Source organism: Xenopus laevis, chromosome 1L (genome assembly GCF_017654675.1).
Source record: "Xenopus laevis strain J_2021 chromosome 1L, Xenopus_laevis_v10.1, whole genome shotgun sequence".
Taxonomy (NCBI): domain Eukaryota; kingdom Metazoa; phylum Chordata; class Amphibia; order Anura; family Pipidae; genus Xenopus; species Xenopus laevis.
This window is the reverse complement of record NC_054371.1, coordinates 64762312-64906490: the sequence shown is the minus strand read 5'-3', so window position 1 is coordinate 64906490 and position 144179 is coordinate 64762312. Positions and strand designations below refer to the sequence as shown.

At 40.1% G+C, this 144179-nt stretch overlaps 5 protein-coding genes across 11 annotated transcripts; 2 read left to right on the top strand and 3 right to left on the bottom strand.

Moving 5' to 3' along the window:
• Positions 1–2610: 2610 nt before the first annotated feature.
• Positions 2611–28979, bottom strand: noct.L (nocturnin L homeolog). Of its 3 annotated transcripts, none has more exon segments than NM_001085812.1 (3): positions 2611–4250; positions 4931–5200; positions 9787–9882. In NM_001085812.1, coding segments are annotated over 3 exon segments (1167 nt in total). In that variant the 5' UTR covers positions 9848–9882; the 3' UTR covers positions 2611–3414.
• A 13211-nt stretch (positions 28980–42190) lies between these two features.
• naa16.L (N(alpha)-acetyltransferase 16, NatA auxiliary subunit L homeolog) lies at positions 42191–77314 on the top strand. 2 transcript variants are annotated; one of them, XM_018243119.2, is made up of 20 exons: positions 42191–42723; positions 48926–49010; positions 49693–49797; positions 51637–51794; positions 52181–52315; positions 57014–57167; positions 57859–57978; positions 58129–58224; positions 58309–58415; positions 59444–59516; positions 61174–61343; positions 61598–61750; positions 63977–64105; positions 64303–64516; positions 70175–70368; positions 70980–71088; positions 71716–71814; positions 72624–72767; positions 74156–74253; positions 75488–77314. In XM_018243119.2, exons 1-20 carry the CDS (start codon positions 42670–42672, stop codon positions 75683–75685), a joined length of 2595 nt encoding a protein of 864 aa, XP_018098608.1. In that variant the 5' UTR covers positions 42191–42669; the 3' UTR covers positions 75686–77314.
• Positions 77315–80689: 3375 nt separating this feature from the next.
• Positions 80690–96174, bottom strand: LOC108719615 (malate synthase, glyoxysomal). The gene is made up of 15 exons (XM_041589870.1): positions 96102–96174; positions 95642–95770; positions 93709–93927; positions 91760–91850; positions 90960–91036; positions 90344–90454; positions 89617–89676; positions 88545–88701; positions 87795–87993; positions 86747–86825; positions 86291–86380; positions 85834–85906; positions 85034–85101; positions 83121–83248; positions 80690–80813 (listed from the first exon to the last, which is right to left on the bottom strand). The coding sequence occupies exons 2-15, from the start codon at positions 95765–95767 to the stop codon at positions 80690–80692; spliced, it is 1602 nt and encodes a 533-aa protein (XP_041445804.1). The 5' UTR covers positions 95768–95770; positions 96102–96174.
• Positions 96175–111496: 15322 nt separating this feature from the next.
• rab33b.L (RAB33B, member RAS oncogene family L homeolog) lies at positions 111497–118318 on the top strand. 2 transcript variants are annotated; one of them, XM_041561249.1, is made up of 3 exons: positions 111497–111735; positions 115730–115993; positions 117552–118318. In XM_041561249.1, exons 2-3 carry the CDS (start codon positions 115748–115750, stop codon positions 117984–117986), a joined length of 681 nt encoding a protein of 226 aa, XP_041417183.1. In that variant the 5' UTR covers positions 111497–111735; positions 115730–115747; the 3' UTR covers positions 117987–118318.
• Positions 118319–126495: 8177 nt separating this feature from the next.
• Positions 126496–137209, bottom strand: XB5734924.L (uncharacterized XB5734924 L homeolog). 3 transcript variants are annotated; one of them, NM_001114792.1, is given in 7 exon segments: positions 126496–127237; positions 128167–128227; positions 129650–129796; positions 131958–132092; positions 134400–134459; positions 135413–135632; positions 136930–137089. In NM_001114792.1, coding segments are annotated over 6 exon segments (633 nt in total). In that variant the 5' UTR covers positions 135539–135632; positions 136930–137089; the 3' UTR covers positions 126496–127133.
• Positions 137210–144179: the final 6970 nt, after the last annotated feature.

Here is a 144179-nt window from a genome sequence, read left to right as displayed (position 1 = left end):
GCCCACTGGGGGCTGTACCTTTTTTTGCCACAAGGTACAGCTACTGCAATAGCACATTAACAGGTTTAAAATAAAAATCTCAATCTATTTGCCTTCTACAGCAAAAAATCTTCGGGCAGCGCACTCCCTGCTCGTGACCTCACACTGCCAGCTTCTATTCCCTGACTTCTAACTCGCCGGAGGCACCCTGGGTAAGCAAGATCTTTATAGGGGAGGGGAGGGCCTAGCATTTCTAATCACATCAATTCTTTTATTTTGCAATAACTACAAAGCATATAGTTTCCACATTTTTAAAGGCCCGGATTTGCGGTGGTGGTTTTTATTTCTAAATGACACTTTTTACACTGCAAATAATTCACTCTACCATATAAAATTTAATTCCTGAACCAGCAAGTGTATTTTTTTTGTTGTAATATTGGTGTGTAGGCAGCCATCTCAGGTCATTTTGCCTGGTCATGTGCTTTCAGAAAGAGCCAGCACTTTAGGATGGAACTGCTTTCTGACAGGCTTTTGTTTCTCCTACTCAATGTAACTGAATGTGTCACAGTGGGACCTGGATTTTACTATTGAGTGCTGTTCTTAGATCTACCAGACAGCTGTTATCTTGTGTTAGGGAGCTGCTATCTCGTTACCTTCCCATTGTTCTGTTGTTAGACTGCTGGGGGGAAAGGGAGGGGGGTGATATCACTCCAACTTGCAGTACAGCAGTAAAGAGGGACTGAAGTTTATCAGAGCACAAGTCACATGACTGGGGGCAGCTGGGAAACTGACAATCTGTCTAGCCCCATGTCAGATTTCAAAATTAAATATAAAACAAAATCGGTTTGCTCTTTTGAGAAATGGATTTCAGTGCAGAATTCTGCTGGTGCAGTACTATTAACTGATGTGTTTTGAAACAAACATTTTTTCCCATGACAGTAAATCATTAACCATAACAAGAAGCTCCATCTAGGGTTTTCATTTTATATCTCATTATAATTCTGAACCCCGTCTGGTTCTTCAGCACCATTTCAAAGGGAAAAAAAATTCAAAAGAAGCAGAAGACTTGGTTTGGATACTTTGTAAACTACTAATGTACAAAAAAGACACAGCAACTATGTTTTATAAATTTTATTTAAAATGGTCTGATGATATCGAATGCTTTTGAAATGTTTTCAGATCTTGTCCTAACTTAGAAATGGACTGTTTACAATGCAGACAAAATGTAACCAGTAGCCTTCTTGCTGTGCAAATGCAACTCCCATCATCTTTAGTCTGTTGTAGCAGAGACACAGTCAGGATACGGTTTGTAAGGTAAACCTGATCTGAAATATTTGGCTAAAGGCAACAATTGAACTGAATCAAGAACAAAAAGAACTGGAAAAATATCTAAGTTCAAACCATATTATGACTTGTTTCAGCAATAGTAAACTCTTGTTGTCCTAAAGAAAACCTATTTATCAATAGAGTCAGTTTGACTGTGAATAATTATTTAAGGAAAAGTTCCAAAATGATATGAAGTTGAGAGCTGGGTGTAACCTGCCTGACTTTCTCTAATGTCCAACATGAAAGTATGGCCTTATACTTAAAGGGACAGTAACACCAAAAAATTAAAGTCTCCTTAAGTAATGAAAATATAATGTACTGTTGTGCTGCACTGGTAAAACTGGTGTATTTGCTCCAGAAACTCCACTATAGTTTATATAAACAAGCTGCTTTGTAGCCATGGGGGCAGCCATTCAAAGCTGAAAAAGGAGAAAAGGCACAGGATACACAGCAGATAACATAAGCTCTGTAGTTTACAATGAGATTCTACAGAACTTATCTGTTATCTACAGTGTATCCTGTGCTTGAATGGCTGCCCCCATGGCTACACAGCAGCTTTTTTATATAAATGATAATTGTTTTACCAGTGGAGCACAAGAGTACATTATATTTCATTACTTTAGGACACTTTCAGTTTTGGTGTTACTGTTTCTTCAGTTCAATGCAGAGCTTAGTATGTGTGGCCATGACTTTGACAGTTTATTCTCATTGTAATCCAGAATAAATCTGATTTTTTTTTTATATTAACAAGTCCCATTCCACTACCAATTTTCGAGAATGCTCAGGACCTGTGGTTTTCTGGATAATGGATCTTTCCTTAATTTGGATCTTCCTACCTTAAGTCTACTAGAAAATCATATAAACATTAAATAAACCCAATAGGCTGGTTTTGCCTCCAATAAGGATTAATTATATCTTAAGTTTGGATCAAGTACAAGGTACTGTTTTATTATTACATGGAAAAAGGAAATAATTCTTAAAGATTTGGATTATTTGGATAAAATGGAGTAAATAATTCAGAGCTTTCTGGATAATGGATCCCATACCTGTACATCTTTTCCTCCTTCTCTCATGTTAAATAATATTAAGAGCTCTGTTATGGCTGATGCTCAAGGGTCCATGTAAGCCCCAGTAAGATTTTACTTTGGATAGTAATTCTCCATCCTCATCAGTGCTGCACCGAGAGATAAATATACATTGAGAAAAGCCCGTTGGACTCTTAGATGGATATTACTGACAGACTATGGACTCTGCAAGCAGAAGTGGCGCAATTTTTCTGCACAGGTTAAAAAAAAAAAAGGGTAATACCATGTCTGTGAGGTATTTATTAACCACAAACAAGTAAATAAACAGGACTCAAAATAATCTCTGCCCTTATTTTATAACAATCATTAAAAGAAAACATATTAGAACGGTTTGTCGAAGGACTAAAATATAAACTTTAGAAAAACATTTTCCCAACAAGAAAGGAATGCCTCAATAGCTTATAGTGCTGTCAGTTACACTATCCTAGCACTGCTGAATACTCAGGAGCAATCAAAGTGCAGATGGAAACGTTGCTGAAGTCCTGAAATTGCAAAATAAATCCATTAAAAAATATTGCACTTCAAACTCGCCAGCCTGTAAACGTAAAGCGCCCCTAGTATGGCTGTTTTGGCTTTACACAATATCACAAGACAGACTTGTACAGAATCATAGATAAAGATTATTAGTAAAGCAACTAATGTTCCATGTACAAAAAATAAAAACTACGAAATGTGCCGTTTCAGACAAACACCGCCCTACAAACAACACACGTGCATCATTCTGCAGATAAAGGCATTTGGTTTGAACATAAACAATCTCAAGGGAATAAAGGAAAACAAATGTTCGGCTGGAGAATTCGAGGTGATTTACCCTTTATAGCAAGATATTTGGCAAAAAAAATGCAAATGTCCTAGCAGCTTCGATAAATGAAGGGTGTTTCTATATAATTATTAAATAAATAGAAGAGGTTCACCAAGTCAATCTCAAGTATATAGCACAGGATAATTTACGTTACAGCTTTAGCAGTCCTTACGCTCACGCTTGCTAAACATCACAAATCACAGTAAGAACACAGGAAGGCCCTTATAATAATCTGGCTGGGTCTTCGTTAAAACTAAAGTCACACACTAACGACAGGTGATCGGAGGGATAATTGAAAGAAGGGAGTCTGTTGGGCCCAATCTGCTCTTCAGTTGGCAGACCTAAAGCAGCGTTTACCCTCAAGGCATGCTGGGAGTACCAGATGTAATCCAGAGTGTGGCATGACTCTCCTGTAGTGCGGATCTTCCACGTAGTGTAGGGTGGTTCGGATTCGCCATCTTCACTCAGTAACTTGTAGGCGCTGTTTAGGTTCAAGCTGGAGGAGGCAAATCTTTTGTACACTTCCTCTGTAGGGTCTGCATTGAAGTCTCCACAAATAATGAGTGGAACTGTGGCACCCTGGGTAATCGATTCTAGGTTGTCTAGTAGGTCAGAGCCTTGTGCCAGCCTAAACCTCTCCCATCCCGTCCGTGCCTTTAGATGGGTGACCGCAAAGCACAGTTGCCTTCCAGTTTCACAGCACTGCAGGGTCTCGGCAATGGCCACCTGGTTGGTCTTTAAGGTTCTGGCCGACAGCCTGATTTTGGCACTGTTAACCAGCTGGAATCTATCCTGCAGGAAGAACAAGGCACAGCCATCTGGCCCATTGTTGTGTTCCACATCAAGGCAGGGAGACCATGGTTTGGCCAAGAAAGTGCACTGGTAGCCCAATCTGCTCAGTATAGGCTGGAAGGTATCAAAGTAGTGATCTACTTCCTGCAGACACAATACATCAGGCTGGTACATCAGGATTTCCTCCAGGATCAAGTATTTCCTTTCCTCCCACTTCAAGGCCTCCATAGGGCACATTATAAAGTTGTCTTTGCCTTCACCAAGAGCTTAAAGAAAAAAAAAAGAAAATCCAAATTAATTTGAATAATAACATTTGTTTCAGCTGTATATTTAGTAATAACCCCAGTGGATTATAGCAGAGCTGTGACCTAGGGATGGCCGAGTCATTTTGTCCGACGCATTGTATTTTTGGAGCTAGTTAATCCCTATGAGATCATGCAGAAATATAACAAAGTGGGGTCTGTATTTTTGGATGCTGCAACTTCAGCGATATGGGTGCCGGCCAACTCGCCCAATCAGGATGCACATATCACGTATACAAGCACACACACATGATCACAGCTGCCAGTAGAGGCTGCACCCTGCAGGCAATAGCAAACTAATGTTGTTGTTCTACAAATGTGGATATAGAGTGTGTGTGTGTGACAGGACAGGAGCACCAGGTATACATTTTTTTAATTAACTCCCTGACAGGATAGAATTAAAGAGTAAATATACAGAAATAAAACAGGAATAATAGGAGAATTGACAGTCCATACAGCATATAAATATGCAACATGTTGTTGTGTTATTTGCCCAGATATGAATAAGCGCCTGACATCATTACTGGTCCTTTCTCACATCTTTTCAGTCACCTACAGCTCACGTATCTCTAGATTTATGTGCAGTGAAAATGAATTGTGCTCCCACCAAGACAAGCAAGGCTGCTAAGTATTCTGCTCATTACCTTGTGCCAGAATGTTCCACTGCATCACTCGAAATGTGCGTGGCTGCTGGCTGCTTGACTCGCTCCTCAGGCTGAAAAAGTCTCGGTGGAGCCGGGCCGGCCGGTCTTGCAGGGCCACTTGGCACTCATCCAGAAGCTCCTTGGGATCCAGAGGCTCAGACTGGTCATGCTGGGAGGCTTCCAGTAACTCCTGGGACACAGCGGCACTACTGCTAAGCGTCTTGGCAAGAGCGCTGTACAGTCTGCTGGTGCTGTTTCCCATGGAACAAACTGCAGAGGAGAGAGGTAGTGAAGAGTTAATTTGCTATTCAAAAGGATGTCATTACATGTCACATAATACATATGGGACCTATTGCACTGCTACCCCTAACAGTATCACTAAACCCTAACAATGAACACAGCTAATAGGGTTGTGGTTGCCTTGGACTGGTACAGAAGCACCAAACATAATGTATAACATTTCTAGCTACTTCTTTAGTTACGCTTTAGTTCTTCTTTAATGATTGGAGCAGGGAAAGAGAACCTACTAAGGGCAGAGACGCACGTGGAGATTCAGTCGCCCGGTGACAAATCACCTCTTCTTTGGGTGACTAATCTCCCCGAAATGCACTTGGATCGCTTTGTTTTCCGAAGTCACCCAAAGTTGCCTCACGAGGAAACTTCAGGCAACTTTGGAAAACGAAGCGCCACGGGTGCCATGCCTCAGGCGATTTTTCATTCTAGCAGGTCGGAAGACAGGGGGAAGCAGTTTGGGGAGATCAGTTGCACCAAAGAAGAGGTGATTAGTCGCCAGGCAACTAAATCTCCCTCGAATCTCCCAGTGTGACCTTACCCTAAAAGGTACTGGAGGCACTGGCCTAATTCACACATATTAGTAAAGTAATCGTCATCATCATCATCTTGTCAATATGTTACACAGCATTTTTTATTAATGTAGAACAAGCAGGGTCTTACAATATGGTTTGGACTGGGATTCACAATAGGCCCTGGCATTTCAAGTACACAGAGGCCAAAACAGCCCCCACCAACCCAATAAATAGTGACTGTCTATGGCATCTTACAGCATTTGCATTTTGGATAATAGGACAGGATCAGAAGGCCCTGCTCACAAGAGTTTACAATCTCTAAGGGGCTAATCTAATATGTAGCTAGAAATAGATTTGCTTCTGACTCATTATTCGACTATCTGCCCCACACAAACAGATCTACTTCTAGCCAGTTACACACAGTCGCTAATCTCCGTGGGAAGCACAAGGCAATAAACAGGAAGTTCACCTTTACATGAGTATGTAACATATTTGTCCATTCTTAGAAACGTTTCAATTATTATTTTTATTTTAATCGCATTGCTATTCTGTTTCTTTTCAGCGTGATATGGATCTGGTTTTTGGGGTCAATGACAATGAATTTAATTGTTTATCTTTAAACAGACCCCATTTCTTATTCATCTTCCATTAGAGACCGGGACCCTCTCTCGGCTTTCCAAGTCATTCCCTGCAGCCCTCCACAATCTCACACACAGTGTAGAACATCTCCACAGATTCCTCTACTGGCCCTGCACCCAGCTCTGATCACCAGCAAGGTCTGCAACTGTCATATATAAGATACATAAAGCTGTTGAAAGATAATACAAAAATATCAGAAAATACCATTGCACTGGAGGCTGATGCTAAGACATTTGAACTACGTTTGAGTAAATGCAGCACAAGACTATTTCCGGCACCTACACAATTCAAACGTTTTACCACAAACAATTTATACTGAAACCAATGCAATCATATTTTCTGACATTTTATGCTGATAGAATAGCTCATTCTAAGCAACTTTTCGATTGGTTCTGATTTTTTCTTTTTTATCGTTTTTTAAATTATTTGCCTTCTTCTTCTGACCCTTTCAGAAAAGTATAAAAGTACAGGTATGAGATCCGTTATCCAGAAAGCTTTGAATTACGGCAAGGCCATCTCCCATAGACTCAGTTTTATCCAAATTTGATAAAATTTTTTAAAAATGATTTCCTTTTTCTCTGTAGTAATAAAACAGTAGCTTGTACTTGATCCAAACTAAGATATAATTAATCCTTATTGGAAGTAAAACCAGCCTATTGGGTTTATTGAATGTCAGCATGTTTTTAGTAGACAAGCTATGAAGATCCAAATTACAAAAAGATCAAACTATCTGGAAAGCCCTAGGTGCTGAGCATTCTGGATAACAGGTCCCATACCTGTATATTGAGATAATAATCTAGAGACATGGCCTGGTTGCTGTTTTTGTAAGTAAGGAAAAGCCTTCCCCATATTTTAGTTTGGGAGCACAAGCAGGCTGACCTACAGACCTACTAATCTCTAGAGTGTAGATGAAGCACATAATTGTAAATGAGTATGTGACCCACTTGTGATTAAGCAGTAGGTGAGACACGTCTTTAGCAGATTACACCTTGTCTTTATAAGAGGAAGGTCAGTCTCCCTGAAGCTACAAGAGAAAGTGAGGTCACAAATTGATGTTTAGGGTCAGGGCACACACTCAGATTCGGGAGATTAGTCGCCTGCCGACAAATTTCCTCTTCTTCAGGGCGACTAATATCCCTGAAGGCAACTACGGGCGACTTCAGAAGAGGAAGTGCTCCGAGTGCCATCCTGCCAGCGATTTAGATTCTAGCCAATGGGAGGCAGTTCGGGGAGATTAGTCACCCAGAAGAAGAGGCAATTTATCACCAGGCCCCTAAATCTCCCCGAATCTAAGCGTGTGTCTCTGCCCTAAGGGCCAATATTGATCACAAAAGGGAAAATCTACCATCTATTTGCTTTTTATCCTTTTATCTTTATAGTAAAGCTCTGCACGACAACACAAGTAGGAACTGCCATATTATTCCATGCTGTTTTAATAAGTGTCTGTTACTCTCTTGACGCACATTACTACAAATTATTTTTCCGTGAGACTGTAGGATAGAACAAAGTGAATATGTGGATGTATTTAGTGACAAGCAACTGGCTGCCCAAAATATTGCTGAACTACAACTCCCAGAAGCATCTTGCCAGCAGCTTTGGTTTCGCAACCTCTCGTGTGGTTGCTAATGGCGGTTACACCTGTATTTTCACATGTCGCTGGGGTGGTGTAGAGTAGATGGCAGAAAGTGAATGAGCTGGAAAGGGAAGATTTGCCTTAAAGGGGTTGGTCACCTCTGAGTAAACTTTTATTATGATGTAGAGTGATATTCTGAGATAATTTGTAATTGCTTTTCATTTTTAATTTTTTTGTGGTTTTTGAGTTATTTAGCTTTTTATCCAGCAGCTCTCCAGTTTGCAATGTTTAGCAATCTGGTTGCTAGGATTCAAATGACCATGATGTATTGACTTGAATAAGAGACTGGAATATGAATAGAAAGACGAGTAATAAAAAGTAGCAATAACAATAAATGTGTAGCCTTACAGAGCATTTGTTTTTTTTATGGGGTCGGTGACCCTCATTTGAAAGCTGGAAAGAGTCAGAAGAAGAAGGCAAAAAATTCAAAACCTATAAAAAATAAATAATGAAGACCAAAAAAAGATGCTTAGAATTGGCCATTCTAGAACACATTACGGGGCACATTTACTTAGGGTCGAATCTCGAGGGTTAATATTACACCTTGTCTTTATAAGAGGAAGGTCAGTCTCCCTGAAGCTACAAGAGAAAGTGAGGTCACAAATTGATGTTTAGGGTCAGGGCACACACTCAGATTCGGGAGATTAGTCGCCTGCCGACAAATTTCCTCTTCTTCAGGGCGACTAATATCCCTGAAGGCAACTACGGGCGACTTCAGAAGAGGAAGTGCTCCGAGTGCCATCCTGCCAGCGATTTAGATTCTAGCTAATGGGAGGCAGTTCGGGGAGATTAGTCACCCAGAACAAGAGGCAATTTATCACCAGGCCCCTAAATCTCCCCGAATCTAAGCGTGTGTCTCTGCCCTAAGGGCCAATATTGATCACAAAAGGGAAAATCTACCATCTATTTGCTTTTTATCCTTTTATCTTTATAGTAAAGCTCTGCACGGCAACACAAGTAGGAGCTGCCATATTATTCCATGCTGTTTTAATAAGTGTCTGTTACTCTCTTGATGCACATTACTACAAATTAGCTGGAAAGAGTCAGAAGAAGAAGGCAAAGAATTCAAAACCTATAAAAAATAAATAATGAAGACCAAAAAAAGATGCTTAGAATTGGCCATTCTAGAACACATTACGGGGCACATTTACTTAGGGTCAAATATCGAGGGTTAATTAACAAATATCGAAGTCGAAGGATTTAGCGCTATTCGTTCGATCGAACGATTCAAAGGATTTTAATCCATCGATCGAACGATTTTCCTTCGATCACAAATTGGCTAGAAAGCCTATGGGGACCTTCCCCATAGGCTAACATTGAGGTTCGGTAGGTTTTAGGTGGCGAAGTAGGGGGTCAAAGTTTTTTTTAAAGAGACAGTACTTCGACTAAAAGATTTTTAGTTCGAAACGTGGTCGAAGGTCGAAGTAGCCAATGCGATGGTCGAAGTAGCCAAAAAAATACTTCTAAATTCAAAGTATTTTTTATTCTATTCCTTCACTCGAGCTAAGTAAATGTGCCCCTACGAGTTAACTCAAAGGTGAATCGACCCATTAAGTGCATTGAGCAGAAGACACGGGTGCCTGTGTAGTACATTGATTATTAATAGAGCTGCTAACAGAAGAGATGACTCAGAGTTAAGTCAGCCAGTGTGCATGCCATTCAGAACAAGGTAACAGGCAGTCAGTACTACAGCCCCCACATTACAATGGATTTACAGTTTTAGTCGAGCTAAAGACACAGTCAGTCATTGAGAACAAACAGGATGATCAGACTCCTACCTCTCGCTGACAGGTATCCCTGCTCCAACAAGCCCATGGTGTACGTGAGCTGTGCATCCATTCTACCTGCGTCTCACCTGTGCTTCCCTCTCAGCACTTCTGCTCAGGCACATGGCAGTATATAAGCCTGTCTGCCAGTATATAAGCCTGTCTGCCTATAAGCCTGTCTGACCCCACATACAGACAGAAGAAGCCACGTCACAGTCAAGGGCATTGGGACATCTCTGAATGTAAATGCCGCACATAGTTACAACTTTCCTCATACAATTTGAATGTGAAACTACAGCAACTTACATTCACACACATTTAATTAAGTCTTTTAGCTAAAATCCATTTCCCCAGCAGCAGCATTCGAACATTAAAGGAATAAGAAAAAGCAAAGACTTTGGAGATGCGAGACATATAAATATACGCAAAGTAAATATTTATTAGTGGCAACATGACTATTGCTTCCCCTCCCTCCCAGGAGACATTACACAGTGACATTTCACTAGTTCCCCCTCCCCTGCTGTATATTTCATCATCAATTCCTGTATATGCTCCTTTCACAGGACACACTGTACAGACCTGAAAGGGCAGAAATAAAACCACTTCCTGTCCCCAGCAGCTGCTCACACACTAAGGTGATGGCTCTGCTATTATGTGTCGGGACTAAGGTTGCCACCTGGCCGGTGTTTTACTGGCCTGGCAGGTAAAAATTATGGTTGATCCCAATGTTATTAATAGAGGAAAAGGTATTTTTTTTTCCAGAAAAGGTGGCAACCCTACTCGGGACTTAAAGGCGTGGTTCACCTTTAAAGGAATTGTTCAGTATAAAAATAAAAACAGGGTAAATAGGCTGTGCAAAATAGAAAATGTTTCTAAAATAGTTAGTTAGCCAAAAATGTTATTTATAAAGACTGAAGTGACTGGATGTCTAACAGAACACTACTTCCTGCTTTGCAGCTCTCTTGGTTTCCAAGGATTGGTTTTCCAGGCAGTAACCAATCAGAGACTTGAAGGGGGGCCACATGGTTCATATCTGTTGCTTTTGAATCTGAGCTGAATGATGAGGATCAATTACAAACTCACTGAACAGAAATGTACCATGTGGCCCGCCTTCAAGTCGCTGACTAACTCAGAGCTAGAGAGCTGAAAAGCAGGAAGTTGTGTTCTGGCTATTATGTTACACATCCAGTCACTCCAGCCTTTATACATTACAATTTTGGCTAACTAACTATATTAGAAACATTTTCTATTTTGCACAGCCTATTTACACAGTTTTTATTTTTATACTGAACAATTCCTTTAAAGGTGAACCAAGCCTTTAAGTCCCGACTAGGGTTGCCACCTTTTCTGGAAAAAAATACCAGGCTTCCTATATATTTATCTTTTTTCCTCTATATTAGAGGAACTATATTAGAAACATTTTTTATTTTGCACAGCCTATCTTTTTACACTGAACTGTTCCTTTAAGTTAACTTTTATTATGTTATAGAATGACCAATTCTAAGTGTACAAGCCGGACGGGATTTATAGTGGATGGCAGATATGTATCCCCGGTTTTTAGGTTCTGAGCCATCCATTTAAGAATGTTCCCTTTAAGAAACACCAGAGAGTTAAGCAGCCAGAAGGTGGGCTGGACAGCCAAGGGGTGTTTAAGGGAATCAGCAGCAGGTGTGCAGTGTGTGAGAGAAGGAGCTGCACAGGAGGGCTGGGCTGTTGGGTTGGAATGGCTGTATTTTCAGAGACCTGTGGGGCCTGATAGCCAGGTGGATATTTTCCTGGTGTTTTCCTCACAGACCAAGCCTGGATAGTACCTTGGGGTTACTGGAAACTTAAAAACGCTGAAGTAAGCTATTTTGTTTATTGCTGGACTTTATGCTGCTGGAAGCTCTTTGTTTTCAAAATAAACGGACTGTTTTTCTTTTCACTTTGGAGTGGCCTGCATTTATGCTAACAATCCCGCTGTGATCCCCCCAAACTTCACAACTGGTGCTCGGATGCGGGCAGGCACTACCAAAGAAAAAAAAAAGAAAAAGTTTTTTTTCCTGAAAACTGACATTTAAAGAGACAGTAACCTATTTTTGCTAAAAATGGAGGAACTGTTGCAGCAAATGTCTCGCGCTACAGTGCAGCTTCAGCAGAGCATGGTCGTGCAGCAACAGGCTACAGAGGTGCAGCAGCAGGCTATAGAGGCCCAGCAAAAGAGCCTGGAGGCTCAAGTATTGGCTTTGCGAGAGTCTGTAAATTTACAAGTAACTGCCTTACACGAAGCTACCATTAACCACCAGCACTCCACAGATGCTCAATTATTGGCGTTGCGAGAGTCTGCAACTTCACAGGCAACTGCCTTACAAGAGGCTACAATTAATCAAGCCAAGGTGTTGGCTGAGGCTGTCCAGCAGTTTGCTACTGGACGTGAGTCCATTGTCATGGCCCAGGGGAACCCGGTAACCACCCGGGCAAGTTATTTTCTCCAAAAGCTGAGTCCCACGGATGATGTGGAGGCTTTTCTTACCACCTTTGAGAGGACTGCAGAGCGAGAAGGGTGGCCCCGAGATAAATGGGCCGGCCTAATAGCTCCATTTCTGTCTGGCGATCCACAAAAGGCGTATTACGATCTTAACCCAGATGACGCCATGAATTATGATCGGCTAAAAGCAGAGATCCTGGCCCGCCTAGGGGTAACCACTGCAGTAAGAGCTCAGAGGGTACACAAGTGGAAGTATCAAACTAAACTACCGCCTAGATCACAGATGCATGACCTTATCCATTTGGTTACCAAGTGGTTGCAACCCGAGGATCTGAATGGACCCCAAATTGTGGAGCGGGTTGTGACAGATCGTTATCTTCGGTCCCTCCCTGTTGACCTGCAGCGTTGGGTGAATCATGGGGACCCCAAAACTGCGGATCAGCTGGTCGAAATGGTTGAGAGGTACACGGCTACCGAGGAACTACTTGCTCCCACCGGTCATCGACCGTTCACCAGCTCACGTCCAGAGAAATCTACGCCAGCCCGGAAAAGTTCCCCGCAGAGTCCTAGGCTCAGTGTGAAAGAAAGTGGAGACGTGTCACCCCCTGCCCGACAAGGGGTACCCACAGATACCTCTTCACCCTGGAAGGGGGGGAATGTGCAATGTTGGAGGTGTCAAACCTGGGGCCACACTAGAGCACAATGCCCATTGAAGGACGAGCCCATGGAGTGTGGGGCTCTCCAGCAACTGTCCTGTTATGCCCACAAAGTTTGCACTGCATGCCCTGACTCAGTTGAGAGGCAGTTTGAGTGCACTGTCTACATTAATCAGGTTCCAGTCAAGGCTCTCTTGGATTCGGGGAGCATGGTGACCCTGGTATTGGACAGTGTTATTGGCAAATTTGAACCAGTGTCCAAGTCACTCCGGGTAATTTGCATTCACGGAGATACCCGGTCTTACCCGCTAGTCCCAGTGACCATCACTGTTGATGGGGAATCCGTGGTGCATGAGGTGGCAGTGGTGAGTAAACTGCTACACCCCGTTATTGTGGGGCGTGACTTTCCAAAGTTCTGGGAATTATGGGACAGTATGGAGAAGAAAACCACTGACTTGAGGGTGGGGGTGGGTTCCCAAAACCCAAGGGGTTCTGAAAATGATATAATGCATGAATGTAAAAATGATATTGTGTCACAGCCCCAAACTCTGGAAAAGGGTAATAAGGTAATTGAGGATCCTGGTCAGAGGCCCGAGCCATCCTCTGAGGGGGGGGATTTCTTCCCATTACAGGTAATGCTTGGGGAGGATGATGAGGATGATTCATTAAGTCCCGTATCTCCTGATATAGATGTGTCAAGGGGAGCCTTTAGCACTGCCCAGATGCAGGATCCTACCTTGGTTAATGCCCGAGAACAAGTGGTTGTGATAAATGGGGTCGCCCAAGAACCAGGTGCAGAGAAGCGTTGGCCGCACTTCGCTGTAAATGGCGATCTACTCTATAGAGTCACCAAGGTCCGTGAGGAGGTGGTGGAACAACTGTTAGTTCCAAAGCCATACAGACGAATGGTACTTGACCTGGCGCATGATGATGCACTGGGTGGACACTTGGGGGCAGAGAAGACCGAAGCAAGAATCACAGATCGTTTTTTCTGGCCAGGTTTAAAATCCGAGGTAAAAACTTACTGTGCATCCTGTCCCACCTGCCAGTTAACGGCTCCGGCTTCTCATTTTCGCAGCCCCTTGGTGCCTTTACCCATTATTGAAGTACCATTCGAACGTATAGCAATGGACTTGGTAGGCCCCCTGGTAAAATCTTCCCGAGGGCATCAGTATATCTTGGTAATCCTTGATTATGCCACCCGATACCCGGAAGCTATTCCCTTAAGGAATGCCACATCTAAAGCCATTGCCCATGAGCTGTTTCTGATGTTTTCAAGGACAGGGTTTCCCAAGGAGATACTCACTGACCAGGGTACCCCATTTATGTCAAAGGTGATGTCAGGTGTGTGCAAATTGTTCCAGATAAAGCAGTTACGTACGTCTGTCTACCATCCTCAGACAGATGGCTTAGTGGAACGGTTTAATAAGACCTTAAAAACCATGCTTAAGCGAGTGGTACAAAAAGATGGTAAGGATTGGGATTGTCTGTTACCTGCTCTTTTATTCGCAATTCGGGAGGTGCCTCAGGCATCCACAGGGTTCTCTCCCTTTGAGTTAGTGAACGGGCGCAGGCCAAGGGGACTGCTTGATATTGTAAAGGAGGCTTGGGAGAGTGAAGCTACACCCCACAAAAGTGTTTTGGAGTATATCTCTAAAATGAGGGAAAGGATCGCTGGAGTGATGCCACTGGTTAAGGAACACTTGCAAAGTGCCCAAGAAGCTCAGCGCCGGTATACAACCGGTCCACTAAGGTGAGGCAATTTCAGGTGGGAGATAGAGTAGCAGTGTTGATCCCCACTGTAGAGAGCAAATTCTTGGCCAGATGGCAGGGCCCATTTGAAATTGTAGAAAAAGTGAGTGAGGTAAACTATAAGGTTCACCAACCTGGTAAGAGAAAGCCCTACCAAATCTATCACATCAATTTGTTAAAGCATTGGAAGGATAGAGAACCAGTTTCAGCACTGGCTAGTGGGAAACTTGAGTCTCAGGTTGGTGCTGACAATGTCCTGGTAGCTACAGCATTGTCAAAAGCCCAGACCCAGCAAGTTAGGGAGTTTCTGCAGAGAAACAAAGATATTTTCTCTGATTTGCCTGGGATCGCTAATGTCATAGAGCATGACGTAATTACAGAGCCGGGAGTAAAGGTGTGTCTCAAACCTTACCGCATTCCAGAAGCTCGCCGGAAGGCTGTCTCAGAGGAGGTAAAAAAAAATGCTGGAGTTAGGGGTTATTGAAGAATCACAGAGTGAATGGTCAAGCCCCATTGTGTTGGTACCCAAGCCCAACGGTACTCTGCGATTCTGCAATGATTTCAGAAAACTCAATGAAATTTCCAAATTTGATGCCTATCCTATGCCCCGGGTAGATGAACTTATAGAGAGGTTAGGTCCTGCCCGTTATATTACCACTTTAGACCTCACCAAGGGGTACTGGCAAATACCCCTAACCCAGACGGCAAAAGAGAAAACAGCATTCTCCACTCCAGATGGCCATTTTCAATATAAAAGAATGCCCTTTGGTTTACAAACTGCCCCAGCTACGTTTCAAAGGGCAATGGACAAGCTTTTGAGGTCCCATCAGAGGTACACATCCGTTTACCTGGATGACATTGTCATCTTTAGTAGGGACTGGGAGTCCCATTTGCCTAAAGTCCAGGCAGTTCTTGACTCCCTGAGAAATGGTGGGTTCACAGTGAATCCTGAAAAGTGTGCCATAGGGATGGAAGAGGCAAGATACCTTGGGTACATTGTAGGTAGAGGGCTAGTAAAACCCCAGCTAAATAAGGTAGATGCTGTCCAGAACTGGCCCCGCCCTAAAACAAAGAAACAGGTACGAGCATTCCTGGGAATGATTGGGTACTACCGTAGGTTTGTCCCCAACTTTGCCACAGTAGCAACCCCATTGACTGACCTGACCAAAGGTCGAAAGTCAGTCATAGTTGAGTGGAACATGGATGCTGAAAAGGCATTCCTCGAACTCAAGTCCGCTCTTTGTCAGCACCCCATTTTGGTGGCACCAGATTTCTCAAAGGAATTTATTGTTCAGACGGATGCTTCAGACGTAGGTCTGGGAGCTGTCCTATCACAGGTCATTAATGGGGAAGAGCATCCCGTAGTGTTTCTCAGTAGAAAGCTGACTGCAGTGGAGAAAAACTATGCAATAGTTGAGCGAGAATGCCTAGCCATTAAATGGGCCTTGGACTCCCTCCGTTATTACCTTTTAGGTAGGAGATTCCGTCTGATCTCTGATCATGCCCCACTCACCTGGATGAAACAGAAAAAAGGGGCAAACGCCAGGGTAACCCGATGGTTCCTGGCACTCCAGGAGTTCAAATATACTGTAGAGCACAGACCCGGGAAACAGCATATGAATGCGGATGCTCTGTCCCGAGTCCATTGTCTAGGCTCTACTAGTGCCTCCACCTCCCCTGGGTTGAGGCAGAGGGGGGGGGATATGTACAAGCCGGACGGGATTTATAGTGGATGGCAGATATGTATCCCCGGTTTTTAGGTTCTGAGCCATCCATTTAAGAATGTTCCCTTTAAGAAACACCAGAGAGTTAAGCAGCCAGAAGGTGGGCTGGACAGCCAAGGGGTGTTTAAGGGAATCAGCAGCAGGTGTGCAGTGTGTGAGAGAAGGAGCTGCACAGGAGGGCTGGGCTGTTGGGTTGGAATGGCTGTATTTTCAGAGACCTGTGGGGCCTGATAGCCAGGTGGATATTTTCCTGGTGTTTTCCTCACAGACCAAGCCTGGATAGTACCTTGGGGGTACTGGAAACTTAAAAACGCTGAAGTAAGCTATTTTGTTTATTGCTGGACTTTATGCTGCTGGAAGCTCTTTGTTTTCAAAATAAACGGACTGTTTTTCTTTTCACTTTGGAGTGGCCTGCATTTATGCTAACAATCCCGCTGTGATCCCCCCAAACTTCACATAAGCAACTGTTCAACTGGTTTTCATAATTAATTTTTTTATAGTTTTATAATTATTTTGCCTTTTTCTTCGGACTCTTTCCAGCTTTCAAATGAGGGTCGCTGACCCCATCTAAAATGCTCTGTAAGACTACAAATATATTGTTATTGCTGCTTTTTATTACTCAATGTTCTGTTCAATCCCTCTCCTATTCATATTCAAATGGTCGCTAGGGTAGTTTGGACCCTAGTTACCAGATTGCTTAGAATGCAAATGAAACAGCAGCTGAATAAAAAGCTAAATAACTCAAATACCTTAAAAAATAAAAATGACAACCAATTGCAAATTGTCTCAGAATATCACTCTCTGCATCATACTAAAAGTTAACCCAAAGGTTAAAGGAAAACTATACCCCCAAAATGAATACTTAAGCAACAGATAGTTTATATCAAATTGAATGACATATTAAAGAATCTTACCAAACTGGAATATATATTTACATAAATATTGCCCTTTTACATCTCTTGCCTTGAACCACCATTTCGTGACTCTATCTGTGCTGCCTCAGAGATCACCTGACCAGAAATACTACAACACTAACTGTAACAGGAAGAAGTGAGGAAGCAAAAGGCAGATCTCTGTCTGTTAATTGGCTCATGTGACCTTACATGTGGTTTGTATGTGTACAAAGTGAATCTTACGATCTCAGGGGGCGGCCCTTATTTTTTAAAATGGCAATTTTCTATTTATGATTACCCAATGGCACATACTACTAAAATAGTATAGTATTATGATAATGGTTCATTTACATGAAGCAGGGTTTTACACATGAGCTGTTTTACTCAGTATCTTTTAATAGAGACCTACATTGTTTGGGGGGTATAGTTTTCCTTTAATAAACCCTTTAAAGGAACAGTAACACCAAAAAATTAAAGCGTTTTAAAGTAGTGAAAATATATGTACCGTTGTTCTAAACTGGTACATCTGATGTGTTTGCTTTAGAAACACTACTATATAGCTGCTGTGTAGCCATGGGGCAGCCATTCAAACACAGGATTCACAGTAGATAACAGATAAGCTCTGTTGAATTTCATTGCATATTACAGAGCTTATCTTTTGTGCTATGTAAACCTGAGCCTTTTCTAGCTTTGAATGGCTGCCCCCATGGCTACACAGCTGCTTATTTATATAAACTATTGTAGCGTTTATGAAGCAAACCCATGCAGGGCTAAACTATTGTAGCGTTTATGAAGCACACCCATGCAGGGCTACATTTTCATTATTTTAAAACACTAATTTTTTTGGTGTTACTGTGCCTGTAAGAGTTCAAGCTGCTTTTGTGCTACACAGGAGTGGTATATTTTGACTATGATTCACTACATTCTGAGTAATAAGACACTTTTGTAAATAGACAAGTAGATGCCATATTGTTCATTAGTTGCTCAGTTGAGTATAGAGTAGTAGATCTGTCTCTGGTTGTGTAAAGCATTGGATGGTATTTGTAAGTGATCTGTATCTGATGTGTATACCCTTCCCCTGTTATATTAATTAAAGAAGATGTGTTAGCTTAGTCTTAAATACAGGTATGAGACCTGATATCCAGAATGCTCGGGCCTAGGGTTTTCTGGATAACAGATCTTTTCATACCGTAAGTCTACTAGAAAATCATTTAAACATTAAATAAACCCAATAGGCTGGTTTTGCTTCCAATAAAGATTAATTATATCTTTGGATCAAGTACAAGCTACTGTTTTATTATTACAGAGAAAAGGGAAATCATTTTTAAGCATTTGGATAAAATGGAATTTATGAGAGACAGCCTTTCTGTAATTCGGAGCTTTCTGGATAATTGGTTTCTGGATAACGCACCCCATACCCGTATTGTGATATGTGTTTGCGGGCGTTCATTGGACAGGTAGGCACTGGCTTTATGTCTAAGTGACAATTATAAGGATATATATTCCAGCTTATTCACAAAATAATTTAAACATATATAAAACATATCAGACAAAGAAAACAGTAATAAAAATGGCACATTATGACGTAATTTGTTATAATCAGTACCTCTATGACCCTGTTATAAATTATGAGGATATTCTAAGTTATATTGGAGTTATATGAACTCAGCCTGTGGCCTCTTGTTTGTATATGGCCATGAAACTCTTCAATTACTTCTAATATCCTTATATTTTATGGCAGGGGACGTTCCCAATTTATAGATAATGTAGCAACTAAAGGGTTATTTGCAGTTGATAAGGAACTCTGTGATGATATAAAAGGAACAAAGCTAAATATCACTCATTTGCAATGACAGCATTTTAAATTTGCTGTTGGGTACCTGGCCATTGGCTTGCCCCCATACAGGGCTGATAAGCTGTTGAATCACTCAGGAGGGGCAGAGTCAGCAGTTATTATCAGTCCGTGGCAGTTTGAAGCTAAATAACCTGCTGACTAGCAGCGACAGGCTTAATTATAGATCACTGCATGACTTACGAAGGTGACTTTGTACATAACAAGCAGAGCCCTAGAGTTTAGCAAATGCTGTACATTATCCTGGCTGCATTCTTGGTCCCTGAAATGAGCCTGAATAATGTGTCTGGCACCAGAGAATGCCAATGAAGGGCAATGGAAGTGATGAGTACAGCATGCAGATTAGTCAGCAATGCAGTTTTGCTACCACAATCAGGGAGAGGAATGTGTGTCCCACAGATATTGCCTTCTAATACAGGAGACATCTCCTAATATGGAGAGTATACAAGTCCATGTACATAGGGAAATAAGTGGATTGTGTAGATTGCTACAAATAGGCTTTGTTGTTCTATATCAGACAAGTAGTTTATTAGCTGCTCATAGGAAAGAGCTTGCCTATGTTTATCTACCAGCACTCACGTCTTCACTTATCAGTATGTAACATCTGTTCTATTAGTGCCTATTCTTCCTAACAATGTCCCGTATTTACAATTTAACAAGGCTATAGCTGTTGCACATAAAAAGAGTTAAAGCCAAAGAATATGTTCCACGATCTCCCCCAGTTCCCCAAGAAAACCTGAGCTAACAAACAGAGAATGTGCCTAGGAGAGTGAAGCAGACATAACATTAGGAGGGCAAGCTGGGCTGAACGAACAACTGGTTACTGCAAATTGTACATATAATTATATAAGCCTGAGACAAGATCCATTTGTTTAACTGTAACACTCTGCACCACTGCTGCAATAGTGAACGAGAGACACATGCCTGCCCTAAGCACAGCTAAAGGACTCTCAGTCTGTGGATTATTTTGGGTTTATAGAAGCACACACCTCCTCTTGCCCTTGGATGTGGAGTTAAGGACAGGGCATGGTTGTTATTAAATATGTCTGCAGCCATTAGAAGAAGCAGTACGCAGATCTCTGTGCTGAATATATACACCAGCCTCACCCACCAGCACTGCCCTCACAGGTTCCCTATGCAGGTTGCCAACATCTTTTGCCCCCTTGGGCACAGCTGTGCTGGGATACGCACCTGTGAAAAGCAATTTATTCTGCCAGCCTACTGAACGCTGCTGTCTGGTAATGGGCACATCCATGAAATAGAAACTTCACGTCACGTGAGGAGGACGGGCATGGAAATGCAGACAGCGGCACCTACTGGAATGACTGCACATTCTGTATAGTATATGCCAAGCAGTATTTATTCAATTATACAGAACAGTCCCATATATACAACTACGTGTTGCCTCTATAGCAAATAAACAAATGCAACTTTAAGGGGGTTATTTATTAAAGGTTAAGTTGTATTCAAGTTTGAGGGTATTTTTCAGTTAAAACTTGAATTTTTGGGTTAAAGAGATTTATTATACACAGAAGATAGCTTGAATCCGAAAATACTCCAGCTAAAACCAGTCGAGGTCATGTAGAAGTCAACAGCAGAGGTCCCTTGAACCATTTGGAGAGGTTTGTAGCCTTCATGATGTTTGAGTTTTTTTTCAGTGGGTTTTGCTCAAGAACTCGATTAATTCAGTGATTTCACCGAAAACATGATCAATTCAAGTATTCAAGTTTTTCACCCCGAATCCATGATTCGAGTTTTTTCCATTTGAGTTTTTTTTTATAAATCAGAAAACATTCAAGTTGTGAGTTTATTCCAGTTATAAACAAAAAAAACCTCACAAACCTCTAAAACTCTACTTTTGATAAATAACCCCCTAAATTGAATCCGTCACTGGGGTTTACGGTCATGATTGACAGAGACCATATTGTTATCAATATGAAAAGAAAGGAAGTTTATGTTGGCTGCACAGCCCATAATTCTGGATATGTGATTGTTGGCATGTAGTCAGTAATCACATGGCCAGTCCCATTCATGTGATAGATGAGCCTTGGGTGACTGGTCAGTTAAGACAGGGGACTGTGTGCCACTGCTATTCTGACAAGCCAATGGTCATAACTGGTAAGTTGGGTCATCAGCTGATCAAGACTGGTCAAGAAATAGTGCAATGTGGCCACATGGGGTCTCTCCAGCCCTAGATTCCTGAAATGTTGGTTAGAATATATATATATATATATATATATATATATATATATATATATATATATATATATATATATATAATGTATAGCAAAAGGCTGGCACACTCAGGGTTTGTATATTATGCAAAAAAGAAGAGTTTATTTGATGTTTCGGTGCCCTTTATCAAGCCAAAAATACTATATATGGCTTAATATACGCCTCATTGCTTGCCCGAAACAAAGCCTGTAACTTTATTTTTTCACTCAATACACTTTTCCAATTTGTTAGTGCTGCCTCGGTGTGTTTTTTGCATGCAGGAGGAGAGTATTGGCAGTATCACCTTAAAGGAGTTGTTCAGTGTAAAAATAAAAACTGGGTAAATAGATAGGCTGTGCAAAATAAAAAATGTGTCTAATATAGTTAGTTAGCCAAAAATGTAATATATAAAGGCTGGAGTGACTGGATGTCCAATATAATAGCCAGAACACTACTTCCTGCTTTTCAGCTCTCTTGGTTTACACTGACTGGGTACCCTGGCTACCAGACAGTAACCAATCAGAGACTTGAGGGGGGGGGGGCACATGGATCATATCTGTTGCTTTTGAATCTGAGCTGAATGCTGAGGATCAATTGCAAACTCACTGAACAGAAATGTCCCATGTGGCCCCCCTTCAAGTCACTGACTAACTCAGAGTTATAGAGCTGAAAAGCAGGAAGTTGGATTCTGGCTGTTTTATTAGACATCTGTTCACTCCAGCCTTTATATATTACATTTTTGGCTAACTAACTATATTAGAAACATTTTTTATTTTGCACAGCCTATCTATTAACACAGTTTTTATTTTCACACTGAACTGTTCCTTTAAGGGCGTGCAACACTACGCTCTAACTTTATTATTGAGCGTGCTGCTACAGGTTGTGTTTATTTATATATATATATATATATATATATATATATATATATATGTATATAAAAAACAAGGGAAAGTTGTGCTAACCACTATTTTTTACAAAATACATATAGACAAATACAAGAGTCCTCTGCACTCAACCCATTGATGAGTTGAGTGCAGAGGACTCTTGTATTTGTCTATATATTTATATATATTTATATATATATATATATATATATATATATATATATATATATATATATATATATATATATATATATATATATATATTAATCAGAGTGTGATAAAGTGGTGTGCTGGCAGATATTCACAAATCTCTGGGTACAGTCTATAACAACTCTCTAAATGTCAAGAGAGAATATTCCTATGGTCAAGGGCACATGGAGCATTGGCTCCGCCTCTCTCGTTCTGTGTATTTTTTCCAGGCTGAGAAAAGCAGATCCGCTCCTTGCCCCGTCTCCATAGATGCAAACAAATTCCAGTTGCATGCAGTCACATGCTGTGGAGCAGAGGTCACCCCGAAAAAGCCTGTTTTTGTGTATTTCAGCTGACCTCTGCCCTGCTGCGTCTCGTCTATCACACGGAGAGGTTCTGCTTCTCTCAGCCTGAAAAAATATGCAGGCTGAAAGCTTAAGCTGGCCATAGACGCAAAGATCAGATCGTACAAATCATTTCCCATCTCCAGACCTGCCACTAACCATTCTGATCAAATAAAGTACAGAACAGATCAGCCGATGTTCTGCCCCTGACAGCAATCGTATGAAAGTTATGTCCGACCAAACCCAGTGACAGTCTCCCACTGAAAATCGTATGATCGGCAATACACGCAGAGATATTACCCGCAGCCGACAGAAATCTTTTAGCCTGTCTGATCGACCAAACGACCGGTCTCCGCCGGACAAAAATGTCGGGACTCTCCACACACGGTCCAAAAATCATACGAATTCTCGATTCATACGATCAAATCTTTGCGTCTATGGCCAGCTTTATACTCCTTGTGCCCCAGCCTAATAAAGTGATTGTAAAGGATATATTAGGTAGATAATAATAACTTTGCACTCAATTATGGCCGTTTATTTGTGACTCATAGAAAACAAACCCTTAGATTGGAACGGAATACATTAGCGTTTACCAATAAATTGACTCACACACATATCTCTGTTTCCTTCCGATCTGCTCCAAGCTGATATAAATAGTGCTATAAATGGCCAACAACACCCTAATTAAAGCATTTGCATGTATTGTTCACAGACAACAGCTTGGCACCAGCAAGGTGAAGCTATATATAATTACAGGGGATGATTATAATAGTCAGAGTTCAAAGAAACCACATGACAAACAACAAGCAAACTGCCTACCTGTCACATTCCTCATACTCACCAGTAAGTTATGACCCATATAATCTGCACATTCTGCCTTACAAAGGTTACACGTTAACTCCAGTGCTGGCAGTTTCACACACACACCGCCAGTTAGAAAAAATAAAATATAGCTACATCTTTAGGTGTCAGCAGTTTTAGTTGTGAGCGCCCAGTTTTCATGGTGTGTTTGTTATTCTTTATAGAACATAATCATTTGGGATATAGCAGTATCCAATATCACTAATGCACATGCAGCACATTTGTTTTCCCATAAAATGAACAAAATAACAGATGCCATGCAATAAGATCTTTAGATCAAAGTCTAACCTATCAAGCCCACTCTTAGGCCTTAAAGATGTTGTTCACCTTTAGGGTAAAATCGTTAGCGGGATAGCACTCGTGGCTCTATGTTTTCTGAAGTCGCCCAAAGTTGCCTCACGAGGAAACTTCGGAAAACGAAGTGCCGCTAGTGCTACCTGCTAGCGATTTTTCATTCTAGCCCACGGGAAGGCAGTTTGGGGAGATTGTCGCCCTGAAAAAGAGATTAGTTGTCGAGGCGACTGTAAGGATACAAATGTATTGTTACTGCTGTTTTTTTTTTTTTCTTAATACTTATCATTCTTTTTAGGCCCTCTCCTATTCATATTCCAGTCTCATATGCAAATCAATGCATGGTTGCTAGGGTAGATTGGACCTGAAATTGCAAACTGGAGAGCTACTGAATAAAAAGTTAAATAACTCAAAAGCCACAAATGATTAAAAATGAAACGGAATTGCAAATTGTCATAGACATCATACTAAAAGTTAATTTAAAGGTGATCAACCTCTTTAATGCAGTACAAGTATAGGATGCACGTCAGGCAGTCAATACTGTTATGATCATCGTTATGATATCTGCACAATGGTTACATTGGGAAAATCTGTGAACAAGCATAGGAAGATGGCAGTTCAATCTCTCATGCTTGTATGGCCTTGTGGTGGATTTAAGCCCGAAATGCGAGGTTTTGCATTGCTCAACGAAATCAGCCATTTTCCTAGCCTTATGTTCAGCTCTGAGGCAAGTGCCAATTAATAGCTGTGTTTGGAGGCCATGCCCGCCCAACATAAGATATAAACACCTAAACATTAACTATCTGTGTATCTGTATAGTTAATCATGTCTGCATTTCAGTCCCTAGCTGGTTGCTGGGATCAGCCGTAACAATACTAACATATCTGCTAAGTTCAAAAGGTCACCAAAATATAAAAGCTTATAAATGAACCTCCGATTTAAAGAACGGTAAAACCAAAAAATTTCAATGTTTTAAGTGTACTGTTGCCCTTCACTAGTAAAACCGATATGTTTGCTTCAGAAACACAACTATAGTTTATATAAACAAGCTGCTGTGCAGCCATGGGGGCAGCCGTTCAAACACAGGTACAATAACAGATAAGTTCTGAGGAATTCCATTGTTTACTACAATTCTACAATTATTGGTTATCTGCTGTGTATCTCTATTCCTTTTTCAGCTTGAATATCTGGCCCATGGCTACACAGCAGCTTGTTGATATAAACTATAGTCGAGTTTCTGAAGCAAACATAACAGCTTTACCTGTGCAGCATGACAGTCCATTTTATTTTCATTATTTTAAAAGACTTTAATTTTTAGGTGATACTGTTCCTTTAAGGCACCTGGGGTTTAGTCAGTCCAGTGCCAGCGAGTAAGTACCACTCAACACAGACATCAGCAAGGCTAGGGTGCTCTTTTGGCTTATGCAAGCATTAACACTGCGGCCAAATTCTTAGAAATGAGACAACATAAAGAGAATAGCTGTAGGTGACTTTCTATTAGGGGATTCATCAGTGCTGTGTTGAATGGGTTGTAGCGAGTAAGTAGTTGGATTGGATGCAGCGTAAACAAAGAGGAAAAAACTCTACTTGGGGACGATGTAAATGGATTCAACACCAAGGGGCAGATTCACTAAGGGTCGAATTTCGAAGTTAAAAATACTTCGAAATTCGACCCTCGAATTGAAATCCTTCGACTTCGAATATCGAAGTCGAAGGATTTAGCGCTAATCCTTCGATCGATCGATCGATCGAAGGATTTTTCGTTCGATCGAACGATTAAATCCTTCGAATCGAACGATTCGAACGATTTTAATCCAACGATCGAAGGAAAATCCTTCGATCAAAAAAAGGTTAGCAAGCCTATGGGGACCTTCCCCATAGGCTAACATTGACTTCGGTAGCTTTTATCTGCCGAAGTAGGGGGTCGAAGTTTTTTTTAAAGGGAAAGTACTTCGACTATCGAATGGTCGAATGATTTTTCGTTCGAATCGTTCGATTTCGTTCGAATTCGAACGAATTTAACCAATTCGATGGTCGAAGTACCCAAAAAATACTTCGAAATTCAAATTTTTTTCATTCGAATCCTTCACTCGAAGTTAGTGAATCGGCCCCCAAGTAATTTAAGCATAGTAAACAGTGTCCTTCATTTCAATTATATATTTATAAATAACAGCTTGTAGTGCAGCCTGAGCAGGAAGATTTACTAAACTGGTTGAGCAAAGTGAATCCAGACTGAACCATCTCAAGGACCCATTTATTGCAGAGATTGCAGTCCTTACACCTGTTCAGGTTGGCTTAAAGGGGTAGTAAACTGAAACAATGTGGGGCTCATTTACCCAAACTTTCCAGATCACTGCAGTGGAAGCGCAATTGCATGTTTTGACAGCCGCATCACCTCCTTGCAACCACAGTTACACTGGAATTCTGGTTAAAAGCATGCCGACTTGTACACATAAATGAGCCCTTTTAGAAGAAGTCAGATCTGCTCCAGCCAAGACTTTGATTCACAGTGCTGTTAATAATATACATGTAAAAAAAAAAAACAGAAATCTGCAAGGTATTGTGGGAGATGGAGTTTGGACAGAGAAGAGCTAAATACTGTAATAGTGCTCAATGGTACAAGTATTCCGAACTAGCAGTGCATAAAAAAAAAAAAATTAAATGCCAATTAAACCCAACAGGCTTGTTCTGCCATCACTATAAGAATTAATTGGATCTTAGCTGGGATCAGGTACAAAATACTGTTTTATTATTGCAAAGAAAAAGGAAATTTTTTTTTTACTTTTTAATTATTTTGATAAAATACAGTTTATGGGAAACAGCCGTTCCGTAGTTTGGAGCTTTGTGGATATCGGGTTTGCGGATAACAGATCCCATACCTGTACTAACTTTTATATTTTAGCTTACCTCTACCTTACCTAAACACAAAATCTTTTTTAAATAGCCAAAAAGAGAAAAAAAAAAGTACCAGTTGTTTTACATTTAATTATACCAGAAGCTGTATATCATGACCTGGATGAATGAAAATGTTCATAGACATTTAACTTTAAATAGCAGACTGTTTCTTTTAAAAACTGTAGTGGAATATCACTGCTCAGAGCTGCTCCTCCAACTGCCCCAGTAGGGAACATAAGCAGTCACCTAGAGACCTGACAAACAGACACAAGCAGTTATATTGATCCCAACTAAAATATAATTAATCCTTATTAAGGTATTAAGGACTTAAGGTATGAAGATCCAAATTACGAAAAGATCCATTATCTGGAAAAAAAACCCATTTACCGAGCATTCTGTATGACAGGTCCCATACCTGTATAACTATATGTCTCAAGGTGGGCATGTCAGTGAAAGTTCCGATTGTTTTGTGACCTAGCACGGACATCACTGATTGATATCTGGCAGAAAATCGGGCAGAGATTTATTGGACAGGCTTAAAAATCCAGTGGGAGTGAGAACTGATGATGCGCTCTCAATCTGAAAGTCTGGCCCTAGGTAAACAATCTGTTTGTTCAGCGTTCTTGCCAAATGAGCAGATCTTTTAAAGTATATCCAGAACTGTTGGATAGAGGACTGTATCTGCTAGTCGATGAGGTCCTCGCTCCAATGGCTCCTATCCCCACCACTATAATCTGATTGTTTGGCCCTAGGGCCAACAATATTGTCCAATTCAGCTGGACATATCAGGGAAAAGATCTGAACCTTTGCTGAGCTCCACCACACAAGCGGATCTTATAGTGTATGGCCAGCTTTAGTGGTCTCTGGGGATCTTAAGGTGGCCATATAATATTGTACTAAACAAATTGTACGATTTTCGGTGCATGTATGGTGGGAGACAAGCCGGCCGATATCGGCATAACACTTGGATATTGGTCGGCTCGTCGATAGTGCGGGTCGGTTGGGCGCCTTTGAAGGAACCCAAACATCAGCCACTGTTGATCAGATACAGGTAGAATTGTATTGTTTCTACCTGTATATATATCTATTCAGCTGTACACGTGTGTGTTGAAACAAATGATCTTTCCAGGAAAGATCGTAACTGTAATGTCTATGGCCACCTATAAGGACCAAGTCGGCATCTTATCGGGCCGTGTGCAGAGCCCTCTGACAGGCTTTCCCGATTGATTTTTGGCTAGGGTAAAAAATCCCGTTGCATCTGTCATTTTTCGACTGCCCTTTTGGCCTCCGTTCTGATCCGATCATTGGCCGATATCACCCACTTCGATGTGAGCATACCGGGGAGAGTTTGGCAACATGGCAGAACGAGCGGATCTCCCTGTGTATGGCCACCATTAGCCAAGAGAGAGACAGACAGACAAACTGAGTGCATCACATGGCATCACTGGAACCACATCATCAGTGGCTGGAATATTCATTTCAGTCTCCTCTCCTTTTAAAGGCGTTGAAGGAAATAAGCCAACTAGCAGGTGTGTGATTGTGTTTATGAAGCAGCAATTCAATGTCCAACATGACTCTTCTACTCACCAGTTCTAGAGGCCGATCTAGCCGCTGTCCCTGTAGTCGCACTTGCTGCTGTGGCTGCCGCTGCGGAACTATTATGTCCTGCTCCCGGGGCTTCCCCGATCCAGCCAGCAAGACTGTGGCAGCAGCTGAGCCCAAACAGGGGCCCCTGTCCTGGAGTCGGGATGGCTCTCCTCCTGACTGGCGACTGCTGGCGCAAAGAAGATGCGCACGGGACTAACGCGTCTCTTAGCGCCGAAGACAGTCTGCTCGCCGGGCTTTGATACATCACGCGGTGCGTTGGTTTGAGGAAGGATAAATGAAGGGTCACTATTCTAAGGGGAGATCTAAGAATACCATAAGCACAGCAAACTGTCCGGGATGGCAACACTGAGAACTACAGATGTGGGACTTCTCCTCTCTTACCGGCTCTTACATCAGCGCACCGGTGACGTCAGCAACTCCAACCCTTGGGAAGGGCGAACAGCGACGCGGGGGTGTTTCTCAGTTGGCAGCTTATGAATGCGACAACGAGTTACATAATTCACAGCGTGACATACACCCCTTCCCCGCTTTTCCAAGTGATGGTAGCGGCCAGTATTGGGTTTCCCTGTGCAGTAAGCACAATGGGATCACTGAAAGCGACGAGAAGCGGGGGGGGGGGGGGGGAGGTTAGAGCTATTTTAATGTGCAGGGAGTGGCTTCTATAACTAGACTCACAAGCGGGAGGGTTCGCTTCATTGTTGCTAAGCCCCCACATATGACATCACGTTTATGACTGCGTGTTTCTGTGAGGGCAGGAAGGTTCAGTCTACACAACTTGTCTTGTGCCCTGTCTCCACAAATTCTCTCTTCTTTACTCAGGCTGCCTGTCTGTTCTGTCACTACCTTTCTCTCTGCTCCACTTCTGTTGCTTTTCTTAACCAGGTTGTCACGGAAAAAAATAGCTGCCCACCCCTATATTTTAATCTTCCCTACCATCGTTTTCCCTGTAGAATCAGGAGACCTTATCTTCTCACTTGGTCTTAAATATCACTTATATCACTTATATCCATGACATCCATATATATAGTGAATAAAGTACCCCCTCTTGTAAAATATAAGGATATTATAAGTTACCGTGGAGTTTCACGACTGTATGGCCGAGTGTTTTTATACAGGTCATGGAACTCCGAGGTAACTTCTAATATCCTCATATTTTGCAACTGGGGGTACTTTATTTATTATAATACACAAGTTTCAGTGAGTCGTGTGACAGAAATTACATCAGAACTCACCGTTTATAACTGATGACATCAGAACTCGTTTATAAGGATATCATTTACAAGATATGGCTTTTGTGTATTATATATATATATTTAGACACCTCTTGGTTTAACACTGACATTCAGACTTGCCAGGTTTATTTTGGTACTTAGTGTATCCCTGAGGGCCTAGCTGATTCTGCCCTTCCATTACTTGTTAACAGTTGGTGCAGATCAAGGTGTGTGGGGAGCTGGATCTTTTTGTGCACTAGCAATGTGCCCACTTTGGCTTTAAGAATTTCAGCATTTCAGCAAGTAAAGGTGGCCATACACTGGCAGATTTAAGCTGCCACTGTTGGTCCTTTAAACAGATTCGGCAGCTTATCTGCCCATGTGTGGGGGCTCCCAAGGGTCCTCCCGATCTAGCAGGCCAAGTTTGATTTTTTACTGTGATCCAGGACCACATTGGCTAGTTGATGCAGTCCTGCGACCCGTCGGAGCCCATTTGCAGTATTGTAATCCGATCGTTCTGCCCCAAGGCTGAACGTTCAGATTCACCCAATATCGCCCAGCTGTTAGTGGGCATATCGGGTTAAGAGTGCCAAACAAGCAGATCTAATAGTGTATGGCCACCTTTACCTGGAATGGCTTTTTGCTGCCCCTTGTAACTTATTGGATGATGCAGCCTGAGGTGAGTTTTTTAGCTCCATCATGGCAACAGCACCCCTGCTATCTAACTGACCCTTATCTCTCTCTCTTGCTGAGTTTAGCTAAACAGAGCCATCCTATTCCCACCCAAACCTTCACTTCTCTATTTGAAATTACTACTCATGGCTTGACTATTTACCCTGTTGATTGGGCTTGGTTCCTAGGGGGTTGTCTTTGGCCACTTTTTCCTTCACAATATTACCCGTGATACACTTCTGTCACAGCTACTTATTAAAGGTGTTGTTCACCTTTAAATTAACTTAAATATGACAGAGAGTGATATTCAGAGATCAGCTTCTATCTCGCTCACCAAGGATGGCAGTTGGCTCAGGTGCTGTGCCCTGAACCCGTAGCTTGAGGTGAGGATACAACTAAACAAAACAAGCACGCACTCCTAGAGCGAGCCGATAAAGTAAAAAACAAAGTTTATTCCATATTGATAAAAGTTACACATCCTAACGCGGTTCGTATCCGCTGATGCTTAATCATAGGCACCATTGCGTGCTTGTTTTGTTTGGTTAAATAATTTAAAAACTATAGAAGATAAACAATGAAGGCTAATTGAAAAGTTGACTAGAATTAACCATTGTATAACATACTAAACTTTAACTTTAAAGGACAAGTAACATCAAAAAAATTTTGTTTAAAAATTCATTAGGTTACAATGAAAAAAAAACACCAAGACATATTATACGTTAAAATCACAAAGTCTTTATTAAGAAATAACTTACCAAAACTTCGCTTCCCCTCCTCTTCAGAAAAGGCGACAGGGCAACCATCCATCCTGTGGTGCTCGATTTCTCCTCCCTGGTTATTCTACTGACAGCATGTGGCTGGGAAACCCCCGGGATACCGCTCCCACAGGCCAAGGCATGAGATTCTTCCCTGGGAGAGATGGCTAGTGGCGGCTCCAGCTCAGCCTGGTCCTCTCAACCTTCAGGAGCAGCATCCCAGCCACACTGGGACAGGTTCTGTGAGAGTCTGTGCGTCCCCTTGTCAAGCAGCGGGCTTCTTGGGGCTCTGCAGGATGGACATGGTGATCAGCGCGATGTATAAGTAGGCTCTCAGTTCCCATTCATGTGAAATGCAATGCTGCCTTTGGCAGACACTACTGTTGGTAGGCAGGAACTTCTGTAGTCTTGGTAGGTTTTTCCTCTAGAGATCCCAGCTAGACCTATATTATAGCTTTAAACTGAATGTCAGCCTGAACAGTGGGGAAAGTTTTTTTATTCTACATTTTGAGATGTCTTTTTTTTTTTTATCAATTTACTTACTATGCTGCACTCTTCATGAAAGGGTCGTTCTTTAATTCATGTTGTGGTTTGCTGAAAGAGAGAGAATGCATGGGCACGCATGGACAGTACATTCAAGTAGAAAAAAAAAGTGTGCATACAGAGACATTTGTTCCATGAGGAAAGCTGAAAACTTAAGAGGACTATTTAGCTAGACTTTTACTGTACAAAAATCTCATCCTACCTATGAATCACAACCACATACTGCAAAGATAGTCTGCCCTGAGCACATCCATGCTCCTCAACAGCTCAAACACTCACGCAAGGTTATAAAAGCCAATGCCATGCCAAGTAAACGGAGTAATCGTCATGAGTGTTTATTCAACTGTTTCCATTTCAATGCTTATCTCTAAATGCAAGATTACTATTGCTGCCAAATATTGTAAAAATGCATCATACAAGAGCAAATGGCTGCATTTGCAATTTCACTCACTCTTTGCAGGTACTTTGAGTAAATGTTAGATACAAGTTTGCATCCAGACTCTCTGATCCCAATTAATACATATGCTGGTATTCCTAGTTATAAAAACTATAAAGGCGTAGGTAGTGTCCGGGGGAACCTGTTTTATATCAAATGCACCATGTACAATTAAAAATGCTGTTTATATATAAACCCCCATATGTAATAAATGGCTCAAAGTTTGCCAAGAAGCAGCAACAGGTCTGGACTGGGAATGAAATTGGGCCCTGGCATTTTTAGGTACACAGAGGCCCACCAGCCCAATAAATAGTGACTGTCTATGACCATTTACAGCAGCCCCTCTGGCATTTGCCAGAACCCACAGATTGCCAGTCCGGGCCTGAGCAGTAACCTATAGTAACCAATAAAACGTTTGCTTTTGAACAGGTAACCAGTAAATTCTACCTGCTGTTTGGTTTCTATGGGTTACTGCTCTTGGGTAAACTTGCGTTTAATTACATAACCCCCAAAGAATACTCTGAAGGCCCTACACTGCATGTCTTTGTTGCCTTTTTCAGTTTTAGATTGCAGTCTCATGTAACATGTTTTCCCCTGGTCCTGCCAGTTTTGCTCGATCCTGACATTGTCACCCAGAAACCTGAACAAGAAGAAAAAGTGCCATTGGTTTGTTATAACATGGATACACAACTATGTTCAAAACCATAGGTGCACCTTCCATTCTAGTCCTGAACAGTGCTGTAGCTGTAAGGTGGCTCTTTAGTTTTTAAAGCGATAGCGACACCTGAAATAAAACCCTTTTTTTTACATCTATTATAACATTGTCTTTGCATGCTATTTATAATTTTGCCATAAAAGTATTTACTGATGATTTTAGGTTACCTATTGGATCCCCCATGTTTCTCTATGAGTGGGCTGCCATATATGTGCAAAAGTAGGCTGGAAGTATTAGAAACTCTAATTGAGAAGGAAGTCAGGTTGGCAAAACAGTCAGGTTTAGGAACTTCAAGTAACAAATACTTACAAAAGCAGCCCTATTAGTGAAAACAGTCAACATGACCCATAGGTAATCTTTGTCTACATTAATATTTTGAAAAGTTGCTTTTTAGTGTCAGTATCACTTTAACGGGTGGTTCGCCTTTAAGGTAAATTTTAGTATGTTATAGAAAGGCCAATTCTAAGCAACTTTTCAATTGGTTTTCATTATTTTTATAGTTTTATAGGTATTTGCCCTTTTCTTCTGACTCTTTGCAAATTTCAATAGGTGTCGCTGACTCCCTTCTAAAAAAACAAATGCTCTGTAAGGCTACAAATGTATTGTTATTGTTACTTTTTATTACTGATCCTTTTATTCAGGCCCTCTCCTATTTATATACCAGTCTCTTCTTCAAATCAATGCATGGTCGCTAGGGTAATTTGGATCCTAGTTACCAGATTGCTTAATATGCAAGTTGAAGAGCTGCTAAATAACTCAAAAACCTTCAATAATAAAAAATGAAAACCAATTGCAAATTGTCTCAGAATTCACTCTCTACATCATATTAAAATGTATCTCAAAGGTGAACAACCACTTTAATGCCATAAATAGCAAGTGGTGCATTCAATCCTTCCAAAATGTCATGGCTTGCATAGTCCAAAGCAAGTTTAGACAAACACAGCCAGAACATTTACATTATAGTTACGCAATGGGTGTTTCCAATCAAAAATAATAAGACAACTGCTTTGTATGGTAGCTAGCTTGCAACCTCCTTATAATCAGATTTTAAATAGAGTTCATAAAAATGCAAGGAAAATGTATTATTAATTATGTTTTATCAATATTTATTGAATAGAAAGAAACATTCTTTATCATCACACAGGAAAATACTTGTGAGCAACAAACAATTTTCATCTTCAAATCTTGTTCGCGTATACCTAGAAATAAAAAGTACACATATTATAAGCATTACCAAAGCAAATAATTCATTATTAATAATAAGCAAAACTATTTTAATCATTTTATTTTATGAATTGTAGAACCAAGAAATAAAGACTTTTCCCAATTACTTTCTATTTTCTATGTTTGACCGTTTTTCTAAAATTGAAGTGTTAAGTGTTATTTTTCACCTTCTAAAGCAGCTCTGGTAGGGGGGGGCCGACCCTGTAAACCAGGTTTGTCCAACCTTTTGGCTTCCCTGGGCCACATTGGAAAAATAAAAATTGTCTGGGGCCACACATGAAATACACAAACACTTTTGATTTGTAAAAGTAAAGAAAATACACAGAAAAGAACTACAATACCAGTTGGATAACCAGATGAAGCTCTACTTGGAATATGGGACACCTGGATATTAAATAGGCTTATTATGATGTTTCCTCAGGAACTGTTTCAAACTGGGCCGCATTCAAATCCATCCTGGGACGCATGTGGCCCACGGGCCGCAGGTTGGACGCCCCTGCTGTAGACTATTATAAAGTGTTACATTTAGTTGATACATTTCTTATCTTTGTCCCTGCTGAGAAGACTATCTGGTTTCATTAAAGGCAGCTGTTAGAATTAATACAATAGTTGCTAATACTCCAGAGATGCTGCTGAGCAATGTATCAACTAAATGTTGCGAAATTGTAACAGCTCAGAATCTGCACAAGAATTACTGAGCTATCAGACTCAGACATCAGAGACACGAACATTCAACTTTAGACTTTGGAAAAACAGAAATACTCACTCACTTTCTTTGCATTCCTATGGAATTTTTAGAAGTATATTTATCAAATGGTGAACTCCAACTTTCACTCTGATAAATACGCTTCTAAAAATCCCATAGGAATGAAAATAAAGGGAGTATTTCTGTGGTAAACTCCAATCTCGAATTTTTATAAATTTGCCCCTAAATCTCTGGTTCTAAAGGTGTTAAATGTTTTGTGTTGTTGTAGCTAGATGTTCTTTGTATGTTAGAGTTTTTTTTTCAGAAATGTGTCAGTACAGTTACTTGACACTAATTTCACATGCTACAACTAACCCTCTTGCCTGTGTAAGTCAGCAATGCAGATATAAGCAAATATAAGCAGTGCCCCAATTATCAGATCTCACCTCCCAAGGCTGATGTTACTCCCGACACAGCACTGGCAGAAGCAATGACTGACACTTTCCTTTCAAAAAGAAATTCTGTAATACGGTAATTTGATGTTCTCTAATAGAAGGATCTATAGAATTAAGTTTATGAAAATACATTTAGTCCAGGACACCAGTGCATGTGGTTTATAACATAGCAACATGTTGCTCACCAACCCTTGGATGTTGCTCCCAGTGGCCTCAAAGCAGGTGCTTATTTTTGAATTCCAGGCTTAGAGGCAAGTTTTGGTTGTATAAAAAACAGGTGCATTGCCAAACGGAGCCTCAATGGGCTACTAAATGGCCAATCACAGCCCTTATTTGGCACCAAGAAACATTTTTCATGCTAGTGTTGCTCCCCAACTCTTTTTACTTCTGAATGTTGCTCACGGGTTCTAAAGGTTGGGGATCTCTGGCATCAAGTATCCAGTGAAATCACATATGAAGGAAAAAGTAATGACAGTATCTAGTACTTCACGTACTCTGTGCTCACTGTAATCCGTTTCTCTTGTTATACTCTGCAATATCATCATTACGCTGTTTGAAAAGCTGAAAAAAATAATAAGAACATGGCTCAGGAAAAGTGGATTCTGATTAGTCTTTACCACTGTCATTAAAACACAATAACACCAATATTAATGTTTTCATATATAACTTTGGCTTATCTTTACCATACAAATAGTCACAATAGTCAAATATTCTATGAAATTCCCCACACTGGTAAAACAAACTGACCACCTATTTCAGTCACAACACTTAGGGGCATATTTATCAAGGGGCAAATTTCGAATTTGAAAAACGTCGAAATTTTAAAAAAAAACAACCAAAATTAAGACAAAGGGTTTTTTTGCCTGAATAGGTCCCCATTTGGCCAAATTTGAATCATACGAATCGAAGTAATAGTGCATTCGATCGAATTCTAATTTAAGTTTTCCCAAAAAAAAACTTCAGAACCAAATAGATTCTAGGTTCTGCTTTTTATAAAAGCAAAATATATAAAAAAATATCAAATATAAAAAAATATTGAACACAAAAAAATATTGAACACAAAAACTAACGAGAAAAACTAAGGAAATGGAGAAAAACACATAATCACAATATGAGCAAGATTTTATTTATGGGTACATCACAAGAAAAGTACTGCAAGCCTTTTTCTACAGGATAAGAAAGAGATAAAGGAAATAGAGAATAGAAGAGTAAAGAAATAACATAAGGTGAATACACATATGTGACACTAGAGAGGAATGTGTGAAATAAAAGTTTTTTGAAATTAGAAGAAATAGGAGAAACTACATTTCCCATGATCCCCTCTGAACGATGATTGTATCTGTTGTTAAAAAGTATGCATTCTATATATACACAAAACTGGTCCATTGGACTGTAAATTAACAACTAAATAAGGTGTTAAACCAACCAAGTGACAGTATAAAGGAGAAAGATATTGCTTCTATCGTAATATGTGGAAAGAAAGAAAACCCAGGATCATGTGCGCCAAAGAGGAAATGAGTGCGCTGGAACGCATCAGTTGGAACGCATAAACCGGAAATGAAGGCGGAAGTCAAACGGACGCATCGAAAAGAGCTTTAAAAAGAAAGACAGAAGCCAGCATGGAAACTACGCCTCTGAGGAAGCTGACAACACACAGCGAAACGCGTTAGGCACAGTTTGGGGGACACAACAGCCCAGGAGCAAGGCACCACGAGGGAGTCTGGAGTGAGCTGACAGGATTACCCCTGGGAACCCCACACAAACTTTTTATTGGACTCAATGCGCAAAACCCGTCAGGGTAAATGTGAGTGTAAATTTTTTAATTGATTTTAATTAGTTTTTAATAAAAAACGGTATTACACTATCACTGGTTTTATTCCTGGCTTGGGACCTGGAAGGAGCGGCGAACCTTGAAGGAGGGACCAGAAAGGGCGCCTCGTTATATGCATAACACCACAGTAGTGGTCTGTAAGTAGGCATTTTACATAGAAGGTATTCCGTTTCATAGGAAAGGCACCATTCTTTCTCCACCTCTATCGCTAATCTATACCCCTATTAATAGTCACTTGAAGGAAAAGGAGAATACACCTATTCAACATCTAGTGTATACACGGGGTGATATCTTATATTATGAACGTATTACGCTATGCTTGTTTTTAATTTCTGTTGCCACAGGCGCTGATCTCTTCCTATACATATCCCTTTGGGAGTATATATACGCTTGATTTTGGACTTATATACAGTTGAGAGACTGCGAAGGGGTCGGCAAGAAATAATCTAAGAGACTGACATTTTTTAACTGGCTGCATCTGTAAGATATATATTGTTTTTATTAGGTTCTAGGAGGTCCCCCATAGGCCATAACTGCCAATATAAAATAAAAAATCAAGTAACCAAAAGGTTGTTAAAGGGAATCTATACACAAAGAATTATGGGACTTAACCTCCGACTGCTGGACTGTCAGTAAATCAATATATCAGTAAACCAGGTTCCAGATAGCCATACAAAAATGCAATTAGAATTAAAAGCACCAAAACGAAAACACCATGCCAATATATAGTTAAAATCATTTAAAACAAGAAGCGCTGCATTGGAGATAGCCTATGACTACGTGTATTAACACACAAAACGCGTTAGGAGGAGAAATGTTGGGGAAATAAAGCTACTTTTTAATCCACCGCTGACCTCTGGTTTGTGAAAGTGCACGCAGCAGTTTTGAAGTTTTTCTTAGCACTTTTATTATTGTTAATACATACAGTATTTATAAAATGCTAACATAAATGCTGTTGAATACATTAATTTATATTTGACACTGACCCAATGCTCTGACTGTAGGAAAGAAAGACAAATGCATTGGGATAATGGCAGATTTCTTACAGGACCCGATATTTCACTATTGGGGACACAGAAAGCAGTGCTTAGATGGAGAGAACATTCTCATTCCCTCTTGCTGTCAGCACAGCTTTAAAAAGGAGACATGGAGAAATCTCTGCAGAGTAGCATATATTGAAGAATACACTATAGTAGCTGACTAACTGTAAAATCTCAAAAATGGCAAACAATATATAAACACAAATTGCAACAGCAATCAAAAAGGTGTTTAGCAATTTCATATTCATTTTCTTTATGGATTTTGATCTTTAATTGGCATTAATAACAACCCAACAGAGGTGACAGATTTCCTCTGGCTACAAGGAAGCGCATATAAAACTGATGGTGCAGCAAACTAAATGCATTTCGCATGGTTGGCAGGCATTCTTCCTCAGGAACTAAGGTTATTGGTTCCTGAGGAAGCATGGCGACCAACCACACGAAACGCATTGAACTTGCAAGCCCTACAAGCTTGCATGGATGGACATCTGAACAATCTTCCAAGTTCGAGAGAAGGCAGTGAAGCAGACTTTCCGATCTACACTCAATCCAATATCATCGCTTTGCATTTTGTTGAAATCTGGTGTGTAGGCTGGCTCACCGAATCAGTTGGTGGAGGAAAGTCACCATCAACCTATTGCATCTGTGTTTCCCACAAAAACACACATCTTTTATGTTGTTTTATCACATTGCTTCTTTATTACCTTCTATTTGTCACTTTCGGTTATATACTGCACACTTACTTAAGCACTTGTTGCTAATCTTTCTTTCGGTTTACATCATGATTTTTATATGTGCTTCCTTGTAGTGTTACTACACCTGTTTTGAACTAAATAATGAAAAAGTATACACCCCTTTTCAACATGAGCTCAATAAATAGGGCATATGATGAACATGTTTTTTGATTTTTATTTTCATTATTTTTGCTTTTACCAAGAAATAACTGTTGTTGCAGTTATCTCTGCCACTAAGCCAGTTTCACTTTAGCACTTCCTGTCCCAAAGAACTTCCAAAGAGCTGAAAACATGGATTACCAGTCCACTGAGAAGCCCCTGATAATGAGCTGCCCAAAGTCTGCATCTTAGAGAAGGGAGGGTCTTGTTTACTCTAAGGTAGAAAGGGAGCTCTGAACAAATTGGCCAATTTATAAACAAAGGGGGAAGGGTAAAGTCAGTGAAAATAGCCAAACTTTCAAATAAGTGCTTTATAATAGCAAACAATAGGAAAATATGCATTTTTTTTTTTTAAAGCAATAGGCAGAATGTAATTTCAGCACAAGTCCTATTTATTGTGTTCGTTTTTAGGTATATACTGTCCCTTGAAAGTGACATTTATGAAACACACATTTTAGGTAGTGCAATCTATATAACAAGGTAACCATCCCCAATGGCAGCTTTACAATAGGTGTGCTATAATAAAAGTGAGGCATGGCTACCTTATCTGGCATGCCTCGTCAAAGGACAATGAAGGTACGGTACTTATGCTAGTATTTGTGGACCTTCGCTTAAATCCAGACACGTGTTTCTAGTTTTATAGAGATTATATGATAAGACTAGTTGTAAAGAAATTGATTTTAGCTTTTGCCTACTTGTTGCTATTCAGTAATATATTAGTGCAAGTGCACATTATCACTGGTAAGCTCTTATGGTCAGAGAAATCTCTACCTCTTGCATTGGTTACTAGTTGTTTTTTTTGTATGGGATCTGTACGGCCAATGTACACACCCATTTATTGTACAGCAGTGCAAAATATGTTGGTGCTTTATAAATATTAATAACACCTGCTAAACATGGGTAGCCATATCTAACCAACATAGTATGTAAGGTTAAAAAAAAAAAAAAAAAAAAAAAAGACACGCCCATCAAGTTCAACCTTTCTGATTAAAGGAGACCTGTCCTACCACTAGCTGATCAACAGGAAGGTGAATTTAGTCTGTGGCTATTTTACAGTTTATGATGAACTTACAAGAGCCCATATAGTCGCAGTGCTTCCTAGTGCCAAGCCAACACGTAGCCAGTTTGGTCTGGATGTGTCTGGTTTCGTTGCAGTGTACATTGAGCGAATACATACTGAAATATAAAATAAATATACATGAATATGAGAAATCTCTACGAGAAACATATTTCACCAAGTTTAGTAAAGAACTACTCAGAAAATGTGTTTAAAGAAAAACAAAGAGTAGAAATACCACCCCCTGCAGGAGCATTACTGTAACACTTATAAGTGCAGTTATTTAGATGTTTCATGGCTTTGGACAAATTTAAATCACTTTTTTTAAAGGACAACTAAGCATCAGCACAAAAATATGAAGCATTTTGTTTGTCATAGGGCTCTACAAGAGTAACTTATCTTTTTTTTTTTTTTTAAACTTACCCCCTCTCAACCATAAACATCTGCACATGTAGTGCACAAAGTCTCCAAAGTTACCTTGCTAGGCAGCTTTGGAAAAACGAAGAGACGGATAGGTTTTACCATCGATGATTTAAATTATTGCGGGTTGAGAATCATGTCCCCCACAGTAGTGCCAGTTTATGGCAGGTGACAAAACTCCCCGTCGGACATTGCCCTAAAACTCAAGCTCCAAGGAAAGATAGCAAAAGTCCCACAAGAGCTACGGCACACACACGTGGGAAGGTCTAGTGTTTTGTGTTCAGGACTAGCAGCCCCAGAGACAGCACAAAATGTGTCAGACAACTTTCAAAGCAATATTAACCTGACAAGCAACTGCACCTCAGTTTACATGCCACAGCAGTAAACCCTGAAACCACCATGTGTGCCATTGCTCTATACGTTCCATATTTTTAAGATGTTGTACCATGTTAGCCATTGAAAAAATGCAGAAAATGTAATGTTTGGTGATACCTTTTATTGGCTAACTGAATAAGTAAAAATTGTAAGCTTTCGGAGCACCCAGGCCCCTTTGTCACGAAAAATATAAATGAAAGCTGGAAAGGTGCATCAAGCTTGCAATTTTTGCCCTAAAATGTCATGTAACCTCTACAGATCCACTATGTGAATCACAAGTAGTTCTGGTCTGTATAGGCTGTACAATGGGACCAAGAGATACATTTAATTTCAGCTATTCAGAATTGTTATGACAAATTAATTTGTCCCATTTACGCTGAACAAATGAGCACTGGTGGGGCTGTTTTTGTTGCTTTTGTAATGGAAGTCCCAGTCGGACTACATGAACTAAGGAGATATTTTGTGTAAAAAATAAGAACGTACCAGTGCGTTTTACTCATTTAGATATAGAAGAATTGTGCTTCAGACTGATTAATTGAATATTTCTGCAAAAACCCTAGTAATCCCTCCCTTCTCTTCCACTTTCTACTCCCTGAATTTCCAGCCTGTGCAGAGGAGCCAGGGGGCACTCAGCTCACTGCACTGTAGGACAGGAACCAGTCAGCAGCTAGCAGGACCTGATAGGGAACTGAAGAATGTATTTGCTTCTGTGACTGCAGTGCTGTGATTGGCTGTGCTCTCCTACTGTGCTTCTGGCAGGGACAGTCAGGAAACGCCCACTAGTGATGTGCGAGTCGGGTTTTACCTGAACCCGTGTCTGACTTCCAGGTTTCCTTTATAGACACACACCGCCCCGCCAATGATGTCACAAAAGGGGTGGGGCACATAGGCCCGCGGGCATCGGGGCCGGCCCACACATCACTAATGCCCATCCCTCATTAGAAACAGGGACCAGTGAACATTTATAGGGAGCTCTAATAAAGGGGCTGTTTTTAAAGATATACATTTTTAGCACCATGTAAAAGCAACACCATATTTTACCTATAATTGCCTACAAAATTAGGGCTTTTTTCATTTATCCAATATGTCTCCTTTAAAAAAAAGGCTGGTAACTGGGATATCTGCCATAATATGTCCCCCTGTCTTCTCTGTATTGTCACTGCATGAGATTTATATCACCAGATCATGACAGGGGAACAAGCAATGTCAATGGGTGACTGGGGCTGAGCTAAATATAGGCGCTCTCAGCATCTTCATTCAGTGAATGGCAGCAATGTACAGCACTGCACGTTTGCATCCCATAGAGCAAAAGAAATAAAACAGATTTACTAGCAGTGCGTTAATAGTAGCAAAAATGCCGTGGATGTTAGTGACACACTTATACAAGGTAAAAGCTTTTTCGTGGAGGTGGGTTGATACATTTGAACCGTAACTCACGTGTTAAGGGCAGTCTCAAGGTCCCGGTTGCCCGTGACACCAACATGGTGGATTAAACTAGGACTAACCCGATCGATTTCTCTTCTCTCGCTTCACCAATCTGGCTTCAGGGAAGACAATCGAGTGCCGAACGGCAAAGGCTTCCTGCCTCCGGTAAGGTTGGCGGAAGAGGCGTGGTACCGGGTCAAGACGCAGGCGCTACTCTACCCCTGACCCGGGAAGCTGTCCCTCCTCCTTCCGCCATTTTGGCCTCTGATTCTTGTCGGGTCTGTTCAGCTACCACGTGAACTGACCGGCCGGCGGTATTTTGACAGGCCTGGGCATAGGAAAGTCCGGAAGTAGATTGGTTCGCCTGTTCCATTCAGCTGCGCACACAGCAGCCGGATACTAGCGTGTGTTATAGGGTAGTCACTGTTCATCCTAATCGCTCCCAGCCGAAACACGGCACGCGGCCAGTGCCCATAAGAAGGGAGCGGGTGGTGCCAGGGAAGAGCAGCTCGTGCAGTGGGTGCGAGGATGCCGAGCGTCAGTCTTCCGCCTAAAGAGAACGCACTCTTCAAGCGCATACTGGTAAGAATGGGCTAAACCACTGAACGGGGGGAGGTGGTTGTTCTACTGGTGAATTGGGTAGGGGAGGTTCTAGCTGCTTAGTAGGTCACAGTGTCAAATATGTACGTCCTGCAGGTGTCTGTGTTGGCTCTCTAATTTATTGCATTATCAGTGGCTGGGAAACCATCAGGGATGGGCACTCTGTGCTCCTGTATCACCTGTTGCTTGCTATTTCCATCCTCCTCCTCTGTGGTGATGTTGGTGTGAGTAGCAGGACCAGTGAGGCCTCTGATTGGACACCATAGTGAGCCTTGTAAACAGGAGACACCCTGCTGCTTAGATTGTGTGTCAGAGAGACAAGTGGGGTTCTGTGTGGAATGTAAAGTATTGGCACAGTGCTCAGTACATCTCACAGGATTGTTGTATTTGGAACTGCACTGGCTCCCAAATATGGTTATTCTGCACCAACGTGTATCATTCCTAGTTATCCCTGTAGTAGTACATTGCTCCATCTGTCAGCAAATCCTGAACTTATTCACATATCATCTGTTTGCTACCACTTGCTCTGTGTGCCATTAGATTGTGTGCCTAATGTAGCACAGAGTCAGTCCATGAACTAAGGGGAACACAAGTACAGACGTTTATCCAGGTAATTTTGGTAGGTTATAGCTATACTGCAGATAAGGCAGGGATAGTATCATTTAGGGATGAAAGCTATGCAGGGTGATGTAATGAAGAAGTTTGATTAGACATTTGTGGCAGCGGCAGATTATTGCTTAAAATCATGTATGGAAAGATGCTGAGAAAGTTATTTGTTGAAACAAGGCATTAGCAATTCCACACACACGAACAGAAAAAATACTGCCACAGTTCAGATAGCTACACTGATGATTTCTGGGACAAGTTCAGTGTGATAGGCAGCATGTCAGCATACTTGCATATGGTGTTTCACTCATCTGGCTAATCTGCAGTCCTGGCCCATGGCCAGTAACACAGGGCTAGAGCAGTTCCCTAATGAACTTCTGTTGCTGCTAGTTATGCTTGCAGACTCAGTTTTGAGTAAGATATCCCTTTTATTCACAATTAATCATAATAACTTTCCCCATAGTCACATTCCTACAGGGACATTGTGGACTATCTTTTCCTCAGCTTCTTAATAAAAAAAAAATGTTTAGTTTTTGGCTTATACAAAGTTTTATACAAAGTCTTTCTGGCTATCTCTAAAACCAAATACAGTGCTTGGTGTTTTGACCCCCCCCCATTCATTTGTCATCTCCTTTTGTGTGGTTATGGTCCATCCTGTCAAATACATTCAGAGTTTTAAGCCGTGATTATGCTTTATATTAGACTGAACAATGTATTTTTACTATTTATATATTCTTTGAATTTTACACATTTTTTTTTGTATAGGCATAGTATTTTTATTTTTTGTATTTGTACTACTGATAGATGCACAACATTTACCTTGATTGTACCCCATAGGTAGTCTTGCCTTTTCCATTAATGTCAGGGACATACACACTATTGTGTGCTTTATCTCAGTTTCCCATATGTGCACTGAATGAAGAGAATTAGGTATGCGGCTGGATTGTAAGTATGTTATATAACGGCCACATTTATCTGTATCAGACACAGTTGCAATTTTTTTGCTGTAACTAGCTGCAACATGTTGCTAATGCCTTAGTGTGCACCCTGTGTTAAACATCTGGTTATATAGTTTTAGGCATATCCCCATCTGTTTTTACTTATAGGGGTTGTTTGCCATATTTTGGAGAGGGTACTGTATTTAATTAATTACTAACATTAAGGTATCTATGATTTCATTTAATTCATTTTCCCCTTGTACTTGGTCCTAATTAATGGTATGGTATTCTTTAGTGTGTGTTGTATCTAATCGCTTCCAGTGTTGGCAAGAGTGGAACTAGTCCTTTCGCTTGTAATCTGGTGAGAAATCGAAGTATCTTGGCAACAGCAACTATTGCTGTCATCTAAGCTTGTTAAGCACTGCTGTGTATAGTTTGTGTTATTCTTTTAGCAGTGAGCCTGTTCTGGGTGCTTGTCTAGCAGCTTTTTCCTGCTCCCATCCTGTTGGCATATACAGAATAGCACATTTATTGGTTCCATTATCTGAGGAGGAACAGAGGTGATCATGTTGCGATATAGCTTGGATGCAAGTTTATTGGGTAGTTCCAATGACAGAGTTTCTTCCACTGCCACAGTGGTTCGAGTGGGGGAAAGGCTGCGAACTCGGAAAAACCTAAATAGTGGTACATTTGGTGTAGAGCATTTACCTGTATTCCCTTTTACTAAGCCTTATGAATGCTAAAATGTTACATCAGCAACATGCCAAATAGCTACGCATAAGCAAAGAACTGTTTTTATTGTTAGTACATTTGTAGCCTTATTTGCTGTTAAGTTTTTCTTTTTTGTGTGTGTATGGATCATCCTGGATAAGATCTGAAATCCCATGGAATGGCCAATATTCACTTGATGGACTGAAAGCTTGATGTTCTTAAGAGAATCAGGTTAACATTGTGCTTTTTGTAAGAAGATTATGACTGGTTGCCTAGCAAGTTAGACTTCTTTTTCACTAGTGAAGCTGCTCCTCTGGCCTGGTATAGCTACTTTGATTATTCTCATGCTGTGACTTGCATTAAGGCCAAGGAATGCCGCCTTTTCTCAACCTGTCAAAGATCTGCTCCACCCATGGGAAGCATCACGTACATGAGGCTGCTGTAGCTTTTGCAGTGTCAGCACACTCTCTTCCGCTACACTTCATAGATTGGATACTGACATTTCTCATTTTGCCTGGCAAAACAGACTTCTATTTTGATTTGTTTGATTAAATATTCTTTCCTTTTAAAAATATAGGCCTAGTAGGTAGGTCCATTTGTTACATTACTACATCCAGAGCTTCTTGTGCTTCATAATGAAGAAGAAACCCTTGTGGTTAATGAATGTGCTACCAGCAGTCTTTTCTACGAATACAGCGTAGAGCAATCCTCTCCACTTACAGGTCCAGCTCTCCTCAGCATTGTGAAAAGAATGTTTTTCAAATAATTATTATATTGTTCAATAATTTTTAATGCGGTGTGTCAGATCCACATAAATATCCTTCAAAGGTTTTTTTTTAATAACTTCACAATTTAGATAAGCCATTTGTCCTGTATTAGTACTTGTAGACATGTGTAACTTGATTACTGAGGCTATAAGACATGCAGGGAATGCACATATTCTAAATTTAAACTGTAATGGTAAGCTGTATTTAGTAGGCCAGTTTAATTCAACAATGCATGAGCATAACTGCAAGTATACATGACTGCTCTGTAGAATATTTTTTGCTGTTTTGTAATGTTTACATTTGTATATTTCCTTAGCTTGATAGAAGTTTTTCGAAATGTGTAGTTTATTTAAATTTAACAATGAACAGGTGTCTAGAAAAAAACTTAACGGAAGTGTGCGCTAATGCTGAAAATGATCTTCTAAAATTTGTCTTTCAGTCCTTTATATTTCAGCCAATTGTATTCACCCCTTATTCTTTTAGAACAGTGTTTCTAAACCTAATATTTTTTATAGGAAACCCACATTAAGAATCAACTTTGGGACCTAATCACTTGTTTATGTGCCTCATTTTAATGACTGTTATCTATTACTGTGTTCAGGGGGGTTTGGTGACCCAACTAAACAGCATTGAGACAAATTTTTGTGTCCCAACCCATAGGTTAAACATTCCTGTGTTAGAGGGAACTACTCCTAAAAACTATAGAGTTGCCTTGCTGCAGGATTTAATGTATGATATTTTCTGCGTTTAGGTTGGTTGTCTTAAATAGTAACACCAAAAAATGGAAGTGTACTAAAGTAATAAAAATACAGTGTTCTGTTGCACTCTACTGTTACAAATGATGTGTTTGTGCAGAAACTCTACTGTAGTTGATATAAACAAGCTGCTGTGTAGCCATAGGGGCGGCCATTGAAAGCTGAAAAAGGGGAAAAGGCACAGGCATACACAGCAGATAACAGATAAGATCTGTAGTATACAATGGGATTCTTCAGAACATCTGTTATCTACTGTGTATCCTGTGCTACTTAGCAGCTAGTTCATATAAAACTGTAGTTGTGTTTCTGAATCAAGCACCAGCTTTACGAGTGCAGCGTTACATCTAATTATAGTGTCATTCTTTTAAAATACTTTTATAAACCCTCTAAATACATTAACCCTCTCTAAACCAGTAGTCTCCAACCTTTTTTTTACCTGTGAGCCACATTCAAATGTAAAAAGTTGGGGGAATAAAACCAGCTTTAACAAAGTCCCTGTGATTGGCCATTTGGTAGCCTCTATGTGGACTGACAGCATACAGGAGGCTCTGAGTGGCAGTACATCTGGTTTTTATACAATTAAAACTTGCCTCCACAGCAGGAATGAAAAAATAAGCAATTGCTTTCAGGCCACTGGGAGCAACATCTGAGGGGTTGGTGAGCAACATTTTGCTTGTGAGTCACTTGTTGGGGATCACTGCTCTAAGCTGAGATTGCAAGCCCCCTGCACTGCATGAGTGTGTGTTTATAGAATGTAGGATTCCCACTTTAAATAATTTAGAAACATTTAGTGTACCAGTGTCGTCACATTTCTTTAGTAGTAGCTGCTACCGATGGAAATAAATGTTATCGGCATTGAAAGAATCACCAGCACTGAAGTACATAAGCACATATGATTCTATAAACTCCAGTAGGCTGCCATTTGAAACCTGTATTTCCGTATTCTGTTATTATGTTTTCTTAAGACTGATGCAACATAAGGCTGAATCTCTTTGAGTGTCAGACAGCCCTGTGAGGCATTATCTTTAAGGGCATGGGCACACATAGGGCCTGACTTATGATTGTTCGAGCAATCCTAAAGGAAAGTCCGTGCCAGTTTGGCATTTGGGCTGAAAAATCTTGACAATTTCTGTAATTTTTCCCGAACAGGCTTTTGTAACAATGAAAAACTACTAGAAACAATTTAAACATTAAATAAACCCTAAGATTGCTTATTAATTATATCTCTGTTAGGTTGAATTACAAGGTACTGTTTTATTACTACAGAGAGAAAATAATGTTCTTAAAGTTTGAAATATTTTATAATAATGTGTGTGTGTGTCATTATCATGCAAATTCATGGGTAACTCTCCTAAATTTTTTTTCAAGAATAATAAAGAAACCATGTATCCAACACATACGGTACATTTGTTTCAGGTACAATGATTGCTTGTCCATATTCAGCAGTTTTACTTATGTTCAAGAACAGTAAAAATTTCAGCATATATAAAAATAACAAAGAAAAAAGAAACTTAACTAAAATGTGAACAAAATCTAATTTCAGTTAATCAATATTATATACTATAATAGCATATAATATATATTAAAGGCACAGTGGGGGGATGTCATCATCAAATCTCATAATTGTTAACCATCACTTTATGGCAGGCCCCTGTAATGGATCCAGGGATCCCATATTTTCTAAAAATATCATATTGGCCCACAGTAATGCTAGTAAGCTGATCCATTACTAGATAGTTGTCTAACCTAATTTTAACTTGTTGGCTATCTAATGAAGGCACTGATAAGGGATCATAAATATTCTTACCTCTTATGTAATAACGCCTCAGTTGGAGACTTCTGGAATATCAACCCATGACACTTGTAATCCCAATGTTGATCCTTGACAAAAAAAATATAGTCACTCTTGGGCACTGCCACCAAATATATAAAATGAACATGTTTGATGGCAGTCCGTATTAAACAATATCAGTAGAACGGTTTTATGAGCAGATATCAATGAGAATCTCTTCACACCCCAACTTTGCACTTGAATGTACTACATAACATATATTATTATTAATCCACAATAAATGAACTAATTTAGTGGCCTCATATTAGCTCTGGACCACCTATATCTGCTGCTATCGGTAGATTTTGCATTTAATCTAGGGCGTTTATTATGCCAGACCAGCTCTGAACACTGAGTTATTATAGAATTTGATATAGAGTTGTTATAGAAGTAGTTGACTCACTAGGCTAGTGGCTCGCTGATTATCGGCTTTTATATGCAGGTCGAAAACCTTATGGTTCAGGTGGAGGAATAGGTGTACAGTGTTTTTAACCCGTGAATACTGACACTGAATGAAGAAATCTTATTGAATGCTACCTGTAAATAAGTGGCTTTGTTTTTGTTCTTTTTTTGCAGAGATGTTATGAACACAAGCAATATCGAAATGGGTTAAAGTTCTGCAAACAGATACTCTCCAATCCCAAGTTTGCTGAACATGGAGGTGAGATTCGGAAAATAATTTTTGTTTTATTGTAAGTCTCTCATTCAATTTAACCAATTGAATATTGTTTCAGAACAGCACTCTCTGCATCAAAAGTTAGTTTAAAGGTTAACAACCCCTGCAACAATGCTGGAATTTATACCAGTTAAATATTTATTGATATTGTTAATTATGTGCATTAGCTCTTGTTCTCTGCACACCCGTGTCTCTTTGCTCAAGTCCCCTCCCCGGCATTTGCTGACATGACTTAATCTATGTTAAGAGAATGCAGTTAATAGACTCAGCTGTTGTATTTTTAGACCGCTTGGCCACTGCCAAAGAGAGACCATGATATGCATGTTCTATGGATATTGGTCTTTTCTGGAATCACGTAGGTAAGAAAATTTCAGATGCCGGTCATGTGGGCCAGTTGAGGATACACTGGCAGATGGAACAAAGTGGAGCCAATGCTCCTCTTCACTTTTTTCTTTTCTGATTGTTAATGTCCATTTTCATGTGTGTAAAAGAGAAGAGAAAATAAAAGAGAGTATTGCATATGTCTCTTCAGCTTCCATTTAGGCGTCCCTCCTCTAAAAAACCATATTCAGTATGCGATTGGTTCTAATCTTTGATAACTGAATTTTTATTCTGACATATTTAGATGTTTCTACTTTTGTAACACTTTTGTATTTATCTGCTTTAGAAACCCTGGCTATGAAAGGATTGACATTAAACTGCCTTGGGAAGAAAGAGGATGCCTATGACCTTGTTCGCAGGGGCCTGAGGAATGATCTTAAGAGCCATGTCTGTATCCTTTCACAGTGAAAACCAAGGCTCTGATTAATTTACATTAAAGGGTAACACAGAGCATTTTAACAAGTAGGCAATTAATCACAGGTAACTGGTATCAGTCCAGACTAAAAAAAACGACACCTTTATTTTTATTAAAACTCTACCAAAAGCAAAATGGGGTAATGCCACACTCTTGCTATAACTGACTTAGAATTCAGTGATGAGAGCTTTCTAGTTTGGAGTTTGTCTTCTTTAAATCTAAAATGAAATTACCCCTCCCTTCATTTTTTACTTTTCTATTTGTTCAGTACTAGTTAATTTTAACTCTGCAAATAACTGGCTGTGCTTTTGTGCTTCCAGGCTGTGTATGTACACAGTCCATATTGCCTGGCACCGATTAGCGCTGCATTCCTCACTTTGAAGGTGACTTTTTTTTCTTTGGTTAGATGAAATCCATAATCATTTTAACTGTAAAATGTTTTTCTCTATTACAGAGACAAGGATTTGTACATCACGGCTTTAGTTTAAAATGTATTGGCAGCAGATTCATTTTGTTCTCTTTGAATATTAGGACGATGATCAGGAGCACAGCTCTGGTGATGCATTAATCATTTTGTCTTGGTGATGTTTACCTTTGAAAAGTTTCTGAGCCAAAGCAACATTCTGGTGGGGTGGGGGCCTGATAATTATTTTCAGTGCGGTGAGGCGCACATATTCCTGTATTTGACATATTCCTTCAAGGATTTCAAATGATGCAGAAAGAAAATAACTGGTAACAGTTGGATTTCAGCATAGAAAATGGCATTTATTCATACTTTTTTGAAGAAACCGATAACGGTGATGGTTACATTAGGGGTTTCAGGGGTTCATTTTGGTTTGGAAGCAGGAGTTCACATTGAAATAATAAAACTTTCTAAATATAGTCCATTAAAATGTCTGCATTGTTTCTGAAATTATCAAGTTAATGAATTCGAGCTCACTCAAATAACTGATTCCAGTACAAACAAAATCTAACAAAATAACTGCCTTTTGCACAAATCCTGCATGTAGAGAGACAGGATGTCTAGGTATTTTAATAGAGTGAGCTCTAATACATCTTCTAGGCAAAATGAGCCCCCCTATAAGATATATTGAATCTAACTGTCAATGAATATCTGACACCCAACTCCTGCATGAAGACAGAATGAAGAGAAACAGATGCTGGGGTTAAAAATAATAATGAAAACAGTTGTTTTTTCTTTATGGAAACTGGCAATAAGTGTCATTGATCAGGTTTTTTGAACTTTTTCCTTCACCACCTTTTAATGTATAGTCTCTTTGATAGCAATCAATAAGTGACTGGCACTTTTCCGGCAATTGCAGGTTGAACAGTGAAAGTAAAGATTTTGTCTGCCCCCACATTTGCAAATTTGCCCAGTGTTTATAGATGAGCCCCACTGTGATTCCTTAGGATCTGAGCAAACTTACATTTTGATATGTCAGTAACTCTTCTAGAGGAATTATTCATTAGTAGACACTAGTAGTCGTCTGTTTGACTTTCTATGTACATGGCCATTGAGAAGATTTTCAAATGTTGTCCCTGCAGAACAGTCAGCTGGACATCAAATATGGGCTATAAATTACTTTTATCTTAGGGCTTCTGGCCTACCTCTGGCAGGCTTTTGAGATATGAAAGACTGCTCAGATTCAAAGTTTTAATTTTGTTAAATTAAATTTATGATACCTCAATCACCCATATCACAATGCACGTTGTGTTCATTTGGACAATTACAGTAAAAGATCCGATGGAAATATTACAGAGGCCTTCTTCTTTTCACAGTTTGAATCGTAATTACCTTGACATCAGTTTTCTTAGGCTGGCATGTGTACGGTCTCTTGCAAAGATCAGACAAAAAGTATGATGAAGCCATTAAGTGTTACAGGAATGCACTGAAATGGGACAAGGACAATCTCCAGATCTTGAGAGACCTCTCCTTGCTGCAGATTCAGATGAGGGACCTGGAAGGTTACAGGGTATGTTTTGTTTGCTAGTACGGTAAATGTAGTTTAGTTCATCAGGAAAGACACCCACCTGGTGAGCCTTTGTCAGCGTTATGAACTAGTGGAGCTGAAAGCTTGTTGTCTTTCATGATGCACTAAGCATTTAATACATTTTTAATATTGAATACCAAGTCATGTGTTCTGCCATTATTATTTTTGAGAATCCAGGCATAACTTTTTACTGTCTCCTTTGTAATTCTCACAAAATAATTTGATGATCTTCAGGACCTTGTCTTTCTTAAACATGCAGTCCTATACCTTTGTTCAAAAATTGATGTGGGAAGTGGAATTGTGATTGGTAGCATATCTTGTTTGTAAAGATTTCATGTTTTTTTTTTTTTGTTTTTTTTTGCCAATAGGAAACCAGGTACCAGTTACTGCAGCTGAGGCCTGCACAGAGAGCATCTTGGATTGGATATGCAATTGCTTACCATTTGCTTGAAGACTATGAAATGGCTGCAAAAATACTTGAGGAGTTTCGTAAAACCCAGCAGGTAAGTTTACTTGTTTTGTGGAACTGTTAAAAAAAAACATGAATGGCAGCATAGCAGTGGTAATTTACCCAACATCTCTATATTTTTTTCAGCGTACGAGAACATTTAATTGTTGTGGATGCATCAATTAGCATCTGGGAGAGAGTGCTTAATTCTCCCGGAATGGGCAGTCTCTTTGAATAGTCCTCTTTTAGGTAGTCTAATTCAATTGGCAGGGAAGAAATGCTACCTATTGTTGTGAATAATTTGAGGTTAACATTATCTGATGATTATCCAGGATTCGGTTCGGGATTCGGCCTTTTTCAGCAGGATTCGGCCGAATCCTTCTACCCAGCCAAACCAAATCCTAATTTGCATATGCAAATTAGGGGTGGGGAGGGCATTTGCGTGGCTTTTTGTCAGAAAACAAGGAAGTAAAAAATGTTTTCCCCTTCCCACCCCTAATTTGCATATGCAAATTAGGGTTCGGTTTGGTATTCGTCCGAATCTTTTGCTAAGGATTAGGGGGTTCTTTCGAATCCAAAAAAGTGGATTCGGTGCATCCCTAATTATCTGTGTTGCTAAATTAATACAAAATCCAGTCCAATTTCTTAAATGTGCACACTGCTCTGTCTGGATCACAAGGAAACTCACTTTGGCATTCCAGAGCCATTTTCATCTGCCAGTGTCATACAGCCATATTTTTTACCCATTGGTTTTAATGGGAAGCAGCTGCAGATGGGGATGAGAGTTTTGACTGTACCTTTCCATGTTAGAAATCCCTGTACACAAGAAACGTGTACGTGTATATTTCTCTTGCCTAGATTGGGGACACAGGCACCATGGGGATAAAGTTCCTGCAGCTGGAGAGCGGACACTAAACAGTTAATTGACTCCTCCTCCTGCTTCCGGCTTTATCCCCTGCCTACTTCCTGTTCTCCTCAGTTTTATTATAGTGTCCTCAGAAGGAGTTTCCCTTCTCAGTCTCCTCGTGGCTTCTTTTGGGGGAGAACTGATCTCGGCGGCCATCTTGGATCACGCGAGGTTTCGCAGCCGCCATCTTGGATGACATGAGATTGGTAGCTGACCATTTTTTACCAGCAGCTTCTCTATCCAGTGCCATCTGCCTCCCCAGTCTCTTTCTTCACAGAAAAAATGTCTCCTCTGACCTTGTCAAGGCATATTAGGTCGGTACTTAATTTCTTCCCTCTCACAGCAAACCATACCTGCCTAACACAGTCAGTATTCCCTCCCTTCAGGAGAGGGGATTGCCAAGATTAGGGCATAAGTACTGTGGGAACTTACTCTGTTAGGATGACTGACTCATCTTTTATAAATAAATAAATAAATAAAATAATGCATATCAGTATGATCCGCACATTGTCCCATTTTGCCTGTATAATCGCAAATCAGGCTCCCAATACTTCCACGCCCACTTCCCCTGCTAACGGCCCATCGGCTATGGCTCTACCGTCCAGCTCAGCGTCCGCTACGACAAGTCTATTGAGCTTGGACTCTGAATGGTACACGCCTCACCTCTCCTACAACAGAGTTTGGCTTGGTTACCGGAGATTATGGATAGATTTGTGGTACATCTAGCCACTTCCCAAGGTGATCTTCAACCCCCCCTACCTATGGTAAAATGCCATTCCCCCTCCTCTCCAAGTTCCCTGGACAGTTTGGAGGAATCTTCAGGGGAGAAGGGCAACTTATGGGGAGGACTCTGATCCAGACACTCCCTTATCCCTATTGGGAGGTAGACTGACTCATACAGGCAGTCTTGGCATTAGTCCTAGCATGAGGACATCCAGGTAATCGACAGCTTCACATTGGCTGACATATTCAATTGTCAAGGGAAATTCACTTGTGTTTTTTCCAACCTATGACCAGTTGGCAAAGAATGACAAATCGCAATGGAAGACCCCAGACATAGGTTACAGCTCTCTAGACACTTTCAGAAGAGTGGCCACAGGGGGACCCCCCTGGAATTGAGTTTTTTTCCAGACCACCACCATACGGTGGTTAATGCGGCTGCATTCTGAAATTCCCTTGATATGACACTAGAGGGTTTCTGCAAGGCTATATTCACTGACCCAGATACAGCCTTGCGTCTCTTTTTGCTTCCCACGGAAACGGTAAACTGCCCTACTCCAGTCTACTTATTGCCAGTAGGGACGGTTCCTATTGCCCAGTGCTGAACCTGAGGAGACCCAATAGTTCCCCATAAGTGCCATTAAAAGGGGTATCCAATCAGTCCCTAGAGGTTGGGGTTTTCTTGGAGGTAGTTGACATCAGAGGTGTCCTTTAGACCACTGCTTAAAGCACTTTGGAAGGAGTTGAAACATCAGATTCAGAACCCCTGGGTCATTCAACTCACATCTCAGGGACATCTAATATAAATCTTCCGCCTGAGAGTTTCTTTATAGCCCATCAGAGGGAACCCAAGAGATTGGCTTTCACTAGAGTAATCTTTGACCTCTCCACCTCAGGAGGTGTTTCAATGCTTCCCCCTTCTGAAACGGTAAACTGCCCTACTCCAGTCTACTTATTGCCACCAGGAGGGACAGTTCCTATTGCCCAGTGCTGGACCTGAGGAGACCCAATAGTTCCCCAAAAGTGCCATTAAAAAGGGTATCCACTCAGTCCCTAGAGGTTGGGGTTTTCTTGGAGGTAGTTGACATCAGAGGTGTCTACCCCCCATATTCCAATCCACAACCACCAGCGTTTCCTACGCTTCTGCATCCCAGTGAAACATTGACAATTCATGGCACTCCCCTTCAGACTGTCCTCCGCTCTCCGAATATTCACCAAGTCATGGTCGCGGTGTTGTCAGGTCTAAGTAACACAGCATACTGATCAGCTGTTCTGGGAAGACCTACCAGTCATGGCCACGGCTTTGTCAGGCCGAAGGCTACACATCATACAGACTATGTCTTCTGGAAGACCGACCGGTCAAGGTCCTTCTTGGACAGTGGAGTTCCTCAGCAATGAAACATGGATCCCCACGAGTGGAGCCTTCATACAGAGGTCTTACACATGATTGTTAAACAACGGGTAATACCCAAGGTGGATCCAATGGCGACTTATTGCACAAGTCAGATATCCTCTAGCGGTAGTGGTGGACGTTCTCGTAGCTCCCTGGCCACACAACCTTACCCATGTTTTCCGCTCACCCAGTTTTCGAGAGTCATCAAATGGATGAAGAAGGAACGAGGTAGCACCGTCTTGGTTGCACAATTTTGGCCACAAAGGGCATGGTTCACAGAGCTCAGCCTAGTGGCTGACACATCTTTCCATTCCAGTTCGTGTTAATCAGCTTTTTCAAGGTCCAAGCATCCACCCAAATTCACTTCAGTTGTATTAACAACGTGGCCCTTGAAACCTTTGTCCTGACTTACACAGGTGTTCACCACTCCATCGTACCAGCTACTTCAAGAGCACAAAAGTGGATATTGGCAAGGATTTGCCACCGGATACAAGAAGTCTTTATCTCTTAACGTGTACACATCGAAAATGATCCACAGACATTTGAGGAAGGCAGTCTGCTCTGCTTCTTGCAGGAAGGACATCATAAGGAGCTAAACCGTGGCTCCCTGAAGATGCAGATATCCGCACTCTCTACAAATTTGTATCAGACAGCAGAGGACCCCTTGAGCCCCTAAATTCCACTCCATGACGATCCTCCTGGCGATTCCTCCTCAAGTGTTTCGGAACTGGTGGCTCGTCTTCTAGTGCCAAGGCCATTCAGGAAATTCTTCCAAGCCGGCTTCCAATTCCATTGAATCAGTATCTGGTGGTTCCCTCCGTCTCTCCAGAACCCAAGAGTGCTTAGAAGAAAGGACTGCACAATCTGGATGTAGTCTGCACACTGGATTACTTCAGTGAGAAGTGCAACATTGTATGGGTTCATGCTCTCTTCTTCTTTCAGATGGCCCCAGGAGGGGCCTGAGGGCCTCCAAGGGGGTAATTGCCAAATGGATTAGATTCACTATCGCATTTGCGAATACAGGTAAGATAGCACTGGTTCGAGTACCGGCTCATGCCACACTGGACGTCAGTACTTCATGAACAGTCTACCATCAAGCGTCCGCTGAGCAGACTGAAAGGAATATACCTTTTCAAAAGTTACAGAATTCTCACACAGTCCTCAGCCGAAGCTAGCTTCGGGAGAAAAGTAGATGTGGTTTTCTGAACACAGGGTAGATGTCCCACCCTCATGGGTAGCTTTGGGATGTCCCCATGGTGCCTGTGTCCCCCAATCTAGGCAAGAGAAAGAGGGATTTTTGTACTAACTGTTAAATCCTTTTCTCTTCGCCTACATTGGGGGACACAGGCCTTCCCTCCCTGGTTATATGTTATCTGATTCTATTTTATTCTGTGTTAGCGGTACCTGTTTGATACCGTTGTTCAACTATGCTCTCTAGGGTGAGACTCCTCCTCTCATTAGGGTTTCTTATAAATACTTGTCCTTCCTTTTTCGGTACAAAAACTGAGGAGAACAGGAAGTAGGCAGGGGATAAAGCCCAGAGCAGGAGGCAGAGTCAATTAACTGTTTAGTGTCCACTTCAGCTGCAGAAACTTTATCCCCACGGTGCCTGTGTCCCCCAATGTAGGCAAAGAGAAAAGGATGTAACGGTAAGTACAAAAATCCCTCTATCTATCTATGAGAGCGTAAATCTCTTGTTTCTAATGTTATGTTTTGTTTTACCCACTCTTTAGACTTCTCCAGACAAAGTGGACTATGAATACAGTGAGCTGCTGCTTTATCAAAATCAAGTTCTCAGAGAGGCAGAGCTCTATAAAGAGGCTCTGGATCATCTTTGCACCTATGAAAAGCAAATCTGTGATAAGCTAGCCGTTGAAGAAACAAAAGGTTGGCAGTCTTTTTGAGTTCATAATGTAAACTAGCAACTTCTTCTGAGCACATAACGTAAGCTAGGAACTGATCATTTATTCCTCTAAACGGGATCCCCTCTTTAACATTAAATACCTTATATGCTGAGACTCATCTGCTGCGTTTTAAAGCAGAGCTAGGGTAGGTGCTGATCCCCAGTTAAAGAATTGTTTTCACCCTTGTTGATCACAGGGGTAAATGTGCAGTCAGGGAAATACTTTTACAAGAGCAACCATTTTAAACACGTCATTACTCTACTTCCTGGGCTTGTCATAGCATAACATTTACTTAAGGGTCTGACATCACTGGGGATGGGCAAGTAAGGGAAGTAATCTCAAAATACTTCTACTCCTTCACAGCCACGACTTAAGAAAGGAATGTGGCTGATCACTGCAGCCTAAAATGGTTGTGTCAAAGCATCATATCTCACTTTCATGTCTAAGTGAGACTGCAGAAACTATTTTAACAAAATTACAGGATTGCTGTGTGCTGTGCTGAGTCAAGCCTTTGATGAGCTGTTATTTACTGAGCCAAAAATACTTTCATAATTCAACCTGGGTGACTTGGTGATGGAGTTAAAAGTAGATGAACACATAAGACTAGTATCCCCTTTAGTATTTAATTTGTTTGCTTTGATTTAACTGAATTTATTTATTTTTTTACATTGTAGGAGATTTGCTGAATCGTTTAGGCCGACTTGATGAGGCAGCGGATGTCTACAGGGCGTTGCAGGACAGATGCCCTGAAAACTGGGCATATTACAAGGGTTTAGAAAAGGCACTTAAACCAGGTGTGTATGTATTACAGGGCTCAAAACATGACTAGCATTAACAGCTAATTGGGCATGTTAATATGTTGTAAAATTGAATATGTCAGAATCCTTAGCTTCTAATGACTAGATTTTTATTAGCTTGCATTTCCTTTCTTTGGTCTTATACAGAAAGTATGGAAGAAAGACTTAAAATTTATGAAGACAGCTGGACAAAGTATCCCAGGGGATTAGTTTCAAGAAGACTGCCTTTAAACTTCTTATCAGGTGTGTCAAATGACACCATTTTACCATACATCTTTCTAGTTGTCCTTTCGGTTTAATCGTGACATTTGATTCCGTTTCTTTCAGGTCTAAAATTTAGAGAATGTCTGGATAAATATTTGAGGATGAATTTTAGCAAAGGATGCCCTCCAGTATTTAATACATTGAGATCACTCTACAGCGATAAAGAGAAGGTATATGAAAGACTTCATGTGAATAGTTTTTCATTTGTACTGAATGGATAATTAAAATTAATTATACTTAAAGGGGTTGTTCACCATCCAAACACTTCTTTCAGTTCAGTTGTTTTCAGATTGTTCCCCAGAAATAAAGACTTTTTTCAATTACTTACCGTTATTTATTTTTTTAATTTTTTTTCAAAATCTAAGTTTAAAGTTGAATGTTCCTGTGTCTGGTGTTTGGGTCTGGGAGCTCAGTAATTCAGGTGCAGATTCTGAGCTATTACAATTTTGCAACATTTAGTTGATGCATTTCTGAGCAGCATCTCTGGAGTATTAGCAACTATTGTATCGATTCTAACAGCTGCCTTTAATGAAACCCAGAGATTCTGCTCAGCAAGGACAAACATAAGAAATGTATCAACTAAATGTATCAATTTAGAGCAGTTTACAGGGTCGGCGACCCCCCTCCCAGAGCTGCCTTAGAAGGGGAAAAACGACACTTTACACTTCAATATTAGAGAAACAACGACACATATAAAATAGAAAGTAATTGTAAAAAGTCGTTATTTCTGGTGATCTATCTGAAAACAACTAGTTGTTTGAAGGCGAACAACCCCTTTAATGCAGGAATGAAAACAAATCTTTTGTATAATGATATAGGGGTATTTTTATTTCTTTTTAATGGTTTGTATTTAGCTTTAGCATTTCTTCAGATAAGGTTTGAAAGTTTCTCAAGTCACAAACTCAACCTGGGAAGAAAAGAAAGAAAAAGAAAAGAAAGAAAAAGAAAAAAAAGAGCAAACACATAAGGATACTTATACAATATCTTTTTTCTGGGGGCAAAGTAGACATTTGCTTGGATATTTATTTGGTTAAAGTTATTTTGTGGAAAATATGTGATACAACTTGAATTCTTTCTGTTATAATTCAAATTTATGAGAACTATTATGTCATAATGATGTAGTTGCAATTCTCTAAAAGAGCTATGTACAGCAGCTTTGTTGGTGATTGCTAAAATGTTTTTCATAATGCTTTCCTAGGTAGAGATTATTGAAGATTTAGTTGTTGGTTATGAAACATCCTTGAAAAGCTGCCGTTTATTTAACATGAATGGTGAGTATTCGATTTACAGTTTTCCTTTATAGAATGCCTGCATCAACAATGTAGGAGTGCTGCCATAGTAATAAGTAATCTTACCAGATTGTGTGTGTCTGTCTGTATGTCTTTTGGTGACAGCACTCGAAGTAAAGTAAATAAAACAAAACAGTTAAACTAAAGCAGGTTTATTGTATCCAACGTTTCGGTTCTATCTCAGAACCTTCATCAGGGAAAGATTCCTTGGAGTGCTGTCACCAGAAGACTTTTACATTGTGAACAAAAACGGACTGGCACCCAGGCTTTGTTTGAACTTTTGGTGTGCGTTCCATTGGGGACTGTCCAAAGGTGCACTCCGTAAACATAAGCAATACCTGGGTGCTAGACAATGAAGGTAAGTATAGCTGTGCAGAATAGCGGCACTCACAGGGTCATTTTTCGATGCAAATAAAAGTTTTTTATTGAACTCAACGTTTCGAACCCACACAGGGCAAAAAACAGATGAAAAAAAAAAATCTGTTCTTCTGTTTTCTCCTGACGAAGAGCCCTGTGTGGGTTCAAAACATTGAGTTCAATAAAAAAAAACTTTTGTTTGCATCGAAAAATGACCCTATGAGTGCCGCTATTCTGCACAGCGCTATATATATATTCAACTATAATTGAAAAATGACACGTGACTTGACCCTTTAGATAGTGGCACACAGTGTTTCTTTTTAAACTATTTAGTAGGTCATCCTTATAGATGAAGAGCAAATTTCTTTGAATCTGTAGTAGTAGTAGTAGCAGCAGTAGTAGATTTAACCACTACTTGATTATACAGTGTAATTTAGGCCAAGAATGAGCGGCAGATGCCAAATGAATGTAACTAACCTGAAGTAAAGTCAGATGGTCCAGCTCAGAGCTGGAGGGATAGCTTGCAGCATTACATCTTTGCCTGCAAGTAGCATATACACTAAATTGTTATACTTCTGATCTGCCCATTTAAAATGTACACACATAAGCGTGATAAAAATGTTCACTCAATCACAGAAGCATATTTAAAGAATGGATATGAGTTAAAATTGTTGCTACCCCTTTATTGCTTGATAGAGAGAGCACAGGTTAGCAACAGGAGAACATTTAGGGCATTATTTATTAAGGTTCGCATTGTGTTTTCCATGAAAATTTAATTTTTTACAGGTTTTTTTTTTTGTCAAAAATCACATTTTCGAGAAGAAAAAAAAAGTCTAATTTTTCAAGGTTTTTTTTTCTCCGAGATTTATTATACCCTGACCCTGGAAATAGCTTGAATCTGAAAATATCTAAAACCTGTCGAGGTCATGTAGAATTCAATGGCAGAGGTCCCTTGAACCACCTGAAGATGTTTGTAGCCTTCATGATCAAGTTTTTTTTCCAAAGGGTTTTGCCTGAATACTCTATCGGTTTGAGCAACTAGAGTTTTTTTGGGCGAAAGATCAATTAATTAGAGTTTTTGGGTTTCTCGTCTTGAACTTGCTGAATCGAGTTGTTTCCATTCGAGTTATTTCTTAAATAAGAACCCATTCGAGTTGTGAGTTCATTCGAGGTATAAAAGCGTGTAATATTCAACCTTTGATAAATTAACCCCCTTAGTGAGGTTTCCTCCACTGTTTAGCGTTCGACATTTTAAACTTATCTTTGCACTCTTCTTTCGCAGATGATGGGAAAGAAGAACCACCAACAACTTTACTGTGGGTGCAGTACTACTTGGCACAACACTATGACAAAATTGGCCAGCAATCAATTGCTCTGGAATATATTAATGCTGCGATTGACAGCACACCAACTCTTATTGAACTTTTCCTTGTCAAAGCTAAAATTTACAAGGTATGTAAATCATTGTATGTATTTGTGGTACCTAATAACTTTATGATTTAAAAAAAAAATGTAGGTGAGTGTCTGCAAGAAATTATGTGCACAGCCAGTAACATTGCTCTTTATGCCTGCTTATGTAAATTACTGTCATTTAACGTTGTGCTGTTTATTCCTTTTCATTTTTGTTTTTAATTCTTCTGCAACACTATAACCTTTTCCATTTCTCTGTGATTTTGTATGATTACTTTGTGATTTGTGCCTTGCAGCATTCTGGGAATATAAAAGAAGCTGTCCGATGGATGGATGAAGCGCAGGCACTGGATACAGCTGACCGATTTATCAATTCTAAATGTGCAAAATATATGTTAAAAGCAAACCTGATTAAAGAAGCTGAAGAAATGTGCTCGAAATTTACAAGGGTATGTTATGTTTTAATTGATAAAACTGCATAATTTAACTTAAGCCATTACCTTGTTCGAATTAAAAGGGTCTTAACACATAATTTGGTTATTTCGTCAAAATGCCTTTAGAATGTGTGCAGATTTTGGCGGTCTTAAATGTTGTGCATGTTAATTAGGACTAATATCTAATCCCTGTGAGTAGCACTGACATTATTATAAATTTGGTGGCATATCTATAAAAGTATCTTTGATCATTAAATCCGGGATCTGGTACATCCTCAACCTGAATAAAGCCAGGAGGTAAAGGGTTTCTGTAGTTGAAGGTTAAAACAAAGACCCTACTTTATAAAAGTCACAAAAACACGTGCAATTTTGAAAGAGCTACATGATGGTGGTAGTTCATGGGTATCGGGGTCACTTTAGAAAGAAATAGAAACATGAGGGTGTAGTTACAGCTACACAGAAAATGATTTGTTTGAAGTTTCAACTGCCATTAATCCTGACTCTGTACATATTAGGTTGGTTTTGGATTTATTTTCTGTAACTGCTCTTTTATTTCAGTTTTACTTCAGTTTAAATCACTCCAGGATGATGTGTTTCGAACCTAAATAGCCTTTCAGCTCAACAATCTATCTTTGTGTCTTCTCAAAGTCAAAGTAAACTTTATTGTCATCTCAGCAGTATGCGAATACACAGTGAGACGAGACGACGTGGCTCCAGCTAGTACATATTACAAAAAGGCACTTAAAAATACAAAATAAATATGTAAACATGAAATGTGCAATATATTGGCTGAAATTGGATATATACATGTGTAAACCTTTAGAATTGTGCAAATAAATTAACAGTTCACAAAGTTAAGTTCACAGTTCAGGTGCGTCTGGAATGTAGTGGGAAGGCAGGCAGTGAGTTGAGTAGTGGAAAAAAGCTTTCGTGCAGCCTGGTTGTTCGGGCTTTAATGCTGCGAAAGCGTCTGCCGGATGGGAGCAGCGTTAACAGTCCGTGTGAGGGGTGTGTGGAGTCCAGTGCAATGCAGGAGGCCTTCCTTGCACAGCGCTTGTGGAAGATGTCCTGCAGTGATGGAAGAGCTGCTCCAATGATGTTGCCAGCTGCTCTGACACTACTGTACCAGATGGAGATGCAGCTCGTCAGGACGCGCTCTATAGTGATCCTGTAGAACACTGAGTATTGCTCAGTCTAGGATTCCATCCATAAAAGATGACAGAACTACTGTTCCTTTAGAAGAATTTGAGATATTCACAGAATTAACAAGAAATACAAACCTGTATCCAGATATCAATACGCCCCTTTATCCTTTAAAGTGTATTCATATTGATGCCATTATACAGTTATATACATTTTGGCATAAGTGAGCCCTGCTATACCTGTTGAATTGTATATAACAGTATGAACAATACATAGACTTATTGAATTTAATAGTTCCATGGACCTAGGATGATATTGCTTTTAAGCGATAAAGTGGTGTATGCTAAAATTTGGATCTGTTCACTTAATATTTAAAGAGTGAACGCTGCTACTTGAGACACTAAAATTACATATGCAAAAATACTAAGTTTAGTAGTGCCTTTTATGAATTAGCGGGCGGCCCATACATTTATATGACATTAAGTCCTAGCTCACCCGAAAGTGAAGGTGACCCGGGTGTGAATAAACCCTGGGTCTTTCGCTTGGGTTCACCAATATTTGTTGAACAATGTCGGGGTAAAGACAGCAGAAGGAACTCACCAGATCCAGTGGGTGGCCCGGGTGCATCGCCCCAAGCCCGTAGCTGTAGGTGAGTCACGTAATCAAAATATATTAGACGAGCACACCGAATCCATCCATGAGGTTAAAAGCAGTCTTTATTTTAAACTTGTTAAAATCATCAGATCCCTGACGCGTTTCGTATTTGCCGATACGTAGTCATAGGTATACCTATGACTACGTATCGGCAGATGTTAAAATCATCAGATCCCTGACGTGGTTCGTACCTATGACTACGTATGGGTAGATACGAAACGCGTCAGGGATCTGATGATTTTAACAAGTTTAAAATAAAGTCTGCTTTTAACCTCATGGATGGATTCGGTGTGCTCGTCTAAAATATTTTGATATTGCTTTTACTTGCGGATAATGTTAGTAAATATTGCCTAAATGTTCCATACTCATTGCACAATTTATTTTGCCATAGAAAAGCTATATTTTGATGTTTAAGTATTTGTTTCACGTGGTTACTCTTTACAGGAAGGAACATCAGCAGTGGAAAATCTGAATGAGATGCAGTGCATGTGGTTCCAGACAGAATGTGCACAAGCTTACAAGTCCATGAATAAATATGGTGAAGCACTTAAAAAATGCCATGAAATTGAAAGAGTAGGTGTATAAATGTTTTTATTTTGTTATCCTGTTGAGGTTAATTAAGGAAGGGTCACCTGGTCTGAAACTTTTTCTTTTTCAAATGGTAAAAAATGGTGGGAATGATAAAGACAATATAAGGAATCTCAATATTGGGAATCTAAAAAAGCACAAGGATTGTACTGTTTAATAATCCTTTTCTTGTTCTTTTTCAGCATTTTGTAGAAATTACAGATGACCAGTTTGATTTCCACACTTACTGTATGAGAAAAATTACACTCAGGTCATATGTGGACTTATTAAAATTGGAGGATGTACTAAGGCAGCATCCATTTTACTTCAAGGCTGCACGGATTGCAATAGAAATTTATCTGAAGCTTCATGATAATCCTCTAACAGATGAAAATAAAGAGCATGAGGCAGACACAGGTATGGAGACAAATATTTCACACACCAGTATACTGGCACTAAAAAAATGAGCAACCCAATAAAGTAAAGAATATATAAAATATACTTTGAGAAAGGCTGTTGTTACAGCCGAAATGTCAGTTCCGTTTTTTTTTTTTTAAAAAAAATAAACTATAATTAAGTCCTGTGAGTGCGGTAGTTTTGACAAATCGAATGTTCAAATATGTTACAGTACTTGCACCCAGACAATTAATCACTTTTTCTCTAGTATTCGTTTGTGGGACACAGGGACAATGGGGGATATAGCATCTATCAGCAGGAGGCAGGACACTAGAAGAATAAAGTGACAGGAGGCCCCTCCCCCTCCTGCTATACTCCCCACTAGTTGTAGGAGTGAGTCCGTTTTTCTAGTGTCTTTCAAGGAGACGGGTGCTGCTCCACGCAGGCTGTGTTATTCTACGGCCTTCTTTGGCACCAGGGGTCTTTGTGGACTCCGGTTAGGAGTACCTCTGTAAGGCTCCCCACCCCCCGAGGTGGGACTGCTATGCTGGGGCTAGTAAGTCTCCCTGGGAGCAAGCCGAAACAGTTGCCAGAGGTACCGATTGAATACCCTCAGCTATTGCAGCATTAGCAAGTAGCTAACACGAAGCTGCACAGGACAAGCAACACATGCTAGCTTCTCCCTATCTGTGAGTATTACCAGCAATGACATTATCTGTTTTTACTTTATTCGGAATATACTGTTAGTGTTTTTTTATACTGCCTCCCCATCTGCCTCAGGGTTGTTACTGCGCCCTTAAATTTTTCACGCCATTGTATTAGTCTCGCGTGACTTAGTCTGTGTGTGGCGCATTAGTTAATTAGACGGCTGCATAGTACCCTCCGGCTCAACAGCTCCGTGTATTGGACGGCTCAGGTGTTAGAATCGGCTTTCAGAGATACTCCTTCCGGACAGCGTTAACAACCCGGTGGTACATACTTCTGTTTGTGCAGTCGGTTTTGGTGGCCTCAGGACGCAGGTCAGACAAGGCGCAAGGGTTACGGCTGTAACAGGGGAGGCAGGTACTTGAGGCACTATCGGACATTGAGTTTGCAGCTAAATAAATAAAATTTAAAACACACACACACACACACACCCCCCCGGCCCGGAAGGTCCCTTCTCAGTCAACAGTAAGATATCTAGATATCTAGCGTGCGCCAAATGTCGCAAGCGCTTGCCTGCAGGTCAGAAAGAACCTCTATGCACAGCTTTCTCGCCTAAATTAACTGAGGTACTTTCCAAGGCTCAGGACAGTCCTGTTGCTCCTATATTAGAATCTCCCAGGGAGAATGTGGTTCCTCAAGAAACAACCATCCACTTCCACAATTCAAGACCCTCCACCATGGGCAATGCAGTTGTCATCAGGTATTCCTAAACGGGCAGCCTGTTTAGACAAGCTTTTGGATAAATTATATCAGGAAAATCTGGATCAGAAACAAAGATCACACAAGCGTACTGCTCCTGTTTCCTAAGAGGAGCTAAGTGAAGGCGAATCGCTTTCAGCTATTCCCCTTGGGCAAGAATGCTCACTCAGTGAAGGGGAACTTCTGATCACCCAGATGAACTAGAGGATATGCCTAAGCAGTCCTCAGAAAATATTGACAATCTCATTGCAGCAGCACTCCAATGCCTAGACCCCAAGAGCTCAGAGGCACCACAGGTTTCTTCACATTCACTTTTCAAACGACATAAGAAGTCTTCAAGCTTATTCTCGTCTCATTCTCAGATAGATGGTATCATTATGTCCGAATGGGAACATCCGGAAAGAAAATTTCAGGCTACCCGCAGATTTCAGAAATGTAATCCTTTTGATCAAGGTTTTCTTGACAAGTGGGCATTTCCTTCGGTGGATGCTCCTGTGTCTCGCTTATCCCAAAATACAGCCATTCCTGTACTGGATGCGTCATCACTTACGGTTCCTATGGACAAGAAAATGGAAGGGTTTCTTCGTGCAGTTTTCTCAGCCATAGGAGAAGCAGCAAAACCTGTGTTGGCTTCTGCTTGGGTCAGCAGGGCAACTCAAACTTGGATCAATACTCTAGTAGAGGGTCTCAGCTCAGTAGTGTCTCGACAGGAGCTTTTAAATACAGCACTCCAGGTTAAAGATGATAATGATTACCTGTGTGAAGCTGCACTGGATGCCACACAAGTGATTAGCAGAGCTTCTGCACTTGCTGTAGCCGCCCGTAGGTCACTTTGGCTAAAGCTTTGGTCTGCAGACCTTTCTTTTAAAAAATCTCTCACCACAATTCCATTCAAGGGAAAACTTCTATTTGGCCCAGATCTTGACAAAATAATTAGCCAAGCAACAGGAGATAAAAGTAAACTACTTCCACAGACCAAGTCACAGAATACCGTTTGCAGAGGACGTTATTTTCGCACGTCCAGAACTTCCAGAAACTCCAATCAAAGGGATCCTCATCCCAAGCTTCAGGTTCAGGAGAGGCCTGGCTTCAGTTGACCGAGGATACTTGGGTCCACAAAATCGTGTCCACGGGGTATCGGCTAGAGTTTCAAAGCCTCCCTTCACCAAGGTTCTCAATGTCAAGTATACCAAAACAACCACACAAGCAAGGCAGTCTTTCATCGGGTCATAAAATCCATGATTCGCAAAAGTTATTTCTCCAGTGGCACAGGGAGAACGCTTCTGCGGATTCTATTCCAACCTTTTCATTGTCCCCAAAAAGGATGGGTCTTACCGACCTATGTTGGATCTGAAATAACTCAACACATTCCTCCATCCAAGTTCAAGATGGAATCACTATGTTCATTGATCGCGGCCATGTCCCCAAATGAATTTATTGGGCCTCTAGATATAAAAGATGCATACCTGCATATTCCTATTTTCCCTCCCCATCAGAAATACTTGAGCTTTGCATTCCGCAATCAACATTATTAGTTCCGGGCACTTCCATTTGGCCTGACGTCGGCACCAAGGGTGATCACCAAGGTGATGGCATCTGCGGCAGCCCTACTCAGAATACAGGGGGTGTCCATAATATCTGCTCATAAAAACTCAGTCTATGCAGAAGCCCTCAAAAGTCTCTCTCAGGAGACAGACACCTTATCCAAACTAGGATGGACTATCAATATAGCCAAGTCCAATCTTATACCCAGGCAGAACATAACCTTCCTGGGCATGGCATTCAACACCAGACAATAGAAAGTATTCCTACCCCCAAGCAAGGTGTCCTCAATTCAGTATCTAGTACATCTTCTCATGGAAAATTTCAACCCACAAGCAAGATTTGCGATGAGAGTTTTTGGATCCATGGTAGCTGCAATAGAAGCAGTTCCCTTGGCACGTTTTCATCTAAGAGAATTACAGTGGAACATTCTGTCCCAGTGGAACCGACACGATCTTTCCCAACAAATTCACATTCAGGCAACCACCAGAATGTTGCTTATGTGGTGGCTTCAGACTCCTCACCTAACCAAGGGCAGATCATTTGTGGAACCACAATGGAAGATCCTGACCACAGATGCCAGCCTAACAGGATGGGGGAGCAGTATTACAAGCTCAGACAGCTCAGGGAACCTGGTCAGAGGTAGAATCTCAATTTCCCATAAACATTCTAGAAACTGGGAAGCAGATTTCCTAAGTCGTCAGAAGCTGGACACAGGCGAATGGACTCTTCATCAGGATGTTTTCCAAGACATCACAGACAGATGGGGAATACCGGTAATAGAGCTAATGGCATCAAGGTCAAACCACAAGGTCACAAAGTTTTGCGCCCGCTATCGAGATCCTCTAGCACTGGCGGCAGATGCAGTGACGATTTATTGGCAGTTCAGCCTAGCTTACGTTTTTCCTCTCTTACCACTTCTTCCCAGGGTAATGAGAAAAATCAAGAGAGAGCAATGCAAGATAATACTCATAGCACCATGGTGGCCACGTCGAACTTGGTTCTCCGATCTTATTCTCATGGGCAGGATCGAGCCATGGACGCTCCCACTACGTCCAGATCTATTGTCACAAGGTCCGGTGTATCATCCCAACATCAGGATGCTCCGTTTGACGGCTTGGCTGTTGAATGCCTAATACTCAGTCGTAAGGGACTTTCATCTAAAGTAATACGTACCATGATTGCAGCCAAAAAGACAGTATCTTCTAAAGCTTATTACAGGGTTTGGAAATGCTTCAAGGACTGGTGTCAAGTTAATAAGCAGCCATTTGAGAAGTATTCCATTGCAAATATTTTGGAATTTTTACAAGCAGGTTTTCAAAAGGGCCCTCACTAGGGTCACTAAAGTCACAAGTCTCTGCTTTGTCCATACTTTACCAAAAGAAGATAGCATTTAATTCGGATATTCACACTTTTCTACAGGGAGTTAAACGTATAAATCCATATCCTTAGTCACTTTATTCTTCTAGTGTCCTGCCTCCTACTGATAGATGCTATAGCCCCCCATTGTCCCTGTGTCCCACAGACTACTAAAGAGAAAAGGATTTAACGGTGAGTAACAAAATCACTTTTTGTGAGTTCCAATACGACTCCTTGGATAGAGAGAGCAATTTTATTGTAAATGTTTTTTTAATTCTTTCTATATCTATTCAGCCCCCCTACTATTCATATTCCATTCACAAATTCAAGCTGCTGCCTGGTCTGCTGAACAAAAAGCTAAATAATTAAAAGAAAAGAAATTGCACGTTGTCTTAGAATACAACTGTCTACATTATAGTAAAAGTTAAGCTATAGGTAAACTACCCCTTTAATAAAATACATTATAATATGCAGTATACTTTTCGAGTGACTTTCCTTTATAACAGTGCTTTGTACTTAGTTGTTTTATAGCATAGAAATGGTGGTCCAAGGCATGAGATACAGAGGGGCAATTTTTACTTAAATATATATTCCATTTTGGTAAGATTCTTCAATATGCCACTTAATTTGTAAGCTGTTGCTTAAGTATTCAGTTTGGGGTATAGTTTTCCTTTAATAGGACTCAGTTTGGAGCACGGACTATGTCAGCACTAGCAAAAACAAGGGCTTGACAAATACCACTGTACCAGTAGCTTCTCAGTGACATTCTGCTTTGTAATAAAAGGAAGCAGACATTTAAGATACCTGTCTACATCCAATAATGTATTTAATTCAATTGTATTGAGCTAATTGATTTCTCGGTATTGTGCATTTAAAATTATTTAGACCCTTAAGTAAATTGAAATGGTGATTAGTATCATGCTGAAGGACTCCTTTCATCAGCAGAACCTGGGGAGTTCTCCTTGTTCATTATAAGATTCCATTCATCTTCTGAATGTTGGCAGAATTGAAGAATCCCCCCCCCCGCCCCCAAACTACTATTCCTATTAATGCAGATGTATATGAGAAACTATGTACATGAAAAGGACGCTGGCAGAAATAGACTTAATCAGTGGGGTTGCTGTATGCTTATATAGGGGATTGCAGGCAGCAACAAATCTTTAAAAGCAAGTTGGGGCTGAAAGTCCAAGCAGCTGAAGCAGCAAAACGCAGCGATGTTAAGCATGTACAAAGAAATCTAAAAATTGGATTCTGTGGGTGACTTGTGCTTTTTTGTATTCTCATCTTCCAAATACAACAAATATTTTCTAGCTTGTGAAACCGATTATAGAAATTATTGGTATATTTTCAGTATGTAATCATTTGTCTTTGCAGCCAATATGTCTGACAAAGAGCTGAAGAAACTACGTAACAAACAACGGAGGGCGCAGAAGAAAGCACAGCTGGAAGAGGAGAAAAAGAACGCGGAAAAAGAAAAGCAACAGAGAAACCAAAAGAAGAAAAAAGAAGATGATGATGAAGAGATTGGAGGACCGAAGGAAGAGCTTATACCAGAAAAGTTAGCAAAGGTAGAGGCCCTCTGCTAAATAAATTATTCTGAGGAACCACAAACAGGGCTGTGCCAGGTCTTTATGATTAGGAGCTACTCCCTTTACATAGTAGATGAAGTAAAAAAGTGTGCCCATCAAGCTCAGGCCCTTACCAAATACTCCTAACTTGAATTTGATCCAGAGGAAAGCAATGTCATCTAAAGTCATGTTAAATCTACCTCACGAGGAAGAAATCTTCTTGACTTGGAAATCAAATCTGTCCCTGGATCAACTTTTGTAATACAACTTGCGATAATCTGCCACTGTTTTTATGTTTGCACAAACAGCATTTCTTTTGGCACTAGTGCTACTGGAGTATGCACTTATATTTATATAGAGAATGCACTTTATTCATTGAAATGGTGCATGATCTTTGAATTGGAAGGCAACACTGGTTTCAGTAAGGAAAGAAAAAGTGTTACAGTAAGAAAAATAGGAATACGTCACTACTTCTGGTGTAAATACTCTAAAAGTATTTGTGTATTTATAATCTTCTGCCTTGGTTCCTGAACTAGGTGGAGTATTCTTGTGCTGTGCTTACCCACTTCTCACTTGTGTCCTTTTACAAAGGTGTGTTTTTTTTTTTATAGGTTGAAAATCCTTTGGAAGAAGCTATTAAATTTTTAACACCTCTAAAGAACTTGGTGAAGAACAAAATAGAGACACATCTTTATGCCTTTGAAATTTACTTCAGGAAAGGTGAGCAAAGACCCTTTGTTTTTATTTAGCTCACTTTTTCATGAAAGAGCAACAGAGGTGGCAAACATGGGCAGGTGTGTGTGTGTTTGGGTCCATCATTTTTAAAGGAGAAGGAAACCCTTTCGGCACAAAACCCCTCCCCCCCCCCAGGCAAATGCCCCTAACTTGTTAGTCACCTCTGCATGCAGGTCCTCTCTTGCTGAGTTCAAGGGCGCCATCTTTGTCCGAGCGCTCTTCTTCCTGTACTGATTGGCGTTTGCCGGCGCATTCACAGTAGGAGGCATTTGTCGGTTGGAACTACTGTGCATGCGCCCGAATTTCACGAAGTTTCCAATTTCTCTTTTCGGAAACTTTGTGACTTTCGGTGCATGCGTAGTAGATCCAACCGGCAAATGCCTCCTACTGCACGTGCGCCGCCAAATACAAACCTGTTTTTAAACAAATCTTCTCTAAGGTATTATAGTGCCTTTGGTTAACTCACAGGAGCCATGCTTAACAATATTTTCTAAATTTACAACTTCTCAGTGTGTTGTCCATGGCAGCATTTACTTTTATAAATGTAGCTCAAAGCTTAGGCCAAAATTTTTTTAATGATTAGTTGTATCTGTTTCTTTTTTTCTTTTTTAGATAAGTTTCTTCTGATGTTGCAGTCTGTGAAACGAGCATACGCAATAGATCCTAACCACCCGTGGCTTCATCAGTGTCTTATCCGATTCTTTTGTGCAGGTGAGTGCAGAACCCTCTTGAAGGGGTGGTTCACCTTTAAGTAAACGTTTAGTATGTAATAGAATGACCAATTCTAAGCAATTTTTTCATTGGTTTTCATTCATTATTTTTTATAATTATTTTCCTTTTTCTTCTGATTCTTTCCAGCTTTCATCTAAAAAACAAATGCTCTGTAAGGCCACAAATTTATTATTCTAACTGATTTATATTTCTCATCTTTGTAGTATCTCATCTTTCTTCTTCAAATCAATGCATGGTTACTAGGGTAATTCGGATCCTAGTTACCAGATTATTAATAATGCAAATTGAAGAGCTGCTGAATAAAAAGCTAAATAACCTTAAATAATAAAAAATGAAAACCAATTGCAAATTGTCTCAGAATATCAATCTTTACATCATACTAAAGGTTAACTCAAAGGTGAACTTTGATGCTTTTGTAACTGACCAATAGGTTTCATTTATGTGTAAGATAATAGAAGTTGTGTGTGCTTCAACCTCTTTATATAACCTTGTGAGTTGGGTGCAAAGCAGTCCAGAAACACTTGCCAGGGGTTAAGTAGACATACTGGAAAAAATACTGCTGCAGCACCTCTTTGTTGCAAAAAGTGAAAAGTTGAATTTATTAGGTCACAACCAGGTTCAAGTGCAAGGGTGCAGTAGCCTGGAGATTTTCAGTAACTGAATAAGGAAACTTAAATGTTTCTTGTTATGCAAACCAATGATGTGGGCGCTTCCTTGCACGTACAATAGTTCATGTACTGTTTGATTCCTTTACAATGGATTTTCATTTTTTTTCCTTGTTTCACCAGTTTCTGAAAGTAAAGAACTAAACGAATCGGTAAGAACAGTGTTAAAGCAAGAAATGTGCAGACTTTTTGGAGAAACCAGCCCTGCAAATTTTAATAATTCCTTCCTGAAAGAAAACATCAACTCCATACCACACCGATTAGCAGGTGTGTTATGTACATTCATGTCTAAAGATTTCATTTGTTTTTTTAGTCCCTCTGTGTTACCCAGTTTTGTTGTTGCCATAAAAAGTGCTGACCCTGTGTTTTCCGTCACATCTTAAAAGGCAGAAAAGAAATCGGAAAATGTGTACAATGCTGAGCTTTTATTCCCTAGTCATGTATAGACTGCTTTGTGGGTAAACGCACTAGTAGTTTCTTCAAGGTATTATTACAGATCTTTGGGGGTGGTGAACTGTGCACTAGGTATAAGACCATTGCTGCTATTCTGACTCCATCATGAACCCTCCAGCGTCTCGTGAAGTGCATGTGATGGATGGGGTAGAAACCCCTTTAGGGACAGATAGATAGAATGGGGTGTTTGTTTCCATAATGGCCACGTCCTCAGGATATATAATTATATATCCAATCCACAGATCATTGGTCACTTTGGTTACATATTTGGTGGACTAGACTGATGAGTACAAATCCAGATCCCATCAATGGCTATTCTGCAACCTCAGAATCAGGCAAGGGAAACCAGTAAATCATGTTGGCTTTTAATGCATTGCATACTCTAATGCAAACATCAGCCATGTGGATTTACCAGCTTGATAAGTGGGAATGTACTGTATTGTGTAGGGCTGTTATTTGTGCATTGGTAATTGAGCCGCATAATTTTCCCTATTTCCCTTTTTTTTTTTTTTTTAACAGACATCATAGATTTTTTTTGTCAGTGATCAAAACAATAGGCAAAAAGCATGCTCAGCACAAGCTCTGTTTATTGAAACTAGGGGTAAAACAAAGCACTCGTTCTGCCAACATGCAGAATATGTTGAATAGTACAGTTCACAACCCTGTCAATGTTTCACCTGTTAAAGGGGTTGTTCGCCTTTAAAATTAACTTTTAGTATGACGTAGGGAATGATATTCTGAAAGAATTTGCAATTTATTTTAATTTTTTATTATTTGTGGTTTTTGAGTTATTTAGCTTTTTATTCAGTAGCTTGCAATTTCAGTAGTCTGGTTGCTAGGGTCCAAAATTCTCTAGCAACCTTGGATTGCTTTGGATACTAGACTGGAGTATGACTAGGAGAGGGTCAGAATAGACATGATGTAATAACATGTAGCAATAACAATAAATTTGCAGCCTTACAGAGCATTTGGACATTAAACTCAATTTGATAGCTGGAACGAATCAGTAGCAAAATGCAAATAATGAAAAAATTATCAAAAAAATTATTGAAAAGTTAGTAAAAGTTAGTATTAGCCATTCTGTAACATATGTAAAGTCAACTAAAAGGTGAACCCTCCCCTTTAACATTGCATAACAGATATAAGGTTAGTGGTTTTAGAAACACAAAGGAAACCTGTAATTTTTCTCTTTTTCTTAAAAGCTGCCAAAATGATGTACTATCTGGACCATTCAAGTCAAAAACGATCAGTAGAGCTGGGGACCTCATTGGATGAATCGCTCTGTAACGGTAGTCTCCAGGTAACTACTCTTGGAAGATTATTTTACCATCTTTTTTGCCATACTTGCCCCCATGTAATAAAAGGTCCTACATCTGACCTGGAACTGTAACCCATAGCAACCAATAAGTTGTTTGCTTAGAAACAGGTGACCAGTAAATGCTACCTGCTGATTGGCTGCTATTGGCTACTGCTCCTGGGCAAACTTTGGGGCATGTTTACTAACATTGGAGATAAATATCTAAAGAGATTTCTGTTCAAAACAAGCAAACCAATCTTTGCTTTTGTTTTATATAACTTATAGGTGGCTGTTAATTGCTGATCTCCAATGTTAGTAGACATGCCCCTTAGTGTCTTTTATTACATAGCCTCCATAGTGTTTTAAGAGTATGCCTAGTGCCATGAATATCTTGTAAATTATATCCAACAGTGAGTAGTGATGTCATTTTTGTCACGACTTGCTTAAACTTGTGTATTATAATAAATAAAGTACCCCTTTTTGTAACCTTGGAGTTCCATGACCTGTATAAAAGGAGGCAGAGAGAGGGGGAGAGAGAGTTTTTATAAAGGTCATGAACTCTGAGGTGACTTATTAATATCCTCATATTTTGCAAAAGGGGGTACTTTAGTCATGTGACAGAAATGACATCCATATGCTCCGATTATAACCGATGACCTCACTAAGCAGTGTTTATAAGGATATCATTTACAGGATGTTCATGTTTTTTGCGTATTATATAGTGAATAAAGTACCCCCTTTTTGTAAAATATAAGGAGCTTATAAGTTACCGAGGAGTTTCATGACCATATAAAAACACGAGGCCGAAGGCAGTGTTTTTATACAGGTCATGGAACTCCGAGGTAACTTCTGAAATCCTTATATTTTACAAATATTTTGCAACTGGGGGTATTTTATTTATTATAATACACAAGTTTTAGGGAGTCATGTGACAGAAATGACATCAGAACTCATCGTTTATAACTGATGACATCAGAACTCACCGTTTATAAGGATATAATTTACAAGGTATTCATGGCTTTTGTGTATGATAACGATATAAATGTCACTTAGTAGTTTTATTACAGGTCATAGAAATACGAGTTGACTTTTAATTCATCAATTCATTCAATGGACGTGATCTAGTTGCATTTCAGTAAATGTGTGATTGGAGGAGCATTTAGTGCAGCCAGTGGGAAAAGGGGGGTTTAAAAAAAAAAAGACATCCATAGGTTAAAATGTTCTTTTTCTGTTTCAGACGTGCACCGATGTTCTGGAAGCCTTGCGAGACGGCAGTTTAGGAGACAAAGAGGCTGCTGAATGTTATCGAGTCAGTTGCCACAAGCTCTACCCTTACGCTTTAGCTTTCATGCCTCCTGGCTACGAAGAGGACATGAGTATCACAATGAATGGAGATAGCTCTGCCGAAACAGAAGAACTGGCTAATGAAATGTGAATAGCTGATAAACAACAGACATTGGACCATATCAACTATCTAATATTTTTGTCACGCACCTGCTGTATCGCTCTGTAACTTATGTGGAGAATGAAAGGAGTAAAAGAATTGTTGCCTTTAAATATTGTTTTACTTTTTTTATATCCTGCTGAGGTAGTTCTATATAATGTATTACAGGATATGGGAGGATTGGTTTCTTAAAAATAAATTTGCTGCTAAACATTTGGTGAGGGAGAAACATCTGTATGGAGTTCCCTGTTTTAAATTAATTTATATGAGAGATAAAGGTGGTTACAGTCACCAGAGCAGGTGTGTGGCACAAATATTACTAACGTTTGTCTTTTAGAGAGATTACTTTTGTTGAACAGCACACTCCTAGCAGTATCTGAGGGGCCTGCGTTACCCTTGGGCCATAGGGTGAGAGGAGGGGGGGGCAATTTGCTGTTTTAGCACTGGATTTTTTTTTTACTGAGCACAAGAATTTTTCGGCCTCTGGTTCTGGTCCAACCCTTGATATCCAGGAGAACTTCATCTGAAGAGCAAGTAATGCAGAGAAGGGCTTCTAGTAACACTTGCCCCATGCAGTTCTCTGGATACTTGTCATGTTGCATTTGTGGATTCTGATTTTTTTTCCTTCCACTAAAAATATTGAACCATTTAAAAAAAAACAAAAAAAAAACCTTTACTTGAAAAAAATGTGTACTCCCTTATACTTTTTAAAGCAGTTACTTTAAGCCTTCAAGCGGTTGTGAAGTGCAGCTCCCGACGTCTTTGAACAAAGGAAAGATGCTCCGAGCCGCACATCACAGCAGCTGTCAAGGCTGAAAGTGGCAAGTTCGTGCTTTATAGGAAGGAGCAGCCTCTCGCTGATATGGTTTGCCAAACTGTATTGCAAGAACCAAAAGAAATCATGCACTGTGTTTCAGCAGAAAGGTGACACATTAGAGCTGCGTTTTTTTCTTTTCGACGCAGCAGGATGGGATTGGACAAGAGCTCCATTGACTTCCCATTTTTCAGGTTAAGCTCACATTATGCAGAACTAAACTGCAGTTCAGATACCTCGTCATCTTTACCCCCCCCCCCAGCATCACAAGTTTAAAATACTCTTTATTTGTAAGGCATATCATTCTTGCTCAGTGAATATCAGACAGGAGGCTCCCAGGTTTGTAATAAGGAGCATCCATTTTTTTATTTTATCTTTTTTCCCCAATAACAGACCAGCTTCTTTTCCCCCCGCTGTTAAACCTGTCATTTCCTTTTTGTTGTCCGCATAAGGTACCAAATGTAATGCAATAAAACCTTTTGAAAACATTTCTGATAGTTTAACCCATCAGTGCCTGACTTCTTTAGTTCCTAAGGATACATGGCATCATTCTGCATCCCGTTGCATTGCAGTACTTCTTCGCTCTGGGATGTACAGCTCCTCCTCCACCTACAGAAAGGCTGTGATTTTGGTGCTCGTTTTTAAAGTGTGATGTATTTGGCGGAGCAAATCTAAGAGCCAAATGTGATGATAAGGAATTGTCAATGTAACTTGAGTTTTCTAATGCATTTTTTTACATTACTCTTCTGTAAAGTATTTAAGCTGTAATTGTATTTGGCTGTTTTTAAAATGAGTGGGCACCCAAACGTTGTCTTGAATTACCTGTAGGCATGGAGATCTGCTTTGGTACAGTTGGGTGAACTGGTCATAGAGAATTCACACAATAGAAGAGCCCCACTCTCTCTCTGTTCTGGGGGACAGGTCTCATGGCCGATGAGCTCTACTAAATAAAAGCATTAAGTATAGAAATGTGTAGGACACAACACAGTAGAAATGGTATTTCTAATCATATCTCTGTGTTTTTGGGTCTCTGTTTTCTTTGCAGTCAATGGGATTTGTGTGAAAATGCTGGCACTGGTGACTTTAACATACTTCTTGCCTTGGAACACACTTGTTCATATTCCATAGACCTTAGTTTTTTGTTTTGGTTTTGTTTTTTAAAGGGGGAACTGAACTATTGTGAAAATGAAAGTTTCATATAAACGTCAGCATACTGAAATAAGAAACTTTCTAAATACAACCAATTAAAACTTCTGTACCAATTATGAAATAATCAAATTTATCTTCACTATTCCCCTCTCAGCATCTGTTTCTCTTCATTCTGTCTTCATTCAGTAATTGGGTGTCAGATGAATGATCTAATAGATCTTATCTTCTTTTGCCTAGATGTATTAGGATTTCTGGATTTAAATAGTGAGCTCTGTCTCTCTACATGCAGGATTTGTGCAAAAGGCAGTTATTTTGTTTGTACTGGAATCAGTTATTTGAGTGAGCTCTAATTCATCTGCCCCCCTATAAGATCTATTGGATCATTCAACTGCTGCATGAAGAGAGAATGAAGAGAAACAGATGCTGAGAGAGAAATACTGAATATAAACTTGATTATTTCAGAAACAATGCAGACATTTTAATTGATTTTGTTTAGAAAGTTTATTACTTCAAGTGGAACTCCGGCTTCCAAACCAAAATTTGATAAAGAGGCCCACATAACATAGAAACCCCCTAATATACAAACCCCCTAATATACCCATCACTGTTATTCAAAAAGTTTGAATAAATGAATTTTCTATGCTGAAATCCAGCTGTTTAACAGTTCTTCTCTTTCTGCATCATTTGAAATCCTGGCAGGAAAGGAGGGACTAAACACTGATGTTACAAATTGTAACAACTTCTCCACAGCTTACAGACAGCATGCAGGAACTACATTACCCACAATGCATTGCACTGTGATGTTCCTTATTGAAATCATGTGTGCAGGGAATTGTGGGGTTTGGAGGATACAGGATGAGGACAGCTGGCTGTTGATACAAAGTAACAGTAGTCAGCCAGCTCAGCAAAGTAGTCGGACAGATCAGCAGGAGAGCAGGGCTAGGCTTAGGGAACTGTCAGAAGCCATTAAAAATCATGCATAGTCTGCATATTTTTTAAATGATGTATATTGTGAAGTTACTTGAAATTGTGTTTACTTTTCGAAAAGCTTATTGTTTTTATGGAGTTCCCCTTTCAGTATGAGGAAGCTTATATTAAATAGATTTTTGCGATAGTTCCCCTTTAAGCAGCAAAACAGCAGTGCCCTTTTATAATTACCAGGAAATAACTGTGAAGACGAGTAAACATGTTGTTGGTAACAAGCTGTATCTTCTTGTCACTACAGTTTCATGTTTGCCAGGAACACCTTTTAATGTTTGCTTTTCTTTATCGAGTGGGGGGGGGGGGCTGGAGGAAAAATAACTCTGTATAGACAAAATTCATGCAATAAAGTCTGCTGCATGTATGTGAGAGGACACAAGGGCATCCCTTGAGATTAGCAATTTCCTTCCATAACCCACCTGGATCACACTCAACATTGTACCAAGGGTAGCATTGAATTGTTTTACTTGCCTTTCTGATTAGCCTCTACAAACCAAGTTGCTGTTTATCAGCCCTTAGCAGCAAAACAAGAGCCTGCCCATCCAATAATGAGATCTATTAGGCAGGCTTTTAAAATCCTGTTGGGTAAGGACTGCATTGGTTGTTTATCAGTTTCTGTCCCGATGGATCTGCAGGTATCTGTTATGACTGTTGGCCTGGGTGCCCTCGGGAGACACAAAGATCCACCAAAGAGCCAGGGGTAGATCAGGGGTTCTAGTATATGTTGAATGCTTCTATCACTTCAGGACTGATGCTGATTTGACATTCTAAAAGGATTCTGTTTTCTGACATAGCCATGTACCAGATCTACACATAGTTCAGTCCTTCCAAAAGGCAAGGCTTTCCATTAAAGCTGGGAATTGTATACCCATCAGGTTGACATTTGTAATAATACATTTGTTGCAAGGGCTACTGCTGGTATATCAGCAATACAAAGTCATCATTTGCTTTTCTACGCATTGCAACAAAGCATCAGGGGCTATTTGAACTTGTTCTGCAAAAAAGGTGTAGTAGATAAGAAAAGCTACTAAAGCTTCATTATAATTTTACAGCCTCCCATCTAACTTCTTAAAGTCATACAAACACATTCTTAATAATAACGGGAATATGTCGGTGTTGGTTCCTCTTTACTAGTGACACCGACACATTGTGATAAGTTATACGATATGTCAGTATCTCTTAATGAATTTGATCTTAGTTATGTAAGAAGGCTACAGGTGCGGAAGGTAGATTGCGACTTACCAGTAGATTTGAGCTGCTGATCAGATTAGCCCAGTACTACACAACACTGGGGCAGATTTGCAAAAGGGAGAAGTGACCGTCACAATCGAAAATTCCTTCCAATGCTAAAATAAAAAATCGCCTGCGCCAATGCACTCGCGGCGTTTCAATTTCCAAAGTTGCCCGAAGTTTCCTCGTGAGGCAACTTTGGGCGACTTCGAGAAATTGAAGCGCCGCAAGTGCCATTGCGCTGGTGTTTTGTCATTATAGCAGGCGGAAGGCAGTTCGGGGAGATTGTCGCCCAGCAGAAGAGTCGATTAACGGTGTTTATGTCCTGGAATGGCCGAGTCACAGTCCAGCTCTCAATCCAATAGAGACTTGCACACGTCTGTTCCCTCCCTTCAGCAGTTTTGCAAAGAGTAATGGGGGAATGGCAGTGTCCAGATGTGCAAAGCTGATAGAGACCCATCCAATCTTCTAAATACTGACTTGACTGGGTGTTTACTTAAGCAATCAGTGAATGGTAATTCATTTTAAATCACTTGCAGTGGTCAGTTTCTGTTGATCAATGTCCAAAAAAAAAATTTAAATCACAATGTGACATTGTGAGTCAATTTTTATGATCATTGCCAAAGGGGTTGAATACTTATGTACCATGTAAATGAATTCAACTTTGTTATTGGAAGCACCAATGAAGCTAATAAAAGTACCAGTGAAGAAATAAAAGTATACACAGTATAAACATAATGGTTTATTAGCCATAGTTTTTTTCCAATACCCTGGATTTGACTGTAGCCATAACACTAATTAAAGGCAATAGATTTCCATGCTCACATGGTACCGCCAAGAAATGTATGATCCAAGTTCAGATACATAGTGATGAATTCAGGAAAATCCCTTTTTAGGACAATTTCAAGAAATATCTCTGCAGCAACACAAAGCCTCCGCTTCTCCCTAGAAATAGGACAAATGGCAGATACATGAGCAGCTCAGTAATATTTGTAATTCATTTTTGCTGGCGGTCCACTTGTCAAGAGTTAAAAAAACAGCAGTCCTTTTATAATTAATTATGGATTTACTTATCCTAATAGCATCCTAAAAAATGTTCTCAACATAGCCAAAAATGTAATCTATAAAGGCTGGAGTGAGGGTATGTCTAACATAACAAAACAGTTTTCCAGTATTTTATTTAAGTAATGCGACTATTAGGGGCAGATTTATCAAGGGTCGAATTTCGAAGTAATGGGAGTTTTTTTTTAACTCCCATAACTTCTAAATTCGAATAAAAAAAGACCAATCAGAATGTATTAAAAAAAAAAATCTACATTTTAACTTCGGGTGAACAGGCTGTACTCGAAGCGAAGTTTTAGCACATTCGCTCAAATTCGAATCAAAGGATTTGCGCCAAAAAACTTAGATTTTTCAAATTCCACCAAATTCGGCAGGTTTTAGATGGCGAATGGTCGAAGTTTTAAAGACATTACATGATAAATTTCGATATTTGAATCTAATTTTGGCCTATTCGATAGTCGAAGTACACAAAAATAGCTTGAAATTCTAATTTTTTTAATTCGAATTTTCACTTCGACCCTTCATAAATCTGCACCTTAGGGTCTGAATGATGATCAGTTGACAGGCAACCAAATCCCAGACCAAATCCTGAATTTTGTGCATTCCTAATTCCAACCAGTGTATGGTTTCAGACAGACAAATACAGACCTGTAAGTCTGACATCTGTAGTATTTTAGTTACATGTAAAGGCATTATGTTCAACATGAGGTTTTTGCCATGCTTTTGACACAAAGACATTTGTCGAGCTCTCCTCTGTTGGTCTGTGATGTGATGCTATTTGTACATGGATAGAGATATGAAGTTTGATGTACAATGAATAGTTGGTCAAGGATTCATTGTCAGGATTTTGTTTTGGGTCCATTTTTATTTAATCTGCATATGAATGATATGAAGGAGAACACTGAAAGCAATGTAATGTGTTTGCTGGTGACTAAAACTATGCAGAGTTCATTAATGATAAATCATACTCACGGGGTAAAATTGGGCATGTTAGTGGCAAATGAGATTCAGTGTACATTAACGAGAGGAGGAGGATATAAAATATGCAGGCTATTTATAGCTGTAATTGGATTAAAATAACCCTGTAATTGGACTAAAAGATCCTTGATGGAGAAGGGCCTAGGAGAACTTGTGGATAATAAAAATAGCTGTAGCAAGTAATGTCAATAACAGGAAAGACCAGCAAGGTATTGTCTTGAATTAAAAAATTTTAAATTCAAAGGAGAGTGTAGTTCTTTCTCTTTACAAAACATCAACAAAAAACTGACAAACTAATAAATGTTGAGGTTCTGGAGGTTCTTAAGGGAGGGCACAATCAATATACAGATATGGGATCGGTTATCTGGAAACCCGTTATCCAGAAAGCGCCAAATTATTGCAAGGCCGTCTCCCATAGACTACATTTTATCCACATTTTTAAAAATGATTTCCTTTTTCTCTGTAATTATTAAACAGTAGCTTGTACTTGATCCCAACTAAGATATAATTAATCAGTTTTGGAAGTAAAACCAGCCTATTGGGTTTATTTAATGGTTACATGATTTTTCTTGTAGACTTAAGGTATGAATATCCAAATTATGGAAAGATCTGTTAACTTGAAAACCCCAGTTCCTAAGCATACCGGATAATAGATCCCATACCTGTATACGGATATATAAGGAGACTGTAGGTAAACACTCTGGCTCTTTAATAACCCATTGATCATTCCAGAGAATGCATCCCTTGACATTATAAAGGAAGAGATTTTATCTCAAGTCAATGTGTATTTTGCAGTAAGGGCATTCAATTGAAACATTAATTTAAATAAATTGCTGGATGCCTGTTCAGAAAATGCAAAAGTGCATTATTAATATATTGGGCTAGATTCAATCTAATGAGAAAAACTCATTGGATTACATGAAAACTTAATTGAGGTATATGGATAAATCTGGAATTGAATAAGAAGATAAGTTTATCTTATCAAATTGAATCTGACCCATTATCTGACATGGGTATTTCTGCAGGATGCTAGAAGAACCAACAAGACTAATATTTTGATCTAGAAAAGATGTCAACTCCAGTGCAGGACGTTGCCAAAGATTAATATTTCCCACATACCCTCAACAGATGACATCAGGACAAAGCTACTGTAGATACACACAGTCATCTCAATGCAGATGGGAATAAGCACATTTCAGGCAAACTACTTACATGTCAGAGAGGCCTAGCTCAGTAGCCAGTTCACTCTCTGCTTCCTTCACCAGTATCTGCACCAGGCTACGTGTGACAATGCGATTATCTTCCTCCAACCTGACTTGGTGCCGGATCCATTGCCAGACCTGCAGCGGCATATTTAAGAACAAATCTATGAACATTATGTATCTCAATGCAATATGGATGTGCTGAATATTGTACATTGTCTGAGATATTTCATTGGTAGCATTTAACACCTTCACTTTCAAATTATTCATAATTATTATTAACTGCATGTGATTAGAAGCCTAATATCAATACAAATATGTTTGTATGATAATGAATGAAATTGTGCGAGTGCTCATTATTTGTATTCAAGTACAGCACAAGATACAGGTATAGGATCCCTTATCCGGAAACCCGATATCCAGAAAGCTCCGAATTACGGAATGACTGTCTCCCATAGACCCATTTTATCCAAATAATCCAAATTTTTAAAAATGATTCCTTTTTCTCTGTAATAATAAAACAGTAGCTTGTACTTGATCCCAACTAAGATATAATTAATCCTTATTGGAAGCCAAACCAGCCTATTGGATTTATTTAATGTTTAAATGAATTTCTAGTAGACTTAAGGCATGAAGACCCAAATTACGGAAAGATCCATTATCCGGAAAACCCCAGGTCCCGAGCATTCTGGATAACAGGTCCCATACCTGTAATAGAAAGGTTTCACGGCAAACCAGATTATTCAAAACTGCAAGTCACTTAGAGCTGGACATTTGGAGCAGCATAAAGGTTGGTATAAACTACAGTTGGTATAAACTACAGTAAAAAAGACAGATCTATTAAATGCTACATAGACAAGTGTAAATGCCTATTTATCTGACAGCAGTGTCCTGTTCTAACTGCAGTTCATAAGGACAAAGCTTTTTTTTTCTTTTACATTTAGGAGCAAGGGCATACAAGCATGTTGTGAGAGTTTTGGAGGCAGGCAGAGAGAAGCAGATGTAGGGAATCGCACTTGTAGATCGTCGGATTTGTAGAAATGATTTGCCTCTCGCTGCAGATATCTTAATAACACTTGACTTTTATTAGGCAATTTAAAAACATAAATGCAGTAGATACAAGGGGAGAGCACGGATTAACATGTTTCTTGATTGTGCTAGTCACTTCATCAGACGCCAGCGGAGTGCAGCTGAAAACAACATGCTTTCGCATTTTTTAGGACAAAAATCTTAAGCAGAGAGAAGCAGGACATACACCTAGTGTGCCCTTGCTTTTATACTCATAGCTGATAGCCACCTGCCTACCTTCTACTAAGCCTTCAGCCTTCCTTCTGCTAAGCCTTCTGCCTACGTTCTACTAAGCCTTCTGCCTACCTTCTACTAAGCCTTCTGCCTATGTTCTACTAAGCCTTCTGTCTACCTTCTACTAAGCTTTTTGTCTAGCTTCTACTAAGCCCTCTGCCTTCCTTCTACTAAGCCTTCTGCCTACCTTCTACTAAGCCTTCTGCCTACCTTCTACTAAGCCTTCTGCCTACCTTCTTTTAAGCCTTCTGCCTACCTTTTACTAAGCCTTCTGCCTACCTTCTACTAAGCCTTCTGACTACCTTCTACTAAGCCTTCTGTCTATCTTCTACTAAGCTTTCTGTCTACCTTCTACTAAGCCTTCTGTGTACCTTCTACAAAGCCTTCTATCTACCTGCTGCTAAGTGCCTTCTACAGGCAGAAAAGTTATATGAAGTCCTGGGGTGGGAAAACCCAAAGCCTTTAGCAAAATAGATGCAATCTGTAGGCCTACTTCAGTATGAAATTCTCTGTCCACAACAAGTGAAGGGTGTAGTGAAATTTCTGAACTGTTGTAAACTCTATTTTCACCCTTTGATGTGTTTTTCTATGTCTGTGACTAATGGAAGCATCTCAATGTACCTGAGATCGTGAAATTTCTGCAGTGGCCGAATCCTCCACTTTCCCACGGTAGAAGAAATGTCCTTCCCCTAAACACAGTGCAAACAACAGAAATGTATGTATGTATAGCATTCCCCTTTTGGGCCTTGGCCTGCCACAGTGAGAAATATTGAAAAGCACAATAGAATCAAATGTCTATTACAGAAAGTGGTTTAAGCCTCATGCACACTCATTGCAGTAATTAAATGCGACTGGTTAGAATACAAAGAGTTGAATCTATGCATTGATTTGCAGTCCTGCATGGAGCCATGCAAAATAACTGCAAGGGTCAGAATGTGTCAGACCAGTGGTTCCCAATCAGCAGCACTGAAAAACAACATGGATGTTGCTCCGAGAGGCATCAAAGCAGGAGCTTATTTTTGAATTCCAGGCTTGGAGGCAACATTTGGTTGCATAAAAACCACTTGTGCTGCCAAACAGAGTCTCCTGTAGCCTGCTGGTCCACATCAAACAGCAAATAACAACACTTACTTGGCACCCCCAGGATTCAATAGGTGCCAAATCGCTCATTTTAGAACGGAAGGCAGAAAGTACTGATCAGCACCAATTGCAACTATGTGGAAGTGCAAGGAGGGAATGTAAAGTGGTGAAAGTGGTGTTACATGCAACTGATTGTGGGGACAATGTTGGGGACTGCACTTGCAGATATACATGTTACCTTAAGTCTTTATACCCCACACTGAATTTTAAAAAAAACTGTCAGGTTTTTTTTACAACATTCTGGCACCTCTGGTTTCTAATTTCATCTCATTTTATCCTACCTTTGAACCAGGAATCAATGAATTGAATCCCAACAGCAATATTATACTTCAGGCCATAAAGTGTGACACCTCCCTAATAAAAAAAAAAGGAAAGCTGGTTTAGTATCTAAAGTAGATTAGACTATGTTTTGTTTCTTGACCACTATTCATTAATTTTTTTTTAAAAAAATGTATACTTTGGGGGTTATATATTACTTTGGTGCAACAGAGAAAATGATAGTTTTTGATCAAAATGGTCTGCATCACAAATGAATTGAACTGACTTCTTACCTAATGGCTAAAGCAAGTTCAGATCAAACCAAAAAGATGCATGTGATCTAAATACCTAGGGAATGTCTGAACCCCACAGGATCTATATAGGTTTCCTTTGTTTCTATGACTTCAAATGTAAACTAATATCTATGCTCTATTAGTAGCTCAGGTGAATAAGGAGAAATGTAGAAAGCATTATACATACTGCAGGCATTGTGAGCAAGTCAGACTGTGACACGCCAACATCTGGAATGACATGTAACTGGTTGGGGCCTGTTGTGTGTGCCTGGAAAAGCTAAAAAGAACAATTATGTCTTATATATTGGCATAGAGATGTAATTTCTCTCAAGCAGATTGTACCAGCAAGTAATATCTACTGTGATGCAGTCTCTGCTGCACAGTGGTTTTACTATTTGCTTCTATATGAATTATTGATTTAAATGAATATCTATTTTTGCATTTTTTATACCCCATTGTATTAAGAAAATAAAAACAGATCAGTTATAGAAACTCTATCAGCAATTGTCTTATATAATCTACCCATCCTGGTGATTCTGGAAACCTCTGAAACCCTGGTGCACTAAACTCTGCAAATCTGGAGCTAGATCTGTAGGTAAGGTTGGGTAAATAACACATTATTGCATACATTGACTGTTTGTACCTTTTGCATTGGTGCTACGAGGTCAATATCATATACCATGAATCCATCGACTCCTGCATTGATTTCAAACAGCTTAGATCTAAAAGTGACATAGACACGTGAAGCACACCAATATGCCTTTAATACAGCACAGCCTTTTAAACCTACTTTTTTCCTTTTTTTTAACAAATGTGGAATCTCTGCCAGCATATCTAGTCTTCAAGGTGAAGGAAAAGTCCAATTGATGGAGCGAGCCAAATGTTAGGGCACCCCCCAAGGATTGTTAATTTTAGCTAAAAATTGCCCAGGGTACTTGCAAGAGAGTGATCATCTTCCTCCCTTCTTTCTTCATGTGGGCATGCTCAGTAGAGCTAAAAACTGGACTTCAACAAAAAAGCCAACTTTATCACTCTATTGTGCATGTGTCGGCTGTGGGATGTGGACAGTGTCCCGGTGGGCCAAGGGGTCAGTGGGCCCTCCTGCTTCTAACCTTTTGGCCTATTTCATGGTCATTCTCTATTTCTTTATGGGAATAAAGAGGCTTAATAATGGAAGAATAGAGTATAGTATGTAGAGAAAAGAGACTAGGAAAATAAAGAGGTTGAGTGAGGAGAGGAGGTTTAAAAGTTTGGAAAGTGGGCCCTCAACCTAAGGTTTTCTGGTGGGCCCCTGGTATCCCAGTCCGACACTGGATGTGAAGGAAATGAGAAGGGAGGAAGAGGATTGCTCGGCTGCAATTCCCCTGGGCCAGTGCAATTTTCTGCTAACAGTCACATGATTTCCCTTCCTGCCCCTAATTTGCATATGCAAATTATGATTCAGATTTGGTTCTCCCAGGCACAAGGATGTGGCTGAATTAGAATCCGGCTGAATTAGAATTGGGCTGAATTAGAATCCTGCTGAAAAAGGCAGAATACTGGATTCGGTGCATCCCTAACATTTACATCCCTTAACAGTTCAGTTCCCAATCCTAACCATGCACGTGTATCTGCTTACCTACACAGATATGGAAATTACCAGCATTGTTTTATGCCCAACAGAACACTTGCTTTTAATATATATATTTTACCGTTTGACGGCTTCAATGACATTCCGGTACTCTTGGCTTGCTTGGTTTTCTGGCAGTAAAAGTGCAGCCATACCTCCTGTAGCCAAAGCTCCTCTGCGATGACAAGTCTGCACCAACAAATCCATGTAACTTTTAAGGAAAAGCTTCTCCATATTCACATACTTACTTCGATCTGGCAGTAAAAACTCCTGTCTGTGTCCTGAAAGATATTGATTTCTGAGCATGAGCACTTTTAGGATTACTATTTACAATATTGTCTCCTGAAAAAATAGCAATTAACTCTTTTTGATCACATTCCACTATTCATAAAGTGAATAATCTAACCTGAAATACTATTCACTTTTATCCTGTACATGTAAAAACTACTACTCCCAAAAGCCCTACAAGCAAGGCTACAGGTATTAATAAATACAAATAACATGCTTTATAGAAATTCTGCTAGAATGAAATTCAGATACATTTTGGACACTTTCATTTTCTGGGTGTTCCAGGTAAAGGAATATCCAGAATAAGAAAGGGCATATATCACATACAGTTGGACAGAAAGGGAAGGAGCATCTGTACTTTGCACTAAAATACCAAGATCATTAAGACTAAAGGGGGCCCATGTGCTGAACTGTACGAGAGGCCAAACACACGAATGACCACCTTGTTATGGTATTATAACAAATAAGAACAAATTGGTATTACAATGATAGTATAAGCTATGCTCAGGCAAAATATTTGGTTTATCATGGCTGATTTTCTCACCAAATTTATTGACAAAAGAGGCTGAGTAATCCCAGATCCCACTGTTCAGGCCAGCAGAATGCTCTTTTAGCTCATACAGGATTTCTTCCATTTCGAATGAAGCCAGCACACTCTCTATTAGAACTGTAGCTTTAATACTTCCAATTGGTAAATTCAACTGTGTAGAGAGTGATAAACGAGAAAATTCATATTTTTATCATTTGTTTTGTTTTGTCAACATGGGTAATGTAACATTACATGGGCAATGTGAGAAAAGGTGCAATATTTTCCCAGGTTTAGTTACCAATAGCAACAATCAGGTGTTTGCATTCACCCCCTAATAAAGTTGTGTAGCATAATGTACAAGACAAGAGCACACCCTGGAAAGTAAGAGACAAATAAATAATCTGAATTCATTAGGATTTTATTCTTTCTAAAAAGCATGTTTTGTAAACTGGAGTTTCTCTTCACTAAGAACTCTCTGGTGTAACTTTCTGGTAATGTTCATAGATTTGGGAACATTAAAATCAAAATGATCTTCCTTTTGTGCCATTCTGATGGTCCATCACTATACAGGAGAGCATCTAATATTTACAGTATGTGCGTGTAAGAGCTTGTGAGTTTGTGATGAAGTCAATGGGAGTTGTCCCAGCAAAATTCAAGTTTTTCAATACGAGTTTTATGAGGGGTTTGTTTTTTTCGAAGGTTGGTAGAAAATAATGAGTAGAATGTGATTACAATGCATTTGAGGATTTTACAAGTTTTTAAGCAAAAAAGTTTTTGAGATCCAAGGTTTTTAAGATTTTAAGTCCACATTCAACTTTTTCGATGACAAATAAAAACTTGCAAATTCAATGAATCTGCTTAATGTTTACACTGTTGTCAAAAACTCAAATCTGGAAATACAACTCCTATTGAGTTTTGAAGTTTTGTACAATAAATATAGCAGTTTCGGAAACTCAAATCTGTGGTTTTTGTGGCAAAAGCCTTGAATAGCATTAAAAACACATGTTTAGATGTTGATAGTTCTGCCCCAGGTATAGTTTCAAGCATTACTCTTAAAGCATTTGTTTGTTCAGTTCAGTAGACTCACTTTTTTCTCTGTCCAAACAAAGATATCATTCCAAAGCTTGGCCTCTAGAGAGCTTTCCACCTATTGAAAATTAAAAGAGCATGTTACTTCAGAAGCAAAGATTCAATCATCCATATGCTGTCTTAGATTGTTATTATAAGTTTCTGTAGCAAGAGCTTAGATAAGTGATCCCCTACCAGTGGCTCGTGGCCAACATGTTGCTCACCAATCCCTTGGATGTTGCTCCAGGTGGCCTCAAAAGTAGGTTCTTGTTTTTTAATTCCTGGTTTGATTAAACGGAGCCTTCCAGTTCACATAAGGGCAACCATATAGCCAATCACAGCCCTTATTTGACATCCCCAGGAACTTTTATTATGCTTGTGTTGTTCCCCTCATCTTTTTAGATTTGAATGTGGGTCACGTGTAAAAAAAAAGGTTGGGGACCCCTGAATCCTGCATGCAAACAGATTTCCACTCACTTAAACTGGTGGGTCTGTCCGTTCATTATTTTTTTTTTCTCTGTCTTTATGGATTCATTTTAACATATTTCTATTGTGTAGGTGATAAATCCAACCCACCATGTCTAGGCGGTGGGTGGTCTTGATAAAGGTCTTAGGAAAGGACTGAAACATTGACCCATGTTTTAACATGTGATAAATACAATTTGTGATTCTTTTAAAAAGGTTCCCAGTGTGCACTTAGCCTTTTGGATGCACCACTGACCTAATGATTTAAAAAGAAACACTACCTTTGACAAGTAGAAAAATGGGCCACTCTCACTTTCATAAAGCGTTCTTCCAGTATGATACATCAGCAAACCGTAATCAAAGAGGGGCCCTGGAACTTCTCTGCCATGTATCTGTAAATAGGAACCAAAAAGAGCAAACGTAGTTATGGCTAAATAATAGCATAATGTGACATGAAAAACTGTAGAAAAGTAGTTTATATGGACTAACATTCAAGAATAGGGAAAGCAAATAAAGGGTATATGTTGGTTATTGAAGTTAGAACAATTTCAACTGATTGCCTCTTCATAACCAAATGGTTAAATAGGGCTACACGTTACTGATGAATTACAGCCATAAAAAAGATCTGCTCCACTTGTTATTTGGCATGGGGGAGTATGTATTATTGGAAGGGATGAAGGAATTCTCTCTTTTTAGAACAACATAAAAAGCAATTCAAATGAGGAGACCCAATAAAAGTGAAATCTGATGAACAAACACACTGGCTCTGCTTTACAACCCTGTGGGTGAGCTTTTTGCCTCTAGGTTATTTCATGAACATGCACATTTTAGAATTAAATCTGGTTTTCCTTCCCTGGATTCCCTCTACTTTAGAGCATAAAGATTCCTGCAACATACCATCATGTTGTGTTCCACCATGTTCCATGCTCTCGGTCTAAGCATTAACACAGGGACTTTAAATATTGGGGGTATACCTATACAAATCACAACAACTTGATGTTAGCATTCCTAGAGAAAATCATGCAATATGTGTTGATTTCTGCATTGCAACTTCTGTTTAGTAAGTATTTAAAGACATGATATCTACATGTCTACACTCACACTGGCTGTATTTCAGCCCAGAAATGCACATTATCATTCCAAAATCCAACTATGTGAGCACTGACAGGTGGATGCTGTGGCTGTTGGTGCTAATTGATCAGGACAGTAAAACAGTACAGGATAAGCCTGATACTTTGGACATATGGAAGCAGTGCATACATCTGGTGAATAAGTTCTTTGACAATTTTTAATACAGAACACTAAAGACGAAACAAATACTGACTCTATAACTAATAGGGATGTACAGAATCCAGGATTTGGTTCAGGATTCGGGCAGGATTTTGCCTTTTTCAGCAGGATTCGGATTCGTCCGAATCCGAATTTGCATATGCAAATTAGGGGCGGGAGGGAAATCTGTGATTTTTCCCTAATAACTAGTAATATCCACTGAACATATCTTTATATCATTAAGAACAACCCTTCTGTATGATCATATAATTTAGGTTAAAACCATAACTCATCTACATGTCCATTCACGCAACAAATTCTATTTTTCTAATACTAATATATTAATCAATATGCACGGTCTTTCTCTCTAACTGTCTTTCCCCTTTTTCTTAAATATTTGAATCAGTTTTTGTTTGCAGACATCTTACCTGAAACTTTATTGTGAACAACCTGGTAAATGTTAAAGATGCCTTTGATTTGATTAAAGAATGTTGGACAATTGCCATCATCAAAGTCCACCTAAAAGTGATAAAAGTGGTGGAACATTATAGAAGGGATATGTACAAGACAAAATTAACGGAGTTTACAATTAGGGCAATGACAAACAGGGCAATTTATTGCCCAAAAATACCTGTCCCTCCACATTCATTTGCAATGTAAAACACTTTACATGATACAATCTCGGGTAGTCTTGGATCTCGGTGGACCAAGAATATTCTGGTGATAAAGTGCTCTGTCATTGTGCTTAGGATGCCCTCTTCCCATCCTCTGAAAAGTAATCTTTCAGTGGCACACTGAAAAAATTGAAGCGCTGCAAAAGTTTATTTAACCCCAAAACATATAACACATATAGCGCAAACAGGTCCCCCGACAACTCTACACAGGTGATTAGGTTAAGCAAATACATGATCTGATGATTGGATATCCATTTCAGAAGATGGGTGTAAGAGGGGATACGGTCACTATCTATTATACATAGGGGGCCCATTAAAATCTCTGGATAGCTATTCAGCACTAAATTCTCCCCAAGAGATAACAAGAACACTTTACTGTTATCTTTATTTCATTGAATAATTTACGGTATTCATGAAACATACTTGTTGAATTGATACAACAATATGCCTTTCAAATAAATATACAGTAGAACCCGGATTTTAAATTTTTTAGGGGACCCAGGAAAAATAATGTAAAATCAGGGAAATGTCTTAAAGTATTCAAAGGATATAAGAACAGAAGCCAGTTTTACTTTTAAATGTAATATTTACAGTGTTAAAGGAGAAGAAAAGTCTTCTTCCACTTGGGGGTGCCAAATGTTAGGCCAGGGGTTCTTCCAGCAAGCACCACAAAGTGATCTTCTTCCGGTTCTTCTTTCTTCTCGTGGCTGCGCATCCGCATTAGAGTGAAAAGCCGAATTTAAACTAAAAATTCAGCTATTTCGTTCTACTGTGCATGCGCCTGCCTCTGGAAATTTGAATAAAGAAGAAGCCGGAAGAGGATCGATCAATGGTGCTCGCTGGAAGAACCCCGGGCCAGTACATTTTTCTGCTGATAGAAGCACCGGTCCGGGGTTTCAGGTAATTAAATACAATCGCCTAACATTTGGCACCCCCAAGTGGAAGAAGACTTTCCTTCTTCTTTAATAACAAGGGTTAAGCATTGTAGCATTAATGTTACACTATGGGGGGAGGGGCATGTGCAAGACTTCTTCGACAGTCACATGCACAGCCTACAGCCAAAACTGATTTGTGCTTTACTGTATGAGGTGCAGACAAATTGGACTTGACTATTTACAAACAAAAGCATGGCACAAAATGCATCTGCTAGTATTTTAAATAGGGATGCACCGAATCCAGGATTCGGTTCGGCCTTTTTCAGCAGGATTTGGATTCGGCCAAATCCTTCTGCCTGGCTGAGCCAAATCTGATTCCTAATTTGCATATGCAAATTAGGGGCGGGAGGGAAATTGCATGACTTTTTGTCACAAAACAAGGAAGTAAAAAAAATTTCCCATTCCCACCCCTTATTTGCCTATGCAAATTAGGTTTTGGATTCGGTTCAGTATTTGGCCGAATCTTTCGAGAAGGATTCGGGGGTTCGGCCAGATCCAAAATAGTGGATTCGGTGCATCCCTAATTTTAAACCTCTTAATTGCACGAATAATAACAGTCACAGAGAACAAACAGACATTTTTGGGAACATTAGGACAATATTTTATGCAAAATTCAGCAAAACATTATGCAAAATCAGGGAAAAGCCCCCCATTGAAATGAATTATAAATTGGAGGAACTACAAAAAACAATGTAAAATGTGGAAAAATGTACAAACAGGTATGTAAAATTGAGGTGTCACTATAATGATTATTTATCAGTGTGTTACCTGAATGCCTTGTGCAGATGAAAGTAATGCTCTGTGAAAACGTTCAGTTTTGCAAGGGGCAGTATCCCCAATATCCACATGTCTGTTCTGTAGCCTTCTCGGAACAGGGGATACTTTCCAACTGGGATCATTTCTTATATGTGCATTGACCAATGCAAAATCAGGGTAGCTGTTAGTGAGGTCAAGTTGGACTTTCCGGGAAGTTCGATGCCATAAAATCTGAAGTTATTTTGTTATTATTTGCATTTCTTCATCACTAGTAAGACATTGCTGAAATCAAATTATTATGAGTATCAACTGGAATTGATCAGCATTGGTTTTGAAGGCAGGACCTTAGCTTTCATTCACTGATTAAAGGACCAGTGCGGTTAGCAAGGAGTAGGTTTTATTCTGTTTTAATTCAAAAATAAGCACCTGCTTTGAAGCCAGTGAGAGCAACATCCAAGGGGTTGGAGAGCAACATGTTGCTCAAGAGCTACTGGTTGGGGATCACTGTTTTATGCCAATGATATTAACAGGGAAATAGCAGAGAAGGGGAGGCTGGGATTTTTTTCCACAGATGGCAACCCTATATTCAGTGGACTTACTGAAGCAGACAGCATGGTTGCAGGGAGGCCCAGAATGTGGGGTCTGTTTCCACTGTAGCGGTAAAAAAACCTCTCTCTCTCCCCAGCCATTCTCCTACCTGCCCTGTGAGAAGGAGAATGCAGGCAGGCAAAATACACCAGGGGATAGGGAAAATTGGCCAGCAGAGACAAGGAGTAGGGGGGGAAGGTAGGGATCATTGTGCATTAGACCCTCTAAAGATTCTTTTGTAGGGGGCCTGGCAGACATTAGTTATGTGACTACCGATCGTGCCCATAGAGGACAGTGTATGAAACCATACTTCTCATGTTGCTTGGTGAATTGGGCCGGGAAGTTCAGCCAGCTGTATCTTTGCAGCAAAAACTACCTATAAATTCAATAAGCTGAGCATTTTATAAGTATATTTAAGAAATTAAAGTTTGCTGCAACTTAATAGAGATGCACAGGGGCCTAGAATATAGTAGAACATTGACAGCAGATTTACTGAAAATTTATATCCACGCTAAAATGATTCACACCTTTGATCAATTCTCAATTTTTCCTGCAAACTACACTGAAATATAGTTTTCTGTGATATTTTATTTTCAAGCACTTTTATTTTACAGTACGTGGTTCTTAAAACTAGAGTAGCACAGCAGGGTTGGCAGGCATCATTGTGTGCCACTTCAGGTCATCATTTCTAGGATCACTTCAGCTGTGAATGTTTCTTTGGGAGATTGCACAGAAAAGGGTCTGAAGAATCATAAGATAAGTCCCCACCAACCTCAATGTGCAACTCTTTAGAACCAGGTATAGCAACAGAACAGTTTCAGGATCCCGGTGGTGCAGTTTTTTTTGTTGGGGTGGGGGGAGAGCTCTGGAGATTTGTCTTAAATGAACATGTGTAAGCATTTCCATAAATAACAAAAATGATGCACTATTGTGTATTTTTTGGCTTACTATGTACTATTCCCCACTTATTATGCAATTTAGTAATTTGAAAGAACCAGTGATAGTAGATTTACGTATATGAACATGTGTAAGTATTGTATAAATAGGATTAAAAGGCTGTACGGTCCCCATTAAAATCAAGAAGTAGGAGCAGTGGGAAGTTGACACTTGGGGTTCTACACTAGTGATTTTTGTTGTGAGTATGTAAAGGTTGTGCCTGAAATTGGGCTGAAGCTGTAGGGGACCTGCTAATCATCAACCCAGATCAGTTCTCAACCCTGGTTTCTCATACCACCTTCTACGTCCCCCTTCAGCCACTGCAGATTTGATTTCAATACAATTCATACCCTCACTTTTATCATCTTTTATCAATTTATCATAGCTAAGGGCTAAATCACATTGGTAAAAGTTGGGTTACCTTATCAACATCTTCATTAAAAGCGCTGCTAAGTTCTGTAAGAAAATGAATGGCTCCTGGTGTGAGCAAGGTATTAAACTCAGTCTCTAATCCCGAGGGAGGATCACTCAGTTCCACTTTGTCCATGACCTGCAAATAAATTACAGTAGTCATTAAAGCGGTGTCCCAATGATAATTTATTTATGTGCGTGTGCCGTGTGTGATCCACTTTGCTATTCCTATCACTTTGCTAATATGATTTTTCTCTTAAAAACAATTATGTTTTCTGCTGATTTGTCTAGTTTACCCCATCGCCTTCAAAGTATTTCATTAACTATTCTTCCTGTAACTTTGCTATGGCTTATATTAAGCTTCCCAAAGCCCTTCATAAAGCAGCCTCTAATTGCATTCCTTTTATTATCTTGTGTTGTTAATATTGGCCGTGCAGTGGTTATAAAGCAATTATCTAATGAATACTTACTTTATTATCTGTAGATGCAGCTGCTGTTCACTTTCTCAAAGTTGCTTCAGAAGCGGATGACTGAACTTTTCAAGCAATATATGTCTATCAATTTTTAACAGTAATGTCCACGGACTTTGAACTTTGACTTTTTCTGCCTGGCAGTCATTTAAGCATTGTAACTAATAATTGCTTGTAAGCATGTATTTAATATATGAAGCTGACTTTGACTGACCATGTTTATATTAAACTGCTCAGAAATTTGGGTATTTTATGACTAGGCTGCTTGACTATAAACTATTTTTCCAGCAGTAATCAGTAATAACTTGTATCTCAGGTGTTAGATACAAAAACATGTAGATAACAGCTACCTTTAAAGGGAATATATAATCTATTAAATCGGATGGCCCATGAGAACCTGAGCACCAATTACTGGTAACACTATTAATGGTCATTTTAAGGCTAACGCTATTGCTATTTCGACGTGGCCTTTGCAGTCAGGGTTTCTCTGACTGGCCAGCATATGAGCAGTTCTCTCTGAATTATTTTTGTTTTACATAGTTCCCCTTTAACTAACATTTCTTGATAACATTATGGACAATAGTAAGCTGGAAGCCTTTTGCAATATTTTTATAGCCTTCTTTTATAACCCTGCTATGAAGGCATCATTTAACTTCATTTTCACTCAAGTTGAAGCCTATGGTTGTTGTATAACAAAGTTTTATAAAGCTCTGCAGTCCTAACAAGGTAATTTGGGTCAGGTACCTTGCAAAAACCATACAGTTATCACTGGACACGTGGATTGGTGTCCAAAATTTGGCACATGCACATTTACTATTGAGGTTAATCCCAATTTCAGTGTTTGCTGCTACCAATATATGCTAGTGTCTGTAAACATTTTATCTTGTATGGTACATATCTGTATATTTCCCTGTTTAATTAAAAGAACCTTGAACTGCTGTAGATTAATGTGCTACAGGATTATAGTCAGTAGGGAGCTGAAGGCCCGTAACATCCACCATTTTATACAATGACCTTCCCTTAGGACACAATCTCCAAAGTGATGATGATCGGTAGGGTTGGTATTTTTGTAAAAAAATAAAATAAAAGTCCCTTCCTATCATTTTTATATTTTTAAGCCTCTTTCTACCAGCCAAGTGGCAACCTTGATGGTGGCAGCTTAGTATGCAACAGATGAGGTTCTACAGTGACAATCTCTATGCACACACATAATAATAATAACAATATTAATAATATTGGTGGCCTATAACATTGCTACACATTATAAACAACACACTCTAGTTTTTATATATAACAGAAAAATCACTTTACTGCAAAATATTCTTGTTTGCCTTATGCAGAGACTGCAGAGACTGGTAAGGCATATAATTAACAGCCTCCCTGGATTTTCCTGCTTGTATGTGGCAGTAAATGTTTTCTTCTAACACTGAAAGATAATAAGTTCCCTCACACTCAAACCCATAAATTGCATTTGCCACCGCTTTAAGCAATTCTATGTCACATTTGATATTAGCATAAATCCTTTCATGATCTTGCAGCATGTCCGTCTGGCTATTGTGTTAGGATTGATCTGGCTAAGCTTCCATATTTGTTCTGATGTAAATGCTACTTTAAACCTGTACCTCAATTTCCACCTCCAGTTCCAGAAATTATCCCAGGTGGCACAGTCCGGCGGGGACCTGGAAATCTATCCCCGTCCCCCACCAAAAATCTACCAGGTCACCTGCTCAATGGGGAAATTAAATCTGATTAAATGGAAAAAGTTGCCCTACACACCCATAACTCTCTCCCCTGCGCTTTGAGGCTGTACTGGTAGCCAGAGGTGCCAACCTGCAGCCAAAGAGATATGGCACATATTGTCTTTGCCTTCCGCACCCCCTTGCCATGCTCCCTGCTCCACTGTTTCGGACGATATCGGAGGAGTTCAGGTGATGATTCTATATATTTCAATGGAGCAGGCAAATTACTGACAGTGGGTGATGGACCTGTTACTACAGGTGACCGGATGTAGTGGGCTTAAATCAGGGTGACTCCCGAAAAATACTGGTGAATTGAGACGTCTGCAGATGAAAAGAACCTCCAGCCCAGAGAAGCTTCTTACCCTCAGTTGTCATTGACTATAATTTATTTACCAGCAAGTATAAAGTAAATAAATCAAACACAATAATTTTTCCTAAGAGAAATAATTTAAATAAAGAAAAGTTGTGGAATTTATTATGCTATTTATTATGCTAAATCCTTTGAACCTGGGTTTTCTGGTTAAGGGGTAATTCTTTAACGTGCAGTACTATCACTTAAGGCTTCTGAAAACATTTAATGAGAAAAAAAGCCTTGTTTATTTAAAAGTTGCTATTTATAACTTTGCTTACGGCAGGAGCATTTTCCAAATTCTTTTAGCTGCGCTTTTTGCTTAAAAATAAATGTACACTGAAAATGTACACAGAAAAGCGCTTTGAGCAAATGTACATTCAATTTGACAGAGGCTTTAGGCCCTTCTTGGTTCCTTGATAGATAAAACCGACTGGAGAAATGGGTAAGTTAGGCAGGTCATTTACATTTTCTGACTCAGGCTTATGTTATTCATCAGAATTGTCCCATAGAAGTGGAGGAGACAAAATCATGACATTCTTTTTTATTGGTCTATGGTAAGCATATTGTATCGGCAGCTGCTTTCCTAAATAATGGGTGTCCTCATCTTGTGGATATAATAGCTATTGTCAGAATGAACCATTGGATCTTTTACAGTGGACCCTGACCTGTGTGAGTGGGCTCTTTCTGAAGTACAGAGCATTAACTCATCTCTACCTTATACATGTTCTGTTTTTTATTTATCACCAGCAGCAAAATATATTGGAAAGGACTAATTTAAAACTCTGCAAAGGGGTCAGAGAAAAGATTCATTATATAGGGTTGACAAATTGAGTTTTTTCAGAGAGAATTTGTAAATGGGAGATAGTAACCAGTAGGTTCCTCAAAGATACATATTGAGCTGTATATGTGAGCAGAAAACATCACAGGGATAGAGGTGTTCTTCCTGCACTTTGTCTGTCTGTGCTATCCTCTGCAGTCTGTCTGTATCTGAGTCTTTCTCTGTGCTCTTAAATACCTTGTACTAGCAATAATGTAAAATAATCTCTCAAACCATGCAGCACCACAGCTTTAATCAGCAAAAGTAGATCACACACTTCACTTCACAGACATATATACATTTCCACAAACACAGAATATAAGAAATACGTGGCTTCATTTTTGCTAGCGTGCTAGACACCAAGGTATATTTATACAGGTGTTTATACCGAAATATGTGTCAAAAGTGGTAACAAATTAAAGGTGCATTACAAAGCTCTGTTGTTGTCCTTTCATGCATTGCAGAAATCATGTAATGTTAAAAACTAATTTGAATATTTAAAATGTTGTGTATTTTTATGCCACACTGATGCCTAGAACTAGGAAATTATTTGACATCACCTCATACCTGGCTTGACCCCTTCAAATTCTGCTATAAAATGTTGTGGAAAAGTGTTTCATTCAAAAGCTTTTTACATGCTGTCTTTCCTTCTTGCAAGCTAGCGCCTCTTTTTACCCCAGCATCTTATACTAGACATACACACACACACGTATAAAGTCAGCACACTGATTTACAAATATGTTTGACTTTATATTGTTTACTGAGGCATTAGTGATGTTTTTATAAATTTGAATGCAGTTTTTTTTACACAGATTTATAAGTATATCCCATAATGTATAGCAACAATCAAACAAAGGGGCTCAGCCCAAATCATTTTATCCAGAGCCAAAGGTGGTTTCTTAAAGGGAATCTGTCATGATTTCTTTGATGCAGTTTTTATTTCTAAATTACACTGTTTACACTTAAAAAATTACAAATAAGTTACTCTACAATCATGGGGGTCCATATATAGGGGCAAAGTGGGCACTGCCCCCCCCTGGACTTGTACTTGCCCATGTGCATCTGTAATGGCACAGCCCGGGACCATGAGGGAGAAGGCACTTGCCCCGCCACACGATCATCAGTGTCAGACTGGGACACCAGGGGCCCACCCAAAAACATTAGACCAGGGGCCCACTCTCAGTACTATTAGTCTTCCTCTCCTCGCTCAACCTCTATTCTCCTCGTCTCTTTTCTTTACATGATATAATACTATCATCTATTATTCCATCTAGTCTTTTTGTTCTCATAGAAATAAAGAATGACCATGAGATATGCCAAATGTTTAGCAGCATTATATAATGTAAATGATACACTTTGTCCCAACTCACTGCAATGTTGCTTCATTCAGTAACTGCTTAGACATCCCATTATGCTGCACAATAAAAAACACCTAGATAGTATCTCAAAAATTAGTATATTTCTTTTTTTTTTTAAAAGGTATTGTGTTGAGTTAAAAACATGAAGTATTATGTGCAGCACTTTTGAGTAGTTAGGGGCCCCTGAAATGGTGCATTTTGGTGGAGAAATACCATAAAACTGTCATCTTGGGCATTCCTCTGGGCTTACCAGAACTGTAATATGTAAGTGTATAGAATCCCTTTTGGTGTTCTTATCTAGATGTGCCAGAAAGAATCCAAGTAGGTATCTCATTCCAGTGCTCTGACATATACACAATAGGCTTAACTTGTATAAAAGTGTAGCCACATTAACAATAGATATCACTTGCAAACAGAGATCAGAGATAATGTACTGTTCCATGTTCTGAAATAAATAAAACAAGCAGTGCTGTTGGTTCCCTTTACTACTCGTAAAGATTTCATGATATTGAATATTTTAAGGTACTAACATTTAATTTCAGACAATTTGTTTCTCTCCTAGGGCTGTATTTAAGTCTGATGCCACCCTAAGCACCTGACCTAAACACGCCCCCTACACTGTGCGCATGACATCACTTCCGCCAACCAATTGCCTGCATGATCCCTTTATCTATAATACCCTCATTCATACTGTATGTCTAAACTGCTGGTCTTGCTGTCATTTAACCATCCACCGTCTCAGTATTACCCTGTTGCTTTATCAGCTTTTTACAGAGGGAATTGTGTAATGCACTTTTAGCTTGTATAACCTTCCTCCATACAGTACAGCTAGCTATGTTCAACCCTGTGTTCATTCCAGGAGTCTGATTCTGTTTCATAAAACCTCTATACATTATACCTTCTTACACTAATAAATGTGTGTTATAAAGGCTGGGCAGTGTCAAGTCTATATAAATATCCCACCTAATCAAGCTGCAACCCAGTATAACTTGCCTTTGTTATCATCTACTGAAGAGGCTAAATTAGTACATTCCTTCCTAATTCCAGGGAATTTTAGACAACTAAGGTAAAGACCATGAGATGATGATTCTAAAACAGAATTTGGTTGCAGATCTGCATGTAACTGGTTTTCTCTCTAAATATTACATTTCCATGACTTCCTTAAACCAACACAGACTATCAGGGCCTTTTTAAACTGTGGGGCTGGCCCTTTTCCAAAGGCCCAAAGGGAAGAGTTGTCCAAAGGCCAGTTAGGGTGAGATCTGGGAAGGATGTTTATTGGCTCTCAGTATTACATAGGTTCCTATAAGTCCTATGGAGGATAGTAGAACTAACACAGCAGTTATTAGTTGCTTCGGTTTAGGAACCAAAGAGAAACATAACCAATGCGACCATTTCCTGCTCTATAAGAGCCTTATTCTAACTTCTCTCCCTCCCCCTCTATATGTTATCCCTGTCAAATCCCTAGCCCAATACCCACAATAAAGATACACACAAGGACTTTGTGGTTAATCTGTGTAATCCACAGCTTTATTAATAATTAGATAAACTGCGCTTTTTAATCGCAAGGAAGGCAAAAAACCTCTAAAAAAGCGAATTTCCTAGAGGGAAAAATTCCTTCCTGACCCCTTAAAGGCGATCGGATTTGCTCCCACGATCAATGCGCCACATTGAATCAAGGGAAGCAGAGGGGGGGAATATGGTAATGCAGGGGTGCCCAAAAGGTAGATTGGGATCTACCAGTAGACCTTTAGCTGGGGATCAGTAGATCTCAAGACTCTGTCAACAAACAGCTTGTCTAAATCCCCCTCCTATTTCATGCTTTTCATTCAGATATTTATTACTTTAAGGTTACATAAAAATAGTTGTTTGTTAAGTACAGTATAGCAATATAAATACTCTCATAAATCAATATATTATATTTGAGTAATATTTTACATGGAACAGAATGCTAACAATCCTATTATGGATGTAGATCACAATGGGCCAACATCAGTAAAAGTAGGCCCCGCATTAGTAAAATATGGGCGCTCCTGTGGTAAGGTAAGGGACTGCGGTGAAAGGATGAGAAAGAGAAAGGAATATGGCAGCATAAACATGGGCACATTTAAGCCACACAATGAATGCTGCATTCCTTTCCATTCCATTGGACCCGGGCAGCCTGCAGACCCCGACATTTGCAGTGTGAGGGATGGAATGAAAAGGAATGCAGGGTCTACCAAGTGGCTTAAAGGAGTTCCTGTGTATAACACCATATTTTGGATAAAGGGGAGGAACCACTGGTGGAACTACAGTGGCTGAAAGCACTGCTGGTGAAAAAGCAGTGGATGAAAGGGGGCATCACTGGTGGAATTGAGATGCCCCATACTTACTGCTGTTTCCTGAGGATGTGATGCCTAGACTGAGGTGCATCGGTATTTGGTACCGAGGAAACTGCTGGTGGTGCTGGTATCAGGTGCCGTTTGCGAGTTGTTCCGAGGACCATCTGTAAAACCAAACAAGATAACTCAGACTATGTATTTTTTTACTTTAGCAAGTGATATCCGTGTAAAAATCCTTATACGGGTATGGGACCTGTTATCCAGAATGCTTGGGACCTGGGGTTTTCTGGATAGTTGTAATTTGGATCTTCATATCTCAAGTCTACTAGAAAATAATGTAAATATTAAATAAACCCAATAGGATGGTTTTGCTTCCAATAACTATATTTTAGTTTGAATCAAGTACATGAAACTGTTTTATTATTACAGAGAAAAAGGAAATTATTTATAAAAAATTGGATTAGTTGAATAAAATGAAGTCTATGGGAGATGGAATTCGGAGCTTCTTGGATAATGGGTTTCCAGATAATGGATCCCACACCTGAAATATTTAGGAGCACATTAAGCACTAATCAAGTGATTAAGCAAAATTAAATGATTGACCAAATGTGGGGAAGAAAAGGATGGGTTATATACTGCACCTGAATATCTCTCATTGTTCTTAATCAGTATGGCCTTGTTGATCTTCTCTAGGTCTTTGTAGAGGTGTTTCAGGTGGGCCTTGATGTATCTGTAGTCCTGCCAGAACTCGTTCCTAAGATTTAATTTCCACCATTTTGTGATCTCCACACAGTCCTTTGCCATCCACAGATCGTAGAGTGCAGTCCTGATGTCATAGGTGATCTTGTCCCTGATGCACTCGAGATAAGGGCCAGCGAGTGGATCTTCAAAATCCCTGATCTCAAAGATGCCCAGATCAGGCGAGATCCACGGTAAGGGCTAGAAAAATGTAAGAAGCAAGAAAACATTGAGGTCAGGGCACACACTATGCTAAACCCTCTCATATTTCTGTTTCATTGTATTTACACACAAGATATGCCATGTTTAGCATTGGGTTAGCCCCTCCTTTAACCCCTTGGATACCTTTCTCAGCAGTCAGAAAATAAAATGAGGAAATTAGCTGTGAGCACCTTTACCTTTTCATAGCGCCACTGGTAGTAAAGCCTGCTACTTGCACTCATGCCCATCTTTGATGTTCCTGTAATATAAAATAGAGATTTGGGAAGGTTAGAGTTAACATAAAGATGTAAGACCCCCAAATAAACACAATAAAGAGGTAAAAAACAGCAGCATATTGACACCTTATTTGATAAGAACCCTTTTCATTCAGAAACGATGGTTTTAATATGGTTCCAATTAGAAACAAATGCTTACTTATGCATATAGAATGCCCCTCCCCACCAGCTCCTCATGTCCCTATTTTAAGACAATACCATCCCATTTTATTTGGTCCACAAATTAGCCCATTATTTTTGTCAGGGCCCCCTCTGGATCAGCAGTTACACAAAAAGGTAGACCTTGATGAATGTGTGTCTTTATTCAGCCTCATCTACTGTGTAATACATATTATAGATGGGAACAAGGCCGCCATTAGAAATCACAGGGCCTCATACAACAAAGTTTTTGGGGGCCCCTTGGCCCCGCCCACACTTGTACCCGAGCCCCACCCCAGATTCCACCCACTCCACATCACAGTTAAAAGACCACACAGACATCAGCGCTAAAAAAGTAACCCCCCCCCCACACACAAGTTATAAAAAGCTAGGGCCCCTTTATAAGTTTAAAAAAAAAAACATTGGCACCAGGGCCCCCCATAAAAGTATTTTAAAAAAAACATTGGCTCCAGGTCCCTCCTTACAAGTTAAAAAAAAAATTTTTTTTTTAAAAAACATTGGTGGCAGGGGCCCCCTTACAAGTTAAAAAAAATAGCGGCCCCAAAAAATATTTTAAAAAAAAACTTTGGTGGCAGGGGCCTATAGAATAGAATTAAAATAATACATTGTTGGCCAGGGGATTAAAAAAAAACACAAATTGGTGGTCAGTAGAATTGAACTCATGGCTTCAGGACTTCAACTTCGCCTCTTTTCGTGACTTTGGGTCTTTTCGCGCTACGGGACTTCGGCTATTTTCGTAGCTTTGGGTCTTTTTGCTGCTTCGGGAGTTCGGCTTCGGCTGTTTTCGTGACTTTGGGTCCTTTGGCTGTTCGGCTTTTTGTCACTTCCGCATTTCGGCTGTTCGTTACTTGAAAAATGGCTGCACAGCTCGGGTGCTCTCAAACGGGGCCCAGCTCTTTCAAAAGTGCAGCACTGCTGGGCCCCCCTTCATGCACGTAACACTTGTTCCCCCCCCCTGATGGTGGCCCTGGATGGGAAATGCAGGACCCTTACCTTCCTCCAAATAACCCACAATGGGTTGGGCAAGTTGTTCTTCTGCTCCTGATGAAAGTTGATAGTCTTTAAAAAGACTTTTGTGTTTCTTCTTTATCGCCTTCTGCTCCTGGGAATCGCTGAGAATCGTTGAGAATCACTAGGAATCGCTGAGAATCACTAGGAATCGCTCGTATTTCACTTAATGGGGAGAGAAAAAGAGAGAAAAGATTATGAACTGAACCCTCTCTGCCATATATATCTATATATACTGGATTTCCCTTACTAGCTCAATACTGCGATACTGAATATGATTGTGCCTTATAAATAACCAGTAACACCAATCAGCAGCAACTTTAAAAGATGAAGGAGCTGATTGGGAGAGACAGAATTTATTGGTGCAATCAAGGGCCCTAGACACCCCTGCTAAGGTTGGGTCCTGGTGACACAATGCACAAACTAATAATTAAATGAACACTTGGAATCACCCTTCATTTCTATGCCAATTGCTTTCTCCAGTGCTCAATTAAATTGAATTTAGAAATGAACTGGAGTGATTATTTGGGCGTGAGCATTTGGTTGACCATACACTGAACTGGAAATCACATGGGGACAAAACATCCCAAATCCCCCTGTGCCATTACTGTAAAGCTGTATGTTACTGGCAGGGTGTTATAGGGGCAGAAGACACTGGTTCCCATTAGAGGCCCAGGTGAGTAATGGTCCCACTGGGGGTTTTCATAACCAGTCAAGCTCTGATCAGTGCCCCTGCACCCATAACACAAGGCACCCTAATTCTAGGTAATAATCATTGTTCTGGCTTGTGCTACTTGTTTTTCTTCTCAGGTCCTCCCTTACCCATCATCTACTCTAATGCCGAGGCCACTAGGATGAGTGATGAGTGGGACAGTTGGCCAATGGCAGTTGGAAAATGGCAGTTGACATTAACAGCTAAAGAGCAGCAGAGTAAATGGTCTTACACTTAAAAAGCTGTAACAAGTAAACAAGAAATACCAATCACACTATATTCTATAACTACAAGTCAGCCACAGGGGGTGCTGGGAATTGTAGTTAAGGCACAGCTAAATTAGCACAGGTTAAGAGTGAGACAGCAAGTTCTCATATTGTCTCACTCCCCTTAGCAATGGCACACAGGCAGATTTTTGGTACTTTGGCACCCACAAGTTTTAGTAGTTTGGGAAGGGGCAGGGCTGCCACCAGAAACCCTTTTCAAGGCCCCATCATTGATTGTCCCCTTCCTTAGGTAGTTGTACCCATTTGTACCCCCTGATGGCTTATCACCAAAAATACCCCCCACACACATTTTTCCAATGAAAAAGATGGAAATGGAAAGACAAACTGACATCTCCAATGGACAATTTCATAACAAGCACCTTCCCAGGCAATGGTGGGGTAATTTTGGGAGCTTTGGCTCGAGACTAAAGTCCGGACTGGGATTTAAAAAGGGCCCTGGCATTTGAGACACACAGAGGTCCTCACAGCCCCCCCCCCCAGCAGCCCAATAAATAATGTCTGTCTATTATAGCACCCCCTTTGGCATTTGCCAGAACCCAGTCCGGGCCGGGCTCTAGTCCCAGAACTACTATAAATCATATAAGCCACACTGCCCAAACTATCCCCTTGTATCATTGACTTTATGCCCCCCCATAAAGTCTGCTCCACTTACCTCTGAATCCAGAAATGAAATACTGGTCACTTGTGCCTGAGCCGTTAAGTCACCTTCCCTGGCAGCTTTCAGCCAATCAGTGCTGAGCTGGGAGTGATGTCATCCTCAAGTAAGGCATGATATACCAGTAATTGGCAGCCAATCAGTCACACACATGTGCATTTATGAAAATACAACACATAGATATCAAACATAAGCAGTCATAGATCCAGGACCACCATCAGAACTCACTGGTCCCTGACTGGACTCTCCCATGCCCAATGAATGAAGGTCCTGCTGAGATCTCATAGCTCTGCTACTGGTTCTGACTTTGAATGCTGGGAATTGTAATTTAGCAGTGGCTAGAGAGATACAGTTATAGGATCACTGAGGCAGACAGTGGTATTCTGTTGGGAATATGTTTTTTCACTTTACTCTTTTGCAGCTATTTATGTTTGAATTGGGATATTTTTCGTGAATTTTCCCCGAAATCTCTGAATTCTTCTGAGTTTTCATCCGAAAGCTCAGAAAACATAGTGAAATTGCGCAAAACCCCCCGACACAACCAAAAATCTATGGGACTGTTCCCATTGACTTTTATGCAACCTCCACAGGTTTGAGATGCCGTTTTTTGCCGCATTTTAGCCCTCGGGGTGTAATAAATTCCGAAAAATTTGTGATGACCAATTTTATATATAAAAAAAATCACTCATTTAATTGGATTTCGGGGAATTTCGTGTAAATAACCCCCTATGTCTAGCCCCATGTCAGATTTCACAATTAAATATAAAAAAACAAACTGTTTGCTATTTTGAGAAACAGATTTCAGTGCAGAATTCTGCTGGAGCAGCACTATTAATGGATGTGTTTTGACAAAAAACATTTTTTTCCATGACAGTATCTCTTTAAGATACCACACTCAGTTGCCCAATTGCTTTCAGAAATTCGGTCTGTCTCCAGCAAACAGGGCAATGGAAATACTACCATGCAGACCCTGTAACAAAAGGGTGTGGTATAACAGCTCCATCAGCTCCATATTCAGAGTCAGATTGGGCTGGCGGGACACCGGGAAAAAACCCGGTGGGCCCCGGCTCTAGATCTGCACCATGGTTTTCTTTCTAGATCTGCACCCTGGTTTTCTTTCTGCCACGACCGGCCTGTGGCTGCAGCGTGCCAAGATGTTCTGATGCTCATGCACGAATGCACGCTAACACAAATGCGCATGTGCACAACGGTGGGGTTGGCCCTCAGTCCAACCCTGTATGTATTTTTATAAATATTGTTTTTGAACATTAGCTGATTTAAATAACTAGAACACGTCATTGCAATGGCATTAGAAACGTCATTAAAAAAATGCAAACCTTAATTGGAGGGAAGGCTGCCATAAGCAGTACTGGGCCAGGCCGGCCGCCCCTGTGTGTGAGCAAGCGCACGAAACCGAGGACGCGGGTGCGCTACTGAGGACGCGCGTGCGCAACCGTGCGCAATCAAGGACGCGCGTGCGCAACCGTGCGCAATCAAGGACGCGTGTGCGCAACCAAGGACGCGCGTTTCTGCCTGCCATTTATTTAACGCACTGTAACTAATATTTGCTTGTAAGGCTGTATTTAATATATGAAGCTGACTATGACTGACTGCACCTTGTATATATTTAACTGCTTAGAATCCTGGCTATTTTATGACTAGGCTGCTTGAACTATTTCCCCAGCAGTAATCAGTTATCACTTGTATCTCAGGTGTTAGATATAAAAACATGTAGATAACAGCTACCTTTAAAGGGAAGATATAATCTATTAAATCGGATGGCCCATGAGAACCTGAGCACCTGACACTGCCTCCCAATTACTGGTAACACTAGTAAAGGTCATGTTAAGCCTAAGGATGCTATTGTGAGCACTTTCAGGCTGATATGTGATAGTTGCTTTGAGCAAATGTACATTCAGTTTAGCCTTCTTGGTTACTTTATAGATAAAACAGAATAGAGAAATGGGGAAGCTAGGGAGGTCATTACATTTTCTGTTTCAGGCTCATGTCATTCATCAGAATTGTCCCATAGAAGTGGAGGAGACAAAATCGTGACATTCTTTTTTATTAGAGCCTATGGTAAGCATACTGTATTGGCAGCTGTTTTCCTAAATAATGGGTGTCCTCATCTTGTGGATATAATAGCTATTGTCAGAATGACCCATTGGATCTTTTACAGTGGACCCAGGGGCGATCCTGGCACCTCTGCCGCCTGAGGCAGCAGCAGTTGCTGCTGCCCCCCCTCCCCCGGAAATTTGTTTTTTGCTGCCCCTGGTACCTAGTGGACCCTGACCTGTGTGAGTGGGCTCTTTCTGAAGTATAGAGCATTAACTCTTCTCTACCTTGTTCATGTTCTGTTTTTTTTATGTATCCCCAGCAGCAAAATATATTGGAAAGGACTAATTTAAAACTCTGCAAAGGGGTCAGAGAAAAGACAACAACCAAATGTATTGCCACACACAATCAAGCAAATACAGGGAAATTGTTAATTATATAGGGTTGACAAATTGAGTTTTTTCAGAGAGAATTTGTAAATGGTAGATAGTTACCAGTAGGTTCCTCAAAGATACATATTGAGCTGTATATGTGAGCAGAAAACATCACAGGGATAGAGGTGTTCTTCCTGCACTTTGTCTGACTGTGTTATCCTCTGACATATATACATTTCCACAAACACAGAATATGAGGAAATATGTGGCTTCCTTTTTGCTAGCGTGCTAGACACCAAGGTATATTTATAAAGATGTTTATACCGAAATATGTGTCAACAGTGGTAACAAATTAAAGGTGTCCTTTCATGCATTGCAGAAATCATGTATTGTTAAAAGCTAATTCGTATATTTAAATGTTGTGTATTTTTATGCCACACTAATGCTTAGAACTAGGAAATTATTTGACATCACCTCATACCTGGCTTGACCCCTTCAAATTCTGCTATAAAATGTTGTATAAAAGTGTTTCTTTTCACTCAACAGTTTTTTACATGCTGTCTTTCCTTCTTGCAAGCTAGAGCCTCTTTTTACACCAGCATCTTATACTAGACTATACACACACACACGTATAAAGTCACCACACAGATTTACAAATATGTTTGATTTTTTATTGTTTACTGAGGCATTAGTGATGTTTGATAAATTTCAATGCAGTTTTTTTTACACGGATTTATAAGTATATCCCATAATGTATAGCAACAGTCAAACAAAGGGGCCCAGGCCAAATCATTTTATTCAAAGCCCAAGGTGGTTTGTTAAAGGGAATCTGTCATGATTTATTTGATGTAGTTTTGATTTCTAAATTACACTGTTTAAATACAAATAATTTAGTCTACAATATAAAATGTAATTCCTAAAACAGCAAGTGTATTTTTTTTTTAGCTGATTACCTTCCCATTGTTCTGTTGTTAGGCTGCTGGGGGGGAAAGTGAGTGGTGATATCACTCCAACTTGCAGTACAGCATTAAAGAGTGACTGATGTTTATCAGAGCACAAGTCACATGACTGAGAGCAGCTGAAAAACTTCCCAACTTGCCCAATTGCTTTTAGAAATTCCCTTCAAAAATTAGCACAGGTCTGTCTCCAGTGAACAGGGCAATGGAAATACTACCATGCAGACCCTGTAACAAAAGGGTGTGGTATAACAGCTCCATCATAGCTTTTGTTAACTAAAATGCCCCTGTTGCTAGTTATGTATTCAGGGTCAGATTGGGCCGGCGGGACACCGGGAAAAAACCCGGTGGGCCCCGGCTCTAGATCTGCACCCTGGTTTTCTTCCTGCCACGACCGGCCTGTTGCGGTAGCGTTCTAACATGTGGTAATGCTCATGCACGAATGAGCGCTAACACGCATGCGCACAGGCGCAGCAGTGAGGTTGCCGGACGAGAGGCCCTGAGGCAGCAGCCCAGAGCCTGGCCAGACCAAGCAGGCCAGGCGCCCTAGGGAACCTGCCCGGCCACGGCTTCGGCTGAGAGTCATGATGCCGAACTGCCACACTTAGTTGGGGAAAGAGGGAACCGGACATGGGGTAGGTGACAGAGCAGGTACGTGCCTGGCACCCCCAGCTTTATGCCCTAGGCACGTGCCTACCTCTAGTTCCTGACCTGCAGCAGCCCCCCTCGGAGGGAAGAGGCACCTGAAGCAGAAGCCCCAGTGGCCCCCAGTCCTACCCTGTATGTATTTATATAAATATTGCTTTTGAACATTAGCTGATTTAAATAACACACCATGGCAATTACATTACATTTACACTTCATTACAAAAAATGCAAATATTAGTTGGAGGGAAGGCTGCCATAAGCAGTAGTGGGCCAGAGCCGGAGCAATGCGCAACCGGGGACGTGCGTGCGCAACAATGCGCAATCAAGGACGCGCGTGCGTGATCGCGCGCAACCGAGGGCGCGCTTGCTTGTCGTGCGCAAAGCACTTTGACCAGAGAGCCCTTCTGCGCTTCACACATTTGCCGAACTAGGGCTAGGCTGAGATAAGATAAGACAGAGGCAGACATATAAGCAAGTGTAAGGTGGGTACAGGTGCATTATTACACAAATTTCCTGAATCTGAGCACAGTTATAGTTCATGCACCATTTTAGAAGGATAATAATATAATGGCTATCAAATGGTATCAATGGTATATAATGGTATCAATGGTATATAATGGTATCAAATTTCATAACTGCAACGCCCACATCCCTTTCCTTATAACGGAATGCTAGCACGTGAACCCCTAGGGAGCCCACAATCCTTCTGCTCTACAAGCAAACTGCCCTTTTTCAAAATGTCCGCCGCTGATCTGACGCACTTGCAGCTGCCGGAAAGAGGAGGCGCCACGGCCAGCCAGCTGGGAGCTGATGGGGTGTGAAAATGCGGAATCACAGCGCAATTTCCTACTGCTCGGACTTAGTGCTACTGTTGGTTGGAGGGGTTAAGAAGAGTCGCGGCAACAACGCAACTGGTATCGCTGCGTCTTATTTCGTGCATCTCGCGTATATTCTCCTCGGTGAGTGACTGCGCGCTGCTGTTCCTCTTCTAACTCCGCGCTCAAAGGATCAGGACGTGGCGCTGCTGCACAGCCGGTATGTGAGTTGTGTCTTTCCCTGGGATTCCCTCCCTGCTCATGTAGCGATAAGTTGCCTTTAAACACTCCATTTGAAACTAACACTCATGGATAGATAAGTGCAAGTAAGGACAGGCGCATTAAAAGAAGCAAAACCGCAAACTACTGCTGGTAGGGTTTTTCTTCCTTCATGGTTGTGGTGAGATGTTGCTGCTTCCTTTCTGCAGTCATTTTCCTTATGAGCATCTACAATATAAATACCGAGTGGAGGAGACTGCAGAAGTTGTATACATTGGATATTCCATTCTCAAGAAGCTGTGCTGCTAATGATTAAGAATCAGGAAGGTATGGCTATACTATAAATCATACCTCCCAGAAAAAGAAACAAAGTTTCTCACTTAAAGGACCAGTAACATCAAAAATTTTTTTTTAAAAATTCGTTAGTATACAACGAAAAAAAAACACCAAGACAAATGAAACTTTAAATAGCAAAGCCTTTATTAAGAAATAACTTACAGAAACTCCACTTCCGCTCCTCTTCAGAAACGGCGACCATCCATTCTGCGGCGCTTGATTTCTCCTCCCTGGCTATTCACCGACAGCTGTTCTCTTCTTCATCCTCCTCCCAGGTGTCCAACAGCAGCAGTAGGAAGTCGATGTGGACAGGCTCCCCAATGGCTCTACAAGAGGTGCAGTAAGGTAGAGGAGTGAAGACACGAGTGTGCAGCCTGCGGGGGAGCCGAGCTGAACCGGTACCTATACTGCCTCCTAATCCTCCTGCGCTGCCGGTGCAACTGGTCATAGACAGACAGAAACTGGATCCTTCCCGTGTATCTAGAGCCCAGCAGCAGCGGGTATGGGGGTCGCCTTCCTATTTCCGTGTTATAAAACCTGGGATCTCCACGGACGTGCAGCCTGCGGGGGAGCCGAAGCAGAACCCCTGCCTATACCTCCTCCTCCTGCGCTGCGAGCGCTACTGGTCAAGAACACATACAGAAGATCGTAAGCTGCTAGTGTGTGATCGCCCCAGAGATTATTGCGCTGGCTGTTTGGTTACTGCGCCGCAGAATGGATGGTCGCCGTGTCGCCGTTTCTGAAGAGGAGCGGAAGTGGAGTTTCTGTAAGTTATTTCTTAATAAAGGCTTTGCTATTTAAAGTTTCATTTGTCTTGGTGTTTTTTTTTCGTTGTATACTAACGAATTTTTAAAAAATTTTTTTTGATGTTACTGGTCCTTTAATTGGCTTTTAGCAGAGAGCACAGAACAGCTAACAGGTGCAAATAAGATACTTTGTAACAATTTTGAGACACAAAAAAACAGTTTAGATAAGAAGTATTTTCAAACATTCATAACCTGCCAAATTTTGTAAAATGAACACGGTAATTAGGGGGTGTGACCACAGAAAGGGGCGTGGTCAAAACATTTTGCTGTTCTACGTGTGAAAAACATTTTTGTCCCTCCTTTTTATTTTTAAAATATTGGGAGGTATGTATAAATCAGTGCAGCCTGCAGAATGCGTATCTAAATACCTTGATCAATATCTGCACTGCATGTGAATTTCATGTGGGCCTGGATTGAAGTGGGTGAGCTGGTAGCTAGTGTTAGCCAATGATTTCTTATCTTCTGCTGTTCAAATATGAAATCGCCAATTGTCCAGCACTCTCTAATGATAAAATCGTTAGTATCCCATTGCTCATGGAATCACCCTGCATTCAGAGGATCCATTGTCCTGGATGATGGACATTCAGAGCATCCATTGTCCTGGATGATGGACATTGAGTATCCATTGTCCTGGACGATGGACATTCAGTGGATCCATTGTCGTGGACGATGGACATTCAGAGGATCCATTGTCCTGGACGGTGGACATTCAGAGGATCCATTGTCCTGGACGGTTGACATTCAGAGGATCCATTGTCCTGGACGGTGGACATTCAGAGGATCCATTGTCCTGGACGGTGGACATTCAGAGGATCCATTGTCCTGGACGGTGGACATTCAGAGGATCCATTGTCCTGGATGGTGGACATTCAGTGGATCCATTGTCCTGGACGGTGGACATTCAGAGGATCCATTGTCCTGGATGGTGGACATTCAGTGGATCCATTGTCCTGGACGGTGGACATTCAGAGGATCCATTGTCCTGGACGGTGGACATTCAGAGGATCCATTGTCCTGGACGGTGGACATTCAGTGGATCCATTGTCCTGGACGGTGGACATTCAGAGGATCCATTGTCGTGGACGGTGGACATTCAGAGGATCCATTGTCCTGGACGGTGGACATTTAGTGGATCCATTGTCCTGGACGGTGGACATTCAGAGGATCCATTGTCCTGGACGGTGGACATTCAGAGGATCCATTGTCCTGGACGGTGGACATTCAGTGGATCCATTGTCCTGGACGGTGGACATTCAGAGGATCCATTGTCCTGGACGGTGGACATTCAGAGGATCCATTGTCCTGGACGGTGGACATTCAGAGGATACATTGTCCTGGATGGTGGATATTCAGAGGATCCATTGTCCTGGATGATGGACATTCAGAGGATCCATTGTCCTGGATGATGGACATTCAGAGGATCCATTGTCCTGGATGATGGACATTCAGAGGATCCATCGTAGCAGTGAATGCACTAAGCACTAGTTACTATGCATGACTAGAACTGAAGATCTGCTGTTTGGTTTTGCATAATCCAGCCTAGATTATGACTAAATTTTAAATCTTCCGTTGGTCTGAAATGTTCAAAGTAATAAATTATTGATCGTGTAACAGAAAATATATCACTGTAATTACCTAAGTGAACTCTTTCACAAAATGATAAATATGTCATTTAAAAAGTAACCAGATATATACGTTAGTGGATTGCACAAGAGATATTGGCGAGTTGTAAACATCAAAAAATAAACTTAAACCAAACCACTGTTGAGATTTTCCCAGACCATTCTGCTCTGTTACTCTGCAGCATTCAGTCTTCACTGTATAAATTAAAGGAGAAGTAACGTTTTGCATAATGAAAGAAATTGACCTCCTAGGTGACTTTTACTGGGGGGGGGGGGTCCTGCAGCCACCAATCCAACCCCGTGTGTGCATACAGTATGTTATTCAGCATTAGTGATGCCTGGGAAAGGTAAGTAAAATCGCAACATGTTGCTGCTTTAATTTTTACCTAAACTGTTTTCTTATAAGGCTATGGGCACACAGGCTGTTGTCAGTATTTTTGTAGGCTGAGAGAAGCAGATCTGCTCAGTGCCCCTGCTCCATTGATTTGAATATGATCAGCCTGTGTGCGCTCACATATATTGGATCATGAAGCTGAGGTCAGTGTGTGATGCACACAGTCTGATTTGAATTCAAATCAATGGAGCAGGGGCACTGAGCAGATCTGCTTCTCTCAGCCTGGAAAAATATGCAACCTGACAACAGCCACTGACAACCGCCTGTGTGCCCATAGCCTAAGGCCACCAGCCTGGGGAAAACAACTTGGTGACTGGATTCACTGGGTGGTGCCTAACATTTTAAAACCTAGTGAAAACAGGATTCCTTGCCCTTTAAAACCTTTGGAAATCTATATTGCATGCGTACTGAAAAGTAGTCAGAAATGTTTTCTTTTTTTAATGCAAAAACTATTTTTGGGTGGAGGGGTCCTTTATGGAAATGAAGCACATAGCAAAATGGCCATTGGTATGCATGGGAATGATGGGAGAGCTGAACTGGGAAAAATAGGGATTCAGATAGCAGAGATGAGGGGATGCAACAAAATATATCAATACTTCTCCTTTAATTAGATAATCATCTGTTTTTCTTTTAAATAATTCCTACCTACTTTCTAGGAAGGTGGGGGAAAAAATTGTCAGGTGTTTATATCTACGCTTTTTTTTTTTTTTGGCAGCATGGCATTTTTTTGTCTCATTTATGGCTATATTCTATATTTCAAGGTCCACGTTGTGACTATAATGTCAGCAGGCTCGGGTGGTGATGGAGGCTTGGAGTCCTCGCTGGAGGCGAGTATAAGCAGCTCTTGTTCGTTTGGTGTGACCCGTGCCAGGATTTTTAAGATCATTGTAATTGGGGATTCAAATGTCGGAAAAACTTGTCTGACTTACCGATTTTGCACCAGTTGCTTTCCGGAAAGGACAGAAGCTACAATAGGGGTGGACTTTCGAGAAAGAACTGTGGACATAGACGGGGAGAGGATCAAGGTAAGGAAACTAATGGAGAAGTCTGTGGAAAGAAGAGTAGTGCATTTAATATACACACCAGAGAAAGATGCAGCTCATCCATATTTGTGTTTCCATAGATCCCCTCTTCCTGTTTTAAGAAACAATAGCACCTATTTTTGCATGAGCTCATTCAGCTGGACTTATTAAAGAAAAAAGTGCATAAACACTCTCTGAACTCGTAAATAGGAATGAATAATGCTGCACCTCCCACACATATGTGTGGAATCAAAATGTCAATCCACAAAAATTATATAACATACCCTTTATTAAATTATGTTAAAATAAATATTCCCCAAATAAAAGTAAGTATTAAACGTTCCCAGTCTGATGGTAGAAATATGAAAGGTCTCTAACTACCCAGTAGGATTTGGCTGTTTATAATTCGCTACCTTTGTAACACCTTTATCAGGTACCCGGATATTGATATTGAGGCTGTTGTAATTCATTACATTTGTAACATCTTTATCTGGCGTCCGGATGAATTTGTTCCTACCTGGTTACTAAAGTTTCATAGAGAGACCCTGTAAAAAGTCTGTTGATAAACTTCTTAATTTTACTTATACTTCATAGTCACTATAGCATTAAAGTGGAATACTCTGACTTTTAAGAGTAAATTTAAAGAAAATTAAAAAGAAACAGCTGATTATTCCTAAATTGAAATTTGATGGGAATAGAAGTTTTGAAATGTTTTATTTTGATTCCTGTAACCACTATAAGAGGTAAATTTATGCAATTTTGTATCATTTTTCCTTTTTTTTTATTTTGTCATATTATTATTATTATAAATTTCTCATACTTATATGCCACTTAATGCCTGCTTAGATATATGTTTTAAAAAGAAAAAACTCCAATAAAAACTATTGAAAACGTAAAAAGTCTGTTGTGATCTGCCTGTCACTTAAAGTGCGTAGAGAGTCTTACTATTCCTGCTTTACTTGCTGAGAAAGAGCTCTAGAGAATCGGCGTATGAGATCTGAATTCACGCCAGGCCTCAAAAGTCAACGTATCATATCTGAGTTCTGCCCAATAGTTTTTCTACCGACCCAATCGGTAGCCATTTTTGGCATTTTCCCTTATTTCCTATTCCCACCTGCCTGACTCGTATTTTGCTTTTACACAGGTTTTTCAAATGCTAACTGAATTGCCAAAAGTAAACCTTTTTCTTTTTTACACAGGCTTACACTGAGAGAAGGTATTCTAGTCTGGCTATGATTCAAAGGGACCATTTTCACATCCACCTTTATGCTGGCATTCATTCAACCCCTCCCACACTTTGTATCATGGTTAAATTATGGATTCTGGGACTTAAAGTCCTTCTGCTTCAGATAACATTTTTGCATGTTTTTTTATCTGTTAGAGCATTTGTTATTAGTGTATAAATAGTGAGCCAGATCCCTAAAAATTGTGATAATAAACTCACATGTGGCAGATTAAATTGTTCAGGAAAATTCCGCTCTATATACAGACACAATTAGACCAACAGATATGATAAAACTGTTACTGAAATGTGACTGAAATGCTTTTCTACCCTTTGTAGATTCAGCTATGGGACACTGCAGGACAGGAACGTTTCCGTAAGAGTATGGTGCACCATTACTACAGGAATGTGCATGCTGTAGTCTTTGTCTATGATATCACCAATATGGCCAGTTTTCAGAGTTTACCTGCCTGGATTGAGGAGTGCAAACAGCACCTAATATCCAATGATGTGCCCCGTATCTTGGTTGGTAATAAATGTGACTTGCTAGCCTGTATCCAGGTTCCCACGGACATGGCTCAGAAGTTCGCCGACTCACACAGCATGCCCATGTTTGAAACATCAGCCAAAAGAACAAATGACCACGTGGAAGCCATCTTCATGACGCTTGCTCACAAACTCAAAAGCCACAAGCCACTGATTTTGAGCCAGCCTCCTGATAGTACAGTGGAGTTGAATTCAGGTCCAAAGACTTTGTTTCCATGTGGCTGCTAGGGTTTATTATTTTTATAAGATTTATCACTGAAATTGAACCACATTGGAGCTTTTTAGACTGGTCTTCAAGTTGTGGTTATAAGGAGGGTGCATGGATTCTGTGATATTTGCTCTAGGCTCTTAAAATCATGGGAGTTTTCCTTATCTGCATGATTTCATTTTTAGCATTGCCACCTCTTGTAGCAGCCGTGCAGTGGATTGCTTGCATTATACATCTGATAACTCAGCACTGTTTAATAGTTTCCACTTGGACGCAGATATGTCCTTTGCTAAAAGGTTTTGCTTACTCAGAGAGCCCAATTTTAATAATTAAAGAAAGGGAAGTAATTATGCATCTGCAGTATGCTTTCTTCATATGGCTTACAATTTAATAGTTTCAACATCGAGTTTTATAGATCGAGCTTCATGATAGGTCTCTTGCATGTATATGCTGATTGTTAGATCTTCCATTTTGTTGTGTTCACTGCTACTATTGTACACAACAATACTATATGGGGCAGATTTATCAAGGGTCGATGAGAAAATTTGAATTTTCGTTTTTTTTTTATTTTGTCTGGTCAAATTCGACTAGGGAGTTATTCAGATTGGATTTGAATTACATTTTTGAAATTTATCATACTCTGGCCCTTTAAGAACTCGAATTCGACTATTCGCCACCTAAAACCTTCCGAATTGCTGTTTAAGTCAATGGGAGATGTCCAGGGAATAATTTTTAGTTGTTCCTGACATACGAAAAAAAAAAACCTGAATCAAGTTTCGAGTTTTCAAGTTGATTTCATTCATCCGAGTTTAAAGTTTTGTTTTACTAAATTTCGATTTTGTCGAATTTATGTGAGTTTAGGGGAGTTTTTAAAAACTCACATAAATTCGAAATGTGACCTTTGATAAATGTGCCTCTGTGTATAAAACCTGTAATGTTTTTTTTGTGACTCTTTAGATTAATTGGTGCATCATCTGGCAGTGTGAACATAGAACTTATTTTTACCTAAAACATTTTCAATGCATTGGCACCCTTAATGCTCCAAGACCAAGGCATTTTTACTTGGGGGTGCCAAAAGTGAGGCACCCCCAAGTGATTGTATCTACTTACCTGACACCCCAAGAGAAAACTGCACTGGCCCGGGGTTATTCCATCAAGCACCACAGACAGGGCCGGATTTACATAGTGGGCGCCCCTAGGCCCAATGCCGTTTGTCGCCCCTGTCCCCTCCCCCTCATCTGGACTGGAGCAATGGGGATTTAAAAAATGATTGTATCTCCAGCGCATCCCCAGTGTTTTTGAACCAATGTGGGTGTGGTTGGGCAGCATGCCGCCCCCCTAAAGTCCTGCCGCCCTAGGCCCGTCCTAGGTGGCCTTTCCACAAATCCGGGCCTGACCACAGAGCAATAGTCTTCCTGCTTCTTCTTTCTTCAAATTTCCCGGGGCAGACTCATGAGCGGGAGAACAAAGGAGAACAAAATAGACGACTTTTTTCGTTAAAGTTCGACTTTTCCCTCTAATGCACATGTTCAGCCACAAGAAGAAAGATGAAGCTGAAAAGACAATCACTCTGTGGTGCTTGATGGGAGAACCCCAGGCTGGTGCAGTTTTTTTTGCAGCAAAAAATTTTATTGGTTTCTATACTGTAAAGTAGTGATCGGCCTAGAAGTCTGGTAGTTTTATAGGTGCTCAGCTAATATGGATAACATGCTGCAGTTGTACATTCTTTCAATCTGTATTTACAGTATGAGAGAGAAATTAATCTGTGCACTAATATGCTACATCTAACATCTGCAATTCTTTTCCCTTTTTGTTTTGATCCAGATCAGTTTTAATTTCTGTTCAGAAACATGTACTGGTTTGAGTATATCCATGTATATCCGGGTAAAATCACATTATATTTTAGGAGAGTTTAACTGGGAACTTGTTGGTGTTATTAATTTTACTCAGGGTCAGAATCAAACTCTGGTCAAGCATATTGGAATGTCACGGGACAATTACATGGCCAATCAGAGCATTCAAATATGAACACAATATAGCACAATAGAGAACCAACAACAAGTTAGTAAACCCAGCAAAAATAGAGATGACATGAGTAGAACAAAATGTTACTTTTGTTTTATTTATTTTTTGGGTCAAAAAGGATGGACTGTTTACTGGTGAACTGTTGTGGGTTTATATTGATATAACAGCTCTAGCTCCATGCTGCCTTAAAAATGAACTTTCCATCCATAAATGAATCTTTGTATTATGCCTGCCTTGCCTTAACTCAAGCATGTTGGGTAACAGCCTGAGCTGAGTGACTCTCTGATTTTACCTTATAGCTTGCAAATTCTTTAGTGGACATTTTGTGATGTATTAAACGATCTTGTAAGCCAATAAATAATTTATATTAAAGGAGTTGTTCACTTTTAAAATAACTTTTAGTATGATGTAGAGAGTGATATTCTGAAACAATATGCAATTGGGTTTACTTTTCTGCTTTTTGAGATACTTTGCTTTTTATTCAGCAGCTCTCCAGTTTGCAATTTCAGCAATCTTAATGTTAGGGTCCAAATTGATTTGCGTTTGATTGATTTGAATAAGAGACTGAACCATGAAATAGGAGAGGATCTGAATAGAAAGGTGAGTAACAAAAAGTAGCAATATTGATTAATAATGTAGCCTTACAGAGCATTTGTTTTTAGGTGGGGTCAGTGACCCCAACCGAAAGCTGGAAAGAGACAGAATAAGAAGGCAAATAATTCAAGAAGAGCAATGGAAAAGTTACTTTGAATTAGTCATTCTGTAACATACTAAAATTTAAAAGTGAACCACCCCTTAAAGTTTCAAAAGTAAAGTACCAAAAACATCTGTTAAAAGTGTGATCATAATAGATCGATATCTACCATTTCTTTAATTGCCTAATGACTGAATTCTTATTAATGCCAATTTGTGGCAGGAATCACAGTGGGCAGATTGGCCTTGAGTAGTTGCAAAGCGTATTACTGGGTTTTTGGTTTTTTTTGGCAACTTTCCATCACTAGAGAGATTATATTTCCGAGAGAGACCGAGAATAATGCTTTGAGTGTACATATTTGAGAGAGAGAGAGAGAGAGAGAGAGGAGAGAGAGAGAGAGAAGAGAGAGAGAGAGAGAGAGAGAGAGAGAGAGAGAGAGAGAGAGAGAGAGAGAGAGAGAGAGAGAGAGAGAGAGAGAGAGGAGAGAGAGAGAGAGAGAGAGAGAGAGAGAGAGAGAGAGAGAGAGAGAGAGAGAGAGAGAGAGAGAGAGAGAGAGAGAGAGAGAGAGAGAGAGAGAGAGAGAGAGAGAGAGATGCCCAAATGTAGTTTTAGTTGACACACAAAATGATTTGAAGGGGAAATGTTTATAGCTCAATATTACAGACCAAATAAAGCTCCTACTGAACCTGATAGACCACTCCTCCATTTTAATACCCCAAATTTAAAGGGATACATCTATCAGCTAACTGTAATGTACTTTTTATAATTCAGTTTGTTTACAGAAACTTTAATTGTGCTTTGTTATTGCATGGGAGATACATGTTTCATAAATGTTCTGTTTTATAAGTTCAGTGCTTGTGATTGTACTGCCTCAGTTAAGCTTTATTCTCTTCCGCTCGCCCTACACGCTGTTTTGGCAAGATCAGTGTACAATTATGTCTTTGGATCAGTGCCTGGATGGGAAAATGGGCCAATCAATGGCCCAGAGGTAGGTACTGTGGACCTACAGGGACTTGTAGGGTGTGGATAGAGCTGGAAGGCTACTGGCCCATGTATGGGGGCTCTTTTTATATAATTTAGCTGTTGCCAGTCATTGTATTCAAACCCTTTATTATTATTTTATAGTTTGCCATTCAATTCTGCCATATTCCCCTCCACCCTTTCATTTGCTCTATTTTGGTAAGTCTGAATATTTGATCCAGGCTCACTATTGAGCTAGTTCATGTCTGCTTACTATAAAGTACCAGAGAAGAAAGGGCAGTCACTTGGCTTTGAATGTTCTGTAGTGACTTGGCAGTAGTGCCAAAATATAGGGCATTGTGGAAAAAGAGTGCCATCACTATGATATCTGGTTGTGGGGTTGGCATGACAGAAACTTTGAAATAATGCCAGTATTTAAGTTCCCTTGAAATACTACAAAGGTTTGTTTGTTTCGAAAATGTGAATATAAAAGATATTCTACGTTTTAATGGAGAAGGAATTACTGGGGGTGCCAATTTGTTAGACACAATTTAGCGTGTATAATTGCTTTCCTGAGACCTGGACCTGTGCTCCCATTTGTTGAAACTGTACCAGCTTGGGGCATTGCTATAGGAGTGCCATGCTGCCATCTTCTGTCTCCCAGGGATTACATTCAGTTCATGGCATAAGGCAGAGAATTTGTTGTATCAGCCATAAATCCAAGAATATCTAGGATAACAAACGTGCTCACCTTAAAGTGATACTGACACTAAAAAAAACTACTTTTTAAAATATGAATGTACATTAAAAGTTACCTATAGGTCATGTTCACAGGCAGAAGCGGGACGTGCCTAGGGCACAAAGGTGGAGGGGCACCCGGCACATACCTCTTCTTCCACCTTCCACAACTGGCAATTTCTACTCTTCGGTGCGCACACACACGCTTGTGCTCAGGCACTTGAGTCCAGGCCCGGGACTGGCAATCGGTGGGTTCTGGCAAATGCCAAAGGGGCTGCTGTTAGATGCCATAGACAGTCACTATCGGTGGGGGCTGTTTGGGCCTCTGGGTAGTTGAAATGCCAAGGCATATTTTTAATCCCAGTCCAGACCTGCTTGAGTCTCCATGGCCGGCAGCAACCCTAGCATCGTTTGTGTGCGCTTACGTGATTCTGCGCACAAATGTAGCCGGCCGGCTAGGTCGCACGGTTGGCTTGGCCTGGCACCTGGTGGGAGGGTTGTGAGCCTGCAGTCCACCCAGGTACCCTACATGGTCAGGGTAATGGGTATTTTTGCCCATAAACTGATTCTGTGGGTACCCGCCTGATGCAGGAACTTAAATCTCACTGTAATTAACCTTCATGCTGTAGGAGTGCCATGCTGCCATCTTCTTCTGTCTCCCAGGGATTACATTCAAATTATGGCATAAGGCAGAGAAGACTCAAATCCTGTTGAGGAGCCTATTGGTGCTAATGAAAATTTGGTGCATGTTTATCTGCCTTTAAAGGACCAGTAACATCAAAAAAATTGGTTAGAATACAACGAAAAAAAACACCAAGATAATTGAAAGTTTAAAATTGCAAAGCCTTTTATTAAGAAATAAATTACAGAAACTCCACTTCTGCTCCTCTTCAGAAAAGGCGACAGGGCGACCATCCATAGTGCGGCGCTTTATTTCTCCTCCCTGGCTAGCTTCCATATTCTGACAGCTGGAAAAAGTCGGACGGTGCTGGAAATCGGCCCTGCGCGGGGGCACGGAGTCACAAGGAGCCAGTGGCACCGTATGGAAGCGGTGGATGAAGAGCTAAAGTGCCCGGTGTGCAGATCCTTCTGCAGGGAGACCATTATCCTCCCTGCTCCCACAGTCTGTGCCTATCCTGTGTGCCCAGAACATTCTTGTGCAGACCCCGGACTCCCCACAGAGGCGGCGCACCTCGGGGGAGATCTTGCGGGGACTCAGCTTCCTACTCACCCGGGGCAGCAGACGATGCTTAGCGAGAGTCCCCCGGGGCGGGTGGCAGTGCAGGCGGCAGGGCTCACAGACATTGCACTGCTTGCACATGACCTCCAGTCGCTCTGACCCTCACCAGGCAAAAGCCTCTCATTCTAAGCAAGGGAAAGGCTCATTATGGAGGGGAAAATCACTTAATAGACCCACGTGCTGCATGGGTGCCCAGAGCTCAGCATTGCCTGTTTGCTTGCTATGGGCAAATAGCGCTGCCTGCCATACAATTATGATACCTGTGCTGGGAAGTGGGGACTATGGACAACGTTTGGCACAGCCGGTAAGTGGCATCTCACCCACTGCTGCATCTCATCCAACTTGGGGCGTTTGTTGGTTATTATGCCAGTCCCATCCTGAAAGTGACATAGGAAGGTTTAAAAGCAGGAGTAGCGCTTATAGCTGGAAGGCAAGGTCTGTATTTTTTTCGTTGTATTTTAACAAATTTTTTAACATGTCCTGCATTATGCTGCAGTCTTTGTTCTGAACAATTACCTCATTGTGATTTGGCTCCTTTTAGCATTTTCAATTGTATTGTATTCTACTTAATTCTCTTTTGAAGAAATATACAAGTTGTAGGACATTATTTACAGAAAGTTTGCCATGAATTGCAATAGCAAACAATGGAAATGAATCAAACCCACCAGGACATGTCAACTCTCTTCCTGATATAGATAATGGGAGTCATAATGCTTTTTGCACACAAACTACTCAGCTTTACCATTTTTTCACCTTCAACTTATGTTGGGCATGCAGAATGACTACATTGGCTAGTTTGGTAGATTTCAGGCTGATTGTCTATGGCACTACCTACTGCTGCTGAAGGGGTGTAATTATTAAACAACCAGCAATTGATTTGAACAGTCACCTACAAGTTAGAAAACAAAGCAATGATTTGATTGGTTGCTATGTTTCAACAACCCCTAAGCTTGCTCTGTCACTGCCGCTGAAAAAATGGCCCAACACAATCTAAATTATGAAGCTCCTGTGGACAACTTTGGAGGCCTGGGGAATTATTGGGCTGCTTTTAATTCTTGAGCACAAATAACATTTTAATAATTACTTACATACAGCTCTTAGGCAAGCTTATATTTAGAGATGGGCCAAAATGCATCTGAAAAACAAAAAAAAATGGCCATGTATTTTCTGCTACTTAAACGAGACTTCTTACAGTGATACAGTACACAGGGGCAAACCCATATAAAGGACTGATTGGGCAGAGAACCTACTCATTTACTGCAAGGCGCAAGCAATTGGAATGGTTTATGCTTTGGGGGATACTAGGCAGTTAAATTTTGAGTTATTATGCAAAATACTGTGTGATCGTTTCGGCCAACTCTGAAGTCCTAGAAGCCTTGAATAAGTTGCAGGGAAATTACCACAAATAATCAAATAAATGGAAACAATTGCATATAATAATGTGTCCTCCCCCAAAACTAAAAAACAAAGCCCGAAAAGATTATCGAATATAAGTATGTTAAATTATTGTTGTATCCAACTATAACTCCAAGAATATCTAGGATAACAAATACTGTATGTGCTTGCTTTAAATTAGAGTCCTGTGTTGGTTTGGTTGGGCAGACCCATGCCCAACCCCTCCCTATGACCTAAGCCAACCCAGGGATCCAAGAAAAACATGACAAGAGTGACATCACAGTTGTCAAGAAGTGACATCACTGAGGCGGAGTACTTTTTCATACAGGGTGGTGGGAGGGTTGTGAGCCTGCAGTCCACCCAGGTAACCACAGACAGCCTACATGATCAGCCTATCAGCCTATGCTTTTTTTATGCTTTATGCTTTCAAAGTTGGCTACAGGGGGTCACCATCTTGTAACTTTGTACATCTTTGCAAGATTAAGACTGTGCACATGCTCAGTGTGGTCTGGGCTGCTTAGGGATCGTTATAAACAAAGCTGCTTGAGTTCTGCATGGCTGGAAAGTAAGGCCTGTAAGAAAACTCAGATTCTGCTCAGCGGGTACAAAGATAAGAAATCATCAATTTAGAACAGTTCCAGACCTGCTTTATAAAGAGAAAAATGACACTACACTTCAATATTAGAAAAATGGTCACACATAGATAATAGAAAGTAATTGGAAAAAGTTTCTATTTCTGGTGAACTACAGTATCTGAAAACAACTAGGTGTTTGAAAGTGAACAACACCTTTTGGTTTTTATAAATATATATTCATAAGGGTGAGTACAGAGAGTCATTTGGCTTTGTAATGTACCACTTTGGGTCTGTCTTGATTAGAGGAAGGCTCACGTGTGGCTTGTGGGCCTCTAAGAGAGCGTTAAGGGGTAACTCATAAACTGCCAAAATGCAATTTTATATATTTACTTTTAAAATTTGTGTTGACAAGACAATTATCCTGGGTAAGGGTGTGGATTTAATATATTCACGCTGGCAACTGATCTGGCTATACACCACCAATATACAGAATTGTATGAAACAAAGTTTCATGAGATTTTCAGACCATGTGTGGGCTCTAAACAATTGCCACAACAATTATCGTACCATGGTGATTGGTCATTTAGTTGATCAGATGTTAAAAATTTCTATTGGATAAGAATATGTTTGCAATGACATCCATAGGTGACACAAATTTCACACAATTGCTGTCTGTCAATTAATGGCCAGAACATCTTCAGGTTTATTTTCCCTACTTTAATCCTACAATTCTTATCTGATTAGTTTTAGATTGTTGCAATAAAACGTGTGGCCGATATCCGAAGGTACGACAAATAGTAGATGGCCAGCTTTAGGATTCGGATCTTGCTCTACAGCCCTACACAAACTCTGGTTTACCTTGCTTAGCAGATTTCAGCTGGAAACATAAATAAAAGACGCTATTAAAAAAAAAAAAAATATTTTATTGATTGTATTTAAAACCACAAATAAAAACTTTAAAAGCTTGAAAATGTGTTTAGATCATACATTATTAATCCTGTGCAACAAATATGTGCTGTATTTGGCTAAAGCCGGGGCTGTGCATGTGGGAGGATACAGAAATACAGGTCCATAGAATAATGTCTACTAAGCTTTTTCCTGAAGAAGTCGTGCTTGTGAAAGAGGTAGAGTTGTTGTATTACGCACAGAACATTCAATGTTTAAAGGACACTTAAAAATTGTATGGAAGGTTTGCTGGATCAAATCACACACCATTCTATAACACACACATCACTGGCCTTTTGGGTCCAGTAGTAACATATGCTATAACAATGATGGCCTGGGCATTTACCTAGAATGTCTGGTAAGGACAGAAAAGGTGATTCAAACTGACAAGTCCATTCTTTTGCAAATAAAGTTTAAAAAAAAAAACATATATATATATACTTTATCCAAAAATAGTAAAAACTGTCCTTTCTCCTGAATGTGGAAGGTCAAAAAGGAGACCCTGTTCAAAAAAATGTGACAATGGCCAGTAATCCCTTTAGAAAGTGGTCAATTCATTCATTTTGTCCGCAAGGTCTTTATAAAGAAAACAAGTTCATGAAAATCTGACGTATGGCGGAGGCCGAGAGAACTCTTCTTCTGTTTCCACGCTGCAGTCTGTAAACTGGGAAGCAGAGTTGAAGATCCGTTCATCCCCACCTAAGTTAAAGAAATGCAGGAGTCACATGCAGGCCTGGACTGAGAATCAACATAGGCACTGGCATTTTAGGTACACAAAGGCCCAAACAGCTCACACTAAAGCCCAAACAGCCCCCACCAGCCCAATAAATAGTAATTGTTTGTGGCAATTTACAGCAGCCCCTCTGGCATTTGCCAGAACTCACAGATTGCCAGTCCGGGCCTTGTCACATGTCCAAGGATTTGGAACAAACTACTTTAAACCAATATACACAAGAATTCATTCAGTGGCTTACTCAGTAATGTCCATAGCATTTTCTGTACACAGTGCAACCATTGTTCACTTTGTATTGTGCAGGGACGGCACCAAGTATAAATGCCAACTGACTCAGCAGATTTTATGGCCAAACAGAAATCCTTTGCATCTAAAGATCTCAAATCTGTGTGTTTGATTCTACAAAATGCATTTTCATAAATGCCATTTGGCTTTTATAGCCAACTAGTGCAATTAGCATCAGAATTTACTAATCAGCCTTTTAGCTTCAGCTTATATTACAGACCAACCTCATTTTCTGCTGGATAATTTGCAACAACCCCTAAGTTTAGCTTCTCAACAGCTGCTCAGAGCCCACTGAGCATGTGAGTGTCACAGACACTTTCCAAGATGGTGACCCCCTGTGACAAGTTTGAAATCCTGGATCATTGCTGCTATTGACAAGCTGAAACTTTACACTGGTGCAATAAGTTCAGTATATAAAATATGGCATCTTTAGTTACATTCATTTTTAGGGTTTAGTTCTCCTTTACAAACAGATGAGTTGGAGTCAGGTACCATAAACTGAGTCGTCGGAGGATTTATGTACCACCTCCACAGCCCTGGCTAACATTTAATTTTCCCTTAAAAATTCTATGATCTCTTGTGCATCTCGTCCATGAAATTGAAAGCTCACCTCTGAAAGTGCAAACAAGTTCAACAGTCTGAGGCTGCTCATGCTCAGGGTGTAACCAGTCCTGCAAAGAGACAATCAGTGCTTTAGTGACAGAGCAGCAGAAACTCAGCTTCGAGTTAGACAGAGCCAAGCTATTCACTGTAGGTACAGGTATGGGTTCTGTATTCTGGGAACCCATTACCTAGAATGTGTCAAATTATGTGTAAACCCATCTCCCATAGAGTAAATTTTAATCAAAATAATTCATAACAAAAGATAAAAATCCTATTTCTCTGGAATAATAAAACAGTACCTTGTATTTTAGCCCAACTAAGATAGGCTAAATCCTTGTTGGAGGAAAACCAATCCTGTGGGGTTATTAAAGGGCTGGTTTATTAAGCCACAACTTTCGGGTCAGGCTTTTTGATGCCAAAAAAATAAATAAAAAAATAAAAAACCCACAACAAATAGAGGGGAAAGAAAAGCATGACTTTTTCATGAGTTAGGGTTAGTCCACACAAGCAGATTCGTTGCCCCAGCGACAAATCGCCTTTTCTTCGGGGTGACAATCTCACTGAACTTGCCTTCCCCCTGCTCTCCTCCGGCTAAAGTGAAAATCGCCTGTGGCAATGCACACGCGCTGCTTCGTTTGGTTTGTTAATTTTAAGACACTGACTATGGGGCCGATTCATTAACTTTGAGTGAAGGATTCAAAGGTAAAAAGCTTCGAATTTCGAAGTTTTTTTGGGCTACTTCGACCTTCGACTATCGAAGGATTCGAACTAAAAATCGTTCGACCCCCTAGTTCGGCAGCTAAAAGCTACCGAAGTCAATGTTAGCCTATGGGGAAGGTCCCCATAGGCTTTCCTAAGTTTTTTTGATCAAGGATATTCCTTCGATCGTTGGATTTAAATCCTTCGAATCGTTCGATTAGAAGGATTTAATCGTTCGATCGAAGGAATAATCCTTCGATCGTACTATCTGCGCTAAATCCTTCGACTTCGATATTCGAAGTCGAAGGATTTTAGTTCCTAGTCGAATATCGAGGGTTAATTAACCCTCGATATTCGACTCTTTATGAATCGGCCCCTAAGACATTAATTTTAAGACACCTGTTCCTAAGTCATACAACTATTGTAAAGAGCTGCATAACTGGCTGGTGATACATAAATAAATGAGAATCCTAAAGAAGAAAATCATTCATAGTAATATTTGCTCTGTGTCAGAGGGAGGAGCAGCTTTGGGGAAAAAAATATTCTTTATTTACTTTTATTTCCCCTCTTTTTTGTACTAAAAAAAAAAAAAAAATTGATTTGGGCTGCCTTTTGAAACTAAAAAAAAAATGTGAATGAAGATATATAAATTAATTATGTGCTGAAAAACATTAACTGTAGAAAAGTCTGTTTGGATCCATATTTTAATGGTTTTAAGAGGAATAATAGATACTAAGCCAGTTTGATACAAAAAGAACATGTGATCTATACTTTTGTTTGAAAATGCTCACCATTCCAGTAATATCATCATAGCACATGCAATGTGGCAGGCTTCTGCAGCTCATGTAAGCAATAGACAGAGCAATGCAAAGGCTGGAGACAGATGCAATCAACATGGCGATATTAGCACCTTGAACAAGCTTACCCAGGATGAACCTCTACAGAAGAAAAAAAAAAAATATTATTATTAACAACAAGAAGAATAAACACTCACAACTAACCTGGAGGAAAAAAAAAACAGTAACACAACAATACTGTTTAATCTGAAAAGATTGCAGGGATATCAATCAGCTTTTTATTGGAAAAAGTTATAGTCATAACAAATATAGTGGTATCCTACAGTTAAAAACATGTCCTATCATATGCTACAAGCCAAGCAAATACAGAAAATGAAGAAGCACCTGCTGGCAGTTTGAGGAGTTTCTAAGTTTTTCTTTGAAAAGTGTAATCAGGTGTGTAACTATAGAGCAAGCAAAGGCTGGGGGCTCCAGGAGGTATAGGGGGTCCAACAGGGCAAGACTGATCATATGTTTTAATATACAAGATAAAATATATACTTATTCCCACAGTGTGGGGGAGCTTAAAGATTTTGCTGTGGTGCCCAGGGCCAGATTTACCTTGAAGTAAAATGGACAGCATCATTTTTATTCAGGTTTTAGCATAGTGCAGAATATTCTGAGAAATCCCCCTCAGTAACATCACTTCCATACCAGTCCTATAGGTGGTGTAACTGAAACCCTGGTTCTTATTATAAGGATGAGGCTCAGGTGAGAAGCTAAGCTGCAGGTTTATACTTTCTTTACTGCAAACCATACCTGGTTTTTGACATCTTTAACATTTTGTTGTTGTACCTCTCCAGTATAGAAAAGGTGGTTCACCTTTAAAGGGGTTGTTCACCTCTGAGTTAACTTTTAGTATGATATAGAGAGTGATATTCTGCGACAATTTGCAATTGGTTTTCATTTTTTATTCTCTGTGGTTTTTGAGTTATTCAGCAGCTCTCCGGTTTGCAGTTTCAGTAATCTGGTTGCTAGGGTCCAAATTACCCTAGCAACCATGAACAGATTTGACTAAGAGACTGGAATATGAATAGGAGAGGGCCTGAAAAGAAAGAGGAGTACTGAAAAGTAGTACACAAAACAGGAAAATAAGCAGCTCAATCCCAGCCATGAAATTTCAAAAGTGTGGCTCACCCAGGGTGTGAAAAATGACCTGGGTGTAAAAACCCCAGGTCTATCGTGTTCAGGCTCGACCCCTACACAACGACAGTGAATAAGGAAATTTAAGCAGTTAATGTGCCACACTCATCAATGGCGTCCGGTGGCTCGGGTGCAGCGCCCCAAACCTGTAGCTTTGGGAGTATTACGAACGACAACCTGACGCGTTTCGTATCTAGAAATACATAATCATAGGTACGTATGATTACGTATCTCTAGATAGGACTCATTGTTTTAGCTAACTGGAATAAAATCAAGTTTTATCAGCACTGGCTGGCTCCAGGAGTGAGTGTTCATTTCAGGTTGTCGTTACAAAAAAGTAGCACAAAACAATATAAATGCAGTCATACAGCGCATTTGTTTTTAGCTGGAGTCAGTGACCCCCATCGGAAAGCTGGAATGTCAGAAGAAGGCAAATAAGTCAAACTAGAAAAAATAAATAATGAAGACCAGTTGAAAAGTTGCCTACAATTAGCCATTGTAGAACATAGTAAAAGTTAACTTAAAGGGGAATCACCCCTTTAAGTTAACGTTTAGATGTTATAGAATGCCCAATTCTAATCAACATTTAAATTATTTATTTATTTATTTATTTTTTTATAGTTTTAATTATTTGCCTTTTTCTTCTCAGACCAGCTTTAAAATCGCGGTCACTGACCACATCTTAAAACAAATGCTTTGCATGACTACAATTGTATTGTAAGTGCTACTTTTTAGAACGCGTCTTTTTTTTTTTTCCCAGGCCCTAGCAACCAGATTGATGAAATTGCCAACTGGAGAGCTGCTGAATAAAAAAGCTAAATAACTCAAAACCCACAAATAATAAAAAATTAAAACAATTTGTAAATTGACCCAGAATATCACCTCTTTATCATACTAAAAGTTAATTTAAAGGTGAACCAACCCTATAAACAGTTAACTGTTTGCTACAATAGCAACTGCCCTTACAACAGCAACTCAAGCAATGATCTGACAGACAAACGTAGGAGAAAATATCGGTGTAGATAGATAATGGGATAATACATAATAATAATGTTGTCATTACACATATAGAACATTGTCCCATGAAACAAGACAATAATCCATAAGTATTGGTACTCACTGCATGAATAACATGTGCAGGTGCCGAAAATATATCATCATCGTCCTCCCCGTATCCAAGTGTCAAGGAAGAATATACAATAACAATCACGGTGGTGAAACACGAGAAAATGGAAGCAGCAATAAGTGCATTAACCTATTAAGACAGAAATCATAATTAGTCTAAATGTGATTTTAAAAATAGAATGTTTGACCTGATATTACTTTACCTACACCAGAAGCAAACCCTGGCAGTTTGCTTTTGGTAAATCAGATTTATTATGTAAAAAAAAAAAACAAGAATGTACCAGTGCTTTAAACTCTTTTAGATATAGAATGAATGCTCTTTAAAAAGTTGTGTTTTTCTCGTAACTTTATTGAAAATTTCTGCAAAAACTAGTCCCACCTATCTGTTTCGCTTCCTGCCAGCTGAATTGCCTATGAATTCGGCTAGTTGTCTATCGCCAGCTAGGCTGACCTGATAGGGAACTGAAGCCTGTCTTTGCTTGTGTGATTGCAGGGCTGTGATTGGCTATCCCCCTCCAACTTTTCTTTTAGCAGGGACCATTAGGACACACCCACCTCTGCTTTGAAACACTTAAGGGGACCAGAGAAGATCTATTGGGAGCTCAAATAAAGGGGGCATTTTTGAAGACAATATTAAATTGCACCCAAAAGTAAAAACCAGCACCATATAGTATATATTATTGCCTACATAATTAGGGGGTTTTCATTTATACTTTGTCTCATTTAAAGAAGTTACAAGAAGGAAATATTCCCCCTCCCCCACTACTGTATGTTATTTGAAATAGCTCTGTCTCCTGCTAAGGAAAATTGTGATCATTGCAATTTAACAGTAAGTGATGGTAATGTAACTTTTTTTTTTGTTTAATGCACAATGTATCTGTGCTGCTTTGGGGATTGTCCTGTTGTATTGTGTATTTGATGTACCGTTACGTGCAGATGGTCTGAATACAATGAAATGTTGCTGGAAGTCTCACCTGCTTCCACAATCCACTTCGTCTGGGAGTTTGTCACCCCTCTATCTTTTGCTGAGCTACACAATATCATGTATGCCTTTATGCTGATTTGGGGACCCTCTTCCTATGCAGAGTACTTTGTGGAGTACATATGTGTGGCAAGCAATGTGGATATGTAAAGTGTAAGTACAATGTACAGGTATGGGATCCGTTATCTGGAAATCACCAAAGTCGGAATGCACCGAATCCACTATTTTGGATTCGGCCGAATCCTGCGCAAAAGATTCAGCCGAATACCGAAACCAAATCCTAATTTGCATATGCAAATTAGGGGTGGAAAGGGATAAAATATTTTCTACTTCCTTTTTGTGACAAAAAGTCACGTGATTTCCCTCCCCGTTCCTAATTTGCATATGCAAATTAGGATTCGGATCCGGTTCGGCCAGGCAGAAGGATTTGGCCAAATCCTGCTGAAAAAGGCTGAATCCCGAACCGAATCCTATACCATAGAATAGACTATATTTGGTATGTGTGTGTATATATATATATATATATATATGTACAGATGTGTGGCAAGCAATGTGGATATGTAAAGTGTAAGTACAATGTACCTGACTATATATTTGTGTACTATATACTATATATTATGTACTATATACTATATATTTGCCTCGCAGGCGCTGCTTCTCAACCTAGCCACAGCTAAAATTAACCCCATATGGACCACACCATAATATTGATACAGTTAGAATTACCTAAACCTCAATTAGAGATGACCTAAACCTCAATTATAGATCCCCTTTAAGGATGGATTCTTGGTTCCCAATGACCAATTATTCCATTATGCATAGCACAGCATATTATTATATATACACTCTCTGATTAAAATCACACAATCTACAAATCATCTCTCTTGGCTTTAGCTTAGCACCTAGTAACTGTATACAGGTCTAGGAGAGAGCTGAAACAGGATAGCAGTTAACAAATAGACATTAAAAGTCAAAAAACAAATGGCCCTTTAATGACATGAATACTTTTGCAAAGCAACCAGCATTTGAATCTTTGCAATCAAACTAGAACTAGTGTGAGCAGATGGGCAGTTTATGGAGGCAATGATAATCTCCGACTGAAATTTCTTTGTAAGCGGAGCTTTCAACCTACCATTTACATCTGGCAGAGGCAGGTAAGAATGCTAATGGTTCCAAACAGATAAAATATATTTTATATTATAAGTAAACGGCAGGTTTTTGTCATTGCTGCCACGTGGCAGTACAATTACCATGTCAATTAAAACGAGGTCACCTATGTACAACAGACATTGAAAAATAACTAAACAGTAACAATATGTCATGTACGACCAGCAATGGTTCTAATATGGTGCGAATAAAATCCTTGTATGCTCTGCTTCCTGGCAGTACCACTATGATTCATCAGATAAGGTTGGGTTAATCTTGCATAAGAATAAACAAAGGGGAAAGTCTTACTAGAACTGGGTTTTTTTTCTGCGATGAAAATATTGCCAGAACTCCAGGAATGGTCATAATCTGCAAAAACAAAAAGTTATATATAATTATAGGTTGGCTATAATAGCTGCTTGCTAGTGATGTGCAGGTTGAGAAAAGCTCATACTCGGCTTCTCTCATCCTTTTATAGACCTGCACCACCCGCCCGATGACATCACAAAAGGGGCGTGGTGCGCCTATAAAACCGGGAGCCGGCAGTCTAAGATTGCGGGTTGGGTAAGCAGGCAGAACAGCTCAACCCGAACCCTCCCATCAATACTGATTACCTTCCAAGATGCATACATTCATGATCTGAAAGATAATTTATTCCTGCAATATATTTTACTATCTCAAAGCAGACTATTTCATAGAAATACCCTGCATTGAATAATATTAAAAAAAAAAACAGAAATATATATATTTATAAGGAAATGCACCACAACTCTTTGTTTTAGTAAGCAGAACTGACCTAATTTGTTCAAACAGTAATCACTATATTCCTGCACCAGAACTAACGTGGGTGAAAGAGCAGTACCTGCACCAATTACCAAGGACAAATGGGGTCTTGTGGCTCAAATAAGGTGTTGTTTTAAATCAACTTTAGTTACAGAACAAAGTGCCTGTAGAAAAACCACACATGCAGAATTTGGGGATATGGGTAAATAGAGGGGCGAGATTAATAAAAGTTTGGGGTGAATGGGAAGTGGGTAATTGGGCTGAAAAATGGGGAGGCCCTCGACCAAACAGACAGCCAATGCCCCATGGAGTTCTACAGACGTTAGGACGTACTTACTAAAACTGGAGATAAAGATCACTGGTGATGTTGCTCATAGTAACCAGCAATTAGATTTAAATAATCACCTACAAGTTAGAAAACAAAAGCAATGATCTGATTGATTGGGCAACATCACCAAAGATATGTATTTCCAATGTTAGAAAACACTTTCCCCTTGCCACTAATAAAATGTTCTTATAAAAGTAGAAAAAAATATTACCAGCCCAGCCCAGAGCGGAGCCCTAGTTCTCCCAAGGGTGGATTCTCTTCTGAATGCTCCATCCATAAAGCCGGACACAATGGAGATGCCTGCACATGCTATCTGAAGGATCCCCAGCACCACCATGCTCCTGTGGTTGAAAATAAAGTAGCGGTAGCGATCCATTGGAAAGGCAATGGAAATCTCCTTCCTCTTGCAAAGATGGCAAACCTGTTGTGACCTAATGATACAGAAAAGAACAGATATAAACATAATACACAAGGAACACATTTTCCAGGGGTGCAAACTATTAGATATCCTTATCATACACATAGCCATGAATATTTTGTAAATGATATCCTTATAAACGGTGACAGTAACGTAACTAGAGGGGATGCGGGCCCTGGCCCAATCGCACCCCCTGCTCCCCCCGTAGTTACGCTACTGAATGGTGACTAGTGATGTCATCAGTTATAAACTGTGAGTAGTGATGTATTATAATAAATAAAGTACCCCTTGTTGGAAAATATGAGGATATTAGAAGTCACCTCGGAGTTCCATGACCTTTATAAAAACACTCGGCCTTCGGCCTCGTATTTTTATATGGTCATGAAACTCCTCGGTAACTTATAATATCCTTATATTTTACAATAAGGGGTACTTTATTCACCATATAATACACAAAAGCCATGAATATCTTGTAAATGATATCCTTATAAATAGTGACTAGTGATGTCATCAGTTATAAACGGTGAGTAGTGATGTCACATGACTGACTAAAACTTGTGTATTATTATAATAAGTAAAGTAACCCTTGTTGGAAAATGAGGATATTACAAGTAACCTCTGAGTTCCATGACCTGCTTATATGGTCATGGAACTCCTGGGTAACTTAGAATATCCTTATATTTTACAATAGGGGGTACTTTATTCACTATATAAACACTGCATACGAGTGGAAACATTTCAATCAGCAGTTTATGACTTAATGAAGCAGGAAATACTGTGCTGTGTATAGGGTTGCCACCTTTTCTGGAAAAAAAATGCCGGCCTTCCTATATATTTATCTTTTTTCCCTATTAATAACATTGAGATCAACTATCAATTTTACAGGCCAGGCCGCTAAAACCCCAGCCAGGTGGCAACCCTAGCTGTGTGGTATTGCTTAAAGGACATTAAAAAAACAAGTCAATAATCCATAATGGACTATAATTATCTATGTGCAAGATAGGTAGAGAGAGCAGAGAGTGAGGAGTCAGCATTTGCTTCAGAAACAGGTTTATACAGTCCTCTCTAGTACAGATATTAAATATAGACTTATTATCCCAAAAGTGTTCTGGTGTGAGACTCAAAGCACAATCCCGCATCCTCCAAGGCACTGTGACTGAGATATTAGCATATCCCAAGCGTTTACCCAAGTGCTCGACCGAATAGGAAGCAGCCAGCACAGAACAGCAAGGATGGTTGCACGTTACACCACAGACACAGCTGATACAGGAAAGTACAAGGCGCTGGGATAATCAGAAAAGCGCACAGACCCCCTATGGGCACCCGTAGAGATCGGACACGCCAGTCGCTAGTCCCAGTTCGTATGCTGCTTGCTGTCCTAGCGAACGCTAACAAGTGAGAATAGCACTCAGTTTAGCACAACAACATTCCGCGTCGCAATAGAGAATTGAGGGCTGTGCCGCGCCTTTGTCCACTAACAGAAAGTCAAAAAACCGGGAGCTGTTCCTGGAAATGTGAGCGCAGGTGAGTTTATGGCCCGGCCCCTGACAAGTGCACAGCCTAGTGTAGGCCCCGCCCCCTATTATACCTGAGGCCCCGCCTTAGAAATGCACTGACTAGGAAAGCAGCACTCATCTCAGGCATTTGAAGGGGTTCTTTTAGTAACTTTTAGTATGAGAGTGATATTCTGAAACAATTTGCAATTGATTTTCATGTTTTATTATTTGTATTTTTTTTTTGTTATTTAGCTTTTAATTCAGTAGCTCTCCAGTTTGCAATTTCAGCAATCTGGTTGCTAGGATCCAGATTACCCTAGCAACCTTGCACTGATTTGAATAAGAGACTGGAATATGATCAGGAGAGGGCCTGAATAGAAAGAGGAGTAACAAAAAAGTAGCAGTAACAATGAATTTGTAGCCTTTACAGAGCATTTGTTTTTTAAATGGGGTCAGTGACCCTCCATTTGAAAGCTGGAAAGAGTCAGAAGAAAAAGGCAAATAATTGAAAAATACGTAAAAAAGAGATAAGGACCGCACAGCTCACCGTTCCCCCCTCGCAATTCAGGTGCTCAGTCCAGCAGTGTCCCCACTGTAGATTCCACGAAAGCTCAAAGAAGAGACGGCACTTCTGAAAATTGGGTTTTATTCGTGTTCCTGCAAAAACCTTACGCGTTTCGGGAGTTATCCCTTAGTCATAGGTCAATAATTGAAAAACTCTAGACCAATTGAAAAGTTGCATAGAACTATAACATACTAAAAGTGAACTTTTAAAGGTGAACCACCCCTTTAATACAGCAAATTCATATTCGGCCCAAATATCATATTAAAATATTTTGACGTTCAGCTTCTAAGGAGTCAATATACCTAGGCATTTTTTCCCAAATCTTACACTGACTCTGACTGGGTTACACCCCCCTCCCGCCCCATAGTTTACAAAAATAAAAGCAGATCAGCAGGAGATTGCAAAATATCTCTGAAAACTAACATTTTGATTTATGTATTTTATTGTTATTGTGAATGTTTTATATTTATGACGCTGTATTTTCTCCAGTATGTGCTCCTAGTGGCATGATACATGGAATTGGCTGTATTTATTCTGACATGTTTTGGGGGTATAATACTATAATTGAATTGGGCAATTCCTTCTCCTATGTTATATTGCATTGCTACTCCATGGGATTGATACTATTTTGATACTATATGGTAGCAGTAAAAACCAAGCTCATGCCCAGGAATTAGGACTATTTCACTGTACAAACATGGTTTTGCAGGAAATAGTGTTATTGCCCTATTGGCCATATCACAAAGGAAACCTTGATGTGTGGGATATATATTTGGGATCTTCCTCTGAATATCTAGGCATCTATAACTACAAATAGCTGCCTGTTTGGACTGAACATTTTAAAATGTATAGATTTACAAAAATGTAGTGCAGTAATGATTATTATATAGCAGTGCCGGGTCAAGCTACACTGGCGATCCAGGCAACTGATGTGCATGCACAGGAGAGTCTAGGGAATTGTTAAAATTGGCCACAATTTCAAATCTTCCAGGGCGGTGCGTCTGAACTTCTGTAGGCAGAAGAGGTACATGCCCAGCGCCCCCTTCACAGTTGTGCCCTAAGCAGGTGCCTCTTTTGCCTACCTCTAGTTCCTGCCATGGATTATAGTAAATGGGGGCATAACTACAGAGGAAGCAGGCCCTGCGTCTGCAGGGGGGCCCTGGAGGCAGGTCCGGACTGGGATTCACAATAGGGTCTGGCATTCCATGTACACAGAGGCCCAAGCAGCCCAATAAATAGTGACTGTCTATGGCAACTTACAGCAGCCTCTCTGGCATTTGCCACAACCCACAGCTTGCCAGTCCTGGCCTGCCTGGAGGCAGGGCCGCTATCAGAAATCGCAGGGCCCCATACGAAAAAATTTCCTGGGCCCCCTGGGCTGCGCCCACCACAAGCCCCACCTACAGGTCCGCCCTCCCCATCCCACAGGTCCACCCCCCACCACACACTAAAAAAAACATTGGTGGCTATGGTTCCCACATGTAAAAAAAAATATTGGTGGTCAGGTGCCCCCCCATTGAAAAAAACATTTGTGGTTAGGGCCCCCCCATTACAAAATATTGGTGGCTAGGACCCCACATGGGGGAAAAAATGGTGGCCAAGCCCCCCCCACGTTATAAGAAAATTGGTGGCCAGGGCCCCCCTTAAACGTCCATGTAAAAAAACTTGCACCCCCAGAAGTTTAAAAAAATATGGTGCCCAGGGCCCCACCACACAACAGGGACCCCTTTAGGGGGGGCCCTTCCATGTTAGACTTACTTCATTAGTGTGGCCCACCTGCTGTCAGTGAGCTGCCAACTACAGAAGGGAGGAGGGGAGCACAGGTGGCTGCATCTTCTTCCAGTGACAACATTTTCTTCCCTTATTGGTCACAGAATTTAAAGTCCTGGTAAAGCTGCATGGTGATTGGATGAGCTGGAGGAAAAGTTCAAACCTCAGCTATCCAATCCCTGAGCAGCTCAACCAGGACTTAAACTCAGTGACCAATAAGGGGAAGTAATGGACAGAAGATACCTCCCCTTGTGTTCCCGCCCCCTGCCTTCCCGAATTCAGCAGCTCTCAGAAAGCAGGGGGCCCCGCTAATCAAGAAAGTGTGACGTGGCAGGGCCCCCCTTACCGTCAGGGCCCCCTACAACTCTCCCCCCTGATGGCTGCCCTGCCTGGAGGTATAGGGGCCCCATGAGGCCCGAATTCATATACAGTTTCAATAAATATTGGTAAAACAGGTCAACCTCTAGACATTTTGGGGGCCTGAAAAATAACTTGCTGTGGGGCCCAGAAATATCTAGTTACACAACTGATAGTACCTATCGCTGTGGTGTTACTGATGGAAATTTTTTCAACTTCCAGGTTATTTTCAGGAAGGTTGTTTTGGGTTTTTCTTCATTGTGCTTTGATAAACCGACTCCTTTTTACCTTCTATTAACAGTTTAGATGGGCAATACTTATATCTGTTACATTGCAAACTCTCATTCGTTACTAGATTACTAATGAACTGTGCAGAACTCATACTGTAACTGATATGCTAGTAACATGTTTTACATACCTGCCAACAATTTGGAAACAGAAAGAGGGGAGCATGGAGCACGGCAAACATTTTTTGACCACGCTCATTTTTGTGATTACACCCCCTAATTATCACGTCCATGTCAAAATTTGGCAGGTTATGAAAGATTTAAGACATTTCTGTGGTTTTTATGTTTTATTACAGTTTTGCTAATGAAGATGAATTTGCCCTTTAAGGTGAAAGTCAGTTTCCCCAAGAGACCTACTTATCTTAGATTGTTACAAAAGTATCTATCTAAGTCAGAAACTTTGTATTTTTTCTGGCTGTTCAGTGCAGGAGATCAAAGAGAGAGTCGGGACATCTCAGTAACAAACCTGGGACTGCGGGTTGAGCTGTCAAAATTGGGACTGTCCTGTGAAAAACATGAAAATTGGGATGTATGGTTCTACAGTAAATTCTGTCTGAAGACCATAGGGTGCATTTATGAAGTTCAGCCACAGTTGAGGTTGAGCAGTGGATGCTAAATTGTGGATTAAAAAAACATGGCAATTTGCACACACAATTGTATTCTGCACCCTGCACTTCCAATTGTAAGTGACCCCTTATGTCTCCATAAGTACTCCCCTGACCAAAAAACAATTTAGCAGGAATGTAATACTGTAAAGAGACCCGTAAAGCTCGCTGGTACAGTCAAATCCACAAATGCAGCAATACTATCATTCACAGGAGATAAATAAAGATATTTATTGAAAATGGTTCAAAATGATGATGTAAAATGCAGGCAGTGCTCTCGTTCAAATGCAGTAGAACACGAAGGTACTAAAAAAAACTAAAATCCAGGAAAATGTAAAATCAATGGATGTAAAATTGAGGTTTGACTCTACATTGTTTCCTGATTGAGAATACAATGCCTTATTCACTTTATCATCAATCCCCTAATCCAATGCAGTCCATTTTACCATGCAAGTCACCAAACAAGCAATATTGTTTAAACTGGTCTAAGAAATAGAGTTAGCGCTGTCAAACATTAAAATATAATGGTTATAGGAGAAAAAAAGAGAGTAACAGTATTTATATAATTTAATACAAGTGCATAAATGTTCGTTAAATTAAGATTAGTATTATTTTAATGGGAAGTTCACTTTGACTTGATTAGTAAAAATAAAGCAGTTTTGATATTACAATATGTTGCACTGCTTTAATACAAATAGTATTGATTCTACTGTCTGCTCCTTCAGGTCTGAAAGTCCTGTCTCCAGTGTTCTGAAATTGATCAGTTTAAAGATTTATCAGCAATTATTTTTATGGCATCTCCCACTTAATCCAGTTTTTCCAAGTCTATGCATTTTACTAAAAAATAAACTTGGAAGTTCATTGTGGTCAGCCATGTGTGAGTAATGGCTCGAGTTTGATGGATGTATAGAATTTGTAATCCTTCATTTCTGTGTATATTACAATGTAAGTGACTGACATGCACCCAGGCAGATGGCTGCACTGAAAGAGAAAACCAGGAATTCTCTGCTTACAGACAGCTATTAAAATTGGGCAAATCTGTGCACTCTCTGCCTTTATAGGGAAGGAGCCTTAAGGGTATGGAAAAAATGTAGTTACTTGCCTGGGTGCAGAGCCACAGCAGCGTTATTCAATTCGAAAAGAAGTCCGCGCACTCGGGTCTCAAAAAAAATAAAGTCTCCTAGTAATAAACGTAAATATATTTTTTGATCTTTAAGACCTGAGTCTTAATATATAACACTTTCGAGTTTTATATATATATATAGATATATATATATATCTATATATATCTATATATATTTTACCTAGCTCAAGTGTAACTGCCAAAATAGGTAACGAGGACTAGAATCACCCTTTGCTCTCTCAATAGTTTTCTTCCTTCGTGGAATGCTGTCACACAAGTCCCAAAATATCTGTAATGGGAAACTGGGCTATTACACCTCAGGTTCTTTGAGGCATGAAGGAGGTAGAAAACTGATTTTCAGAACAGAGGAGCGTCAATACATTCCACAGTGCTGTACAATTAATGGTTGCATACACTGAATACACAATATTACATACATATACTGTAGAAACCCGAATGTTAGACATCTCCATGGGAAGTTTCCCCCTGTAGTTTGGACATTGAAAGTGGTCCTTAGTGAGCCCTGAGTGTAAGACCCTTTCCTGAATGTTATCAGTAAAGTGATCTGGTTCATTGCTTTACCAGTAGGTGGCAGTGTTTAACAGTATAAATTGGAGAGCTCAGGGCTCTTTTCCTGGATCCCACCTTACGGAGAGGTAGGTACAGGACTGGTTCTGAGATGGTAACAGGCCCTGGTTAGGGACAGTTTTATTTAGTGTCAGAAATTCTGTAATAGAGTTAGTTAGCTATAGAAGTGAGAGTTTGAGGCAGTATATCTAGTGAGAAAGTAGGTAGCACCATCCATTGATAGAGATGTGATACAAAATGGTGGTGTGCAAGGTCATTAGTTATATATAATTGCACAGAAAAGAAAGTATATCTAGTGAGCAGCTTTCTGACTCCAACTAGGGGGGAAATTTACTTACCTCCGAAAATCCGCCAGCGCTGGCTTTGTGCACTTCGCCAGGGGTAAATTTGCCTGGACAACACTAGTTCACGAAGATCCGAAGTTGCACACAGGGTACCGAACGCTTGCGAAGTTGCGCTAGCGATAAGATCAGCAGTTGGAAGTTACGCTAGCGTTGGCTAATTTGTATATGGCGTGCAGTTAAAGTACAATGGACATATATGTTGCAGCAAATACATTACACTACACAAGGCCAGGGAACCTTAATACAATAAAATACAGGTGTTATATTGCCCTACACATTTTAAAAAAAAAGTACAGAACATTAAAAATTTTAAGAATCTGGAGAAATCTCTGTATTAGTGATGTGCGGGCCGACCCGAGGCCCGCGGGTCGGGCCGACCCCTGGACAAAATGCACAGTTCGCGGGCGGATCGAGCTCTTCTCCTGCTCTCCCCGCCCGCAACCTAGTACTGATGGCTTCCGGCGCCGGAATTTATAGACTTCCGCCTGCCCCGCCCCTTTTGTGACATCACTGCGGGGTGGGCGCGGGTCTATAAATAAAGGGGAGCAGCGGGCCTGGGTCGGATGCCGGTAGGGAGCGGGCGGGTTAGGGTCGAGAAATTCTCGACCCACACATCACTACTCTGTATTGGGGGGATAAGGCCAAAAGCCAGTATGGATGGTCCTTGTGGCACTGCATTAAAAACAGAGCAGATTCGGTTGTGGCAATCACTGCATGGACACAGGAATACTACCCAAAACTATTGTCTGTGAACACAGTTCATCACTGCATCCACAAATGCAAGTTAAAACTCTACCATGCAAAGAAGAACCCATATATAAACATGATCCAGAAACAGAGGTGCCTTCTCTAGTCCCAAGCTCATGGACTGAGGCAAAGTGGGAAACTGTCCAGTAGTCTGACAAATCAAAATTTGAAATTCTTTTTTTTTTTTTTTGGAAATCCTGGACGCCAGGTGATTTACACATCTGTGAAGGCCACATTAATGCTAACGATATATACACGTGTTGAAGAAACGTATGCTGCTACCCATATAATGTCTTTTTTAGGGAAGGCCTTGCTTATTTCATTAAAACAATGCCAAACCACATTCCACACGTATTACAACAGGATGGCTCCATAGTATAAGAGCCCAGAAACTAAAGTGGCCTACCTGCAGTCCAGATCTGTCACCCATTAAGAACATTTGGTGCATTATGACATAAAAAATAGGACAAAGGAGCCCCAAACGGTGCAGCAACTGAAATCCTGCACATCAGGCAAGAATGGGACACTATTTCACTTTCAAAATTATAGCAACTAATCTCCTCAGTTCTCAAAATGTATTGTTAAAAGAAAACACAGTGGGAAACATGCTCTTGTCCCAATTGTTTTTAAACCTGTTGCTGGTATTAAATTCAAAATGAGCATATAGTTTTAAGAAAA

Coding starts and splice junctions, on each gene's coding strand:
- naa16.L (XM_018243119.2), top strand. CDS start 42,670: ATGCCGAGCGTCAGTCTTCCGCCTAAAGAGAACGCACTCTTCAAGCGC. Junction 51,795..52,180: donor GGGACCTGGAAGGTTACAGG/GTATGTTTTGTT, acceptor TTTTGCCAATAG/GAAACCAGGTACCAGTTACT. Junction 64,517..70,174: donor AGAGCATGAGGCAGACACAG/GTATGGAGACAA, acceptor TTGTCTTTGCAG/CCAATATGTCTGACAAAGAG.
- XB5734924.L (XM_018246072.2), bottom strand. CDS start 135,577: ATGGATCGCTACCGCTACTTTATTTTCAACCACAGGAGCATGGTGGTG. Junction 132,093..134,399: donor AGAAAAAAAACCCAGTTCTA/GTAAGACTTTCC, acceptor CTGTCTTAATAG/GTTAATGCACTTATTGCTGC. Junction 128,228..129,649: donor ATGATGATATTACTGGAATG/GTGAGCATTTTC, acceptor GTCTCTTTGCAG/GACTGGTTACACCCTGAGCA.
- rab33b.L (XM_041561249.1), top strand. CDS start 115,748: ATGTCAGCAGGCTCGGGTGGTGATGGAGGCTTGGAGTCCTCGCTGGAG. Junction 115,994..117,551: donor TAGACGGGGAGAGGATCAAG/GTAAGGAAACTA, acceptor TACCCTTTGTAG/ATTCAGCTATGGGACACTGC.
- LOC108719615 (XM_041589870.1), bottom strand. CDS start 95,767: ATGGACAAAGTGGAACTGAGTGATCCTCCCTCGGGATTAGAGACTGAG. Junction 91,037..91,759: donor TGTTCACAATAAAGTTTCAG/GTAAGATGTCTG, acceptor TGATTTGTATAG/GTATACCCCCAATATTTAAA. Junction 85,907..86,290: donor ACTTGCTCACAATGCCTGCA/GTATGTATAATG, acceptor TTTTTTTATTAG/GGAGGTGTCACACTTTATGG.
- noct.L (XM_018256384.2), bottom strand. CDS start 28,648: ATGTATCAAAGCCCGGCGAGCAGACTGTCTTCGGCGCTAAGAGACGCG. Junction 5,201..28,383: donor TAGATCGGCCTCTAGAACTG/GTGAGTAGAAGA, acceptor TCTCCTCTGCAG/TTTGTTCCATGGGAAACAGC. Junction 4,251..4,930: donor GTGGAACATTCTGGCACAAG/GTAATGAGCAGA, acceptor TTTTTCTTTAAG/CTCTTGGTGAAGGCAAAGAC.